General features: G+C 37.7%; 1 protein-coding gene across 5 annotated transcripts; it reads right to left on the bottom strand.

Annotated features, from left to right (window-relative positions):
* Positions 1-12,895: 12,895 nt before the first annotated feature.
* CEP162 (centrosomal protein 162) lies at positions 12,896-105,434 on the bottom strand. Of its 5 annotated transcripts, XR_009506224.1 has the most exons (28): positions 105,174-105,434; positions 104,002-104,117; positions 93,642-93,753; positions 91,101-91,247; positions 90,582-90,765; positions 88,456-88,523; positions 83,145-83,260; positions 81,487-81,517; positions 78,784-78,900; positions 70,590-70,781; positions 69,903-69,984; positions 65,296-65,578; positions 63,651-63,912; positions 56,291-56,424; positions 55,796-56,023; positions 55,114-55,254; positions 52,824-52,936; positions 50,807-50,912; positions 45,853-45,979; positions 44,477-44,640; positions 43,298-43,402; positions 41,929-42,141; positions 40,145-40,794; positions 36,913-37,054; positions 34,903-35,001; positions 29,864-29,998; positions 21,313-21,527; positions 14,366-14,443 (listed from the first exon to the last, which is right to left on the bottom strand). XR_009506224.1 is itself a non-coding variant. In XM_059941714.1 (27 exons), the coding sequence occupies exons 2-27, from the start codon at positions 104,056-104,058 to the stop codon at positions 14,234-14,236; spliced, it is 4,218 nt and encodes a 1,405-aa protein (XP_059797697.1). In that variant the 5' UTR covers positions 104,059-104,117; positions 105,174-105,434; the 3' UTR covers positions 12,896-14,233. The 5 variants fall into 5 exon arrangements, 4 of the variants coding, with proteins under 4 accessions (XP_059797697.1, XP_059797700.1, XP_059797699.1 ...); XM_059941714.1 differs by lacking the exon at positions 21,313-21,527 and having other exon boundaries at positions 12,896-14,443; XM_059941717.1 differs by lacking the exon at positions 21,313-21,527 and having other exon boundaries at positions 12,896-14,443; positions 70,590-70,697.
* Positions 105,435-124,282: the final 18,848 nt, after the last annotated feature.

Raw genomic sequence — 124,282 nt, 5'->3', positions numbered from 1 at the left:
TGCTATTTTCATTAAACTTGCTATTTTCATTCATTAAAACGTTGATTTTAATAACTTTTACTAATGCGAATATTATTATTAATAACTTAAGGAACAAAATATAAACCATGGGTTATTTATTATTAAGATTCAAAACTATTTAAGTGGTATCTTATTTAGAAATAGATTTATTAGAAGACTGAAGGATATTCAAAAGATAGAAAAATACCCATGATGATACTATCATTTTTGTTAATTAAATGTCAAGAACTGTGAAAGGTCTAAGATTTGACCCCTTTTGAAAGCTAGCAAGTTAGCAGGACACAGTGCTGTGGAAGCTGGCAGAAGATATAAGACTCCTGGGTCAGAGACAAAGAACTTTATGACCACACAGCAGGCAGCACATGCATATCATGTTCATTGGTTCCTGACTCATTTCCTGTTGCTGTTGTAACAAAGGACCACGAACTCAGTGGCTTAAAGCAACCTACATTTATTCTCTTACAGTTCTAGAGTGCAGACGTCTAAGATCAGTGTCAGTGGGCTAAAATCAAGGTGTCATCAGGGCTGTGTTCCATGCGGAGGCTCTAGGGAAAGATCCATTTTCTTGCCTTTTTCAGCTTCTAGAGGCTGCTCACACTCCTTGGCTCAAGGCCCTGTATCACTGTCACCTCTGCTTCCACTTTACATCTCTGTCTCTGACCATCCTGCTTCTCTCCTATAAGGACCTTTGTGATAACATTGGATTACCTACAGTAATCTCCCATCTCAAGATCCTTAACTTAATCACATCTGCAAAGTCCCTTTTGCTATGCAAGGTAACATATGCACAGGTTTTAGGGATTAGGAAAGGACATGTTTTGGGGGGGGCGTGAATTATCCTACCACATTCTTCTCTTTGGCCCCAAAGATTCATGTCCATCCCACATGCCAAATACATCCATCTTATCCCAACATTCTTCAAAGTCTCAAATATTACACCATCAAATCAAAGTCCAATATATAGTCTAAATAGTGTCAGCTCAAAAGTCCCAAATGACATCATCTTATTCATCTAAGTCAGGTATGGGTGAGACCCTTTGTATGATCCATCCTGGGGAAAAATTCTCCATCTGTGGACCAGAAAACTAGAAACAAGTTATCTGTTCCTAAAATGCAATGGTGGGACAAGCATAGGATACCAGTTCTAGACATTCCTGTTCAAAAAGGGAGAAACTGGAAAGGAGAAAGGAGTCACCAGTTCCAAGCAATTTCAGAATTCAACTGGGCAAATTCCATTAGGTTGCAAGGCCAGTAAATAATCTGTGGCCCATGGCTGCCCTCTGGACCTGCAGCTCTACCCTTGAAACCTTCCTTTTTCTTGAAGGGTAGAATGCATTTGTAACTGAGTAGTTTATCAACCTGTTCCCTGAATGTAAAATTTGGGGGAGTCTGCCAGCCTTCTTTCCTCTTGTTCTCTCTCTGTCCCCAAGTTGGCAGTGTTTCTGCTGGTATAACATTCTCAAGAATATTGTGAGTCTCCGCAATATGTCACATGTGCTCATTCCATCAGACAAGAGGCATAAATTGCATCACAGAGTCATTCTTTCTTGAGGCAGGAGCATGACTTTTGGTAAACCAAGCCAGTCAGGGTAAGGCAGCTTCTACTTTGACCAAAGGGCAATTGTCTAGAGAAGGAGGCACTAGTAGGCCAGCATCCCCAGCAGCTGGGAATAACACACTGGATAGTAAAATCTGGGTAGGACACCACCAGCACCCTTATAAACAATAACAGGTGGCATTTGTTGGGCACTAAGCCACCTCTGTGTTAAGTTAATTTTTTGTAAACTTACAGTGAGAACTCTCAACACCGAAGCTTAAAGGGTCCTTTTAAATAGGAGTTAAGTCAGGATACTTCTCTGCTCAAAATCCTGCAATGGCTTCTCATTTCACTCAGTGAAGAAGCTGGAGTCCTCGCAATGACCTCAAAGCTTTCCTCCCCCCCACCCCCTCGGCTGATCTCATCTCCTGTCCCCCCCGCCACCCGGCTCACTCTGCTCCAGACACATTGGCCTCCCTGCTGTCCCGTGAAGACAGCAGACATGTACCCATAGGGCTGTTGCCCTGGCCAGTCTCTCTGTCTGGAACACTCTTGCCCTAGATATTCACATGGCTCCTCCCTCACTTATTTCAAGTCTTTCCTCAAATGCCTTTTGTTGTGGGTCATATTGTGTCTCCTCCACCCCCCCCCCCCAAATTCATATGCTGAAGTCCCAACCCCCAATACTTCAGAATGTGATCTTATTGGGAAATAGGATTGTTGCAGATGTAACTGGTTAAGATGAGGTCATTAGGGTGGGCCCTAATCCAACATGACTTGTATCCTTATGAAAAAGGGAAATGTGGGCACAGAGACATGCATAGAAGGGAGATGATGGGAAGATGTAGAGAGAAGACGGCCATCTACAAGCCAAGGAGAGAGACCTGGAACAGATTCTCCCTCCCAGCGTCGATTCCAGTCCTCAGAAGGAACCAACACTGCTGACACCTTGATTGCAGACTTGCAGCCTCCAGAACTGTGAGACAATAAATTTCTGTTGTTTAAGGCACTCAGTTTGTGGTTCTTTGTTACAGAAGCCCTAGCAGCAAATACCTCCTTCTCGATGTTCTTAATGAGGCCAACTCTGGCCATCTCATTGTAAATTGGGGACTGCATTTCCCTTATCACTGCCCCAGCACCCCCATCTCCCGGACCATATTCTATTGCTCTTTCTCTACAGCGCTTATCACCTATCATACTATACAGTTCACATGACTATTATGTCTGTTGTTTATTTTCTGCTCCTCCTACTAGAATATAAATTCTGCAAGGACAGGGATCTTTATTTTGTTCACTGATAGGTCCCAAGCGGCTTGACCAGTGCCTGGGACACAGTCAGTAGTCAATAAAGATTGGCTTGATGGAGGGAGAGACTGTTTCTTATATTTACAGGTCAGAGAACTAAGGCTCTGGGAAATTCAGTATTTTGCTCGGGCACAGAACAAGTAAATGGCCGATCAAGCTGGGTGTCAAGTAAATAGTGAATGTGGGGAAGGCTTGAATGATTCCCTTTCTGTTGGTTAATATTTCTCTGGTATATCTTTTTTTTCTATCTCTAACTTTTGACCTCTCTCTGTTATTCTTTTAAACTTTCAATCTGTTTTAAGTTTTAATTTTGCTTTGTTTCAGATTAACAAATGAAATTTATGAATCTAAATTTTAATTTGTGAGTTTATTTCATCTAAATATACTGTGATTACCAATGATGTTTTATTTCTAGCATTTTATTTTGTGATTTCTATTTACTTTGCTTTTCTCCTTTCCTGCTTTATACCTTGCAGTTGTGGTTAAGAGCATGGGGTCTAGAGAATGCCTGTCTGGGCTTGGTTCCATCACTTGCTAACTGTGCCGTCTTCACCAGGATACCTAATCTCTTTGAGACTCACTTCCTTCATATATAAAAAGGGATACTATCCACCTCAAAGCTTGTGAGTCTTAAGTGATAAAATATATAAAGAACTTTTAGAATAGTGACTGGCCTATTCTGAAGGCTTCATTTTGGCTCCTTTATTTTTATTCTCTTTTTAAACAATTATTTTAGAGATTGCCCTTGAATTGTAATGAACTTACTAGATATTGCAAGTTAAAATGTTGTTTAACCCACCCTTTGAATTGTTTTATTATTAGTGTATTTTATTTATTTTTTAATTTAATATTTATTTTATGTTGGAGCAGAGTTGATTTACAGTGTTGTGTTAGTTTCAGGAATACAGCAAAGTGATTCAGTTATGCATATACATATATCCATTCTTTTTCAGATTCTTTCCCCATATAGGTTATTACAGAATATACAAACAGCTCATGCAGCGCAATATCAAAAAAACAAATGACCCAATCAAAAAATTGGCAGAAGACCTAAATAGACATTTCTCCAAAGAAGATATACAGATGGCCAAAAAGCACATGAAAAGATTCTCAACAACACTAATTATTAGGGAAATGCAAATCAAAGCTACAATGAGGTATCAGCTCACACCAGTCAGAATGGCCATCATCAAAAAGTCTACAAACAATAAATGCTGGAGAGGGTGTGGAGAAAAAGGAACTCTCCTACACTGTTGGTGGGAATGTAAATTGGTGCAGCCACTATGGAGAACAGTATGGAGGTTCCTTAAAAAACTAAAAATAGAATTACCATATGATCCAGCAATCCAACTCCTGGACATATATCCAGAAAAAAACATAATTCGAAAATATACATGCACCCCAATGTTCACTGCAGCACTATTTACAGTAGCCAAGACATGGAAGCAACCTAAATGTCCATCAACAGAGGAATGGGTAAAGAAGATGTGGTACATATATACAATGGAATGCTACTCTGCCATAAAAAAGAATGAAATAATGCCTTTTGCAGCAACATAGATGGACCTAGAGATTATCGTACTAAATGAAGTAAGTCAGACAGAGAATGACAAATATCATATGATATTGCTTATATGTTGAATCTAAAAAAAATGATAAAAAAGAACTTATTTACAAAACAGACTCACAGACTTAGAAAACAAACTTATGGTTACCAAAGGGGAAAGGTGGGGAGAGGGATAAATTAGGAGTTTGGGATTATCATATGCACACTACTAGATATATAATAGATAAGCCACAAGGACCTACTGTGTAGTACGGGGAACTCTACTCAATATTCTGCAATAACCATTGAATTTTATATATATTTTATTTACATAAGTTGTTTCTTTTAAAAAATTGATTTTTTTTTTCATGATGTCCTGATTTTTCATGTTTTCTGTGATTTATTTTACTTTTTTAATGACTCATTTATTTTATGCTCTCTTTTAGATTGTTTCAGAATTTTAGGCTCCGGAATACTAATCATCCTGGTTTTTGGGGTAAGCTACTTCTTCCTCATGGCCAATTATTTACTTCTATTTTTTATCTTGTGTGTGTGTGTATGTGCCTGTATGCACGTGTACTGTAGTGTGAGCTCTCCAGCAAGCATTAATTTTTCCTATGATTGTCCCATACATTCTGCTTTATAAAAGTTTCCCTAGAGAACAATTTTGTATTGCTTATCCCTTAGGATAAGTAAGTAATTTGATCAATCTGGAATTCTTATGTTTTTTGCTTGGGAATTCCTGAGTCATAAATAGACTATACATTTGGATTCCATATCCACATGAAACATGGGCTTGGAGTTTAGATTTTTTATGGGAGACTTTTTTTCCTAGAGACCCTGGAAGCACCAGTTTCTTCATCCCTTTCCTGTGTGTGTGTGTGTGTGTGTGTGTGTGTGTGTGTGTGTGTGTGGAGTTTATTCAGTCTCCCTTTCAATGAAGGGGCAGCTCATCCAATAACTTTTATGAGGGAGGTTTCTATAAAGGAAGTCTCTACATCTGGTATGAACCCTTTTTTTTCTAAATAGACATTATAGCCCTATTCACTGCAGATTAAAACCCCTTCCCTCCAGAGTGTTGTGGCATCAGCTTACAAACTTACCATTCTGGCTTTAAGTGTCCTCTTTATATGTCACCTGGGAACTTCTCTTGCCTTCATAGTTAGCTCTATATTATTTTTGTTGTTGTTGTATTTTATCCAGCATTACTAAAAGTTTTACTTAAAAGAGATCCAAATCAGCTCAATTCACCATGTTTTCCAGAACTGAAATCTTCAGTTCTAGAGTATCAGTTTGATTTTTCTTAAAAATAGATGCCAGTGTATTTCTCTGGTGAACATCTTTATACTGTCATCTATTTTCCCATAATTTCCTCTATTTTCTTTAATATATTAAAGGTAATTATTTTATAGTCTTTATTTTTAACTCTTTACATCATCTGTGGGTTTGCATCTATTGTCTAATGTTTCTTATTCTCATATTATCAATCATGTAGTCTTGACACTTTTCATGTCTAGAAATTTTTTATTACTTGGCAGACATTGTGAGTGAAAAATCCATTGATGCTACGTATGTTATCTTCCATGAGAGAAATTCCCCTGCCCCTTCCTGTTAGGCAGACACAATGAGGGGCTATCATCTCACTCCAGTCAGGCATTGAGGTGGGTCAGGACTGAATTGCTTTTTCTTAAAATAGCTTTGGGGTATACTTGGCAAAATAATTTTTAACACTTTTAAAGTATACAATTTAATACATTTGACCTAAGTGTTTCTCCAAGAAACCATCACCACAATCAAGACAATGAACACACCCATCACCCACAACAGTTTTCTCCTGCCCTTTTGTAATCCCTCCCTCCCCATCTCTTCCCCTGGAAACCATTGATCTGCTTTCTATCACTGTATATTGGTTTGCATTTTTCAAGATACTTGTATGAATGGATTCATGCAGTATCTATTCTATTTTGTCTGACTTCTTTCATTCAGCATAATTATTTTGAGATTCATCCATGTTGTGTGTATTAATAGTTTATTATTATTATTTTTCTGCTGAGTAGTGTTTAGTGCTGAGTTATTGCTGAGTAGTTCATTGTGAGTAGTGTTTAGATAAACCCTAATTTGTTCATCCATTTACTTGTTGATGGATATTTGGGTTATTTACAATCTTGGCTACTATAAATAAAACTGCAATGACTATTTAGTTACAATTCTTTGTATGGACATATGCTTTTATTTTCTAAAGCACCTAGAAGAGGAATGTCTGGGTCGTATGGTAGATAGGTGTTTACCTTTTTAAAGAAACTGCTTAACAGTTTTCTAAAATGAGTGTATTACTGTAAATTCCTCACAGTGTATATGAATTCTTATTGCTCTACTTCCTTGCCAACGCTATGTAAGGTCAGTCTTTTTAATTTTATTCATTCTGGTATGTGTGTAGTAGTATCTCATTGTGGTTTTCGATTGCATTTCACTAATGACTAATGGCATTCAGCATCTTTTCATATGGATATCCAGATATCCATCTGGATATCTTTGTGAGGTGTGTTTTCAAATCTGGCTCATTGTCATATTGGGGAGTTTGCTTTATTATTGAGTTTTGAGAGTCCTTTATTCTGGATATAAATTCTTTATCAGATATACGATCTGCAAATAGTTTCTATCTATGGCTTGTCTTTTCATTTGCTTAACAATGTTTTTGAAGAGTTTTGAAGACCGTCTTCATTTTGATAAAGTTCAGTATATCAATTTCTCTTTTAAATGGATCATACTTTTGGTATTATAGCAAAGAAATATTTGCCAAACCCAAGTCATAAAGGTTTAATCCGATGCTTTTTTTCCCTAGAAGTTTTACAGTTTTAGATTTTCTATTTAGATCTATAATCCATTTTGAGTTAGTTTTTGTGTATGCTGTGAGGTATGGAGCAAAGTTCATTTTTTTTTTTTGCATATGGATATCTAATTCTTCAAGCACTATTTGTTGAAAAGATCCTTTCTCCACTGATTTGTCTTTGCACCGTTATTGAAAATCACTTGTCCGTATATGTGTTGGTTTAGTTCTGGACATTCTATTCTGTTCCATTATTTTATTTGCCAATTTTACACCAATACCATACTTCTTGATTACTGTAGCTTCAAAAAGTCTTAAAATCAGATAGTGTAAGTCCTCCAACTTCATTTTTCTTATTCAAAGTGGTTCTGGGTACTTGGGATCCTTTGCATTTTTATATGAATTTCAGAATCAGTTTTTAAATTCACTTCCTTACGTCCTGTTCTACCAAAATTCCACCCATTTCTTTGGCCATCTCTTTTCCAAAAAAGGCTCTCCAGATCCCAGGTGAAAGGAATTTCTCTTTCTTCTGTGCTCCATTCACACTTCATAATACTTTTATTGCATTTATTCATATTTGGCTAGATGTACTTTTCTGATCTTTCCTGCCATATAGCAAACCTTTCAAGATCAGGAATCTTGACTTTGTTCCCTTTGTCTGCTGAAAAAACTAGTTTTATACGTTGCAGGTGTGAGCCCTGCATTAACAGATGTCTGCAGAAGACATCTAGCTCATTTCCTGCATATTGTCAAGGTATCCAACAGATTTAGAATTGCTTATTCTATTGTTTATCTCCAAGATGGCTCTTTCTTTATCATTTCTATTACTACTACTGCACTTTCAAAGAAAAATGGGATAATTATTTTTCAAATATCAAAACATAGTATAATTGACTTGTGGTGCTAACTACATGCAGCTGTGTCTCAACAATCTACTTATTGTTCACATACTCCCTCACTCATTGAACTTTTGGGAAAATGTCTATCCTTAAAGATATCAATGGTATCTTTGGCTGCCAGGGCAGCAGTACCTCAACTCAGACCTACTGTATTTCTAATGGTTCCCTCCAACCCTACTCTAGCCCTCCACTGGGGGAACTGCAGTTATGCCCTCTAAAAGCTTATTATTTCTCAGGAAGAGCTTCTGTATGAAGTATAATCATGTCCTTCTTATGGGGACATTCATCCCGGAGATCCGGCAGCAGGGGAAAATGTTTAGCCTGTTTTTGTAGAGCCTAAACTGTTCCATATTTATTAGGAACAAGTACAATGAGGAAATTGTTTTATTAGCACCTAACAAATTAGCTGCATGACTGTATGATTGCGGAAATCAGCTTTCCCATCACGCTCAGGCCTTATGTTGATGTGACACTCACCTTGGGTAATGTTTTCTCCTGTGAGCAATGTAAGGTTCAAGACACTTAAGAATGGCTTTTTGTTTTCTTCCTTAGTCTTTCCACATTCGTTACATCTGGTGAGATCATATGACTCCTGTTTATATGCAGCCCAGCACTAATAGTTTTTAAAGGATCCCATGTTTAAAAGGCTAGCAGACAGTTAGTTGGAAGATAGAAATCCTCTTCAGAGTTTTGTCCTAAAGTAAAATCTTGGTTAGTGGCTAAAGAAAATTCACATTAAAATCTTAAATACAGTGATATAAAAATTTTTTAAAATGCTGAACTATTAGTTGATTCCATTAAACACTATAGCAGTTAAACCTGTTTCTGTGGCAGCCTTAAAATAATTCCCTCTTTATCAGAGTCCTTGAGAGGCCCCTGCAATCATTGTCAATATCATCATCGTCATCATTATGGAACTGATTCCTCTAGGAGATTCTAGGAAAATAAAGAGATGGGTAGGGGATGTATGTGTGTGATTGTGTGCGTATATAATGAGAACAGTGATAAGACATTAGATGCAGGATACAAGTTCCATTTAGAGAAGATTTGATCATGAAATCCTGATATGGATGTGAACAAAGGAAGTGGTGGGAGTGAGATGGCCAGTGGAAAGGAGGAGGAAGTGAGCAGAGGTGGGAGTATAGATGGCTCGGTTAGAAGATCAGCACATTGATGTGAATGAGGGGAGTGTGGTGGGCAAAATAATGCCCCTCCCTCCTCCACAAGGTGGCCAGCTGTGAAAATGTTCCTGTACATGGCAAAAGGGACTACAGATATTTTAGGACAAAAATCTAAGAGGATTTATACCTTCTAATAAATTGTCTATTAGCCTTTTAAACATGTGATTCTTTAAAAAAGATCAGTGCTCGGCTGCAAATAAACAGAAGTCATATAATCTCACCAGGTGTAACGAATGTGGAAAGACTAAGGGAGAAAAACAAAAAAGCCATTCTTAAGTGTCTCGACCCTTACATTGCTCACAAGAGGAAACATTACCCGAGGTGAGCGTCACATCAACATAATACCTGAGTGTGATGGGAAAAGGGGATCCTGAGAGGAGGCCATGGGAAGAGTAGCCCGGATTATCCAGGTGGGCCCAAGCTAATCACGTGGCTCCTTAAAAGAGAACACTTCCCAGCTGCTTTTAGAGTCAGAAGGGGATGTAACCGCAGAAGAACGTTCAGAGAGATGCAAGCTTGCTGGCGGTGAAGATGAAGTGGAGGGCAAAAGCCAAGGGATATGGGTGGGCTCTGGAAACTGGAAACGGCAAGGAAACATTCTCTCCTAGAGCCTCCAGAAGGAACGCACCCTGCTTTTAGCCCGGTGAGAACTGTGTTGGACCTCTGACCTCCAGAACTGTAAGGTGATAAATCTGTGCTGGTTTAAGCCATTAAGTTTGTGGAAATTTGTTACAGTAGTACAAATAGTAGTAACATAGGGAGGATTTGTGTACGAGATTAGAAGTCTGATGGAGAGGGAGGCCGGGGTAAGGATTCGGACATTTACACCTAAAAAACAACAGAGTGAAGTGGGAATGGGATATGCTCAAGCAGAGCTGGCAGTGCTGTTTGGCAGACTATTTGGAGTGAGGAGAACACTGGAGCAGAGGAATCAATTAAACCTCTACCAGAAAAATAAGGAGTAAAATGGTGACAGGGCTTCAGTGGTGGTGGATATGGGAATGGAAAAGGACATTGATATAAGCATTATTCTGAAGAAATTGGCTACAGGTTTGATGACTCCATGTCGGGAAAAGTTACTCAATGTATGGACTGAATGTTTGTGTCCCCTCAAAATTCATCTGTTGAAACCTATTCCCCAGTGTGATGGTATTAAGAGGCGGGGCCTCTGGGAGGTAATTAGGTTTAAATGTGGTCGTGAGAGTAGAGCCCTCCTGAACGGGATTAGTGCCCTTATAAAGTCGCAAGAGATCTTGCTTCTCTCTCCTCTCTGCCATGTGAGAATACAATGAGGAGACAGCCAGGAAGCAAACCCTCACCCAGATACCTTGATCTCAGACTTCTCAGCTTCCAGAATTCGTTGTCTAAGCCACCCAATCTATGGTAATTTGTTACAGCATCCCAGATTGACGAAAACGGTCAGGAATGCCTTAGAGTTTGGAACTCACTGGAGAATGCTGCAGCTCAGGGGAGTGGGCAGCTGGTTTCCAACATGAAGACTATTATGAGAACAGTGGGTAATTCTGGCAGGAATTAGGAACAGGGGCTGGCACTCAGGAGAAATGAAAGGAAGGGATCAGACCCAATGTTACCCTGCTGGTAGTGGTGGCGGTACCATGAGTATGAGAGTAGGTGTGACCTCTGGGGATTGGAGGGAGCAGAGGGTTGTATGTAGACGGAGGTCGAAGGACGAGAGAAGGTGATAAATTTATTAAGCCCCTGCTCTGTATGAGGGACTAGGCTGCTATGAAGGCTCTGCCCCCACGCCAGGGGAGTGAGCACCTGCCTGATCTCATTAGGGTTCCTTGCACGTGGCCTTGATAATGAGCAAAACAGGTTAAGACATGGGCATGCAAATATCTTTGATCACTGACACTGCCTGGAGCTGGTGGGAGAAAAAACCAAGATGCTTCATTCCACTCAGGCTTCTCCAATGAGCAGGCTCAACTTAACCCTTTTGTCAACAGTCCTTCTCTAATGACTTCACTTTGGCCTGCCTCACAAATCCTTCCCCCAGGTACCTTCTAGACCCTTCTCCAAGGAGTTACACAGACCATGTACAATTCTATGATCTGTTCTCTGCATCAGGACTTTCTCATTGTAATATCAATACCCTAAGGTGGGGACCATTGGCAGGCAACCAGGATGAGTTCAAGAGCAGGGCAAGCTTACTGAGACTAGCTCCACTGGACCAGACTCCTGCCGTGTTCCTGCCTCTTCGCTTTTGTGCTCCAAGGATGCACACCTGGTACAATTATCGCACCCGCCCCGTTTTTTGTCCCCTTTTCCATAAAGTCTCGTCTCTTGTTACTGAATTTACTAACAACCCATTTTATTCTCCTAGTGGAACTTGGTGCCTCTCCCCCTTTCCTCTGAGATTAATACTGCCCTTCAAACTGATTTCTTACAACAATCCTAGAGGGTAGGTGTTGGTGGGAAAAATTTTCCCCCATTTGCACTATTTAAGTAGTGGTGATGGAAGATTTCAGGAAACCTGGAGAGAAAACTGGACTTACTTTGGTTTAGAGGGGAGGAAATAGGTTAACTTGGGCTAGGAACTAGTCCCTTACCAAGCTGGACAGGTGCTGAGAAGGAATACATGTGCTTTTCATTAAAGACTCTTCGATAGAAAGTGAAAAAGGCTATAATTAACAGGTTCAAATAGTAAAGTAGAATTATCCGTAACCGGGATTAGAAAACTTTCAAACTTCACTCTTCCAACCATTGCTAAGGGGCTCCTCAAAGTAGGCCATTGAATAGTTATGTAACTACAAAGTGTCCAATTCCAAGTAAGTTTACCTGTTATATAACATGCCTGCAGATGTTAGACCTACCCAATTAGAGCCCTTAGGAAGTATGAGTGGGAAAGAGGAATAGATGTTTCCATCTTCTTGGCATTTAGTCACAAATTTAGGATTTTTCTAATATAGAATGGGACCCTAATACTAAAGCCTGGATTTCTGAGGGTTGATGGGTAGATACTAGTTATGGAACGCTGTGGGCTCACAAGAGATCCAATCAGAAATCTCTCTGCACAAAAGCGGTGACAGCAGTAACCAGGTATCTTGACCAGGTTCCTGAAGGGAAGGCCTGTGGATGCAGGTGTCCTACGACATTGTGAGGGAGATGGAAGTGGCAGAAGAGGACTGATCATTTCTGGAGTTTGAATCTTCATAAAAGCCTTCCTTTTCAAGATGGCCTAAATGTGTCCACCTTCTGTGTTCTCATCCTAGACCCTCCCCGTGCAATAACTAAGGGATGGGGTATGATCCCCGAGGTTTCTAGTTGTAACTAATAGTTCTGATAGTATGTATGGACCTTTACTCTGTAAGTAAAATTGAAGCTGTGCCATGTGCACAGCTTATTCTAAAACAGAATATGGAGTCCTCATCAAAATAGGAGGTACTTTCTCTGTAAGTGATAATCTGTTTAATGTCTGTACTTCTTGTGTTTCAGAATCAGCTATGTTTGTGCTTAGAATGAATGGCCCATGGATAGTCAAAAAGACAAACGGGGGCGGGGTGTAGTTATAAATATAGCAGGTTTGCAGATAAAAAAATAGACAAAAGCACACTCAAATAATAACCAAAATAGTTTATATTATAACTTAAAATTCTTTCACATAAAAAAGAACTATAATTAATGCTTTCTACCCTCTTAGGAAAAGGACATTAAAAATTCTGGACATTAATTGCATTCCTTTAATTTCCATGTTTCATATTTGCTACCTATAATTTCACTAAGATTTATTTCAACTGTCCTTTATAAAGCATTTCACTTTGTAATGATTATTTTAGAACTGCACTTGCTGGCATGTAGTTATTGAGCACTTGGAATGTGCTGGTCCAAACTGAGATGTGCTATAAATGGAAAACTTGCCAGATTTTGGGGACTTAGTATGAAAAAAAGAATGTAAGAACCCAATTTTTATATTGTTATTTTAGATATATTACATAAATTACCAAAATTAACTTGTTTCTTTTTATCTTTTTAAATGTGGCTACTAGAAAATTTAAAATTACATGTGGCTCACACAATCCTTCTACTGGACAGCACTGGGCCAGAACATTTGAAAACAAAGTAGCTACAGCTTTAACTTACCAGTTATCTTGTATGCCCACTATCTGCTTTTGGAAATGAAATTGTAAAATAAAAGAATAATCTGGCTACCTTTATGCATGCTTTTAATTTTTTCTAGTGAACATATATTTACTTTTTAAATGAAGTGAAAATGCTATATTCTGTTTATAACCTTAAAGTTACAAAAAAGGGACTGACATTTAAGACATGTAGCATGAAAGATTAAAACAGTGAATAAATCAAATTCCCCTATTACTTGTGAAATATATTCTGCACTTTTATATCAGGTGCAAAATGAGGCACCTAGAGGTAGGAGTGGAAATCTGGGAGAACACGAGAGTTCACTCCCTGTCTACTTGTACAGAAGTTACAACTCTCATCAAAATGATCACGGAAGCGCCACTACTCTGGTGACTGTCCGAGCCTCTGTGCTCACATTCCTCCCTGTGTGTCTGTGGGAAAAAGGAGCTGTCCTTCTGGCCAGGAATTAAGAATACACACTTAGTCAATGATGGCAAAGTATTTGCAACTTAGTTTTCTTTGCATATCTAGCGTGTAAGTGAGACCTTTTGCAATAAATCTCACTAGTTCTAATCACCTGACAAAAAGGGACTTGTCCATAAATTATTTAAAATGTGACTGGTTAATGATTTTCAGTAAAATACAGCATTAATGCTGCTCTTTTTTTTTCTAATTGGTAAAGGGTGATTTATTTTGAAATGTTGCTTTTGTGTCCTGGCAACATACTGTAACACTTTTTTCAAAAGCCTCCTGACAGAGATCCCATCCACCGTCCATCTTCAGGCCTTTCTGTGAGGTCACGTGACATGCGAGTTTCTAGTAATACTCTGGTGCGTTCACTTCTTCTGCCAAAGCAACTGGCATGACCACCCCCTGCCGGTGCAGCTCCCGGAGAACATCCAAAATCGAGTCTAACTCCGTGCGGAACTTGTCCAGCTCACGATTCTTCAGCTGTGCAAGTCTTTTCCATTTCTCAATTTCTTTGTTTTGCTCGGTTTCTACTACTTGGTGTGTCTGCTGTATTATCTGCAAATTAAAAAATGCCGCATTACTTTAGAGTTCATAGTGTGGGTGAAGAACCTCTAATAGCCTCAAAGAGCTCAAGTGGGACAATGCTGACGATGGTAAACCTGTGACCTATATATCAGAGGGGAGGGAGGCAGAGGGAGGGGAGAGTTACCTAACGGGCCCCGCTGGGTCAATAAACAGGCTTGCAAGTGAAGAGTAAGTGGGAATTTTAATATCTAATTCTGATAGGGAGTTATGGAGTTTAAAGTCTTTTTCTTTTAAGCCATGGTGGGGGGAGGGGGGGAAGGGTACCATTTAAAGCATCTAATACCTTGGAATGAATCCAAACATCCCAAAATGCTGTTTCTGGTTTTTTTTAAGAATTTTTTTTTAAATTTAATTTAATTTTTGGCTGCATTGGGTCTTTGTTGCTGCACGCGGGCTTGGTCTAGTTGCGGCAATGTGGGCTCAGTAGTTGTGGCGCACGGGCTTAGTTGCTCCACGGCATGTGGGGTCTTCCTGGACCAGGGCTCGAACCCATGTCCCCTGAATTGGCAGGTGGATTCTTAACTACTGCACCACCAGGGAAGTCCCTATAATGCTGTTCTTAAGAACAGTACTTGGGATGCAATCAAGACAGTTTTAATGCAACACATGTCATTAATGAACCATACATTGTAGCAGCAGGAATTATATAAGATAAAAGCACATACATCTATCATGTGCCAGGCTTGGCTTTAAGCATTTTACATATGTTAACATTTAATCTTGCCAACACACTAGGAGATATTCTACATATTCACCCCCATTTAACAGCTAGGGAAAGAGAGGCACAAATAAACAAAAAATTAATCTGCCCTAGATTCACACAGAACCCGTTGCAGGCAGAGTCACGATTCACACCCAGGCAGGGTGGCCCCAGAGTCCCTGCTCTTAACCACCACACTAGACTGCCTTGCTTATGTAGGTCAATTTTTTTCAACTGTGAAATAAGTGTACCTTGTCCAGTAACTTATAATACTGTTCTTATAATTTCAAAATACCTCATCATAAGGGAATCAGTCACAGGCACTTCAAACCACAGAAAGCTAGACATACAAAAACTAGTTAGGGCAACAAAGCCAATAATGTTGCCAAACGTTACACCCGCTGAACCTCTGCAGTAAAATTTTTATTTATAATTCTGCCTGGCTACAGAGTAACTTCGTAATTCTAAAATAAAAGAATTTCAGAAATACTGTATAAACACGTGCTTGAGTTAAGCGGAATACAAAATGCTGTATGAATTTTCAATTCTAAGTTTTAAACATTATATTTTGAAAATTTTGGATGTCTATTATGTATTGAAATTTGGCATTTAACCATAACTAACATAACATTGTATAAGTTTAAGGTATACAGTGTAGTGACGTGACATATGTAAAGACTGTGAAATGACTACCACAGTAAGTTTAGTTAACATCTGTCACCTCACATAAGTTTCAAAATCTTGTACTGGAAGTTTTAACCTTCTGACCACCTTCCCCCAATTCCCCCGCACCCTGCCTCTGGCAACTGCCAATCTGATTTTTGTTTCAGTGTGTTTGGGGTTGTTTAGAGTACACATGTAAGATTACAAAGAATCTGTATTTCTCTGTCTGACTTAGCATAAAGGCCCTCAAGGTCCATCCATGTTGTTGCAAGTGGCAGGGTTTCTTTTTTTTTTTTTTTTAATGGCTGAATACCATTCCATTGTATGTATATATATCACATTTTCTTTACCCATTCACCCACTGATGGACACTTAACATTATTTCCATGTCTTGGCTGATGTAAATAATGCTTCAATGAGCACCGGCTGCACCAATTTACAGTCTCACCAACAGTGCACATGGGTTCCTTTTTCTCCACATCCTCATCAATACTTGTTACTTTTGTGTTTTTGATAATAGCCATTCTTTTTGATATAGCTCACTGTGGGTTTGACTTGAATTTCCCTAATGATTAGTGATATTGAACACCTTTTGATGTAGCTGTTGGCCATTTTTTAATATCTTCTTTGTAATAAAGTCTATTCAGGTCCTTTACCCATTTTTAAATTTTTTTTTTTTTTTTTTTGCTCTTGAGTTGTGTGAGTCCCTTGAATATTTGGATATTAGCTCCTTATCAGATGTGTGGTTTCCAAATATTTTCTCCCACTTCATAGGTTGCCTTTTCATCATGTTGATTATTTCTTTGGTTGTGCAGGATTTTTTAGTTTGATGTAGTCCCATTTGTTTATTGTTTATTTCACTGCTTGTGTTTCAGGTGTCATATCCAAAAAGGATCTATGCCAAGACATGTCAGGGAATGTTCCCCCTATATCCCTATATTTTATTCTAGGAATTTTATGGTTTCTGGTCTTACATTTAAGTCTCTAATCCATTTAGAATTAATTTTTGTGTGTGGTGTAAGGTAAGGGTCTAGTTTCAGTCTTTTGCATGTGAATATCAAATTTTCCCACAACCATTTATAGAAGAAACTGTCTTTTGTCCAAAGAGTATTCTTGGCTCCCTTATCAAATATGTACACATGGATTTATTTCCGGGTTCTTGATTTGATTCCATTGGTCTGTGTGTCTATTTTTAATGCCAGGACCATACTGTTTTGATTACTACAGCTATGTATTTGTATAATATAGTTTGAAATTAGGAAATGAGATGCTTCCAGCTTTGTTCTTCTTTCTTAGGATTGCTTTGGCTATTTGTGGTCTTTTGTGGTTCCATACAAATTTCAGATTGTTTTTTCTATTACTGTAAAAAATGCCATTGGAATCTTGACAGGGATTGTTGTGAATCTGTAGATGGCTTTGGACATTTTAACAGTATCAATTCTTCTAATCCGTGAACATTGAATACCTTTCTATTTGTGTCTTCTTCAATTTCTTTTATCAATGTCTTATAGTTATCAGTGTACAGATCTTTTATCTCCTTAGATAAATTTATTTCCAAGATTTTATTGTTTTTGATATTACTGTAAATAGAATTGTTTTATTTTTCGGATAATTTGTTGTTAGTATATAGAAACATTACTGATTTTTGTATACTGATTTTGGTATCCTGCAGATTTACTGAATTTGTTGACCAGTGGTTTTTAGGCGGAGTCTTTAGGATTTTCTATGTATAAAATAATGTCATTCACAGAGACAATTTTATTTCACGCTTTCCAATTCTGATGCCTTTATTTTTCTTGACTGATTCCTCTGGCTAAGGCTTCTAGTACTATGCTGAATAAAAGTGGTGAGAGCATTCTTTTTTTTTTTTTTTTTTTAATTATTTATTTATTTATTTACTTATTTATTTTTGGCTGTGTTGGGTCTTCGTTTCTGTGCGAGGGCTTTCTCTAGTTGCGGCAAGTGGGGGCCACTCTTCATCGCGGTGTGCGGGCCTCTCACTATCGCAGCCTCTCTTGTTGCGGAGCACAGGCTCTAGACGCGCAGGCTCAGTAGTTGTGGCTCATGGGCCTAGTTGCTCCGCAGCATGTGGGATCTTCCCAGACCAGGGCTTGAACCCATGTCCCCTGCATTAGCAGGCAGATTCTCAACCACTGCGCCACCAGGGAAGCCCGAGCATTCTTTTCTTGTTCCTGATCTTAGCACAAAAGCTTCCAGCCTCTCACCACTGAGTATGATGTTAGCTGTGGTCTTGTTATCTATGGCCTTTATTATGTTGAGGTACATTCATTTTATACCTAATTTGTTAAGACTTTTTTTTTTATCATGAATGAGTGTTTAATATTGTCATATGTTTTTTCTACACTGATTGAGATGATCATATGATTTTTATCTTTCATTCAGTTAATGTGGTGTATCACATTTATTGATTTGCATATGCTAAACCATCCTTACATCCCAGGAATGAATCTCACTTGATCATGGTGTATGATCCTTTTAATGTGCTGTTGAATTTGGCTTGCTAATTTTTTTTTTAAACAAGGAATATATGCCTTTTTGGAAATAATTATGTCCTGATACGGTCATCTTCTATACATTGACAGTGGTATTATTGGTAGTATAAGTATGCCTTGGTGTAGGTGGGTCATGAAGGCTTCCCCTCATATTCATTATAATAGAACTCAGAGCTGAGAGCAGCTTCCAAATAGAAAGGAAAAACACAGGTTTAAAAGGTCCCTTTCACAAGTGCTACAAGCATTAAATTTGTTCTGTAATTTCAATTCTGAAAAAAACCCACAAAACCAAAAAACATTACCCTGTAGCTTCTTACAAGCATCTGTACTGTTAATCTAGGAAATAAGTCTCCACTAGAAGATGCAAAGGTTTCACTATATGTGCTGCTACAGCAGCCTTTTGACTTCACTGTTTTTATTTTTTTAACTTTATTGGAGTATAGTTGATTTACAATGTTGTGTTAGTTTCAGGTGTACAGCAAAGTGATTCATTTATATATTTATATATTCTTTTTTTTTCAGATTCTTTTCCCATATAGGTTATTACAGAATATTGAGTAGAGTTCCCTGTGCTATACAGTAGGTCCTTGTTGTTATCTATTTTATATATAGTAGTGTGTATATGTTAATCCCAAACTCCTAATTTATCCCTCTCCCCAACACATTTCCCCTTTGGTAACCATAAGTTTGTTTTTTGAAATCTGTGAGTCTGTTTCTGTTTTGTAAGTAAGTTCATTTGTATCATTTTTTAAAAAAATTAGATTCCACATGAGTGATATATGATATTTGTCTTTGCGTGACTCATTTCACTTAGTCTGATAATCTCTAGGTCCATCCATGTTGCTACAAATGGTATTATTTTGTTCTTTTTTATGGCTAAGTAATATTCCACTACATATATATATGTACCACAACTTCTTTATCCATTCCACTGTCAATGGAGATTAAGGTTGCTTCCATGTCTTGGCTATTGTAAATAGTGCTGCTATGAACACTGGGCTGCATGTATCTTTTCGAATTACAGTTTCCTCTGGATATATGCCCAGCAGTGGGATTGCTGGGTCATATGATAACTCTATTTTTAGTTTCTTAAGGAACCTCCATACTGTTCTCCAGAGTGATTGTACCCATTTACATTCCCACCAACAGTGTAGGAGGGTCCTGTCCCCTTTTCTTCACATCCTCTCCAGCATTTATTGTTCATAGACTTTTTGATGATGGCCTTTCTGACTGGTGTGAGGTGATACCTCATTGTAGTTTTGATTGGCATTTCTCATGTTGAGCATCTTTTCATGTGCTTTTTGGCCATCTGTATGTCTTCTTTGTCTATTTAGATCTTCTGTCCATTTCTTTTTATTGGGTTGTTGGTGTTTTTTTTGATATAGAGCTGCATAACCTGTTTGTATATTTTGGAGATTAATCCCTTGCCGGTCACTTCATTTGCAAATATTTTCTCCCATTCTGTGGGTTGTCTTTTTGTTTTGTTTATGGTTTCCTTGGCTGTGCAAAAGCTTTTAAGTTTAATTAGGTCCTATTTTTTTATGTTTGTTTTTATTTCCATTATTCTAAGAGACAGATTCAAAAAGGCATTGCTGCAATTCATGTCACAGAGAGTTCTGCCTATGTTTTCCTCTGAGAGGTTTATAGTATCTGGTCTTACATTTAGGTCTTTAATTCATTTTGAGTTTACTTTTGTATATGGTGTTAGAGAATGTTCTAATTTCATTCTTTTGCATGTAGCTGTCCGGTTTTCCCAGCACCACTTATTGAAGAAACTTTCTTTTCTCCATTGTATATTCTTGCCTCCATTGTCATAGATTAATTGACCACATGTGTGTGGGTTTATTTCTGGGCTCTCCATCCTGTTCCATTGATCTATGTCTGTTTTTGTGCCAATACCACATTGTTTTGATGACTGTAGCTTTGTTGCATAGTCTGAAGTCAGGGAGCATGATTCCTCTAGCTCTGTTCTTCTTTCTCAAGATTGTTTTGGCTATTTGAGGTCTTTTGTGTTTCCGTACAAATTTTAAAAGTTTTCTTTCTAGTTCTGTGAAAAACGCATTTTGATAATGCGTTTATTTGACAGGGATTGCAATGAATCTGTAGATTACCTTGGGTAGTATAGTTATTTTGACAGTATTGATTCTTCCAATCCAAGAACATGGTATATCTTTCCAGCTGGTTGTATCATCTTCAATTTCTTTCATCAGCATCTTATAGTTTTCAGAGTACAGGTCTTTTGTCTCCTTAGGTAGGTTTCTTCCTATGTATTTTATTCTTTTTGATGTGATGGTAAATTTGACTGTTTCCTTAATTTCTCTTTCTGATCTTTCATTGTTAGTGTATAGGAATGCAAGAGATTTCTGTGTATTAATTTTGTATCCTGCAACTTTACCAAATTCATTGATTAGTTCTAGTAGTTTTCTGGTAGCATCTTTAGGATTTTGTCTGTATAGTATCATGTCATCTGCAAACAGTGACAGTTTTACTTCTTCTTTTCCAATTTGTATTCCTTTTATTTCTTTTTCTTCTCTGATTGCCATGGCTAGGACTTCCAAAACTATTTGAATAACAGTGGTGAGAGTGGACATCCTCATCTTGTTCCTGATCTTAGAGGGAATGCTTTCAGATTTTCACTATTGAGAATGATATTAGCTGTGGCCTTCATTATGCTGAGGTAAGTTCCCTCTATGCCCATTTTCTGGAGAGTTTTTATCATAAATGGGTGTTGAATTTTGTCAAAACCTTTTTCTGCATCTATTGAGATAATCATATGGTTTTTATTCTTCACTTTGTTAATGTGGTGTATCACACTGATTGATTTGAGGATATTGAAGAATACCTGCATCCCTGGGATAAATCCCACTTGATCATGGTGTATGATCCTTTTAATGCATTGTGGGATTCGGTTTGCTAGTATTTTGTTGAGGATTTTTGCATCTATGTTCATCAGTGATACTGACCTGTAATTTTCTTTTTTTGTGGTATCAGGGTGATGGTGGCCTCAAAGAATGAGCTTGGGAGTGTTCCTTCCTCTGTACGTTTTTGGAAGTTTCAGAAGGATGGGTGTTAACTCTTCTCTAAATGTTTAATAGAATTCGCCTGTGAAGCCATCTGGTCCTGGACTTTTGTTTGTTGGAAGTTTTTTGTGTTTTTGTTTTTTTGCTATGGAAGAGTTCTGAAGAGAAAATTAAACCTTTAAGGTACAATAAAATGGATAATTTGGCCCATTAATATACCATTAATATTGACAGGAAGGAATCAGTATTCTAAAAATACACAGAACTCTTACAAATCAGAAAGAAAAAGACCCAAGAGAAAAATGTCGAAGGACACAAATCAGCAAGTTAGAGAAAAAAATGAACTGTCCACAAATGTGACAATTTTCTACTTCACTATTAATCAAAGAACTGCAAATTGAAATAGGACAATATTTTCATCTATCAGATTAACAAATTTTAAGGAAAGATAATACCACTTAATATAAGCAAAAGGATATGAGAAATAATCCTATACATTATATTGGTTTTTAAAAGACAAAATGGCATACACAGCAAACATCTTAAAAATGTATTGACTCTTTATCCCAGCAATTCAACTTCTAGGAATTGATCCTAAGGGGAAGGTCACACAACTGTGTAAAGATTTAAGTGAAAGTGTGTGATCAAAGCATGGTTTACAACTATAATTTTTTTTAATGAATGAGAATAATACATTCCAAAACGAAATTAGATAAATTATGTACATCCATACACAATGTGCAATCATTTTAAACCAAAGTCTAGGTTTTCTTTTCTTTTTTAAAAAAATTTTTATTTTGTATTGGAGTATAGTTGATTAACAATGTTGTGTTAGTTTCAGGTATACAGCAAAGTGATTCAGTTATATACATGAATCTATTCTTTTTCAAATTCTTTTCCCATTTAGGTTATTACAGAATATTGAGCAGAGTTCCCTGTGCTATACAGTAGGTCCTTGTTGGTTATCCATTTTAGACATAGCAGTGTGTACATGTCAATTCCAAACTCCCAATTTTTGAAAGTTTTTAAATCACTGTTTCAGTACTTGTGATTGGTCTGTTCATATTTTCTATTTTTTCTGGTTCAGTCTTGGAAGCTTGTGTCTTTCTAAGAATTTGTCCATTTCTTCTAGGTTGTCCATTTTATTGGCATACAGTTGTTTGCAGTAGTCTCTTATGATCCTTTGTATTTCTGTGGTGTCCACTGTAACTTCTCCTTTTCATTTCTTATTTTATTGATTTTATTGATTTGAGCCCTCTCCCTTTTTTTCTTGATGAGTCTGGCTAAAGGTTTATCAATTTTGTTTACCTTTTCAAAGAACCAGCTTTTAGTTTCATTGATCTTTTCTATTGTTTTCTTCATCTCTATTTCATTTATTTCTGTTCTGATCTTTACGATTTCTTTCCTTTGGGATTTGTTCTTCTCTAGTTGCTTTAGGTGTAAGGTTAGGTTGTATATTTGACATTTTTCTTGTTTCCTGAGGTAAGACTGTATTGCTATAAACTTCCCTCTTAGAACTGCTTTTGTTGCATCCCATAGGTTTTGGATCGTTGTGCTTTCGTTTTCATTTGTCTCTATTTTTTGGTTTTCTCTTTGACTTCTTCAGTGATCCACTGGTTGTTTAGTAACATATTGTTTAGCCTCCACATGTCTGTTGTTTTTCACAATTTTCCCCTGTAATTGATTTCTAATCTCATAGCATTGTGGTTGGAAAAGATGCTTGGTATGATTTCAGTTTTCTTAAATTTACCAAGGCTTGATTTATGACCCAAGATGTGATCTATCCTGGAGAATGTTCCACGTGCACTTGAGAAGAAAGTATATTCTGCTGCTTACTGATGGAATGTTAATAATGTAAATATCAATTAAGTCCTTCTGGTCTAATGTGTCATTTAAGGCCTGTGTTTCCGTACTGATAGTCTGTCTGGATGATTTGTCCATTGATGAAAAGTGAGGTGTTAAAGTTCCCCACTATTATTGTGTTATTGTCGATTTCCCTTTTTATGGTTGTTAGCCTTATATGTTGAGGTGCTCCTATGTTGGGTGCATATATATATTTACAATTGTTATATCTTCTTCTTGGATTGATCCCTTGATCATTATGTAGTGTCCTTTTTGTCTCTGCTAAGTCTTTATTTTAAAGTCTATTCTGTCTCATATAAGTATTGCTACTTCAGCTTTCTTTTGATTTCCATGTGCATGGAATACTTTTTCCATCCCCTCACTTTCAGTCTGTATGAGTCCCTACATCTGAAGTGGGTCTTCTGTAGACAGCATATATATGGGTCTTGATTTTGTATCCATTCAGCCAGTCTATGTCTTTTGGTTGGAGCATTTAATCCATTTATATTTAAGGTAATTATTAATATGTATATTCTTATTACCATTTTGTTAATTGTTTTGGATTTGTTTTTGTAGGCCTTTTTTCTTCCCTTCCTCTTTTGTTCTCTTCTCTTGTGATTTGATGACTATCTTTAGTGTTGTCTTTGGATTGCTTTTCCTTTTTGTGTGTGTATCTACTGTAGACTTTTGGTTTGCAGTTACTATGAGGTTTTGATATAGCAGTCTATATATATACAAGATTGTTTTAAGTTGCTGGTCTCTTAATTGCAAATACATTTCTAATATCCTGAATTTGTACTCTCCTCTTCTCACAACTGCTGGTTCTGATATCATATTTGTGTGTGGATGATTTCCTACCTTTACTTATATTTGCCTTTACTGGTGAGCTTTCCCATTTGTAATTTTCTTGTTTCTGGTTGGGGCCTTTTCTTTTCTGCCTAGATAAGTTCCTTTAGTATTTGTTGTAAAGCTGGTTTGGTGGTGCTGAATTCTCTTAGCTTTTGCTTGTCTGTAAAGCTTTTGATTTCTCTGCTGACTCTAAATGAGAGCCCTACTGGGTAGAGTATTCTTGGTTGTAGGTTTCTCCCTTTCATCACTTTAAATATATGGTGCCACTCCCTTGTGGCCTGCAGAGTTTCTGCTGAAAAATCAGCTGATAACCTTATGGGAGTTCCCCTGTATGTCATTTGTTGCTTTTCCCTTGTTGCTTTTAATATTTTTTCTTTGTCTTTAATTTTTGTCAGTTTGATTAATATGTGTCTTGGTGTGTTCCTCCTTGGGTTTATCCTGCATGGGACTCTACTGTACTTCCTGGACTTGAGTGTTTCCTTTCTCATATTAGGGAAGTTTTTGGCTATAATCTCTTCGAATATTTTCTCAGGCCCTTTCTCTCTCTCCTCCTTCTGAGACCCCTATAATGCAAATGTTGGTGTGTTTAATGTTGTGTCAGAGGTCTCTGACACTATCCCCATTTCTTTTCATTCTTCTTTCTTTATTCTGTTCCACAGCAGTGATTCCCACCATCCTGTCTTCCAGCTCACTTATTTGTTCTTCTCCCTCATTTATTCTGCTATTGATTCCTACTAGTGTATTTTTCATTTCACTTATTGTACTGTTCATCTCTGTTTGTTCTTTAAATCTTCTAGCTCTTTGTTAACATTTCTTGTATCGTCTCAGTCTGTGCCACCATTCTTTTTCTGAGATCTTGGATCATGTTTACTATCATTACTCTGAATTCTTTTTCAGGTAGATTGCCTGTCTGCACTTCACTTAGTTGTTCTTGTGAGTTAACTTGTTCCTTTGTCTGGAACATATTTCTCTGTCATCTCATTTTGTGTAACTTTGTGTTTATGGTCTCCTTTCCGCAGGTTGCAGGATCGTAGTTCTTCTTGCTTTGGATGTCTGCCCCTGGTGGGTGAGGCTGGTCCAGGGGCTTGTGCAGGCTTCCTGGTGGGAGGGACTGGTGACTGCCTACTTGTGGGTGGAGCTCAATCTTGTCCCTCTGGTGGGCAGGGCCACGTCAAGTTGTTCGTTTAGAGGTGGCTGTGAGCTCAGTATGGCTTTAGGCAGCCTGTCTGCTGATGGGTGGGGCTAAGCTCCTATCTGCTGTTTTTTTGGCCTGAGGTATTTCAGCACTGGAGCCTGCAGGCTGTTGGGTGTTGGCTAGAGCCAGGAATTGGTGCCAAAATGGCAACCCCCGGGATAGCTCATGCTGATCAGTGTTCCTGGGGCCTCTGCCACCAGTGTCCTTGCCCCCCAATGAGCCACAGCCAACCCCCGCCTCCCCAGGAGACCCTACAAGACCCGCAGGTAGGTCTAGCCCAGGATCCTATGGAGTTACTGCTTTGTGCTGGGAAAACTTGTGTGCACCCTCCAAGAGCGGAGTCTGTTTCCCCCAGTCCTGTGGAGCTCCTGCAGTCACGTCCCGCTGGCCTTCAAAGCCAAATGCTCTGGGGGTTCCTCCTCCCAATGCCAGACCCTCAGGCTTGGGAGACTGACGTGGGGCTCAGAACTCTCACTCCTGTGGGAGAACCTCTGTGATAATAATGATCTTCCAGTTTGTGGGTTATCCACTTGGTATGTATGGGATTTTATTATGTCATGAAAGTGCCCCTCCTACTGTCTCATTGTGGCTTCTTCTTTGTCTTTGAATGTAAAAACATCTTTATGATAAGTTCCAGTCTTTTTTGTTGATGGTTGTTCAGCAGTTAGTTATGATTTTGGTGTTTTCGTGAGAGGAAGTGAGCTCAAGTCCTTCTACTCTGCCATCTTCTCCAGAATTGAGGGGCTGTCTTTAGATTGGATGCTTGCTGCCTCTTTCCTCAGTGCATGCTGGCCATTATCCCCTTGATATGGGGTGCGCATGCACGGCCCCCTTGTGTGCTTCTTGGACAGTGGGGGCAGCACTTGGTGCCTGCTCAGGTGTCTCCTGGGGCAGCTGCAGCCCATGCACTCCTGGGACAGTGGGTAGCACTTGGTGCCTGCTCAGGGGTCTCCTAGGGGTGGCTGCAGCCTGTGCACTCCCAGGACAGGGGGCAGTGCTTGGTGCCTGCTTGCAGGTCTCTATTTTTTTTTTTTTTTTTGAGAATTGTTGCATCTATATTCATCAGGGAAATTGGTCTATTTTTCTTGTAGTGTCCTTATCTGGCTTTGTTATCAGGGTAATGCTGGCCTGTAAAATAAGTTTGAGAGTATTCCTTCCTCTTCTACTTTTTGGAAGTTTGAGAAGGACTGACATTAATTCTTTAAAAATTTGATAGAATTTACCAGTGAAGCCATCTGTTCCCGGAATTTTCTTTGTTGGAAGAATTTTGATTACTGATTCAATCTCCTTACTAGCATGCTCTTTTCAGGATTTTCTATTTCTTAATGATTCAGTCTTGATAGATTGTATGTTTCTAGCAATTTATCAATTTCCTCTAAGTTGTTCAGTTTGTCGGCATTTAATTTTTATAGTAGTTTCCTATGATCTGTTGTACTTCTGTGGTATTATTTGTAATGTCCCGTCTTTCACTTATAATTTTGAGTTCTCTCCCTTTTTCTTTCCTCAGTCTAGCTAAAGGTTTGTCCATTTTGTTTATCTTTTAAAACAGCCAACTCTTTGTTTTGTTAATCTTTTCTATTCTTTATTTCTGCTCTAATCTTTACTTCCTTCCTTCTTTTAACTTGGGCTTAGTTTGTTCTTTTTCTAGTCCCTTGAGGTATAAAGTTGTTAGGTTTTAAAATTTGATACTTTTTTTCTTGAAACATGCATTTATCACTATCACCTTCCCTCTTAGAAATGCTTTTGCTGCACTGCATTAGTTCTGGTATGTTGTGTTTCACGTTTCATTTATCTCAAGATACTATTTTTTTTTTCCTTTCAATTTCTTCTCTGGTCCATTGTTTATTTAGGAGTGTGTTGTTTAGTTTCTATGTATGTGTCACATTTCCAGTTTTCCTCCTGTTGATATTTAGTTTCACATCATTTAGGTCAGAAAAGTTACTTGCTATGATTTCAGTCTTCTTAAGTTTACCAAGACTTGTTTTGTGGCCTAACATGTGATCTATCCTAGAAAATGTTCCGTGTGCTTGATAAGAATGTATATTCTGCTGTTGTTGGAGGGGGGGAGGTATTGTATATATCTGTTAGATCCATTTTTTCTATAGTATCACTCAAACCCTGCTGTTTCCTTATTGATTTTCTGGATGAAATATCCATTGTTGAGAGTGGGATATTAAAGTCCCCAACTATTACTGTACTGCTGTTTGTTTCTCCTTTTAGTTCTGTTAGTGTTTGTTTTATATATTTAGGTGCTCTGATGTAGGATGCATAAATATTTACATGTTATATCTTACTGATGGATTGAGCCCTCTATCATTATATAATTACCTTCACTGTCCCTTTTAGTGATTTTTAGCTTAAACTCTATTTTATCTGATATAACTACAGCTACTCCTGCTTTCTTTTGGTTACCATTTGCTTGAAATATCTTTTTCCGTCTCTTCATTCTCAGTCTACGTGTGAGTGTGTCTCTTGTAGGTAGCATATTGTTTGGATCTTGTTTTTCATCCATTCAGCAATTCTACTGTTTTGAATGAAAAATTTAATCATTTAAATTAAACAGAATTATTGATAGATAAGAATTTACTATTGTTATTTTGTTGTTTTCTGACTGTCTTGTAGATCCTTGCTTCTTACATTTCCAGTCTCCTTTTGTGAATTAATGATTTGTTGTGGTATGCTTTGACTCCTTTAGCATAATCTTTTGGATAACTATTACAGGATTTTTTCCTTTGTGATTAACGTGAGGCCTACATAAAATGTGATATATTTATAACATCCTATTTTAAGTTGATAAAAACTTCAATAGCATACTAAACTTGACACTTTTACTGCTTCCCACCTCAATTTTAGGTTACTGATGTTACAATTTACATATTTTAGTACTGTGTGTGCAATAACTAATGTAGTTATGGTTATTTTTAATACGTTTGTTTTTTCAACTTTTATACTAGAATTGTAAGAGAATTATTCACCACCATTACAATATTATAGAATCGAACTTTGACTATATATTTAGCATTACCAGTGAGTTTTTCAACTACATTCATATATTTTTATGATGTTAATTAGCATCTTTTTATTTCCACTTGATGAATTCCCTTTAGGAGTCTTGTAAGGCAGGTCTAGTGGTGATGAACTCCCTGAGCTTTTTTTTCAAGTTTTTTGACGCTTTTTAATTTGTTTCTGAAGGAGAGCTTTGCCAGCTATAGTATTCTTGATTGACAGTCTTTTCTTTCAGTATTTTGAATATATCAATCCATTGTCTCCTCACCTGCAAACTCTCCACTGAGAAATCTACATATCCTCTTATGGGGGTTCCCTTGTATGTGACACATTGCTTTTCTGTTGCTGTTTTAAAAATTCTCTTTGTCTTTGGCTTGTTTCTTGATGTAGGCATTTATTGCAATGATCTTCCCTCTCAGGACTGATTTGCTGCATCCTGTAAATTTTGGTATGCTATGTTTCCATTTTCAATTGTCTCAAGGTATTTTTTAATTTATCCTTTGATTTCTTCTTTAACCTGTGGGTTGTTTAGCAGCATGTGATTTAACTCCACATATTTGTGAATTTTCTAGTTTTCTTCTTGTAACTGATTCTCAGTTTCATTCCACTGTGGTCAGGGAGATGCTTGATGATATGATTTTAATCTCCTCTTAAATTTATTAAGACTTGTTTTGTGGCCTAATATATGATCTATCCTGGAGAATTTTACACGTGTGCTTGAGAAGAATGTGTGCTCGAAAATGTATTTTGTTCCTTTTGGATAGAATATACTATATATGTTAAGTCCATCTCGTCTAACATATTGTTTAAGTCTTAAGGGTGGAGCCCTAGTTAGATTGGATTAGTGTCCTCATAAGAAGAGACATCAGAGAGCTCTTTCTCTCTCTACTCCCCCTTCTCCACCCCACAGAGCAGACATGGAGAAAAAAGTTCATCTGCAAGTCAGAAAGAGCTCTCACCAGAAACTGAACCAGCTGGAAACCTTGATTGTAAACTTTTAGCCTCCAGATCTGTGAGAAGATTTCTGTTTTTTAATCCACTCAGTTTATGATATTTTGTTGTGGCAGTCCAAGCAGACTAATACACTGTTCAAGCAAAGCTAAATATCAAGACCAAGGCTAGTGCCTAAAAACACATCAAGCCCTTCTGCCCATTTTAATTTCTGTTAATTTATCTGTTTGTAGCTACATGTAGTAATCCCAATGTTACTGGTGCTAGGCAAATAATATTTTAAGTGATCGCATTTTAATATAAGCCTGTTTCTTACTAACATTTATTGAAATGACTTAAATATGGAACATGGTTCCCAAGAGCCCTGTTCCCAAGGTAAAATGCCTAACTTTCAGGCATTCATCAACAATAAAGAACAGAATACAAAAGTTGTTACTCTACTTCTGTAGATATAAGGCAAACCAATCTTCAGGTATTTAAGAATTAAAGTCTTATTTCCTCTTAAAAGCTATACATTTATTTTTAATAAAATCAATATACAATGGAAATACTTTAAGAAGTAATTTTTTAGGGATGACAAAACGATAGCAAACAGGAGGTACTTAAATGTGAAGAACTGTACAAATATGTAAAAGTGATTTACTACTTCACCTGTTGAAGCTCCTGCTCTCTTTGCTCATGTCTCATTTCCATCTGTTTAATTTTCTTTTCTAAGACCATGAAATGTTTCATCTCTGGTGTATGGTTTTCTTTGGCTTCTCTCAATTCTTCTAAGAGTTTTGTAATCTAAAATTGATATGAAGTAAATGGGAAATTATGATAACAAGGAAATAATTCATTTTTAACAGGCAGTCATAAGAAGTGAGAACAGTCACTGCATATTCTTTGTATAAAATTTCTCTAGATAAGAGGCTTCTTGTTAACATCAAAGGTATCTGGAGTTGTTAAAATAATAGCTTTCATTCCCTAGGTCCAGAAAGTAAAGGCTCATCCTTGTTCTGAAGTGACCTCACATTCCAAAAGGTTCCAGATGATTGGACCACTTTCTCCCTCCCAGGTATGCCAGGCTGGCTGTAGTGCTGAAAATGAAGTTGGGCACTTTCTTTGATGTATTCAGCCTTGTTACAAAGTATTTGTTAATAGTGTGATTACTTTGGGGATTAAATAATACATTTAAAGCACCCAATACACAGAAAGAGTTCAATAAATATGGATCCTTTTTTGTCAACTCCCTATAATTCTATTTGTAATTCTCTTCTGGTTCTTATCACTTTGTAACTTATAATAATTCATTCCACATGTGAATGTATGCATATAAAACAGAGATAAGGCAGTACTGAACTCTTTCTGTGCCAGCTGTCTCTTAGGTACTGAGAATGCAGAGATGAAAGACACAGTCCCTGTCCTCATGGAGATGACAGTCTAGGGCAGTACCTCCTTTTTTGTATCATGACCCAGAGAAAATGGTAAAATTTTTATGGCACCAGGGAGTGAAATGGAGGTGCCATGAGGGATCTTTATACTGGACTTCATAAAACAATTAACTGCATTTTATTTATACCATAAAATTATGATAACTTTGCCAACTGTTAACATCAAAAGGCAAAATAATTAACAAGCAAATGAAAATGGATAAAATTAACAATTCAATCATGCTTTACATGGAAACACCCAAGTACTTAATAACACTAATATAAAAAAAAAAAAGAACCCATATACTCTTCTGAAGTTAGTTTAAAAAATGTGAAAATACCATCAAATTAAATCAGAGGCAAATCCAAATATTTTAAGTGTGGGACATCCTTGATATCATCAGTGACCAAAGAAATAAGCAGACCTTAATTAGGATGATTTGCAGAAAGGTTGGGGAGATGCCATACATACCATGCTGTGGTGATGGATGCTGGGCAACAAAATCTTGTATGTCAAAACAATGATTGATTGCTAAAAATTGTAAAACAAAAAAAACCAAACAAACAAAACCAAAACCCCCCCGAAACAAAACAAAAAATGATACTGAACTAAGAAAGTTGTCAGAGGCATTGTCATATATGTAATGATCAAATATCACTTCATCTTCTATAAATTTTTTAATAATTGAAAAATGACTTTGAGTTTGTTATTAGACAACCTTTCCAGCCATCATCATCTTGTGACCACAGGTAACCCATTCCAGGTCCACCGGCTGGGAAGTTCTGGTCTAGTGGAAGGCACACTTGAGAGAATGAGAATTCTAACATGATGTGCTGCCGTGGAGAGATGCCCAAAAGAAGCAGTGAGGTGGTAAGTGAGGGAGTCCTGAACCTGAAGGAGACGTGGGCCGCAGGATTCTCAACCTGATGCAGCTGTGGCTGAACTGAGTCTTAAAGGACAAGCAGTAGTGAGTTACGGCAGTATCATGTGCTAGGCGCTAGGCTAAGTACTTAACAGATGTTGTCTCAGTTGATCTGATTTATCAAAAGTTACATTTGTTTATTGTCTGATTCCCCAAATAAAATGTAAGCTCCATGAGAGCAGGGGTTTTTGTCTAACTTTGTTCTCCTCAGTATTCCTAGCACCTAGAGCCATGCACAGCAGAGAGTAGGTGTTTAACAATTATCCATGAATAAATCAACAGAGTCACCTTTCAAAGGTTAAACATTCATTTGTAAACTACATAAATTCGGAAATTTGGTTCTAGACAAAGAATAGAGATAACTTCCCTTCATTTGTACATACTTAAAAGCACTCTTAAGAGTATAAATTAAGGTTGAATCTTTACTTTTAAAAAATTCTTATATTTTAGTGTATTTCCATTGGAGGCAACTGGATCCACAAGCAAAGATGTATGATCAGAAATGCTTCCTGCTACTTGAATACTATAGAAAAAAACTGGTAACAACCTGAATGTCCAATGATTGATAGGGGATTGGTAGAAAAGTAGCTGATGGGACTTCCCTGGTGGTGCAGTGGTTAAGAATCCACCTGCCAATGTAGGGGACACGGGTTTGAGCCCTGGTCTGGGAAGATCCCACATGCCGCGGAGCAACTAAGCCCACAAACCACAACTACTGAGCCTGCATGCCTAGAACCCATGCTCCGCAACAAGAGAAGCCACCACAATGAGAAGCCCGTACACTGCAATGAAGGGTAGCCCCCCCCCCTCACTGGAACTAGAGAGAGCCTGCACGCAGCAACAAAGACCCAACACAGCCAAAAATAAATAAATAAATTGAAAAAAAAAAAGCAAGTAACTGAGAGCCTTGGACCTGGAGCCAGAGGCCCTGAGTCCTAATGCTTGCATTTCTATATTCTGCTTGGTGACCTCAGGTAAGTTATTTCATTTTTCTTAGCATCATTTTCTTCATCTATAAAATGGGAATAGTAGTACCTACTCTTTTGGGTTATTGTGAGAACCACATAGAACACTTCAGTGCCTAGTATGTAGTAAACACTTAATAAACAGTAACTATTATTAATACTGTTTTGACTCCTCTATTATAAAATGTAGGTTCAAGTAAACATTTAGAGTCATACAGTGATCATAAGCCACACTTGGCACTCTGGATACAGGCTAGGCAACAGCTTCACTTGGGTAGGGAACCAAACCAGGAATCCTGTCCAACTGTACTCAGCTAGTGGCATCCCTCTTCCTCCAACTTCAGAACTCAGGCAGTGGCCCTGCCCAAAAACAGACCCTGAAAGCAAGCCCAAGGATGTGACCAGCAGACACATCCAGAAACCCAAACTGAGCTGACTGGTGAAGAACTGTCTCTGCCATAGCAAACCTGCAAAGTCTGGAAGAGGACACCAATTACTCGAATGCACAGATAACCAATGCAGGAATCAAGGATCAAAAAAAATCAGGTTAAGTATGACACCATCAAAGAAAACTAAAAATCTCTAATAACTAACTTCAGCTATGTTGAAAAACTTGAAATCACTCAGTGTTCTTGCAGCTCTATAAAATTACTTTAAAAGCAAGCAGTCAGGGACTTCCCTGGTGGCGCAGTGGCTGAGAATCCGCCTGCCAGTGCAGGGGACAAGGGTTCAATCCCTGGTCCAGGAAGATCCCACATGCCATGGAGCAACTACCCCCGTGCACCACAACTACTGAGCCTGTGCTCTAGAGCCCGCGAGCCACAACTACTGAGCCTGTGCTCTAGAGCCCGTGTGCCATAACTGCTGAAGCCCGTGTGCCTAGACCCTGTGCTCCGCAACAACAGAAGCCACCGCAATGAGACGCCTGAGCACCACAAGGAAGAGTAGCCCCTGCTCGCCACAACTAGAGAAAGCCCGCATGCAGCAAGGAAGACCCAATGCAGCCAAAAATAAAAATAAATAAATTAAAAAAAAAAAGCAGTCATAAAACAGAATTCACCAGTTTATTAGTATGCTTTCACCTGAGGCTATGGTGGAGTAAGCGACAGGGATTTCTTAAACAACCAGAAAAAAACAGACAATATACGAAACAACTATTTTCCAAAACTGGCTAATAGCACTGCAGGGCTGTAATTCATGAGAGAAAGAAAACAAACAAGATGAGCTCTATAACTGCCTAGTCTGTTGTCCAGAGGCAGTTTCGAAGCCAGTGGAAACAGTAGCCTGAACGATTCTTGGAGCTCATACAGGCTGGGAATGGTTTATATTCCCACTGGCCTGAGAGGGAATGCCTCATAACACACAGGGCACCAGAGAGGGAATAAATTAGCCCTGGTAAAACAGCTATAATAAATATGGTTCATATCAAAAGGCAGACTGTCATTAGCTTTATTCAAGAGATGGAGTGCTTTACTTAGTTTTCCAGTAAATAGGCTTGAAAATCATGTGTTATAGCTTTTCTATTTTCAAAATATTTAGCTATTCTCAAACTAAGAACACTGTAACTTGACCAAAATTGACCTTGCTCTTTATCTTGCAAACATGAACACATACTTCCTTTTACTGTTTCCCTAAAAATTTTACTTGAGGTCTATGAGGTTCTGTATGTTTACTGCTTATACAACAAAGTTTATGTACCTCTTAAACACTGAAAAGAATGCACACTGCTGAACTATATAGCCTTTCAACTCCTAGAACAAGATTTTTAAAACAGATAGTTGCATAATTGTGGAGTATTTTTACATTAATCTTTCCATAATGCAATTAGTTCTATGTTTTGCTTTTATCATGTGATTTAATAAGTCCTTGAATAACAAAAAAATGATGTATATGCTTCAAACAGAATACACAGCTTATCTGGTTTTTCATACTTCCTAGAATCAAAAGAATCTTAGAGTAATAAAAATGGTGAGTTTCTAGAAAGATCTATTTCCAATAATGGTTTTCTTCTTAGTGATCCAGCATCACTGTCATAATTTCTTTACCTATTTCTTAACCAAATTAAATAGTCTTAGTACTTAATGCAGAAATGGCCTTAACCATCCAATTTTACCTCCTAAAAACTCAAAACAGCCAAACCAAACTCGCCCCATTTCCCTACTGACCAGAAAATCTCAATGACAAATACAAACATATAAATAACTTAATCAACTAACATTTGAGCTTCATCTGGGGAAAGCTGGCTTTTATTAATATTTTCTTGATATGATAGATATTTCTGGGTTATCTCTATTTGTACATTTAAATTTAAAAAATTATACAGAAATATGAATATGACTGAAATGGCTAAGAAAAGCTTATGTTAGCAGAATATTTTAGTTATTTCTTACCTCTTTCTGTAGGATTTCTTCTCGAACGTGAGAAACTACAAGAGACTCTTGTTTACCCTGCAGCTCGTTAACTTGATTTTGGAAATGTTTTATAAGTACCTAGGAAATTATGTTAGAAGTACTGAGTTAATAAAGTTTTTCCTTGAACATTATTTGAAAAATATAAGAAAGTGAGCTAATGACTTGTTTGTATTAAAAAATGAAAAGGATCCTAATATTTTATAATTGCCAAAATCTAACATAATTGCCACAGAAATAAAGTTCATTGAATGAATTAAACTCATTGAATAAATTCATCATTTTGTTTCTTTCAAAGTTTAATATATAACACCACACACATAAATTAATAACTATGTAACTACTTGGCTTCTTTATCTCTAATACTTTTCTTTTGAAGATCTGAAAAATACCACTTAAAATCAACTTCTATAAAGTTTAAACATTTTGAAGAAAGTGGCCAATATTATCTTTATACTTTGTAATTAAGATAGCTTTTATTAAAGAGCTATTGACTAAAATAATAAAACCTAACATCTGTGAAAAGTCTCATTTTTAGACAAAGAACCTGAAGTACGTAAGTAAATGCTTCCAAGAAGCTGCAAAAACAGAAAAATTCATGTTTCTTTTCTCTAATGATTTACTTTTACTGTTTCTACAATTGGACTATGCTGACTTCATTTAACTTCCAATTTAAAATATTATTACACTTAGAACTCTGGGAAAATAACATATTGATACTTATGGCACCATGGCCTAATGACCCTACTTTCCCCATCCCTCCCAGACCTCTCCTTATCATATAATCACTTGATATAATGTTTGCTGCCCACTGACACCCCACTCCTTTGAGGGGAAGAAAGCTAGAGAAGCTCTCTGCAAGGCTGTATAATGGTTACTTCTGAAAAGCTCTTTTAATCTTTTTCAGTGAAGTATTAAAACAGTCAAAGTTCTTTATTTCTGAGCTATCTGAAATTAAATTACAGACCTCATTACATCTCACCCTTAGATACACTAAATATTTCAACACGCATTTTCTCAAAAAACCACAATAACATTTTTACACCTAAGAAAATTTGCAGTAATTTCATAATATCTCCTGTCTTGTCCATACTCAAACTTCCCCAACTGACGGACTTGTTTTTAATTAAAATCCTATTAAATAATTATGGGTGGGAGAGGTGATCATGAGATAATTATTTCTTGAAGTTTTTCCCCCTCAGTTTGGTATTAAAACCTACAGAAAGATGAAGAGCACAATGAACATTCATATATTCTTCAACTTGAATTACCGACTGCTAACATTTTGCCATATTTGCTCGCTTTTCTTTTTTTCTTGGATACACCATTTGAAAGTAAGTTGCAAATTCTATTTTAATGCTGTGTTTTCAACTTGCAAAAACCACAGAAGATGGGCCACACAGTAGATATTCATAAATATTCCAAGTTGACAAACATACTATCCAAGAAGGAAGACACACTTAAGGAAACGCAGATGAGCTGTCACCGTGCCCTGTCATAATTCTCAGAAGACTATGCTTCATAATGGCTATAGTTGTGTACATGTCTCTGTTCATTATTTTATCCCCAGCGCCTGAATGACCACAAAACATTATTTAATGAACAACAGGTAATGGGGAAAGAAGAGTGACTTGTCAGTTGGGACTTGGGGTGGAAGGAGGTGGTTCAGCGTTCAGGTTTAAGTACTAAGGTCCCAATCACATTGGACGTATCCCTCAACCATCTATTACAACCTACTTAGAGGAAGATATATTTGAGAAATATGGGGACAAAATTGCAAAAACACTTACTTAAAGGTATAACTGTAAAGTAGAATAGTTAAACACATATACGGTAAGAGTGTTGTCTTCTATTAAAAAAAAGAAAGTGACAATAATTTCCCATTCCTATCACCAACCTCAAGAAGTGAAGTTAAAATATTTCCAGATACTTTGTCAACAGTCTTGAAAAAAATAAATTGCATTACACTCAAAGTTTATTAAAGTCACCTACCTCTTGAGTTGCTATTTTACGATTTAGTTCGGCTACTTTGGAAGCAGAATTTTCGACTGCGTTTTGGCAAAGGAGTTTCTCTACTTCCCTCTCATGAGATGCTTTGAGGGATGTGATGTGTGCTGCAGTTTCTTCCTTGAACCTTTAGAGCAAATGAAAGAACACCACCCATAAAAGTGGCTCTTCAACCTCTAATTCAGAGTCAGCACAAAAATAGTGTAAGAAGCCTGGAAATTAAAGAAGCAAAGGGAGAGAAGGCACCAATATCTACTGTACTGTGCTTGGTGCTTTATACATTACTGCCTATGAGTTCTTACAAACACTCCATGAGCTTGCTCTTATTTACTCAATTTTATAAAGGCAAACTTGAGTGTAGGAAAGAGTGATGTATCTAGGGTCCCAGATCAGTAAGTTGCAGAGCTGGAGTTTGAGCCCAGCAGAGCTGGACACTCCCCAGCCTGGGGCACTTTCTGAGAGAAACAAAGGTTCTAAATGTTCTGTTTGGATTTAAGGCAAAGAGCTTTGTCATTTTATCTTTTAAGATAAACTCAGATTTCTTGCCCCAATTATTTAGACTCTCCAATGCTTTGTTTCTAGGCAACACTCACCAGTTTTTGGTCCATGCATATGACTCCAGGGCTGGCTGCTGGTTGCAAGAATAAAATGATCTTTAGGGTAATTCTTAGGACATAGGGTAGTCTGAACCTGAGACTACTCGTTTGTCTCTATGACAAAATTTATGCATTCAGTGGCAGTTCAGTAAATGGTAAAGTTATACTAAAAAGCTGATACATTTCTTATAAACATTTCCCCTTACTGGAAAAATTATTAAAAAATGACAATTTTACTGAAAGCAGGTATTTAGTAAATCACTGTTGATACTTATTAATATGGCAATTCCCAAACTACAAACATATCAGTTGCTTACTTGACTACATTTCTTCATGGAAACAGTGTGATTAGGACCCTCGGAAAAGCATAAAAATCTAAAGCACCCATGATATAACTGAACTATAGTAAAAAGCAGCCTAAACCTGGGCCTAGGAAACATTACTTTTCACTTCTCAGGCCCAGAGCTGTCTGAAAAAGATTAACAATACTAAAAAATTATAAATTATATATAGGAAAATTTATAGGAGAACCTGAATTTTAAATTATTTCTGGGAAAGAATATGATTCTTTCCAAATAGTTTCATTACTACTATCATATTCAGGACTAAAGAAACAAGGTTTCAATTTGGAAGCAGTATGACTGCCATGATGACTCAATTAGATGTGGCTGCCAATCACTCAATCAGCATTTGTTAGGTGCTTCCTATCCTCATTCTCCTGTAGAAGCCCTGCACTCTCCCAGGTCCTACCTCTTCCTTCACTCAGGCACTCATTACATATTCTGATGCTTCTAACTCTGGGTTCCTTAAGTCAGTCAAATGTACTGAAATCCTAATCTCTGAAGGGCATGACGTTACATATTCTCAATATATGTTATATAACTTCACAATTAATATGTTGCTTCACAAACATTAAACTACACATGTTCTGTACACCCCCAAACCTTATTTTAAACCTCATAATCAAACCTATTATTGCCTATAGGTTGCAAAAGAAGTAAACATCAGTTCTCAAGGAGCTATAAGGTGGTGTATAATTAGTGCTTTCTTGGTACATAAGTTATACAGGAGTTGGAGATGGGAGCAAGAAATTTCTAAGAAGTTCTAGGTAATATTTTTCCTAGAAAATGAAACATGAGTGAGCAAAAGGCAGGAAAGAAATTTGGCAAGTAACACTTCTCTGATGGTGCAGGATTAGAATGGTGATGGGATGCCAGGTAGAGAAATTCAGTCTTGATACTTCAGGAAGTTGGGAGTCACTGGAGAACAGAGTGACTCAGATACAGGAGTACTTAAAGAATATTAACGGTTTTTAAGCAAGGTGACTGGGGGAGACGAAAACTGAAATCAGGGAGAGTGGGGGGGGGAAAACTGTCTAGTAAACCAAGTAGACCACACTATAAAAAGGAAGAAAGCAAAATAAATACTTATAAGGAAGCACCCCATAGACTGTCAACCCAAGGAATAAAGGTGGTAAAGCTGGGCCTGGCAACTGAAAATATGGTCATAGACAGAGATGGGGAAGTTGGGAGGTGGAGCTAGTTTATGGGTAAAAAAAAGAGAGAAAATCTCCGATACTACTGATTCCAAGAGGAACAATCCAACACATTTTTAGATTTAACATCTGAGCTCAGGGAAGAGAACAAGCCTTGAAAAGTAAATCTAGGAGTCGTGGTTCATAGAAGCCATAGAGAACAGATGAGTTTAGCAAGGGAGGAAAAGCAGAGGACAGAAAGCCAAAACCTGAACTTTGGTAGAAAGTCAAATTTTTGAGGAGGGAGAAGGAAAAGGAGTCAGGAGTCTGTCAAAAGGAGCAGAAAAGGAGCTTTAGTCAGAGTGCCAAGTCATGGAGGTTAAGGAGGAAACCCTTTCAGAAAAGGCAGTGTAGTCAACAATGTCACAGAAAATGAGGATGGAGAAAACGCCACTGACTGAGAAAGGCTATTCTTGAGAGACCAGGTTCAAAAGAGTGTGAGGATTAGAGCCATGCTTAGAGGAAGTCAGGGGGAAATAAAAGGAGAGGCTACTTGTGGAAAACTGGTACTGAAAGGCAGAGGACCAGAACTTGGTTTGATAGGGTGAAAAAGATCTGACCATGTAAGGAGGCTCAGAGGAAAGAGACAGGAGATGGTACTTGGAGATTCTGAGGAGGAAACGGATGAGTATAGAAGTTCTTCAAGGCACGAACAGATGTAATCACAAGATTAATTTGAAGAGTTATTTTGGAAGAGGACCTTTTCCTCTTAGAATGTCAACTAGTTTTACTAAGAGCTGTTTTCTGATAGCTGTCTGCCTACAGCAACCATAAATGATGATATTCATTTGCAGGAAGGCCCAGTGGGTCAGCTTATTAACACCATTTGGATACGTGCAGAAAGGTAAGACTGCTCGGCCCAAGAACTGGGTTGACATGAAGATTCAAGTTCATTAGAATCTGAGCTTCCAATAGGTAGAAGATCCAACTCTGAAACACATCTGTGCTTAGCAATGTAGTACAGGTTCTTAAAATTTGGTAATGAATTTAGTTCAGGGTCAAACTAATTATCCAGGGGAAACACATCTATGATTTTAAAATTTTTATCTTTTTATGTCTCCATATACTGACAAAGTCACATTTTTACCTTTTCATGGAGTTTTCAAATTGGTTCACTGCTACTTCAGATTTCATCTTCAGCTCATTCCTCTCCACAGTTAATCTCTCCAGTTCATTTTTCAATCTGCTGTTTTCTTGTACAACCTCTGAAATATCGGAATCAGTAAAAGTATGTGGTTGGTAAAGCTTGCCCTCCAGGGTTCCAGAGGAGTTAGCATTTCTTTTACCCGGGTGCAGAACATCTTTCTTCACCCTTCTGGCAGTCATTTCCTCCCTAGCCTTAGAGTGCTGATTAGAGAGCATCTTTCTCCTCTCCTTCTGAAGCCTCTCCACAGTTTTTGAAAGGTCCTGTATCTCTCTCCCCTTTGCGGCTAGCTCCTCGTTGAGTCTGACCAGCTTAGCTTTAGAATGAGCCTGTTCCACCTGGAATTCTATAGACTGGAAATCTTTATCATCCTTATCATTTTTCTTGAGCTCCAATTCAGCATTCTGATGTTTAAGAACATCTACTTCAGCTTCAAGATTTCTTACAGTGATTTGATGGGCTTCCTTAAGGTCATCCAGGTCCTTCTCTAGTGCTTTAACTCTGGAGGAGCTGTCATGTTGGCTCTGGGATGCCTCCTTCAACTTGCAGGCAAGTAGCTGCTCCTGCTCATCCAGTCTCTGTTCATACTGAATCTGTAGAAAAGAATCCACGTAACGACAAACCACTGCTAAATGTTTCGTTAGGTACCAAAGCCCTGCACTCTCCCAGGTCCTGCCTTTTCCTTCATTCAGGGACTCCCCATACATTCTGATGCCTCCAAGCCCATGTTCCTTGAGTCAGTCAAATGTGTTGAAGTCCTATGTTTGAAGGGCATACCATTATATATTCTCAATGTATGTTATGTAATTTCCTAATTATATGTTGCTTCATAACATTACAAGTTTTTGTACACCAAAACTTATTTGAACCTCACAAGCAAACCTATTATTGTGTACCCTTCTCTATGCAAACTGACACACTATACTCCCTGAGGATAAATAGGGAAAGCAGTTGGGGTTACTGATATCTGTAAGAAATAGCACATTTTCAACCTTCTAACATCAATTTAGAAATCTCATAGGAGTAATAAGTCAGCTTAGAATTTGCATACTGGAGCTTTATTATTATTAACAAAATAATCTAATAGTCTACTCTGTGGAGGGAGGCATGATAGAGCTTTGTTCATTCAATCACTGAATATATTTATTGTGCTACAACTGCATGCCAGGCACTGTGCCAGATCCTAGAGATAAACTCAGTTCCTGCCTTCAAACAGTTCACAGCCGGGTGAGGAGAGTGACATGGCAAATTTCAACGTCCTATGATAACTGCGATAATGGGCCTATGAACACGGCGCAGAGGGGCACCCGGGTGTGTCTGGAGGCCTGAGGGAAGGAGGGAAGATGGCACAGAGGGAGCACATTCAAGTTCAGCTTTGAGGGATGTGAGTACATTTGGGGATAAGTGGAAGCAGGGGTATTTTGGAAGTAGGAAGAGCACATGCGAAGGCAACTGAAATGCTTGGTGTGCACTGGGAATCAGAAATGAAAGGAGGAAGTGGCTGGAAGTGAGCAGGGGCAGGAGAGGGGGGTGGGATAGAGACTGGAAAAAGGAAAAAGTTAGGTACATTTAGAGAGATTAAAAGGGGTGGGGGGTTGGAATTCATTCCTCTATTTGGTCTCTGCCCTCCAAAGACATACTCTTCGGTCTCATTCTAAGAAGCCCCCAGCCCCGCCCCCGCCATGGTACACCTCTGAGCCCCATCTCCATGGTTACCCGGCACTTACCTTCATTTTCTGAAACTGCTGTTCCATGGTCCGAAGGCTTTTCTTTGCTTCTTCATCTTTGCCCTCCAGATCAGCTTCTAGTTTTTTTATCCTTTTTTCCATAAACTCCACTGTATTTCTATCCACTGTATCACCAGCTGCTGAGGCAGCCAATATTAAAGCAGGCAAAGAATTGGGATATCGTCTCTTTAGAATTCCTTCCATTTCCTTAACCTATTAAAATATTTTTGTATGCATGTTAAGGTCACAAATATATTAAAATTAAGCAGCTTAATGTAAAAATTTAGATTATGCTCTATCAGTCTAGATTTCAAAGAGATGTTCATATCACATCTCAAGACTGAATCAAATGCACAGCGACCTAGACTATAGTTATTTCAGAATATTTCTCGCTCTTCAAACCAATTCAGTCCTGTTCCTTTCCTGGCCACTAAACCAAACTACCAAGTCATACCTTTTAATATAACAGGTCCTGTAAAGTAACAATGTTAATTTTTTGCTTAGTTTTCCTTCTTCTCATAAAACTGGGATAATATTCAGCCCAGTGATGACCTCACAGTTTCAGGTTTGTGATGGAATAACAGCTGTAGTCTAAGGGTCATGACTTGACTACAGAATCATGTTCTCTATGAACAGGACTGGAAATTCTAATTTTGTTTTAATATTTAGTTATGAATACAAATACTACATTATAGAAGACTTTAAAAACATAAGGTACAATTAATATTCCAGCCTACAAACTAACTATTTCAATGAAAAAAAAATCTTTATCCTAGTAAGTGTTACTATATGGGTTTTGAAAAAATCTTCCAGCCACAATGACCATGAAATGAGTATTTCTAAGCCTAAACAGTGAGCCAGAGCTCAAAATTATGGCCAGCTCTCTGGGAGGGGATGTTCAGTTTCCAGGGTGTTCTGCAGGACTTCCCTAGCGCTACTAACATGTTCCCAGCTGGAGGGTCTCCTTCCCTGCCCTCCTCTCTCACCTATCCTTCCTCAGGAGAAGGGATCCTAGCTCTACACCCCGAGTGGCAAAGTTCTGTTTCCTTCTTCCTGGATGTCAAATAGAGCTGGGATGCAAATAACCTTTCATCAATAGGTCTACCACCTAATGAGACACATTACTCTTAACAATTCTTTATGCAGAAAGCCACAGAGTACATAAAATGATGTTGTTTACTGTGTTTTTATTGTTACTTTAAATACTGTATTCAAAGTTTAAAGTAGAGGCAGTTCTATATTAAAATGAATGAATAAAACCCAAAATTTCCAGGTTGACTACATCTTGTAGGAACTCCTGAAACAAAAGAGAAAACAAAAATGCTCTGTATATAAAATATCTTAATTAAAATTTACCCTGAACACGTACTTGTCGCTCTAGATCCTGAATTTTTTTGGCATCAGTTGCTTTTTCTTTTAAACGTATCTTCTGCTGGATGGATGGATTTCCAGATTCAGCTTTCAGTTTCTCAACCTATCAATAAGGAAAGACCATGTTAAGAAGCATATTTAAAACACAGCAGAGAAACACCAAGAGGGAAGCATAACAGCAGTTCATTAATTCACTTATTAGATCCCAGATGGGGCACTGTGCTGGAGATACAGAGAGCAATCAAGACAAGCCAGGTCCTTGCTTTCATGGTGCTTATGTCCTAATGGAAGGAGACAGTTGAAAAGCTAATAAACAAAATCATTAAGTAAATTAAATAACTTCAGAGAGTGACAAGTACTATGAAGAAAATAAAGTCAAGGAATGAGAAGAAAGAGTCAGAGGAAGCGAGACTGGTAGCTACATTAGATTAAGAGGTCAGGAAGATCTTTCTGGGGAGTAGAAATCAGAGCTGAGACTTGAACAAGGAGTGAGACCCAGGAAGAAGCTATGTCAGAGCACACTCTAGGCCAAAGCAACAAGTGGAACGAGCTCAGCATGTTCAAGAACCAGAGGGAGGCCCGTGTGGTTGGGAGGAGAGTGACTGGGGAGCGTAGTACGGATGGGGCTGGAGAGACAGGCAGGGTTCAGACCACATGGGGACCTCACAGGCTGTGCTAAGGAGCTTGGATTTACAGTTGCCCCTTGGTAGCCGTGGGGCACCGGTTCCCAGACCCCTGCAGATACTAAGATCCGGGCATGCCGAAGCCCCAGGGATGCTCAAGTCCCTTGTATAAAATGGTGTAGTATTTGCCTGTAACTCCCATATACTTTAAATCATCTCTAGATTACTTATAATACCTAAAACAATGTAAATGCTATGAAAATAGCTGCCAGTGAACAGCAAATTCAAGTTCTGCTTTTTGAAACTTTTTCTTCCAAATATTTTCAATCCACAGTTGGTTGAATCTGCTGGATAGGGAACTTGTGGATACAGACGGCTGACTGTATTCTCAGGCTAATCTAAAATAGACTACACAAATAAACACAAACCAAAGTCAAACAGGCCATTTTAATGAACAGACTTTCGAGTATACTGATTTGATGACACAAAGCTATGAAGGAGTGTTGAAGATAATAGGGTTAATCTATAGAAATACATTCTGAAATGATCATTACCTCAAGTTTCAGCTTCTCAATTTCTTCATTTGCTTCTTTAAGTCGAACTGCATCTTTATCCAGAAGTTCCTGATTTTCGGCGTACCACTGTAATCTTTTTTGCAGGCGACTTATTTCTTGTTTATGTGTTTCTTCTAAAATTTTTATTTCATATAATTTTTCACCTATAAGATAAAGTAATACAATAACTCCATTGTAACTTTTCAAAATATGGAAATAAACTACATTGAAAGATTTTAAATGAAAACCAATGTCTCCCTAATGAAAGCATTAAGAAAAAAATAAGAGGCCAAAAACAACTGATGTATGCAAGCCTGTGTCTAGTTTAGTGTATTAGTAAAGGAGGATGAAGACTGTTCAGAGTCCAAATCCTCAAACTTGTAGCAAAGTTGGCATATAGAAATTTTTGATAAATCACTTGTTTTCCCACTGACTTTCATTATAGAAGTAAAGTCTTTTCTATGAAAATAAATGTTGGATTCAGGAGATAATAAAAATGAAGAATTCCTATAATTATATTATTATTATATTAAAAAGTAACAATGACAAACATTAGAGAGTGCTTCCCATGTAAGATTTTATTTAATACAACAAACATATGATGGGAACTATTGTTGTTATTCTATTTTACAGATGAGGAAAGTAAATTTCTTACAAACAGTAAGTGGATTTTACTATACACATCTTACACTGAAGATTATAATATCACAGAGGAAAGATCCTTACTTTGGCAAACAAGGGGTTCTCTGACCAACCTTTCTAGCCCTGTGTTCTGCCATCCTAAGCCGCAATCCACAGGTGTATCCAAAAACACGCTCAGGAAACACTCTTGAGCGGCCCCCTCCATTCGTTTACTCCTGAATCTCTCCATCTGTCAGGACCCTCAAATGCCATTCCTCTCTGAAACCCTTATTAGCACCCTCATGTTTATTTCTAATTTTTTTAATATTAAACTTTATCTTACTCTCCTTCTGCATTCCCGGGTGGGGTATACCATATCCATCCTTGTGTTTCTACAAACATAGTTTCTACAAACATTTGTTCACTTGGTAAATACTTGAGAGCTTATGTTTCAGACCCAGGGATAAAAAGGGAGCCCGTGCCCTGTAAAGTCACAGTTTAGCTGGGATGACTGTAAACAACTAAGCTTACAATGCCATGAATTCAAAACAATCTGTGACTTTCTTTGGTCTCGCAATTATTGCTGCTAAAACCAATCAAATGCACATACCTATTCACTAATTTTTTAAAGTTTCTAAAATTACAATACACTTCAAGGAATAGCATTTTAATTATACTATCCAATTGCTATTACTTAACTCAAGATTAGAACAGTTAGGAGTATAAAGGTAAACCGTTTCAGCTCAGACTTTTACCTGTGGCATAAGCAATCTGGTCTTTGGCTTGGTCTCTCTCTTTCTTCACTTTTTCCAAGTCTACTTCAAGAGCCTGTTTGTCCTGCTTCAGTCTTTTGATGTCTTCCAATAAACTGTTTTTTTCTTTCTTGATATTCATAAAAATACAAAAGCAAATTACTTCCAACCACAATAAATTGTGGTATAGAGTCTCTTTCACCCACGTCATCATAAACACTGCTAATTATTTTTCTAAATTTTAGCTTGATCTTATCACCATTCCCCTCCAAACGATCACGAGCTCCCCAGAGCCTACTAGAATCAGTTCTAATCACCTAACTCAGCACAGCTTCCAAGCCCTTCCACTCTGCCGTTCTCACTTCTCCTGGCTTACTGCAATACCCTCCTAACCAGTCTGCCTCTTCCACTCTCAGCACCTACAGTCTTTTCTCCTCACAGTAGCCAGAGGAACTGTCTTCAAGAGTCAGTTAATGTCAGTCTTCTGTCTGAAGCTCTCTGGTGGCTCCCACCCTTCTTGGGGGAAGCCCAGAGTCCTTACCATGACCTTCAGTGTCACAGAACCCAGTCGTGCCCGCTCCTCTGACGTATCGCCTGCAAATTTCCCCCTCGTGCTCCACGCCAGCTGCAGAGCCCTCGTGGCTGTTCTTTGAACCTGCCCAGCATGTTCCAACCCCACGGTGTTTTTGCACTTACTGTCTCCTCTGCCCTCACATAGCCAAGTGGTTTATTCCTTCACTTTATCAGGATTTCTGTTCAAACGAGGCCCCAGGAAGGCCTTCCCTGATCACTCTAAAACGGCAACCCTCATCCTGGCCCCCAGGTGTGCTGCTTTTTCTTCTTCTCACACACTCATCACCGCCTGACATAGACATTTACTTGAAAGCAGAACTTTACTTTGCTCATCCCTATATCACAAATGCAAAAAACTGCTTGGCACATTTTAAAAAAGTTAAATTCTCAATGTGCTCACAGGCCGCACTCTCTCAACTGCCCTCATTCCTCGCCTTGCCAAAGTCATGCTTATCCTTCATAGTTCAAATGAGGCTATTCCTGATAATCCCTGCCCCAGCATTACCACAAACTTGCAGTGTACCTCTAGCATAGCATTTACTACTTTGTTTCATACGACACTTATTTGCGTACAAGCCTTTTCTCTTTATTAGGCTGAAAGCTCTTTGGGGACCAAGACTGATTTTACTACTTGTTTACTTTATGGCACCAAGCACATGGCAGGTACTCAATAACTGTATACTGAACTGAACTCATAACTGCTGAATAAACTCCTGGGGCACAGTTGGTATATTTTATTTTCAAAATAAAAATTCTTAGAAACTTTCTATCACACTACCTTAGAATCTAAAATCCAGTCTTATGAAGAAAATAAATCCATTCATAATGGCTTGAATAATCGTGGTTCTAGCTGTATCATTTCATTGTTTCATCTTCTGTGTGATCTTCTGCGGATGTCTTTTCAGGAGAGCATTGAGTGTCTACAAGAACCTACTGTGTGGACACTCAGAGGCCTCTGCCTGTCTCTCCGACCTTTTCTTCCATCACTCTTGTCCTTACCCACTTCCGCCTCAGGTGCCTCTGCTTCTGGAAGGTACCAAGCCCAATCCTGACTCAGGGCCTGTGCTTCCCCTTGGCTGGAAGGCTCGGTCTTTGCACGGTGAGCTGCTGCTTCTCCTCCACTCTTGATGCAGACACCACTTTCTCAGAGGGCACCTCCTTGCCCACACGGCTGACGGCTGCCTTACCCCTGCCCTGCCTACCGTTAGTCTCTATTCTTATTTTCCTCAAAGAACTTACCTCTATTTGTAACTATTTCTTGTTTACTTATTATCTGTCTTCCCTGGTAGAATATAGGTTCCTAGTGAGCAAGGCCCATGTCTGTCTTGTTTACCTACTGTTTTTCCAACTCCAGGATGTCTGCCTGACTGACTGGCCGAACTGCAGTCAGCCTCAACCTCCTCTCCACCCTGGGAATCTAGAAGGACAGGGCTCAGGACCTTCGCTTTTAGTATGTGTCCATCCATAGTTTACAAAAAAACAATTCACATTTTAAGACTACACTAATTGGTATTAATTTTTAAGGTACAAATTAGACTATACATAAGTAGGTTTGATATGAGTATTATATTACAGATTTTTCTCAGTATGAATTTTTTGATCTAAAACTATTTAAACTCAGAAAACCAAAGTGAATGAAAATTAACGCATGACATTCCATCTTTCAATATTTGCACAAATAAATACAACTCTAAATAATTTTTAACACTTTTTTTGATTTTTTTTTTTTTGATTTTTTTTTTTGGCTGCATTGGGTCTTCGTTGCTGCACGCAGGCTTTCTCTAGTTGCGGTGAGAAGAAGCTCCTCTTCGTTGTGGTGCGCGGGCTTCTCACTGTGGTGGCTTCTCTTGTTGCGGAGCATGGGCTCTAGGTGCGCGGGCTTCAGTAGTTTTGGTGCACAGGCTTAGTTGCTCTGCGGCATGTGGGATTTTCCCGGACCAGGGATCAAACCTGTGTCCCCTGCAGTGGCAGGTGAATTTTTAACTGCTGAGCCACCAGGGAAGTACCTTTCTGATTTCTTTTAAGGTGTTCCCTGCCTTTGGTACATTCACCATGATGGGTTTAGATGCAGATTTTAAATTATGTATCCTGAGCAAGACTCACTGTATTTCCTGAATTTGAGAATTCATCTCTTTTATAATTTCTAGACATTTCTTAGCCATTACTTTAAAAAATTTAATTACATACTAGAGTATCTCACATTTCTGATATTTTTCATTTCTCTATTTTTTTGTGTTTCACTCTAAGCTCCTTAGATCTATCTTCCAGTTTACCAATTTCTTCTTAGTTATGTATGATCTATTTAATTTTTCTACTTATTCTGTTTATTTTTCTCTGAATTTGCCTAGTCTGTTTTGTTCTTTCCTCACACTGAATTTCTCACTTATTTTGTATATTAAATCATTTAAAGTCTATTTATTTCATAGTCTACTCAGTAATTTGATTGGAGTTCTAATCCTGCTGTTTATTAAATCATCCCATGCCTGCTCACAGGGGGTTGTTTCCCTGGGTTTTGTAATTCTGCATTCTGAGCATACCATCAGCATGCTTCATTTTATCTGAAGGAATACCATGTGAGCTGGGTTAAGGATGGATACCCCTAAGAGTGTTTTGCATGTGTTTATAAGAAACACACTAAAGATGATCACTGACTCAGGACCCCCTTTTATGCTATTTTTTTTTCCAGTTTGATTATGACCACCCCTTGAAAGTAGTGTCAATTCAAATGCTAAAACACAAATGACGGCAGTAGGGATGACATTTATACTGAACAACTAGTAAGACACTGAGCAGAGATTTTTTTTCCCCCTGTCTATATAGAAATCAAGTTAAGACAGATAAGCTTTCTTGATATTTCAGCCCCTTCTGAAGGTGGGTGGGTTTTTTCATAGACCACTGTTTTACTGAAGGATGTGGCCCTTTGAAGTCCTGGGGTCCTATCTCTACTTTGTTGTTAAAGCTCAAGGCTCGTGGTTACTGAACTGGCAGCCTAGGAGAAATGCTTACTGCTAGGTTTGTATCCCTGTTCATTTCTGACCCCTAGAGATTCCCCTTACTTTCTTGAGAGCTGGGTTATGCATTTACAAGATGTTTCTTACATTTTAGCCAGCATTTTCCAGTGATTTCAGTGGCAGTTTTAGCTTCCCGTTTGTCAGAAAAAAATGTGTTCAAAGTAGCACTTTTAAAAGGTCACTAATAACAGCCTTCAAATGAAGCTAATGCCGTGCTTGAAACCTTACCATGTTTTCCCAAGCCTTCATAAACTTCAGCAATGTTAATTGCTCTCCTAACTTGCTAGTTTTTGAGGCCCACTGATAAGTGCGGGTGTCCAATCACTTATTCCTTCTTTCTACTTATCTGTCTACCTATCTAATCATTCTATACATACATGCATCTTAAGAAAGTTCTCTAATGGATTCATATTTGAAGCTGTATTTTATATACAAGTCTGTTAAGCATCAATTATTGAACTAAGGCATGTTTAAAGTGCTATATAACCTAACTTTATATAATAAATTTCTAATTAAAAAGTGATATGTAATTGGAATTTTTCTAATTTATGTAATCATTCAAATAGATTGGAAGGACTTTAGTTTAGTGCTATGGTTCTTAATGGGAGGGAGTAGGGAGAGTTGACTGCCCTCCCACAGGAGATGTCTGGAAACGTGGCAGTGGTTCTGAGTGTTGCAGCGACTGGTGGGTGCTATGAGCATAGTTCCTGGTGACAGGAGTGATAAAAATCATGCAATGAATAGAATTGTTCTGCTTAAGACAGAATTAATCTGCCCTAAATCCCCAAACTTCTCCTATTGGTAAATACTCCTTTAGAAAATTCTAGGCCATATTCTTTATAACAATTCAATACAAATAAAGAAAAAAGTTATACAGTAGCTATTGCATTTCACCTCTGTGTTAGGCACATCAGACACACATATTTGCAGATATAGTCTCCGCCCCCTACAAGTGCACAGTCCGCTTGGGGAGACAGAGGAAAAGCCAACTAACTTTTTAAGGTGAATGATTATCTTCAAATTATTTTCCTATTTTAGCCGTACATTTCCAATGAGGAATTTGAAGTTAGGTATACATGACCTAAATAAGGTTATGCCTCCAACATGGCTCCACGTGATAAATGCCTGATGAGAGGTTGGATTATAAAGAGGATGCCATCTAAAACCAGCATCACATTGTCTCCTCTATAGTAAGGTCACACGTGTCCCAGTGCTAACCTTAGATATTTCCTAACTTTTAACTGGTATGAAATTTATAAGCAGATTTTATTTATTCATAAATTACAAAAGCAGATTTTTTTTTTTTTACACATGTAGAGATTTTTATAACAATCTTTCCTATCGCTAATGGTTAAAATCCTTATGCAACTTACCTGTGCCACCCTTAGTTCTGCTAACAGATCTGTAAAATTCTGGTTTCTGGTGGGCTCTGAATCTTCAACTACTTGAGACAGGAAACGACTTTTATGCACCTGTTCTCTGATTTATTTTGAAAATAAAAAATACATATATTTTTAAAAGGTACTCCTTTCAATACAAAATATTCAATTCTTAAAAATTAAAAACACTTTGCACGTTGAAACTATGTGAGGCATTGAAGAGAAAGTTTATTTAAACTAAAGATTACAATACTAAAATACTAAAAGAGAAGTATACTTCATGTGAAATTTTTATGTATAATCTAAAAGAACCGAAACCCTAAGAGTACTGGTTTGTTTGTAATATAAAAATATTTCCTGCCAATTCTCAGGAAAAAAAAATCAATCTCCCGGAAAGACTTGCTGCATTTCCCCTGTGGTGTTCTGTACTCCTTGTCACATCATTCTAGACTCCTTTCTGAGAAACACAAATTGCCAATCATACCCATGGAAACTAACAAACAAAAGCAAACACAGTCTACTACTGGTACCTTAGAATCAATTTTTCTGTTTTTTTCCAGAGATATTATACAAGTTTAGGAGTACACATATGATCATCTAACCCTACTTTCTAAAGAAACCATTTATTCCATTGTGAAAATTCATTTAGAGCTTCAGGTTTGGATCCTGGAATAGATATTCTCTTTTAAAAGCCAAGCAACATTATCAGAAATGAAATTTTAAAATACTTTATTGAAGCATCTGGGAAGAAAGCAGATGTAAATGCCTTCATGCCTCAGAACTGTGCAGATTATCAGCCTTGGCTTGGGGTCACACTTACCAGGAGAAAGGGGCATTTTTCCCCTCCTAATTTACACAAAAGTGCCCTCACTTGCCAACCTGTGTACTTTCCAGCTTTGTCTGCTACAAGATATGCTTTTTTCTATTTTGCACGAAAGATGAGTGTGAGCTAACAGCAGCCCTGCCTCATATGCCCTAAGTTACCTTACAAAAAAAATGGAAGAAGTATGTAAATAAACAAAACATACATGACATTCATAGCCAAAGAAATTTCTTCTGATAGCGGTCCTATTTGAGGTTTTAGGTGTTTAGGTGAAATGATGCATAGCTGGCAGTCATTTCCCAAAAGAAGACAGTACCCTAGCTTGCCCACATTTGTTGGTTCAGCTCTTTCACTTAGTGTGTTAAAGACAGATGTATTAACAATCCCAAAGACCTTACAGTCTGAAGTATGACTGATTCTTAAGTGGGTGCTGGTGCTCCGTCAGCCTGCCACGGTGAGCGCTGGTTGTAATAACTCGCAGGTTCTCCTTCTCTGGAGAAATGCCCTTGCCAAATAGCAACCCCTGCCCCCCTGGCCCAGAGGAGACCCCCACTCGCTTCCTGGGGCCCACCTCAGCTAGTGACTGGCTGCCTTCGGGGGTACAAAAGGCTGCCCCCCACTTGCCTCAAGTAGGGGCCAACTCTGCAATGCAATCTGTTCTCCTGAGCCTCTTGGCGAGAGCAGAATGAAGCCAGCCTCCAGTTGAGACCACATTCTTACTTACCTTCCCCCCTGCTACCCGCCCCCATCTCGCTTCTCTTGCTCCCCTTCTCCTGGGAGTTATCCTCCGGGAAATCACCTCCACGAGGATCCCCATCTCAGGCTCTACTTGTATGGAACCTGACCTAAGATAGTAAATAATACTGTATTTTCCTTTTACTATTATTACTAACAGCATTATTACTAAGATGTATTACCCAAGTATCTCAGGCTTAAAAGGAATATTCAATTTCCTGAAATTGATGTCAAACTCAAATACGAATATACTGAAAATACTGAAGTATGTACTAGTCATCTAACACCAAGAGAAATTCCACTGAATATTAAATATGCAAAAGTTACAAAACTGTAAATCAGTGTACAATTTTTAAAAATTTCTAAGTATACTAAATGTTTTATTAATATAACAATAAAATCCTTAGAAATAGGCCATGTATATTTGATTTTAAGAATTTTAAAAGGACTTACTTTAAGGCAGCTAACTCGCTGAATAAACTCTGGTTTTCCTTGAACATTCGCTCCTCATTTTTCTTGTTTTGTTCTTGGAGATCTTTCACTTGATTATACAATTTTTCGTTTTCCTTTTTATAAACGGAAAATTATGTTTTAGTTAAAAATCAGTAGTACTTACATAAGTATATCTGCTTCTAAAAGATACATCCTTTAAACATTTTTAAAAGCTTTTAAATTTCTTCAGTTTTTGAGTAAGTAAAATCTTTTTCAAACTCTTTGATTTGTCTAAGAAAATCTGTTATTTGAAAACAATTCTTTCTAAAATGCTCAAAATGCTTACTTGAAAAAAAAGTTGCAAAAAAATTCGCAAAACCAAAGAGCCTGTCGGTATAATGTACTGCATTTCACAGGAGTAAATGGGGGAGAGACTGCAGGAATAACCACATCCTGACTTCATGTACCAGGGATGGAAAGGCCAGTGGGACTGTTTGCACCTTCTTTTTTTCTGTTTTTGCCCCATCTTTCTGCCGTGAGGTAATTGGATGTACCCACGGTGGGTATCCATGTTTGTTTCTGGAACTTTCTGTGAGCAGGGAGTTAGAGACTGGGTGTTTGTGGAAGATCAGGACGGAGCAGAGCAGAGACTAGACCCAGTACAGCACCTGACTTGAGGTGAAGGGGGACTCAAACAGTGAGATCAGGGGGAGAAAGTACCCATCTGTGCTTAGATGCTCTGGCTTATTAACCTCTTTAAAATCAAGAATCTGATGAAAACCACTGACCTTTGAGGATCTAATGAAAACTATGAACTGTCTCACCATGTCTGGCCTAGTGCCTGGCACACAGTCTGTGCTTGATTATCTGCAGAATTAATGAAACTCAGAAAAATACATATACACAGACACATAAATTTTGTATTATCTTTGTGAGAGTGGGTGGTTGGCATACTCATAGGTCTGTGAAATCCCCCTTAAAACCCATGTTCTATACAGCAAGCTCAGAATGGCAGGAAAGGGTTTTGGACAGTTCTCACTAACTGTATGGTGGGGTGTCCTGCAAAATTAGTACAACTTCATTTACAGCAAAAGCTGTAATCTCTGATGTGGTGATGCTTTCTCTGGATGTCCCTGGAATGAAAATGCTTGTTATCGGTAAGCTGGATGCTTAGGCTATTGTTGTCATAAAAGAAAAAGGTAATGAGACAGAAGAAGGGGAGGGAAGTTAAGAAAAAGGAGTGATGGGAAAGAAACTAAGTCAAGTCTCATTCTGGGGATCACCAAACCTGCCCTGGCTGACTGTCAGGTCAACACCACCAACACTCCATCATCCCAGAGAACAAATGTATGGCTTCTATAGGACACACTCATTTTCTCCCATTTAATTCAATTGTTTTTCACTCTCAGGGCATTGGCAATTGATTTCAAATTTATATTTCTCATATATTTATATATATTTATATTTATATAAATTTATATATATAAATATATTTATATATTTTGATATAATATCAAAACTAGCCAATATTATCTACTGAAAAAATTATAGAAAATTAAAGAAAAAGAGGACAGTTTCTAAGGAAATACGGCTATTACAATTAGTAAAAGGCAACATGCAGTAACTGGTTACTGTGTGGAAGGCACAAATTGGTTGATCTGCACTGTCTTATTTTAATTTCACAACCACCTTATGAGACAGGTACTATTATCCTCATTCCCACTTCACAGATGAGAAAACTGGCTGAGAGGTGAAATGATCTGCCTAAGGCTGCACAGCAGGTAGTGAAGCAAAGTCTAAAACCAGATTTTTTGAATCCAGCACCCATGCCCTTAACCACTTTAATTCTGCCTATGAGAAGTGTACAGACTAGTCAAATTATTACTTCCTCGCATTGCCAGAATTCCCATTACCTGTTAAATGGACACAGAAATATTTTTAAATGCCTTATTTTTATTTTTATTTATTTATTTATTTATTTATGGCTGTGTTGGGTCTTCATTTCTGTGCGAGGGCTTTCTCTAGCTGCGGCAAGCAGGCGCCACTCTTCATCACGGTGCGCGGGCCTCTCATTATCGCGGCCTCTCTTGTCACGGAGCAAAGGCTCCAGAGGCGCAGGCTCAGTAGTTGTGGCTCACGGGCCTAGTTGCTCCGCGGCCTGTGGGATCCTCCCAGACCAGGGCTCGAACCCGTGTCCCCTGCATTGGCAGGCAGATTCTCAACCACTGCGCCACCAGGGAAGCCCCAAAATGCCTTATTTTTATAATCAAAGAATCTCAAGACAAACTCACTATGTGCTGAAGAGCCATACCTGTTGATATCCTTGAAGAAGCGTCTCTTGTTGTTCTATTTCTTTTTGGATTTGCTTCAATTTTTCTTCAGTGACAGGATCAGCTGTTTCTCCAAAATGCAACCACCTTTGTTTTTTGTTTGATTCTTCAAAGCCACTTAACTTTGAGAACATGCAGGTATTGTTTTATTTGGAGAAGGAAATGATACAGTGGGAAGTGAGGAAGAATAACAGAAAATTCGAGGTACATAAACCTAAGACTGCCTTATAACCACAGTGGAATTATCGTAACACCAACTACAGTTAAACCACTTCAGTGTGCTTTGTGCTGATAGTTCTGATGATGGAAGTAACTCAGAAATGCTATACAGTGTCGCTTTCTGAATCTAGACCTTCCATAGCTTTCTTTCTGAAACTCTGTCTTCCATGAAGGTCACTGTGAACCAAGGGATTTGTTTTCAAAAAGGACTGCTAACAAGAAAACAATCAAAATGAGCCAATTTCAATTTCAATTCCCCCCCCCGGGGGGTTCCATGTAGGCTCTTCTGTAAGGAGGCACTCTAAGGAACCATGCTCATGTTTTATACAGCAAATATATCAAGTGAAGCAGCCCCAGGGACAAGCAAATGACAATGCATTTAGCGTGGAGGACCAGTTCTTTTTTAATTAAATAAAAGGAGAAAAAGGACAATGTGTCTAGTACCTTGGCTTGTAGAATATAATTGTCTTGATTCAGTCTGAAGATTTCCTTTTCCTGTTGTCTCTTTAGTTCCTCCATCTTATTTTCCAGCTCTCTCTCCTTTTCTGAGAATGTGACTTTAATTTGCTCAATTAGGGCTTGGGCACCCCTCCATTTTTCCTCTGCTTCCTGAACTCTTTTAAGCATAATCAATTCTGTCTCCTTGTTCCCACCATGGTATCCTGAAGAATCCTTTAAAGGAAAAGCATTACTTCACTATGTAGAGTTATAATATTAGATTTGAACACAGGTGGTTAGGGGAAAAAAAACCCACAAAGAATAAAAATGACACGGTTAACAACGTTCTACTGTATAAGAAGATCAATAAATTCTTGTGTGACAAGAATATCAGTCAACATAAAAGAAATTACATATATTTCATTATTTATAATTTAGTTTCAATATATAATTATAGAACATAAAAACATTATGAATATTATTTTGAAATTCAATACCTACATTCTGAACCTGAGCACAGGAATCAGCTTCTGTGGTACCTTCAGACTTCTTAGGAGTCGCCAGGCAACTTTCAGTTTGGGGTGCCGGTTTACCCAAAGCTGCAGGCTTGATGAGTCTTGTTCCAGAGAAGATTTCTAAAGATTGTAAACAATGGATAAAAGCACCACAAATACAAACTAAGTTGAGTGTGTATTCAGCAATTATGTAACAGTAAGTACTAATACAATGAGAACACGAAGACAAACGAGGATCACAAAGCAGGCTGATGCCTGCCACGCAGCTGTTTCACTGCACTCCCAACTCCTGCCCACAATCAACATTCTGCTCAATTTGACACAGAAGGCTAAGGACACAAGATTCACGTCAAATGGCAACTGGAGCTAAATAAACGTGAGGAGAATGTAGACTGGGATAATTTCAGGTTTTATTATTTTTCAATAATTATTCTGTCAAATGTTCACAGCAGTAACAAAAATATCTAAACCATGAATCAAAGAGCAGCTGATAACTTTATGAAGCATTTTACTTCAGATTAAGTGTGCTTTCAGAGCACATTTTTTATAAGTAATGTATATCAAGATACAGTATCACTGGAATAATATAGATTACATGGAAACTTTATAACAAGTAGTTTAAATATGATTAAAAAATGAAATGATAATACTGCTATAATACCCTGTTTATTAAATTAGAAAAAATGTGATTAATGTATATATATTCTGGTCAGATTTTCAGCTTTTAAAAGGTACCTCATAAATCCTCAAACAGTGGAAACAATTCTAAGGCCAGTAAGTTATTCAGTTAATAATAAAAATAAACATTTAAGGGAAATACCTAGAAGAGATCTTGAGGCCTATATTCAATTATTACAGATTCTGAACTTCACAGAGTAAATATTTATTTGATTGCCTTAGATGTAAATGAAGCATTCGAAATCTGTCTTTTTAATATAATTTCTTCAAGATGCTAACTTTTCAAATGCAGTTTACTTTTTCATTAAAGTGAAATACATGGTCATTAAAAGATTTGGAAAATACAGCAAAGTCAAAAGAAGAAACACGTCCCCAATAGTACCTCGGGCCGAGATTTCCTTCTAATCTCTTCCGGGCACGCAGGATTTTCCTTATAGAGTAGTAATCATATTTAATTGGATTGTTTGATGTGGAAGGTTTTTCTAGAGAAGTTTCTCAATGGATTGTTTGATGTGGAAGGTTTTTCTAGAGGAGTTTCTTAAAGTGTTCATAAAGGAACTGTCTGAATCACTGTGAAAGCAGGCATTACTCCTTCCAAGTCACTGGAGGTGCATCAACATGGCCAACGAATGGCGTGTGATTCTGCTAGCACTGTGATTCTCCCTAGGACGTGGTGGCCAAGAGTGGCAGGTGGTTCTTGCTCAAGCTGCAGTCGGCCAGTGCTTTTATACCACAATTCTCCCTTCCTAGGTTCTTAATTTTGGTTTCTCTAAGTAATTATTTTCAATAATAGTACATGGACAGTATCTTTTCCCTTTATACCTGAAAGAAAATTTGCTTGGATATAAAATTCAAACGTGAAAAAACACTGCAGAATTTGGAACCCATGAACCCTTCTTGAAAAAACAATGGATTAAGAAAATTCAGTCAAATAAGAAACCAATCAAAATAATTCCAGAATGGAGTAGCGATGGATAAGGGACTGGTGAAAAGCATTCTGGCCCTTTCATAGCCAGAACCAAGACCCTCATTCAAAAGTTGAGGAGAATTACAGTCGCTGGAGAGAATAAAATAAATATATCCTGAACAAGTAAAAATAAATCCAACAAAAATGGGTAGCAGGCATGTGACTGGGGGTTTTACTACCTCATATTTCATAGAAGGGAAAACCGATAATGTATAAAATGTAGGTAAAAACAACAACATGGTTTTGGCAACCTTTCAGAGGTTTTCACAGTCTATTTTCTTAAAGGGATCTTTTGAGATGTAATATTTCTTAGGATGAAGTTTCTTTCTCGTCTTACAGATTTAAGTAAAACTAAATCTAATACTTTATTTAAAAAGAACTTATGAAGTGTGATCTGTTCTTATAAAATGCTTTGTCTGTTTGTCCTGCCTGTCTCCTTCCTTCCAGCTCCCATCCCCGCTTCCTTCGATCTGGACAAGGACATACATACAAGCATGGAAAGAGGCTCACCCAGTGTGACCTCAGTTGTTTCTGGCTAATTATTGCTTTCTTTTTACTTCTCTGTGTTTTTTTAATTTAAATAATGAGCAACTATCCCTTTTGTGACAGTAAACGTATTAGTCTAAAGATAAAAATATAAGAGGCAATAGCCCAAGAAAATTAATTTAGAATAAAAAGGAAAACCACCACATGCAGACACCACTAGCTGCCAATCTCCTTTTCCTCCCTATTAACAGAAACCTAATTTTGCCCTGGGCAGCAGTGTGCCAGTTAAAAACACCCATCCCCCTGGACTCCATGCAACTGGGGAGAGGGGTGGGAAGGAAACAAAGGATCAAAGTTCTGGCCAATAAGATGAAAGCAAAAGTTTCCTACATGGCACTTCCAAGAAAGTGACCGCTTTTCTGATTAAGAAGCTGCTGAGTTAACAGGCAGGGACCTTTTACCTTTCACCTCTCCTCCTGACAGGCCTGGAGGTTGTGTAGCCATCTTGTGACAAGGAAGACAAAAGTCACTGACTAAGGATTTTGCAGCAGGAAAGAAGGGTCCTTGCACAGTTGCACCAGCTATGAACTGACGAGCCCTGGTTTCTCGGTTACGTGAAAAAAAGAAGCCTTCTAACTGCATAAGCCCCAGTCATTGGGCTTCTTCTTCATCATACCCAATGTGGATCCCAAGCACAGTCTCTAGACTTTCTGGACACTCAACTCTGCCTCAGGGTCTGCTTCTTGGAGACCCAGCCTGTGACAAGTAACCACCACCCCAAAGGAATTCCAGTTCTTTGGAAATGAAACTAAAGTCACTCTGGGCAATTTTCCAATAAAAAGACAGAGATTAAAAAATCATACTTAATGGATAGTCTAATGAGAAAAAGTAGCTCAGTATAAAAATAGACAGTCATAGTTTACCATTGTACTTTAATATGAATTTTACTGATGTGTTTTTTTTATTTTGGTAGTCATAAGCACTATGAAATTGTGAAATAGGGAAAAATATCCATAAAAATATTACTTTCATCTATCAACCTCTATACCAACCCCCTCGTTTCCTTCCCACCCCATGACATTACTTGTCTTCACTCTCAGTTATTTCCATACACGCACAGGAGATCCTTTCAACCCCTGTATATACGTGCCTCTCCGCCCCAGCTGCTCTCTCCCACTGGCGCTCTAGATCTTTTTCTATCACCAGTAACTCATTTACTCTCCATCAATCCTTCCTCCCACCTGGATTCCCACAATCCTTGGGACCCCCTGGGACTCACTTTGTGGTCCTGCCTGTGTCATGCTGTATCACCCCCCCGATGTCTTTTCTTCTTTCATGAATCAACTAACATTCCACATACGTTGGTCTCTCCCTTCTTGCTCCTCTCTCAGTTCACTGTACTCATTTGGCAAAAGCCACGCCTCTTGATAAACCCAACTATACAACTACCCAACACCTGCAATCATGCAGTAGAATGTGGCTGTGCACACACATATACAAATACACACGCACACACACACACACTCTGTCTGGTTTCAACTTACACTCATGGTCACTAACTGCACGCCGACGCTTCCTGCTGCAGTCTAACCCTCCAGGATTGCCTTTTCACATCTTCCCTCCTCCAACACCCCTGCCCCAACTTCACTGCCACCTGATCACATTGTACTTTACTTCTCAGAGAAAATGGAAGCAACCTCTCACCACTTCTACCCACCCACCAGTCTGTACCCACATCTTCCCCCTTCCTATCTGCTTGCCCACAGGCAAACTGTCCATGGTCCTCTCTGAAGCCAACCCTTCCCATGTGCACTGGATCCCAAGCCAGCTCCTCTACTCAAGGACACTGCTCTAGCAATTCTCCCCTCCATCATGCATTTCTTCCTGTCCACTGCATCTTTCCAAAATGCATAAACAAACTATTATTCATTCATAACTATTATTTCTCCCATTAAAACAAAACAAAGCAAAATAAAAGGCTTCTCCTAACTCCACTTCCATGCCAGCTACTGCCCCATTTTTTTCTTCCTACCTTTTACACCCTTTCCTCCAGGGTGGTCTAGAACTCAAAGTATCCAACTGCACTCCTCCTAATCCCACTCAATTTGCCTTTCACAGCCACATATCCACGGAAACTGCTTGTCCAATACTGATGGCTTCCTTTTTGCTAAACCCAAAGGCCAGCTGTCAGTCCCCATCTTTCTTTAGCCCTCAGCAGCAACTGATAGAGCAGATCAATTCTCCTTTATACACTGTCTTCACTTGGCTTTCAGGATCCCACATAGTCAGGTTTCCTCCAGCCTTACTCTGTCTTCTTTGCAGGTTACTCCTCTTCCTCCTGACCTCTTAAGGTTAGCATGCCCAGGGTTCAGGCCCTGGTTCTTTCTTCTCTAGATATGCTCTCTTGATAATCTTCATCAGTTTCAGAGAACATTATGCTTAGTGAAGTTAAGTCAGACAGAGAAAGACAAATACTATATATAACCTCTATGTGGAACCTAGAAAATAATACAAATGAATGTATATACAAAACAGAAAGACTCATAGACATAGAAAACAAACTTGTGGTTACCAAGGGGAGAGAGGGGTGGGAGGGACAAACTAGGAGTGTGGGATTAACAGATACAAACTACTACACATAAAATTAATAAGCAACAAGAATTATACCCAATATCCTGTAACCACCTATAATGGAATATAATCTGCAAAAAAAAAATTTCACTATGCTGTACACCTGAAACTAACACAATATTGTAAATCAACTATACTTCAATTAAAAAAACCCAAACAAACATGGCTTCAAAAATATTCATCTTTAACGTCTGAAACCTACAGTCCACACCACCCTCTTAACTCTAGACTTTTCTACCTAACTGCCTCCTTGTTTTCTCTACTTGTGTGTGCAACAGGCATCTCAAAACTATCACCTCGATAACTGAACTCCTGGTCTTCTCTCCACCCCCAGATCTACTCCCCCTCAGCCTTCCCCATCCCAGCGAGAGAGTAACTTCATTCTCCCAGTTGCCATCATTCTTGACTCCTCTCTCACAACCCCAAACCGATCTTTTAGACTTTTGGTTCTGTCTTCTAAATATACCCTTACCCAACCGCTTCTCATCACCACCACTGCTGCCACACTGGTTCCAGCCCCATCACTTCTAGCCTGCATTTCTAACATCACCTTCTAACTGGGCTCTGAGCTTCTTCCTGTGTCCCCTACAGTGTGTGCATATGTTTGTACATATATGGTCTATTAGGTATCAGCCAAAGAAATCTGTCTAAAGGATAATTAGATGAATCACTCCCATGCTCAAAATTTTTCAGTGGCTCATGTTTTCACACTAAGAGTGAAAGCCTAAGTCTTTAAAATGCCCTAGAAAAGCCTACCTGTGCCTCTCCCGTGACTCTCCGATCTCACCTCCTCCTACCCTCTCTGCCCACGCTGCCCAGGCCGTATGGGCTTCCATGCTGCTTCCTGAACATGCCAGGCATCCCTCCCTACTTCAGGACTTTGGCACTATTTAGTCATTTCATTTTTCTGGAATATGCTTCCCCCAGCTATCCACATGGCCAATTCCTTTACCTCCTCCAAGTCTTTGTTCAAATGGCTCTCTCTCAATGAGGCCTACTCTATCTTATTGAAAACTGTGACCTCCCCCACTGACGTTCTTGCTCTACCTTTAGTTTTCCTTAGCATATAACATCATTTACTGATTTATTATGCATATTGCTAAAAGTCTATCTCTTCTCATCAGATGAAAGTTCCACAAGATGAGGGAGGGGAGATATCTTTGCCTACTTTGTTTACCAATGTATCTCAAGGGCCTCTAATATTGCCTGGACCAAGGTCGGTGCTCAAAAAATATTTGTTATATGAATGGATCTGGATAAAGTAAACTTCAAAAATGTTGGTGGTTAGTTTATCTAAAATACATATAATAGAGTAGATAATATTAAAAACAAAATTTCATTTTTCTTGATCCCGAAAGTACAGAATGAATACTCCTAAAACATTAATGAAAAATTTTCACACTCCTTTTGATGATTCTAAAATTTGGGAAATGTTCCAAGTGTTTTTCCTTAACATTAAGCACTAGATCCAATGGGCAGTTAATTATTAATAACAATGAGTAGATGACAACATCACAAGCAGATGTCCCACAGAAACGAGAAAATAAGAGAACACAAGAAACTTCTTAGGAAAAGGGGTCAGAGGTCAGTAGGTTAAGAACAGGAGGAAAGGAAGCTTGCATTAAGCCAACAATCATATTCCTGTCTCTCCAGAATAGCCATCCCCCACTGCTGTTCTCCTGCACTCTCATACAGATCAGCCCTAGCCTTTCCATCTTACACACACAGATCGCTGCAGTGAATACACACCAATACAGACAGAAGAAGAGAGTCTTTAATGCTGAAAGAATTTTAAATATAGTCAAAGTGGTCCTGGAATTGACAGTAGTAGGGAAAGGCACTTCCCTACTTTAAGCTAGAAGTGAATTTTCCAGTGAGGTTAGTTCTCCTCTGACAACTATCACCATATAACAATGATGGAATTGGTAACCTATTCGATTTAATCACAAAGAAAAGGACAAAATGCTTCTGGCTCTACTGCTCTCCCTTCCCCACTGGAGTCTTAAGGCAACAGAAATGTTGGTTTGACTTGAGCATTTCTATTTCTTTTACTAGCTGCATGGGCTTCTAAGAGGAAAATTACCCTTTCCTTCTGCCAATATAGCGATAAGCGACTACATTAGGAAATAACTAACAGAGACACTGTGATGTATAAAAGTATGCATTCTTTGATCTATAAAACATCATCCTTACTCTCCAAGTCTATACTGAACTAATACCCAGATGGTTGACCCTCATTTGTACATTGCCATTTGCATTCTGAATTCATAGCTCTTCTCTGGCAAACATTTTGGATATTACAAAGCCAACCAGATGAGGAGGGGTTTGACTCTCCTATTTTATATTCACTTCCCATACTTTCTGGGTCGCGTTCAGGAAAACCTAGAACTTATGACGAAAAACCTCCTGAACTCAACTGAATTGAATCTTTCAAAGATGGAATGCGGTACCTTATGAATAATTTTTTTCTATGAATAAGGAAAGTTCATGGAAGGAGGAAGGAAACAGGGAAAGTAGAGAACAAAGAAAATAAAATAATACACTATGTGTACAGAATTCTATCATGAAAAGAGTATATGATTACCTTTTTTCCTAGCCTGATTTGAGGTAGGAATGGATCTCAAGCTTTTGCTCTTCATTATGTCCTTTGAAGTTTTCTTTTCAAGATTAGAAAATGTCTTGAATGGTGAACTGGGTTTGCCATACCCTGAGCTCCTAACTGATGCATATAATCCACTCTGGGGTTTTCTTTTAAATAAAGGAGGTGCACTTCTGGCCTTCTTGTATGGTAGCTGTTTACCAATTCCAGCCCCTTCTTCTCCAGAACTGAGTTGAGATCTAAAAGTCTGCATACAAGTACAAGCTCTTTAGTACTTAAACTTCGACTACAGTTGCAAATAAGATTTAACAGATAGCAAAACCATACTGATTACTAAAGAACATAGTTCATAGAAGGCAAATCATTATATTAAAGTTCTCTAATTCATCAGAATTTTAGTATTTGGAAGCACATCTTCAAAGTCAGGAGTAAGACAAAGCAAAATAATAAAACAAAATAAGCTTGCCAATCTCACTACTGGGCATATACCCAGAGAAAACCATAATGCAAAAAGACACATGCACCCCAATGTTCATTGCAGCACTATTTACAATAGCCAGGTCATGGAAGCAACCTAAATGCCCATCGACAGATGAATGGATAAAGAAGATGTGGTACATATATACAATGGAATATTACTCAGCCATAAAAAGGAACGAAATTGAGTCATTTGTTGAGACGTGGATGGATCTAGAGACTGTTATACAGAGTGAAGTAAGTCAGAAAGAGAAAAACAAATATCGTATATTAACACATGTATGTGGAACCTAGAAAAATGGTACAGATGAACCGGTTTGCAGGGCAGAAGTTGAGACACAGATGTAGAGAACAAACGTATGGACACCAAGGGGGGAAAACCACAGTGGGGTGGGGATGGTGGTGTGCTGAATTGGGCGATTGGGATTGACATGTCTACATTGATGTGTATAAAATTGATGACTGATTAAAAACAAAAACAAAAACAAAAAAAAATAAGCTTGCCAGAAAGCAAGACATGTAATTACTAGAATCAACAAGGAGGAGAGCAGGGAAGAACATGTTTTGAAATGACAAAAGTCTTAGCTTCTTTTTTCTCCAGATTTCTCAAGGTAAAAATTTATTAGTACCCTGCCTTATTCTACTGATACAAGGAGATAGTTTATGGTAAACACATAACTCAGAACTGTAAAATAAAAATGGAATACTGTGGTCATGGAGCCTATATAATCAGAATAAATCAAGAACAGAGAAAAAAGGAACAATGAAATATAAGTTTCTTAAGAGCTGCTAATAGCATTTATAGGAAATGCCAATTTACCTACTTTTGCAGAACACAGACTACTAGAAAGATTGAAAAGCACTAGAATGATGAATACACTTTATTTTCTTATGTTACTCAAACTCTGGACTACGTTTACTAAAAAAATGAAAAATATAAAGAATGGCTTCGAAAAGAAAGCTAATGCTACGGTGCTATTTTTAAATTTGGGGACTACAGGGTGTTGTTATAGACTGCTCACAGATATCCAGGGTCTATGTGGAGGTTAGTATGTAACCAATCCCACTAGCTTAAGAAGTACATACTTATCAGTAGTATTTATATAACTTCATTTATCAATATGGCAAATCAATTTGAATTATAAAAACTTACCTTATTTATTTTGTCATCCTGAGGTAATAATGAAGGACCAACAGATATTTTTTTCTTCAAAATATCAAGGTACATTTTATCTATTTGTTCTTCCACAGTATTTACTCTTGGATGGTTAGTTTCTGTACCTTCATTTGTTGCCTTTTCTAAAACTACATTCTCTTCATTTCTGTCCAAAAATTGGTTCACAGTTCGTGGTTCTTGAGACATAACATTTGGGTTCATATTACGGGGTAAAGGTCTAACAAATTCAGATTCTTTATTCTCAGCCAGTTTCTTATAGCTATAAAACAAAATAGGACACAGAGAATGAACCCTATGTAACTCCTCAAATATCAGTTTTATTAATATATGCATACACGTGATACATATAAAATACATTTACATGATGAATATATGAGAGTATTAAATATATCTAATATTTGTAACTATTCAAATTAGGTCATTAATGTTAAATATATTATTTATAATTCTGGTTAATGGAGTATACTCACATAGCATCACATAATTGTTTTAAATTTCAGGTGATAATTGTAATGCAGTATAATATACAGGACTTCATGGTTGACTCTGAGACCTACTTCAAAGGAAAGCCAAACCAAACAATACTGAGATTGCTTTTGTCTAAGAAAAATTAAAAAATGAATTTCTAAGTGGCCTTTTTGTAATATATCTTTTATCTATAGTATCTCATAAAGTCAACATGCATTTGAAGCAGGAAAAACATTTTACATGTTTCTAGAAGAAACCAAATAAGTAACCATAATTTATGTCAATGAGGCATAAAATATAAATATTAAAATGCATAATTTCATCACAGTATAGGAAAATTTTAAAGTAGAACAAGAAAAATCACTAGGATTTTGAAATAAAATCATCTTTGTGGTTTAAAACACTTAAATGCAATGTCACATTTCAGACCATTAGATTTTCAAAATATGGAAACTGTCCCTTAAGGAAATGTTATAAATGTGGTTAAATATCAGCATATTACGGGAGCTCCCAAAATATGGATATTGTCATTTTCAAATTACTAAATCATGGTCAATTAGGTCATTTAATTTTGTAATTTATAAAATAAGATTAAAGGAAAGTTTAAGAGGCTACCATTTTCATATAAGATAGATTGGCTTCTTGATAATTGTTAGAAATAATAGAAGTAGCTGGAATCATCAGAAAATATAATAGTTCTTTCCTTCTTACTGGTAGCAGAACCTGGCTAGCTGCTCATCAAAACTGTTCCCTGTTCTTGCTGTGAACCAACTAAACTACATTTCCTCAACGCCTTCAATCTAGATGGGGCCATTCACTAGTTCTGGCCTTCAGAATGTGAGTGCTATGGCGACAAGAACCTAAAATATGAGTCAGTGGCTTAGTGGTTGGGTTTTGGGTGGCAAGGAAACTGATAGTAGAGGCTGCAGAGGTGACAACCCATGTTTTATAGTGACAAAACATTTGCTAAACTGTCACCTATAACAGTTTGTAAGGCAGACCACATGGCTACTGAGTCTGGGGTACTAAGGAAATGGTAGGAGAGAACAGGCAGTTTTTAGGTGCTAGCTACTACTGGCTACTTTTGACAAGATATTATGAGAAAAAGATGAGCTCAAGATAGAATGGGCTGTTTTTTTAAGAAGAAATCAAAGGAAACAGAGTCCAGAAACTCAGGGCCTCTTAGGTTCACTCTCTGTGTCTGAACTCAAACAATAAGATTCAGCACTGAAAAATGCTATGAGAAAAGCAAGACATCATGGGACTTCTTGGTTGAAAAGAGTGACTCAGTCCCTTGGCAAATATCACATTATAAGTGTCATCTTCAAACATAAGGTTATTGTTCCTAATAATATCCAGACAGCTGCAATTAAATTGAGAAAGAAAAAACAAAACAAAAGAACAAGGAAGCAAAGACATAAAGCAGATTTAAAACCTTTGTGTAGCAAAGAGTGTTAAGTGTAGTTACTGGCACATGGGACTGACTGGAACCAAATAGATCAGAAGCCTAATAAACTTTCTGAAGTAACTAATTACAAAGAAACCACAACCCTACTATTAAAAAAAAAAAAAAAAGACTAGAGACTTGTTTGGGAGCCTTAAAACCACCTGTAGGCAAAAAGTGGACGGAGAAACCAGTGCATCCTCCAAGACTGGCATAGCCTCCCCCTCTGAAACCCCCTTCAGTTGAAGCCAATGGTGATGAAATACAAGACAAATCCTTCAAGGATTGGAACCAGGAGCTGTATGGAACTATATATATATATATATGTTCCACATATATATATATATATACACACATACACAAACACACACACACACACCTCCCATATATATATATATATATATATATATATATATATATGGTAGTTTCTCCTTAAGAGCAGAATAATGGCCTAACTAAGGAAAATTCCCATCTTCAAGGTAGGGGGTCTTTACAAGATCTTTCAGTGGATTTCAAAGTTGCATTACTGATGGCTGTATTTTCTTCATACTTTTCCTTTCTGAATGAGAAGGGTGTGGGTAATGAAGTATGTAACTTGTCTTTTTAATTCATTGATTAGTAGACAATGAAGAGCTATATTCAAACCTGATAAAGAGAACTGTGCTTCACCTGGAAATCCTGGCCTTTCAGATGGACAAAGTCCTGAATGGGACTTTGAGCTGTTCGCTTTGGGGAGGGGCTGAGTAGGTCTTTGTATGAATAAGAGTAGAATGGATATTTGGCTATTAAAAGAGGAGATTCTTGTGGAGACTGGCTAGATGCCTACCAAATGCATTTACTTTTCTTTCTGGGCACACAAGCAAACCATATTTCCCAGCCCTCTTGGACTCTGTTAGCTAGATGTGCTGGTTCTTACCAATAGAATGAGGACTGAAGTGATGTAACATTTCTGTGCTGAGGCAGTTAAAAGGAATTATGCTAAACCATCTTTTTTCTCTCCTTAGCGACGGTTTAGATGAGGCCACGAGAACCTTGAAACTGTGTGTTGATGACAGAAGCAGCCTGGGTCCCTAAATGACTATGTGGAGCAGAGTCCCACCTCAACTCCACTGAGACACATGGAATTATGATGCAAGCAAGAAATAAATTTTTGATGATGTTACACTACTAAAATTTCAAGGATTTTTTTGTTATAGCAGCTAGAATGACATCCTAATTTACTAAAAAGTTTTTTGATATGTGTACTAAAGTTTATACTACTGACATTTCTATAATTATTGTTATGCCTTTAATGTAAGTACACTTTGCTCTCAGCTTTTAAACACAATGTGAAAATCCATATTTAGAACTCAGATTACTAAAATGGTGCTACCTATGCCAACAAAGACACAGGATGTGTGAAAAATCTCTTCAGTAGCACTAGCACAGCCCCAAACAGCAATGGTAAGTAAGCATAACTGCGCTTTAAAAATACTAACTAGTGCTGCAGACCAGTAGAAAAATACTAGACTTAGCATTCAAGTTGACGGGGTTTAGTGTAAGCTACGCTGCATCATTTTCTCTCAGTTAGCACAAAGGGAGGAACAAGGCCAAGAAATCACTGCAAGTGGATTTACAGGATGAGGATGGGGTTCAAGGTGGGCTCAAAAACTTGTGTGTTGATAACACAAATGAACAAATGAATACATGCATGGATGACAGGCTTTTCACAGAAATATTTCATGGAGATCAAAGACCTGACAATCCAAGTGCATTCCTGGGTTATGGCCATATGATCTTGAACAATTTACTTAACCTCTTTAAGCTCAGTTTCTTATCTATGAAATGGGGATAATAATGGAAGAGACCTCATGGAGTTGCTTTAAGATTAAATAAAATCTAATACGTAAAGAACTCTGCTCAGTACCTGGCCCACAGTAAGCATGTGATTAAAATGCTAGCTGTTATCATCATCGTCGTCGTCGTCATCACTGGTTCCTGTGAGAGCTCCACCACTAAGACGGTTTACCTCAGTTTCATCGATAAAGATGCCTGACCTACTTATTCTGAGGATCTCATGAGATAACGGGTGTGACACTCTAAGTGCTGCACGAATGCAAAGTGCAGCCGTACGATGAGGCTACTGTGATATGCTTCTCTGTGCTGGTGAATGACAGCCAGGTCCCACAAGCTGTCATTAAAATGTACCAGAGCTGGAGCATTTTCATGAAGCCCATTTTTCCTGTGATCCAAGACCTCACCCTATAAGACGACAGCTGGTCTGTGACTAAGTGTAAAACTAACTGGCTTATAAAGATGTGAATGGATGACTCAGCACGGAATAAAATTCATGTTCCCTCTCAGCATTCAAACCAACTGTCCCTGAGCTATTTAGAGCTGAAGGGATTTTATTTTTCAGTGGAAATCTTTAAGACTACCTAGCTAATGGCAGCAACTTTTCAGTAGCATTTATTTATTTTTTAATTTTACCATGAGAAGAATTTTGATAAACTAATTGAGTAAGACTAATGTGAAAAAAAAAAACAGGAGCGACTCACAGGTAGACACATACCAGCTACACGTTAATCATTCATTAGGAATGGTTTTGTAGAACAAATGATTCTAAAAGTTCCCAGTGACAAAACAATAAACAAACAAACAACCTGTTCAATCCATTCCAAAAAAGTCATACCTGAGAGGTTGTAAATCAAAACCACTGACCCCAAAGGAATCTATTCTGATGGGCTTCATCAGCTCCTCTACTGTGGGCAGATCTGAGAGGGGAGAAAAGTTAAAACAGCAACCAAAAATCTTATGTAAATTGCTTAATTTAGTGTCTAATACCACCAAAATCACATTTTCTCTGATTGACGTAGTTAACAGAACGGCACATACAATAATCCCAGTTTCCCCCTATATGCTTGTTTGTACCAAGAAAATCTTCTTTGATATTTATATTTGAAATATATATTTACATATTTTATCTCTCTTTCTATATATACATACACACATCAAATATATGTGTATGGGTGTATTCACAAACACACACACACATACACATGCTAATTATATATTTAGTTGACCCCAAAATACTGTTCTCTATTTAAAAAATAACTTTAGTACATGTTCATGGAAAAGTGTAAAAAAGGTGAAAGTACTCAGCTGATTTCTTAATTCGGTCAAGGCATATTAGAGGAGGAACTGAAATTTCATCCTATTGAACAGTTCAGCTCTAACTTTATAGCTAAACCAGTGATTCCCAGATTTAAACAAACCCTTTAAATTCAGATACTGAGAAACAATCACTAGAGCAAATTGCATTTAAATTATACCACACTGGAAACTGTCCAGAGAGGGTCTCAAACAAAGAAGCTTTTACCAGATTCTGTAGTAGAGATGTTTTTAGAGGACCCTTCATTTTCTTGAGGATGATCTTTTGCTGAGTTCTTGGTATTTTCCACTGCATTACGCTCAGGTCTTTGTTCATCTGCATCTCCCAAAGAATGGGCAATATGACAATAAGCCTGATGTAGAGCTTCAATGTCACTATTGCTCTGTCCATAAGAAACACCTGTTGAATTAAATGTAATCTCTAGTATATTCACACAAATACCTAAGAAATATGGAACACTAACATTGTCCCTTAATCTATTAGGAATGGTGAACAAGCCTATAGGACAATACCGACATGATCAAAATAGAGTGAAATACAAACCCGGGTCATGCATGGCCACAGCCTACCAGCACGAATCACAGCAGGCTCAGGAACTCTTGTAGCGGGCTGAGATGTGTCCTGACGTGCTAACTGTAAAATCTGACTCTACTAGTTATCGTCTCTTCCTACTACCCTTAATCGACCTCTCTGCATTGGATAAAACTATTCCTAAATTTCTCAAATTGACACAATTTTTCAAGGATTCTGTCTCTCCTCTCTCTCTCTCTGCCTCATGGGGCCACCAAGCGTCTCGTACTCTGCATTTCTTCAACTGAAATTCAATCCTCTATCTTTGCAAACCAATATGTTCCAACATCCTGCTAAAGCTGCTATAATAGAAAGTGATTTCCTAGTAGCCAAACCCAGCCTTTAATTTTCTTCAACTTTTAAAAATTTTCTTCACCCTGTGAGATGTGTGACCCTGCCATCTTCCTGGGGACTGTTTCCTCTGCATAGCACCTTCTCGTTCTTCCCACTGCTCTGATGGCTGCTTTTCCATCTTGTATGGTAAATGGCTCACCTCAGGGCTCCTCCATCTCTTTTTAAAACCTATCTTTTTTTCTAGGGGGGGTGGGTCGTGGTGGTGGAGTGGATAACTTCATCAAGACCCTTCACGTAATAACTGCCCATGTGCACGTGACTCCCAAATCTATGTCTTTTGTCTTTACCTCTTTTCTGAATATTAAACTTCCTAACAGACAAGGAGACTGTTCTGTAAGCAAATCATATCTAATACATCCTTGAGTCAATTAATTATATTCCCCAACAAAATCTGTTCTGCTACCGGTACCTGCTATTTTGGCTATGGTATGATCATTCACCCAGTCATCCAAAACAGGAGACGTCATGTCACTGTTCACTCTTCCTTCCCTATTAACCTCCTCCTCTTCCCACCAACTGATTAATAAACTCTAGAGGAAATAATTCAAAGGATCTAATGACAATAATGATCTAAGACTTTTATGAGTATTTTCTTACTAATTCTGTACTCTTCACTACTAACAGTGGAATTTTCAAAATTAGAGAAAAGAAAAAAGCGCTATAGAAGAGTGGATAAAACAAAAAGAGAGAAATACGGTGACCAGTCTCCTTTTCTCTTGATACCCATGAACTAATCAGTTAATGCCTAAAAATATTTACAAGAGCATATACAGCCTCCTCTTCCTCTATATAATGTGTAAGTTGCATAGTATAAAATTCTGAGGAACTATTTTCAACTCTAAACATAAGAGGGAGCCAGGTGCCACATATGATTGTATAAGAATGCCTCACAGTGGGATATCTTTCTATCTACTGCTTCAGGTCACCACTGCTATTTGGAGCATGCCCAATAAAGGAATAGATTTGATTAAATACATTAAAAACAAAAAACTGGAGGATACCGTGAGATCAGAATCACTAACAGTTTTAGTGGCAGGGATATTCAGTAGGACTTGAGGAAAAAGACCTTGCCTGCTAAGCTAAGCCTAATGGTCCCCAACCCCCGGGCCATGCCGTGCGTGGCCTGTTAGGAACTGGGATGCACAGCAGGAGGTGAGCGGCAGGCAAGTGAGCCAAGTTTCATCTGTATTTACAGCCGCTCCCCATCGCTGGCATGACCGCCTGAGCTCCGCCTCCTGTCAGATCAGCGGCGGCATCAGCTGTCCACTACTGGACAGCACCCAAACAAGATTACGGAGTAGGCTGGAGGTAAGCAACACACTTCAGGTGTCACTGTCTACCATCACCCCCAGATGGGACCATCTAGTTGCAGGAAAACAAGCTCAGGGCTCCCACTGATTCTGCATTATGGTGAGGTGTATAATTATTTCATTATACACTATAATGTAATAATAATAGAAATAAAGTGCACAACAAATGTAATGTGTTTGAATCATCCCGAAACCATATTCCCCCCCCACCCTGCCCCAAGTCTATGGAAAAACTGTCTTCCATGAAACCGGTCCCTGGTGCCAAAAACGCTGGGGACCGCTGCCCTAAACCACCTGTCAGATTCAGAGTAGTATGACTGAGGGAGATAATTAATTTTTATGAAGAAAGGGAAAAGGCATAAGGTGTTTCGTCTCCTCTACAGAAATACCAGGATGCTTAAGTATCTTCAGAGTATGTATAAAAGAAATGATCCCAGTGGCAAATAGCACAGCGGCACTGAATGCTCATACCTAATTTAACCCATGTGAGGTGTCAGAAAGAAGAGGCTCTGGCTTAAAGCAACAGCTGAGCAAACATGCAGAAAAGCAAATAACCTAAAAGTTAGAAATTAGAAATGGAAGATCGAGTGGTATTATGGGCTGCCCAGAAAACAGAGCAAGGGAAAGGTAATTTTCTCCTAATTTGAGTCATTAACCCAACTGATGTTAAAAATAATTCCAGGGTCATATATGTTAACTTTTTTCATGCATTTTATAGAGAAAAGGGCTGACTTCTCTGCATGTATTTTATATATCACCACAAGTCAAAAACGCCCTATTTTTTTCCACTTTAGCAGGTTGAGAAGGGTCAAATCCTACTGGGCAGAGGCAAGGGTCCCGTTGTGGAGCAGCAATGCCCTCCTGTGACTGCTCTGGTCATGCAGCCACAGCACAAAATGGTACCTGCCCTTGAGACAAATGAAAACAAGCAAAAGGCTAGATCTGGCCCTCATTTTACAGTTACCAACAATTTTAAGACAATAAAGCACAAGTTTCATGAATAGCATTATCAAAAAAGAGATAATCTTTGACAACATATTACCTAAACGGAGCCTGCTTAGTACTGGAAGACACCTGGTAAACAAAAAACAAGCCACTGATCTTTTCAGTTTTTAAACCAACTTCAGATGCTGATTTGAACATTTTCAAGTGTATTTTTTGAAATACTAGGTAAATTCAATACCTCACAGCCAAAAGGTATTCATACTCTATGCCTTCAGGTTCTTTATTATAATTTGTACTCTTAATAGAGTGTTGATATAAATAATAATGATGAGAACCACACAGTTGCTACTGCTTGTTGAATCTTAACAATATATTAGGCACTATATATTAACTCAGTTCATCATCTCAAGAGCTCATTTTAAAGAAGAGGAAACAGGCTTAGAGGCATTAATTGTCCAGTGTCACCCAGCTGGTAACTGGTAAGGCTGGGAATATGAATCCAAGGCCACAAGACAATAAGATTATACTTACACTCTTCTAGTAATTGACTTACCAAATTATTTCAGTCAAGAACATTTAAGAAATAAGACCAAGGAAATTTAGCTTTATATAACTGGCCCGGATAATATTAATAGAATTTTTGCTTCCAGCAATACCTTTTTTATTTCTGAGTTTTTCTTATAATCTACAGCAGCGGTTTTCATACTGAGTTTTACAAAACAGTTTTCAGAGAAAATCATGGGTTCCACAGACGTTTGACTGAAATTTCATTTTAAAACACAAAAACTGTAATAAAAATTAATCTGCACACTCAAATGTGCCATTTATGTAACTGTAATATTTTGAAGAGCATCAGAGTGATAACTCTTGCCTCTGGCTTTGTTTTCATGTGTATCTTAGAATAAAGTTTCTCTGGCCATCCTGTACATAAAAGAACCCTCTACTATGCATCACTGATTAGAAAAGCTGTAGCTCTACACTGGTCTTTTAAAAGAATCCATATCTGCCTACTGAAAGAAGTGCAAGTGGATTGACCATCACAGCACATATGTGACAAGTACTTAAATAAAAACAGCAGTAAGAATGAGGAACATGTGCTCAGCACATGCTTTCAGCATGGCAGAATATTCACTTGGGTAGTAACAAGTAAATGAGTAACATGTCTTGATGGAAAAATTCTGTTGTAATTTTTTTTTAGTTTTAAAATGGAAGTGGATGAAACAAGATAGTGGTTGACTCTTGGAACGGCACTGACTAGAAATAAAAGATCTGAGTTGACTTTGTGGTTTTGATCATGTTTGGTTTTCTCATCTGCTTGCTGGTTACATGGATGTGTTCAGTATTTGAAAATTCATCAAGCTATGATGATAGGTGAATTATTCTACAAGTATATTATACTTCCATAGAAAAGTAGAAAAAAACATAAGAAATAAAATAAAAATAAAACGCAAACAGATGTTCAGAGTTGGCTAGTGATTTATCATTTCTATTGTTCTTTTTTTCCAAGTGTCTGGGTTGGTTTAGTTGACCATACTGGTCAACTGAGACTTGCAAAAAAGCAAGTTGAAAACTTCCCATTTGCACTTGTTTATCTGGTAAACCAAGAAAATGTTCATATTATACAACAAAAACAAAATATACAAACATATTGGAAGTCTGATGATATAAGAATGCAACAAATATCTAGAACTTTTAATTTTAAGAATTTCAAAAGACCATTACTACTCTCACTAACTTTATAAGTAAATGTCACATATGTAAACATTTATATTTATACTGATAAAATACATTTTTATCTATATAGAGGTACTACCTAAGATTCCATTTGGAGGTAAGAGTTCCACTGCTTTAAAAAAAGTTTGAAAAGGCACTATCTTAAAGGTCTTTACAACCTTTAGTCAAGTCTAGATGGTCCTAGACATTTCAGAATTTTAGGATGTGATCTAGCTTTTGCCTACACAGAGGAAGCTATGGAAAAGCACAAGACCAAAGTCTCAATTCTCCGATGCATGGCAAATTTAATGGAATACTCTGGCGGGGGTGGGGGGCCAGAAAATGAGTCAATATTCATCTACAGTACTATACTTGTAACAACAGCATTCATTCATTTATTAACAAGTATATATCTTAAAACACACTTTACTCAGCCTACTAGCATTATGTGTCACAATTAGCAAGTTCAGATTACTTAAGTTGTTAAATATAGTAGAAAATATGAGACTGAAAATTTTATTGTTGATACAGTCCACCAAAACTGAATCAAGACTAAATAGATAATTTGATCAGACCAATCACTAGAACTGAAGTAAAATTTGTAATAAAAAAAAATCCCTGCAAACAAAAGTCCAGGACTGGATGCCTTCACTAGGGAATTCTACCAAACATACAAAAAAGAACTTATACTGATCCTTCTCAAGATCTTCTAAAAGACTGAAGAGGAGGAAACACTCCCATAGTCATTCTATGATGCCACCATCACTGATTCCAAAACCAGACAAAGACACTACCAAAAAAGAAAATTAGAGGCCAGTATCTTTCATGAATATAGATGCGAAAATCCTCAACAAAATATTAGCAAACCGAATCCAACAATACATAAAAAGGATCAGATACCATGATCAAGTTGGATTCACCCCAGGGTCACCAGGATGGTTCAACATATGCAAATCAAGCAATGTGATACACCACATCAACAAAAGAAAAGACAAATGATATGATCATCTCAATTGCTGCAGAAAAAGCATTTGATAAAATTCAACATCCATTCAGGATAAAAACTATCACCAAAGCGGGTACAGAGGGAACATATCTCAACATAATAAAAGCTATTTATGACAAACCCACAGCCAACATAATACTCAACAGAGAAAAGCTGAAAGCCTTCCCATTGAAATCTGAACAAGATAAGGATGCTCACTCTCACCTCTTCTATTCAACATAGTTTTGGAAGTCCTAGCCACATCAATCAGACAAGAAAAAGAAACAAAAGGGATCCAAATTGGAAGGAAAGAGGTAAAACTGTCATTACAGGCAGATGACATGATACTCTATATAGAAAACCCTAAAGACCCCACACCAAAACTATTAGAATTAATAAATGAATTCAGCAAGGTAGCAGGATACAAGATTAGTATACAGAAATCTGTTGCATTTCTTTACACTAACAATGAAATATCAGAAAGAGAAAAAGAAAAAACAATTCGTTTTAAAAATGCATTAAAAAAATACCTAGGAATAAATCTTACCAAGGAGGTGAAAGACTTATATGCTGAGAACTACAAAACATTGATGAAGGAAATTAAAGATGATTCAAAGAAATGGAAAGCTATCCCATGTTCTTGGACTGGAAGAAATAATACTGTTAAAATGACCATACTACTGAAAGCAATTTACACATTTAATGTGATCCCTATCAAATTACCCACAACATTTTCACAGAACTAGAAAAAATAATCCTAAAATTTATATGGAAACACAACAGGCTCAGAGTTGCCAAAGCAAATCTGATGAAAAAAAACAAAATTGAAGGCATACCTTCCAGACTTCAGACAATACTACAAAGCTACAGTAATCAAAACAACATGGTATTGGCATAAAAACAGACATATGGCTCAGTGGAACAGAACAGAGAGCCCAGAAATAAATCCACACACCTATGTTCAATTAATCTTCAACAAAGGAGGCAAGAATATACAATGGAGAAAAAAACAGTCTCTTCAGCAAGTGGTATTGGGAAAGCTGGACAGCCTCATGTAAATCAATGAAGTTAGAACACACTCTCACACCATACACAAAAATAAACTCAAAATGGCTTAAAGACTTATAAATATAAGACATGACACCTTAAAACTCCTAGAAGAGAACATAGGCAAAACATTCTCTGATATAAATCACAGCAATGTTTTTTCTCAGGTCAGGCTCTCAAGGCAAAAGAAATAAAAGCAAAAATAAGCAAATGGGACCAAATCAAACTTATAAGCTTTTGTACACAAAGGAAACCATAAACAAAACTAAAAGCAACCCACAGAATGGGAGAAAATATTTGCAAATGATGCAACTGACAAGGGCTTAATTTCCACAATATACAAACAGCTCATACAGCTCAATATCAAAAAAACAAACAACACAATCAAAAATGGGCAGAAGACCTAAACAGACATTTCTCTGAAGAAGCCATACAGATGGCCAAAAGGCACATGAAAAGATGCACAATATTGCTAATTATTAGAGAAAGGCAAGTCAAAACTAAAATGAGGTATCACCCCACACCAATAAGAATGGCCATCATCAAAAAGCCTACAAATAATAAGTGCTGGAGAGGGTGTGGAGAAAAGGGAACCCTCCTACACTGTTGGTGGGAATGTAAGCTGGTCCAGCCACTATGGAGAACAGCAGAGAGGTTGCTTAAAAAACTAAAAATAGAGTTACCATATGATCCAGCAATCCCATTCCTGGGCATATATCTGGAAAAGATGAAAACTCTAACTCAAAAAGACACATGCACCCCAATGTTCATAGCAGCACTACTTACAATAGTCAAAACATGGAAGCAACCTAAGTGTCCATCAACAGATGAATGGATAAAGAAGATGTATACACACACACACACAATGGAATACTACTCAGCCACAAAAAAGAATAAAATAACGTCATTTGCAGCAGTATAGATGAAATTAGAGATTATCATACTAAGTGAATTAAGTCACAAAGAGAAGACAAGTACCATATGATACCACTTATATGCAGAATCTAAAAAACTGATACAAATGAACTTATTAACAAAACAGAAACAGACTCACAGACATAGGAAACAAACTTTTGGTTACCAAATGGGAAAGGGGGGAGAGGGATAAATTAGGAGTTTGGGATTAACACATACACACTACTGTATGTAAAACAGACAAACAACGAGGACCTTCTGTATAGCACAGGGAACTATATTCAGTATCTTGTAATAACCTATAATGGAAACGAATCTGAAAAAGTTATATATACACATACACACACACACACACACATAATTGAATCACTGCTGTATTCAGTGAATAAAGCAGTGACACAACACAGCACTGTAAATCAACTATACTTCAATAAAAAATGTAAAATTTTATTGATATAACTATGACATATATTATTATATATCACATACATTTCCCTAGAAATGAAGTAAATTAGTCATAGAATATTACATATTTAGAGAACAGCTAGTTTGTCCCTCTTACCTGTTCCTGTCATTTCATTATCAGTCATATCTGGCAGTGCTTCTGGCTTAGTTGTCGCTCTCTCCTGGTCATCAAGGTTGACCTCTGCAACAGAGTCTAATGAATCAAGCAGCACTACTGGAATAACATAAAAAAATATTAGGAATATAGAGAAGCTTGTATGGCTCCATTAACAAAATATTTAAATCATATGCAATCTGTATAAAAACAAAGATAAATGTTTACATATAAAGAATACATAATCATAGATCTAAAACAAGCATGATTTTCTTCTTATATACAACAGAGTAGGCTTACATCAACACATATCTATGCTTATATACAAGTCTAATTTATGTTTCTATGTAAAAGGCAAAAGGCCTGCAAAAAATAACAAAAAAAAATATTTTTGCCTCCAATCTTATTGACGTATAATCGCCAATCAAAAATTGTATATATTTGAGATCTATGACTTGTTGATTTGATAAACATATACACTGTGAAATAATCATCAAAATCAAGATAATTAACATATCCATTTACCCTTTTTTGTGTATGTGGTGAGAACACCTAAGATCTCCCCTCAGCAAGTTTCAAGTAGTATGCAACATTAACTATAGTCACATTGTCGTGCATTAGACCTCGCACATTGTTGTGCATTATTTACCTCGCATAACTGAAACTTTGTACCCCTTAACCAACATCTTCCTATATCCCCCAACCCCAGCCTCTGCTAACCAACATTCTACGCTGTTTCTAGGAGATTGACATTTTTAGATTCCACATATGTGAGAATATGCAGTCTTTCTTTCTTCACGTGGCTTATTTCACTTAATGTAAATGTTCTCCACATTCATCCATGTTGTTGCAAATAGCAGGATTTCCTTCTTTTTTAAAAGCAAAGTATTATGCATGTAAATACATATACATATTACATATACATGTGTAATATTATATATACTACATCTTCTTTATTCATTCATCTGTTGGTGGACATTTAGGTTGTATCCATACCTTGGCTACTGTGAATAATGCTGCAATAAACATGGGAGTACAGATATCTCTTCCAGATATATATCCAGAAGTGGGATTCTGAATAATAAGGTAGTTCCACTTTTAATTTTTTTCAGGAACTTCTATAATGTTTTCCATAAAGGCTGTGCCAATTTACATCCCTACCAACAGGGCACTAGAGTTCCCTCTTCTCCACATCCTCGCCAAAACTTATTTTTTCCTCTTTCTGATAACAGTCATTCTAACAGGTGGGAGGTGATATCTCATTGTGGTTTTGATCTGCATTACCCCGATGATTAGTGAACTTCAGTATCTTTTCATACACCTGTTTGCCCATTTATATATCTTCTTTTGAGAAATGTCTATCTGGGTCCTCTGCTCACTTTTAATTTTTTGTTGTTGTTGTTACTGAGTTGCATGAGTTTTTTGCATATTTTGGATATTAACCCTTTACCAGGTACATGGTTTACAAATATTCTGTCCCACTTTATAGGTTGCCTTTTCACTCTGTTGTTTCCCTTGCTATGCAGAAGCTTTTTTTAGTTTAACGTAATACCATTTATCTATTTTTGCTTTTGTTGTCTGTGCTTTTGGGGTCATATCCAAAAAATTATTGCCTAGTGCAACATCAAGAAGCTTTTTTCCTATGTTTTCTTCTCATAGTTTTGCAGTTTCTGGTCTTATATTTAAGTCTTTGACCCATTTTGAGTTGATTTTTGTATGTGGTGTGAGATAAGGATCCAATTTCATTCTTCTGCACGTGGATGCCTAGTTTTCTGAACACAATGTATTGAAGAGACTATCTTTCCTCATTGTATATTCTTGGTACCCTTTTTGAAGATCAGGTGACACAGATGCATGGATTTATTTCTGGGCTATTCTGTTTCATTGCTTTTGTTTTTGTTTCATTGGTTTTATGTGTCTGTTTTTATGCCAGTACCATACTGCTTTGGTTACTATAGCTTTGTAATACATTGTGAAATCAAGGAGTGTGATGCCTCCACACTTTGCTCTTTCTCAAGTTTGCTTTGGCTATGTGAGGTCTTTTGTGGTTCCATACAAATTTTAGGATTGTTTTTTCTATTTCTGTGAAAAATATCATTGGAATTTGATAGGGATTTCACTGAATCTGTAGGTCACTTTGGGTACTATGAACGTTTTAACAGTATTAATTCTTCCAATCCATGAGCACAGAATATCTTTCCACTTATCTGTGTGTTCTTCAACTTCTTTCCTCAATGTTTTATAGTTTTAAGCATAATTTACCTCGTTGATAAAATTTATTCCTAAGTATTATATTCTTTTTGATGTCACTGTAAATAGAATTGCTTTTTTGTAGTTTTCCTGAGGAATATTTGTCTGGTTTTGGTATCAAGGTGATGCTGGCCTTACAGAATGAGTCTGGAAAAATTCCCTCTTCCTGTATTTTTTGTAACAGTTTAACAAGGACTGATATCAATACATCTTTGAATGTTTGGTACAATTTATCCATAAAGGCATGCTGGGCTTTTAAAAAATAAGTATTCTTAAATACAACAGGAAGAATTTAAGGTAGGCATAAGGAACATAATATTGAGAAAATCTGTAAAGTTTAATTCATCAGAAAATATTTAAAAACAAAAATAGTAATTTATTCAGAATTATTTAGATATAATTCTGAACAGACCAATTTTTTGCCAATGAAAATTTATGAATATACATAATATTTACCATTAGCCAGCATGCCAGTTTTCTCTTCTTCCTAAATTAAAAAAAGAAAATAGTTACATGATTTGAAACTGAAGTTACACGAAATGACTGCAATGCAAAAGAATAACAAAATTTGAAAGCCAGTGCTTTACTCCACTATGAAAAGATCAAGAAACGTGCTTTCTAGATTTCTTCCATCACACTCATTCACTGACAATTCTATAAGACTAGAGAATGTAGCTGTGAGAGAACTTCTGGAAGTCTCTTCAGAACCTTGGTGATTACCAGCAATTAATTCAGGCCTTTATAAGCCTCGTTTAAAGTATCTCAATGCCACCTGTTCATCCACCTTGCTCAGAAATGCTCCTATTTTTCAAACTCCAAGATAACGTGGCTAGTTCACGTAAGATTTCTGCTATTATAATATCACCATTTTCCCTATTGATCAAAATTAATGATCAAATATAAGTTGCACGCATTATTTCATCTACATTTTGAGACAAAATCTTCAAAAAAGGCAGGCCATCAAATGGCAAGATAGTTGAAATATGTCAAAATTATAGGTTCCCTTAGAGTAAGTTTTCTAATTGTGTCACCTATATTCTCCACTTGGATAGGCAGTGTATAGGATCCACCCATAAGAGCAGAGCTTTCATTCCTTCCTATTTTGACCCTTACTCAGACGGCTCTCTACTAGGCTTCCACATTTAGGTGGACACATTTTTATACAGGCTATACTTTCTTAATATACCAAACTATTGTGCCCTCTACTGACCTATTTATTTTTCCAGTAGAAATTACTGTAATACAAAGTATTGTAATTGCCATATTCCAAATATGAATCCCATTAACTTTCTAAGCATAATTATCAGATCGCATTAACATTCATGTATTTCTAAGGTCATATTCTTTTCTCCCACAAACTGAGTGACAGAATGATACCAAGGACAAAGTACTAGGTAAATTAAAAAATAAGAGTATTTCTTAATACCCAGAAAGTGATCCCTGCTTTTATTTAGAGTCTATGGTTTCATATATGTTCAAAACATCTAGTCCTAACACACAGGTGCAAAAGAGACTATCCAGATGAAAACCAATATAACAAATAGTAATTGTCCTACTGGTTACTATTAGGTAGCTTCAAGGATAAGTTCAGTCTGGCAGGCAATATGGAGTAGTACCCTTAGCCAGTCTTGGTAGCCAATTCTTGGTAAGAACTGAGAAACAAGAGAAGTAGAGTACAACAACACTTAATGTGAATGGAATAATTTAGTTTACAATCTTAGCCCAGTAAGTTTCAGACAGTAATGTCACTATTAGCATAAATACTGAGGCAGCTATGTATTGCACTTCACAAGGACAAGACCTACTAAAGAAAAGTATAGTTTAATATACCTGTTTAAAAATTAGATTTGAGATTTTTATGAAGTTTTCAATTTCTAAAGCTTAAGGAAACCTGCCAAAAGAAATCTTTCAGAAAATCATCAACTACCATGTATTTCATTAAGATTTAAATTGACACCTGAGTTAAGAAAACGTCTGAGTATTAAGAGACCTATAACTTTCCAACAATGAGCTAGACTATAAAGAACTCTGTGTTTTGATCTCTTTATACAGCAACAGTCAGCTAAGGTGATGAAAGAAGTTTCCAAACTGTCAAACATATAATTGATACATACCTGTTTAGGTACATTTATTTTTTCTGATTTGGAATTTTCTTTGGAATTAGTCTCTTCTTTAGGAGTCAAAGGTGCATCAATATCCTCCTCATCTTCAAAATCATCACTATAATTTTCTGGAGAAAATAGTTTTAAAAATACAAGGATCATACTGTCAAAAAAGTCAAATTCCACGAAAATATTACTGATTTCCAAAAGAAGTCTGCATATGAATAATTTATTTAAATGTTAACATAAAGATACCTTGAAGAACATACTTTTTTGGGCAAAGATTTAAAGAAAATTCAATTCGTAAGACTTGGGTTTTATTTTTGTACTTTCAAACAGTTATCAGTTTTACATTTTTAATATTTTGTGTAATTAACCAACTGAAAATTTCTAGAGCTGTTCAAGAAATTTTATATCTTTAAAACAAACTTCAATTACTTGATTTTTTAAAGACAAAAATCTCAAAATTGTTTACTTATAAAAGGGAGCACTTTTGTGAAATCTTGACACTCTTAAACAAAAGGTTGGATTTTGCTTATTTTTTTTAAGTTTATTTTTTTTGTCTTTATAGGTATCTCTTCTGTAACCCTTAAGCAGTACTTATGAAAGGTCTATCTCTGACCCCTCCCTCAGGTAGATACTAGCCTTATATGACCTCCACTGTTTCTTAATCCTGGGCACTTCTCAGTTAAGTCCCACATTATATCTCAATGGCTTTGTAGCAGAAGGGAAAGGTGTGTCCATGTTAATATGATGCCATCAGGCTACTTATGGCAAAGGTGGGCAGGGACTATCTGGCCAGGATCTCTTCATCAATTTTTAATTCGTTGTTTACAGCCCTTAAATCAAAGGACTGACTGAGATTTGTGGGCTATAGAAGAGGAATGGCCTTTTCAGAGTGGAACTGATCATTCATAATCTTATTTGTATTTCAAAAGTCAGATCACATTCAGAGACAGGATGGCCTGATGGGAGAAAGACTGCACGAGGTACAAGACAGTCTGCTTCTGGAATGGCCATCCTTCAGTCTTCTCTTAGAAGAGAGGGGACAACTTGAATGTGATTAATAATGGAAGTCTGAAAATAATTAAGTTAAATAGAGATGCTTTCAGTGAGATCTACTTACAGAAACATCTCCATGTTAGTTCATAAGGAATACAATGGTGGAACAGCATGGGTATTGTGACTTAGGTAGATAAGCTAGGTGAGTTGGTTAACTACATCAATATCTACATTCTGAGGATGAGAAGCACACCTTTCCTTCTCTTCTATATGAGAAAGAACACTGCCTGGGATTTTCTAAATATCAGTAGACATAATTCAATTCACAAAAGTTACTGAGAAATTACCTTGTATTAGACAAATTCTAGACGCTAGGACCAATATCAGATGATTAAGATCCTAATATTCTAGTGGGAATCACTGAATTTTAAGTACCTCAGTGATTAGTCTTTCTTAAGTAAAGATGATAAACAAGGAGAGAGGACATAAGGGAGGGTATGACAATGAACTCAGACAACTACTTGGGATTTGGGAACTATCTGAAATCAATGGAGGGGGATGCAGCGTTTGTGTCACTGCAAAGAAGCAGTATAAGAAGCGGTTCGGGTAGTGTGGCATAGTGCTTAGAGCATGACCAGGAGCCAGAAGACTTGGATTCAATTCCTGGTTCTACTGTTTTCAGCTGTAGAACCAAAAGCAGGTCACAAACCCTCTTTGCCTCATTTTTCCCATCTGTAAAGTAGGGATGATAATAGTATTTATTTCAGAGGGTTGCTGAGAAGATTAAGAGTTAAAGTGTTATCTAATATGTACTATATATTAGTGTTAGCCATTATGTTTAGCAGTAGTAATTATCTTTGTTAGTATTACTATAGCTTGTCTTGCACTTAATCTGAATTGAAAGTTAATAAAGACAAATATTATTTCTGATTAAGAAAAGTGCTAATCTAATGTGCATTTTTCAAAACTACATTTTGTTAGTTGCACTTACTAACTGAATAGTCTGTAGGCAAACACTATTGTCCAACATATAAAAGACCAACCTCCTCCTCAGGAATCTGTCATGATTAAACTAGGTTTGAAGCAAGAAGGAAATGCTACTGGTAGTCACAGAGAGAAATGAGACAGACAGGACAAGAAATAACAGGAAGGAAAACAGCGTATCAGAGATTTCTGAAAGAAGCACCAAGGGAAATTAAGTTTATTTAAAAATGAAAGAATAAAACCCAATTGAAAAGGTGGTTCTCATATGAAAAATATCAGAGACAATAATATCCAGCTCTTTCATACTGTTTGGAAAACAATGAGAATATTAATTTTTATTGTTCTGACCTTTTGACAGGAAGATGTTACACATGTTATATGTTTCTACTATTATATTCCATACCCTTGTAACTTTGAAAATATTATTTGCCTAAATAGAAAATAGGTAAACAATCCTCAATGTAAAAGATCTAAAAGATACATTTTAGAGACATTTTTCATTCTCTGTTGGGAAATTTGGCTGCGAATTTTAATTTAAGTATGATGGAATCTAGAGGACTTTCTCCTCTACCATCTTGGATATCAAGGACTTTGTTAATAATAAGTAAAATGGACAAAATATATGAAACAATCGTTTTCAGACACTGGACAATCGACAGCGCAAAAATATGATTCCCAAGAAAGATAACAAGTGAGCTAAGCCCTACGTTCACTAGAAGGTATGTACATCCAGGAGCGCTGAGCAGGGAGGGGGAAATCAGGACGGTCTCACTGTGTTAAGGATACAGAGATAAGAGTACAGAAAAGACAAGGTGATTAGAAGCTGCAAGGCAGTGATAAAGAGAGAAGGTACTGATGTAGAAATAGAGCACTAGAAATCTACATGGAGTAGATTTCTGAATCTTTCCTGGAGTCTTTCCTGAATACTGAGTCATGTATGTGCGGATGGAGCAGAGAATAACTGGGAAGCTGCAGGCTAGACAGACAATTCCCAGAGTTCGCACAGGGTAAGGAGATTCTGAAGCTCTAACCAGCTTAAGTGGAAAAAATCCTCGTTGTTCAGTAGGGGCATTCAGTGGAAATCTCAGGAGGGCTGTGTGTGAGTAGCAGGGTCAAACTCTGCTAGACTAAGTAAGGCTCCTCTTGACGTCTCCTAACAAAGCAGAAGAAAAGGCTTGAAAGGATCAAGCTATCTGCCAGAACAAAGCTCAATACTCCTTAAAAGAAGAAAACAAGATCCAGACACTCAACAATGTAAAAAATCTATAATATATTCAACACTCAGTTAAAAAATTACTAGAATTACAAGGAGGAAAAAGTGACCACAACTAGGAGAAGAAGCAGCCAACAGAAAGAGACCCAGAAATGAACAAATACTGGGATCAGCAGAATATGCTCAATGTTGGGGACTTGGAAACATACTAAAGAGATGAAAAAACAAATCCAAAAGAAACTTCTAGAGTAAAAGAAAAAAATAATCATTCAATGAATTAGCAAAACATTAAAGAAAAGAAGAAAAAAATCAGTGAACTTGAAGACACTGCAATAAAAACTGAAGCAGAGAGGACAAAAAGGTTTAAAAAATGAAATAGTCTTAGTGACCTGTGGGACAAAATATAACTTTCTAACATACTTGTAATTAGGATCAGAAAGCAAGGGGTGGCAGAAATGATATTTGAATAATTAATGGCAAAAACATTTTTTGATTTTGATGGAAACTATAAATTCACAGATCAATTGATGCTGAACCAGCTCCAAACAGGATAAATACAAGAAAAGCACACCAAGATCATCCTCATCAAATTGCCGCAAAACTGGCCTAAAGAGAAAAATTTGAAAACAGAGGGAAAAGAAGACAACATATATACAAAATCACAATAACAGGAATTACCACTGACTGCTCATGAGAAATAATGTCAGAGGACAATAGAATGAAATCATTAAAGTGCTCAAAGAAATAAAAACTACTTACAATTTTATATCAAGCAAAAGTGTTCTTCAAAAACAAAGTCAAAATATACTTTCAGATAAACAAAACCTCAGAGAAATTATTCCTAGTAGACCTGCACTGCATGAAAAGTTAAGGAGGTTTTGCATGCTGAACAAAAATAATACTAGATAGAAACTCAAAGTAATACTAGATAGCAACTATTTGAAAGTTGCTAAGAGAAGAGGTCTTAAAAGTTCTCATCACAAGAAAAAATAATTTTTTTGTAATTATGTAAGGTGACAGATGTTAACTAGACTTATTATGGTGCTCATTTCACAATGTATAGATATTGAATCATTATGTTGTACACCTGAAATTAATATAATGTTATATATATCGATTATATCTTAATTTTAAAATAAACTTTTAAAATTCATTTCAAAATAAAAAGTTAAAAAAAAAAGAAACTCAAATCTATGCAAAGAAATACAAGTCATTGGGAACGGTAAATACATGGATAAATATAAATTTTTACATATGTATAAATTTTTTTACCTTCCTTAAAAATTTTTTAAAATGATAACAGATTGTTAAAAGCAATAATAATGATAATAATAATAATACTGCTGCATTGTGGGGTTTTTAAGATATGCAGAAGAAAAATGTATGCCAAAAATAGCAAAAAGGTTGGGGGGAGTTTACTGTTAAGATTCATGTAATGTGGTATAATGTTATTTGAAAGTAGACTCTAATAAGATAAAGATGCATATTGTGAATCACAGGGCAACTAAGAAAAAAATACAGCAAAGAAGTACAACTAACAAGCCAAAAGCAGGGTTAAGATGGAATGGTATAAATACTCAATCCAATAAAATGTAGCACAAAAGCAATAACCAAAAAAAGATGGGAAGATTAAAAAAACAAATGGCAAAACAGTAAATAACCATACCAATTAATATATTTTTGCAAAGGGTAGAAACTTCAATTAAAAGTCTGAGATTATCAGATTGGATATAAAAGCAACACTCAGCTATATGCTACCAAAAGAAAGCCATTTAAAATATAGAAACACAGACACATTAAAAGTCAAAAGATGGAAAAAGACACACCTCCCTCACCATGCTTTGGAGGTATTTGTCCTGACTGCACACATTCCCCTGGTCCTAGCACAAAAGTACTTTTTCTGTCTTCCAAACGGGTCCACTACCCACTCCCAACAAACGAAGCAGTCCTGCACTTACAACAATTTCTTAGTAGCTCCAATTGTGCTGTAGGCAACTCACTCTACCTGTTCAAGCTCTTTCCAAGATAATATGATTTTCCTTTTATTTTTCTCTTAATCAATGTCTTTATTGAAAGCTATATTATCTTTTCAAATACTGTAAATTTTAGAACCAATGAAATTACCTGCCAGTTCTTCATGTTTTGATTCATCCTCATGTTTATCTTCAGTCAGTTCCACATTAGCTTGATTACTGGAAAAATATTTACTTAATTTAGTATTACATGTTAATAATACATTACCATGCACTATTTTGTGTATATTTTTTAAAAACCTCTAACATTACATATTTCTTCTCAAGTACTTTTGTTCGAGCAAAAGCTAAAAATTGGTAAGCTATGAGGGAAATGTTTTGAAAATAAAGGATCTAAGACCAATTGTAGCTGCCAAAGTAATACAAAGGGGAAAAAATGCCATTTTCTTAATTTTATACACAAATATACACAATTTTATACATATATATGTGCATTTACATGTCTCAGGGCCCAGCCAGCCTTTCTACGCTAAAGATTAGGAACTGACCGCAAGCTGTAAGAATCAGTGAAGTCTATGTGGAGACCAGAAAAAAACTGCCAGAATCAGCATTTACATGCTAATAAGCAATTTCATCCTGAAATGGAAGCTGAAAGAGAGCCTTGAGCCAGTAAATACTCAGCAAGGTGACAAGAGAACTACTTTTAATTATATTGGATATATTAGTTCATATACTGCCTTCCTTCAAACCAAAGAATCAGTTCTACATTTTTCAGTCCCCCAACCATGTCTTTAGTGAGATTATTAGCAGATCCAAGAAACTATAAACTCTAATAACAGTAGCAGAAAATACCATTGCATACTCAATACACTACTGCACTCTGACTAGGCTGTTCTTGCGTAGAAATATCAGTAGTTAAGAATATCGTTAAGAACAAAGAAATGTTAAGAAATATTGCAAAGGGGCAAAAACTTGTGGCCAGCAAACCTGTGTATGTTTAAGCTGTGTCACTGTTAGGACAGGCAACCACCATGGGCCCTGAGGGTCCCTAGGTGTTCTTGCTGGGTATGCCAAGAACGCAAGGCACAGACCCTCCTGCCTAGGTCATTTCTCAGGGTTGCGTGCAGTGAGCAACTTTGAGAGAAGAGGCAATGTTTCTGCCCCCAAAGCAGGCTTGTTTCCGCTTACTCTAAAGCAAAGGTTCCCCAAGCTCAGTGACCCTCTCCTGTAAAGCAACCCATTGCACTGGCAAACAGCCATCATGGACTCCGTGAACCTTGTGGGGCATGGGAAACTAAGGCAAATAAACGTGACCCTCAGGTCCTGCTTTTGTGATGAGAAATAAAGTCCTTTTGTTTCTGACCCAGGAATCTTGTGTCTATTGTCAGCATTCATAAAACTGGCAGGCTGACTTGTTAGCCTGCAAGTAGGGTAAAAATCTCAGACCCTGCACAGTTCGTAAGGGTCACTGCTTTGTCCACTGTCTAAGAAAATAAGCATCTTGAGGAGACCAGGCACTCTAATGACCAGAGGCTATGAGTCTCCTGACCCTTAATTTAAATATAGTTTGGTGTTCTTAAAATCTTAAAATTGTAATCTGGCTTCCATTTATGATTTAAAAAATTAAATGGAAAACTGAAACTGAGGAAATTAAAGATATCAGGTTTCACAGAAGTCTTGAGAATGCCAAAGGTCTACGGCACTTACAAGGCACCCGCTCAGTCAACTAGTAGAATTTCCAGGAGAAATGAGGTCTCCTAATAATCATTAGGGTCAACCATACACAAAGGTAGGACACAAACTCTCTTACTGACTCTCTTATTGACCTTATCTCTGGAAAATCACTTAACAAATTACCTTCCTAGTTAGGTCTATTTGGCAATGTGCTATTCATTTCAAAAGTACCTCATGCATGAAATTTCAGACCTCTAGAGGCTCTCAAATACACATCAACATTTTCCAGCCCATATATATATATATATATACATATATATATATATATATACGTATATATATATATATATATATACGTATATATATATATATATATATACGTATATATATATGTATATATATATGTATACATAAATCATATTCTACACACACACACGTTACCCCTGACAGAAATAATGAAGAGAAAATAGAATTAAAAATAAGATTTAAATTTTGCCTGTTATATATGTTTATCCCTTCAATTCCATGCATCTAGCAGCCTTTCAAAAACACAGAAAGACACAAAAATCACTCAATGATTAGTTTATATTGTATTTACATTACCTATGTAAAGCTTTAAAATGTGTGGAGTCATTAGAATCCAATTCTTTATTTAATCTTGAGTAATCAATGGAAGATGTGAAGCCTTTCTCAAGCCTGGCAAAAAATTGCTCTTTTTCCTCTTGCTCTTCTAATGTGTCCAATCCCAATCCAAGAACGCTATGATTGAGCTCAGGAACGACTATCTCTAAATAGAAAGCACAAATATATTTCATTAACACATAGAATTTTGAAAAAATTAATTTTAATGATGCATTTATTGACAGTACATAGTAAGACTTCAAAAAATTTGAAACATACTTCACTTAATCTCTTACTCAAATATAGCTTTATATTCATTATAATATGTAAGGCTATGAAGCTTCTCCAGAGGTATAATTCTAAACCTTCTAGGAAGATATTAAATCTGTCTACACGCTTCAGTAAAGGAGGCTCCAAGATAGTTATGAGTTAACTTTTCTAAAAATCCTGATTATAAGCACAGTAATTAACCTGTCAACGCACATCCATCACAATTCTTACCATTGGCCTCTAAGCTGTCAATACTTAAGATAGAGGTTCCACTGCTCTTAAGAAACTGAATCCTTTCAGCAGATTCCTCTTCTATTTCCATAATAGGCTGAGGAGTCTTCTTTGTTTTCAAATAGCTTACATTTGTTCCAAGTAGTCCTGGGATGGGATTTAATATAGTTGGATATTTATGTTAAGAGAATTGTTTTGACTACTATGCCAACACAGTAGTACTGTTATACTAGCTTAGACTAGTTATACTGTTATATTAGTTATACTAGTAGACAGTAGCTATGAAATAAATCTGGTCTATGAAATAAAATTCCATCAGACCAAAAATTCACAAAACAAAAATTACAATTCTATTTGATTGCAGTGCATCTTATTAAGTGGAATATTTCAAAAACTTGCATAATGAGACGAGATTTTTTAAAAATTATTTTGAATCACAAGTACTTAATACAGTATACCATGCCACTTGGGGAAGTAATCCCAGGGCAGGAGTCAACGGTCAGACCATGCTCGTCTTCATAGGCTGGGGGTAGGGTTTTGCTCTTCATTCTAAAAGCACTAGAAAACACTGGAGAAGTTATACAATATCAAAATTTCTTTACCCTAGCAGTATATATTTGTTGTAAAAAACTGATATATGGAAAAAAGTAACTATATAATACAAATAATAAGATTAGAAAAATACCACTTTTACTTAGAAGGAAGCCTTATTGAGAAGTTACAAATTGTGACTTCAATTTCCTACTTAGCATCCTATTGGAAAGGCTTTAGAATCAAATTATTTTATGGCTCTGCGTGAATAATGGTTTTAACTGATCTAATAATAACTTCCACACAGCTGGAGAAAATCAGGAGATATATCTATAGGCACTTCAAATGAAAACATACACGCCAAGGTCAGGGTGCCGTCAGGGCATCTGTCCAGGGTCTCAGCCCGGCTCTGAAGATGCACTCAGGGATGTGACCCACACTAACCAACCTCATGAGAGACTAATACAACTGAAACCAAGATCCAATTCAGTTATTTATAATGAAGAGTATAACGAGTAGGAGAATTAGACGGTTTCACTAACTAGGCAGAACATTTTGTCCTTATGGCAACTGAAAGAGAAAACAAAATTGTAAGGTTGAAGTAGCTCAGTGTTGATGTTTAATGGCATCTATGTAAGACTGGGAATGCATTCCTCTCAAAAGGGGTGTTCAATTCTCCCTTAGAAACTTCTACACTCTTGATGACAGGAATCATATTTTGTCTTTGCATACTAGTGCCAAGTACTCAGAACATAACATGAACTCAATAAATGTTTGTGACTGAACCAGGGACCAGGTTATACCCTTGGGCAGAGAAACCTTCTTCCCCTGTGTTTAAATGGACACTGTCAAAGTCTCCTTCCTAAGTATCCTTTGCATCCTTTACTAATCAAATCCACTCTGATTGATATATTCTTTTAAAAAAAATTTAGTATCTTTAGTCAGGTTACATTCAAGTGTTGGTCTAGGACCTATTCTTTCCCTTTCGGGTGAGTTTGCATACTCCATCTCTGATTCATTACTTTCTAGAAAAAGATTTTAATGCTAAATAAGTCACAAATCATTGTCAATTATTTCAATAGCACTTAATCATATAATATCCTTTTCAAGCATCAATAGGGGGAAAGATTCTAAAAAAGAATTCTTCACATGCAAACTTTAGCACTGTGCATGGTTTATGGATTTATGAAAACACGCTGAACTTTTCAATAAGGCAATTCCTTACTGTAAAGTGTTAAGAACAGAGAAGTGACTATCAAATTCACAGTAACATTTATTTATTAAACACATTTATTATTTACTGTTGAGGGTCAAGGAGCACAAGGAAAAAGAAGAGATATAGAAATCCTATCAGTTCATAAAATGGTGCTTAGTGATACACAAATAGTGTGAACATAGGTACTTAATAGAGGTAATCTGAGGATCTTTGCGAATACAGCAGTATCATATATAGTAGCTATATTGAAGAAAACACCCAGAGAGTAATTTTCTATTTGTAAAGATGTGAGTAGGAATAGTTCCAAAAAAGATATACACATGTGCTAGACAGGATCAATAATGAGTTATTTACCATTAAGGTAATAAAATTATTTTTTTCTACTGTCATTAACAGAGAGCAATACCAAAATCTATAGATTTGTTAAAATCTTCCCAATGCAGTGACATTAATACATTGTCAGAATATTTTATTACATCACTTTAAATCACTTTACCATTAAACATGACAATATATAAATATACCTAATATTATTCACCATCTTAAATTGAGTAACGATAAATTATTTCAATGTAAAATAATCTGATAATGCAGAAACATAGATTCGCTATTATATAGGAAATATATCATAAAGTTAAGTAATATGAAAATCAAGTCAAACTTCAAAAATTTACACTATTAGTATTATTTTCCTTATATATTTATTAAAAGCATGGTGAGAAAATCCAGAATTAAAAGTCTTGACTGCCCCCCTGTGGTCAAATAATTTGAAATTAAAAATCAGCAATACTTACCACCATCTTCAAATTCATCTTCAGTTATCCACCATGGCATTGTATCATTCTTCTTCACTTCTTTAGGTTGTCTTGGTGTTTTATTTGAATTTTCAAAAGAATCATCTGAAAGCTAAATCAGATATAAGCTAGTGAATTTTAAATTCAAGAATCCTAGATTTATCACTGAAAATGTTTCTTCGTTCTCTGATATTTCAGTTATCACCTAAACATTCTCAGCAATTATGTATAAATTCATATATTTCTAGACTTATGGGGTCAAAATAACTTAAACATCAAGAATACATCTCTGAATATTGATTTCATACCCAGAATTAAACAAGCAGACGAACCAAGGAGAAAAACATCAACAATAACAACAAAGAAATAAAAAACTTGATCAAGAAACCTAATCAGGAAGGAATACAAGGATATAATCCTTTTTTAGACATTATCTCGGGTCTAAGAATAAATAATGATTGAGCAAAATCACCTAGCATCACTCTAGAAGAACACAAAATTCTAAGACCAGGAAGAACTGAGTGTGAGGTGTTTACCAAAGAAATTCGCATTTGTCACAATGATTAATAAACTTTAATAAACTTTTATTTGTCCTTTTCTACTCTTCAGGTTCAAAATCTTACTACAATCCTAAACCCCTACTCTAACCCTGATCTAGCACCCTTACTCTCAGCCAATAACTGGGGCTCTCTCTTCACAGAGAAAATAAAGACCCTAGGTCAAAAACCACTCTCCTTCTCCTTCCCCTCACTCCACCACTAAACTCACCCGTTAAGACACTGCTTTCCTCTCTCAGAAGAGCAATTCTTTCCTCCACCCCCAGGAGAACCCGCAGAGGGGCCACCTGCCGCCTCACCAAGTTCTCGCTTGCTGGGTTATCCTAATGCATCTCTGCACCGCACTCCCTCCTCAATCTCCTTGCTCTCCTTCCCTCAGGTTATAAACTTGCTCGTCACTGCATCCCCACGGCCTAGCACAGCACCTGGCATAATTGTATAGTATAAGTAAGAATGGACACTCAAGTTTACCCTACTTAAAAAAACGAAAACAAACAAACAAAACAAAGCAAACAGGCAAAGTTCCTTACTCCTACCTCCCTTTCATTCTACCTATCACCTTTCCTTTATGTACATTCTAACTTCTCCAGGTCACTGTTAAACCCCTTAAAATCTGGTCCCCATCCAAAACAGCTCTCCTCAGTCACCACAGGCCTCCTACATGCCACAAATAAAGGATGACTGTCAGTCATCTCCCTGATCATACCATGGAGTTTGACATGGTGACCAACTCTCACTTCCTGAAAATCTCTCCCTTCGACCTCATAGCACCACCTCCTCCAGGTTATACTTCACCTCTGTGACCTTTCCTAACCAACTCTAATAGCTCTTGGTCCTTTTGCCCTTTTCTTTAACACGAGACTTCCCCAGGACTCTGCTCTTGGTCCTTTTTATCCTTATTCTACACACTTTTTCTGGAGAAGAAACCAACGTTTATTAATTACTTGCCTGCTCTATGTCAGGATCTATACTCAGGTTATTTCAGTCTTTAAATAATCCAGCAGAGATTTACTGATGGGGAAGTAAGCTCAGAGAAGTTAAGCAACTTGCCCAGGTTGCGACTATCAGTAAGTGATACAGAGCTGGGATTCAAACTTGGGTTTCTCTAACTAAGGCCTGTCCACTTTCAAATACTCTATATGGTCCCCCAACTAGGACATTGGTACCTGGGGCACTTCTTAAACTTCTGAGATGACTACACACACATTTCCACCTGCCAACCAAACAACTCTACCCCAATGACTTGTAAGAATGCCATTTTTAAATCTTCAAAAAGAACTCACTGTCTTCCTTGACCACCAGGCAGGATGAGGGGAGGAGAAAAGAAAGAGTATTCTTTACTCCATCTGAATTTTAGTTGCATCACCTTCCACACAGTCTTATACTTCACTGTCACCCTGAAATGTTCCATTTCTCTCTCCTTTTTATCTCTCGCTGTTTACCAAACTCTGACAATCTGCCTCAGATTCAGTTTTTTCCTCCTAAACCCATGGCTACGTAAAAGTATGAAAGAAGGACTATAGGTTTTTGGAGCCAGATAGATCTGAGTTCAAACTTTTAACTTCAAAATAAGCTAGTTCTGTTGCTTAGGGAAAATTACGCCTCTTTTCAGTTTATACATATATAAAACAAGCATGGTGACACTGACCTTGCAGGGCTGTGGCAAAGATCAGCAAAGAAACAGAGAATGCCCATCCTACTGTCTAATACACAGTAGGTACTCTCACTTCTGACAATCTTCCACACTGCTTTCCAGGCTACTATCATTAAAAACGAAACAAAACAAAACAGCTGGCCCCCCAGTTAACAACAGTGCTCGTGAGGATATGGAGAAACTGGAACCCTAATATTACTAATACACTTCTGGTGAGAGTAAAATGGCACAGCTGTTGAGGAAACAGTCTGGCAGTTCCTCCAAAGGTTAAACATAGAGCTACCATATGACCCAGCATTCCCACTCCTAGGTATACACACAAGAGAAGTGAAAACATACAACCACACAAAAACTTATATACAATTGTCATAGCAGCATTATTCATAATTGCTAAAAAGTGGAAGGAACTTAAATGTCCATCAGCTGATAAGTAGGTAAACAAAATGCGGCAAATCCATACGATGAAATATCATTCAGCTATAAAAGAAGGAATGCGGTACTGATAGATATGACAATACAAAATGAACCTTGAAATTGTTACGTTAAGTGGAACAAGCTGTAAGAAAGACCCATATGGAATCGGGTAGGAAGGGAAGAAAAGTGATCAGGTCAGGACCTGTTCCCCAGGGAAGGGACACAGAAAAGGAAGGGGATTAAAAGGCTTGGAAACCCACTCTGGGGAGTAGGTGGCTAGAACCACATATTGAGGGCCACAGCCCTGGGGTCTGCCACTGGGAAGATGAGTCCCCATAGCTGGTTATAAAACCAGTGGGACCGACAGTGGGGCTGTAAGAAACCGAGACTCTGCTCGTGAAGAGTGTGCACATGTTTCCTTACTCCCGAAACAAGGTGGAGGAAGCAGAATGAAAGTGCACGGGACTCTGGCTGCTTTCCTATGACCACCCTGGCACAAGCCCTGGCCCAAGCCAAACCCCTACTCCAGCCCCTCTTGCTCCAGCACTACTCCTCTCTGGGGCAAAGATGACAATGTGACAATGCTGGGAGAGGAAAGAGTACATGCTTACAGGGAACAGAACCAGCTGGGACCCAACCCTCAGGGCTTCTGCTCCAGCACCTTGGGACTCGCTCCCACCCCTCATAGGGTGGTGTTGGCCACTGAGCGAGGAGAAGCCCTGGCTCACACCTGGCTCTGCCTTGAGCCCCTTCAACTCCAGTCCCACCTCTTACCAAAGTGATGGCTGCCGGCACACCCTGGAGAAAGACACAACTCAGGCTCACGTCAGATCCAGCTCTCCCACCAAAGCCACCAGGCACATGCAGACTGCACAGGGACACTCCCACAAAGGGGCACCCCTTCAAGATGGGAATAGGTAACTGTTTCACTTAATTTCATAGAGACAGAGAAAGTTAAACAAAATGAGAAGCCAGAAGAATTTGTTTCAAACAAAAGAACAAGAAAAACAACTAATGAAACAGAGGTAAATAATTTACCAGGTAAGAAGTTCAAAGCATTAGTAATAAGAATGCTGAAAAAGGAATAGATGAACACAGTGAGAATTTTAACAAGAAACTAGAAAATATAAAAGAACCAGCCAGAACTGAAGAATACAACTGTAATGAAAAGCACACTAGAACGAATTAACAGCAGACTAGGTGATACAGAAGAATGCATAAGTGATCTGGAAGACAGAATAACAGAAATCACCCAATCAGACATGAAAAAAAAAAAAAATTTAAAAAATGAAAACAATTTAAGGGAACACTGAGATACCACCAAGTGTACCAACATTCATATTATAGGTGTCCCAGATGGAGAAGTCAGAGAGAAAGGAGTTGAAAATTTATTTGATGAAATTATGGCTGAAAACTTCTTGAACCTGAATAAGTAATCAGATATCCAGGTACAGGAGGCACAGAGAGTCCCAAATAAAATGAACCCAAATAGACCCATACCAAGACATATCACAATTAAAGTGTTATTAAAATGTTAAAAGTTAAAGATAAAGAGATTATTCTAAAGGCAGCAAGAGAAAAACAAAGAGTCACATACAAGTGAACTCCACCCCCCAAAAGCTATCAGCTGATTTTTCTGCAGAAACTTTGCAGGCCAGAAGGGAATGGCATGATATATTTAAGATGCAAAAGGGAGAAACCTAAAACCTAGGATACTCTACCCAGCAAGATTATAATTTGGAATTAAAGGACAGATGAAAAACTTCTCAGACAAGCAAAGACTAGAAGAGTTCATCAATACTAAATTGACCCTAAAGGAAATGTTAAAGGGTCTTCTCTCAGTGGAAAAGAAAATGCTACAACAAGAAGTAGACACGTATAGGAAAATAAAAACCCCTCTAATAATGACAAATATATAGTAAAGGCTGTGGATCAACCACTTAAATAAGCTAGTACAATGATTCAAAGACAAAAATTGTATAATCAGCTATAACTATAATAAAAAGGTAAGGGATAAACATGAAGATGTAAAATATGACACAAAAACACAAAATGTTGGGGAGGGGAGAAAAAAATGTAGAACTTTTAGAATGTGTTTGAACTTAAATGACTACCAGTTTAAAACAAGTAGATATAACCATAGATCAACATATATGAACCCCATGGTAACCAGAAATCAAAACCCAACAATGGACACACAAAAACTGGAGAGAAAGGAGCACAAGCATACCACTAAAGAAAATCATCAAACCACAAGGCAAGAAACAAAAAGAAGGAGAAAAGAACAGAGAATAAGTACAAAAACCAGAAAAAAGTAACAAAATGGCAGTAAGAACATACTTATCAATAATTACTTTAAATGTGAATAGACTAAATGCTCCAATCAAAAGACACAGGGTGGCTGATTGGACAAAAAAACAAGACCCGGCTTCCCTGGTGGCGCAGTGGTTGAGAATCTGCCTGCCAATGCAGGGGACACAGGTTCGAGCCCTGGTCTGAGAAGATCCCACATGCCACGGAGCAACTAAGCCTGTGAGCCACAATTATTGAGCCTGCGCGTCTGGAGCCTGTGCTCTGCAACAAGAGAGGCCGCGATAGTGAGAGGACCGTGCACTGCTATGAAGAGTGGCCCCCACTTGCCGCAACTAGAGAAAGCCCTCGCACAGAAACGAAGACCCAACACAGCCATAAGTAAATAAATACATAAATAAATAAAATTAAAAAAAAAAAACAAGACCCATCTATATGCTGCTTACAAGAGACTCACTTCAGAGATAAAGACACATACAGACTGAAAGTGAGGGGTTAGAAGAAGTTATTTCATGCAAATGGAAACAAGACAGCTGGGGTAGCAATACTCATATCAGACAAAACAGACTTTAAAACAAAGTCTATAACAAAAGGCAAATAGGGCACTGTATAATGATACAAGGATCAATACAAAAGAAGTTATGACATTCATTAAAATATATGTAACTAATATAGGAGCATCTAAATATATAAAGCAAATGTTAACAGCTATAAATGGAGAAATTGGCAATAATACAAAAGTAGTAGGGAATGTTAATACCCAATTTACATCAACGGACAGATCATCCAGACAGAAAATCAGTAAGGAAACACTGGCCTTAAATGACAAATTAAACCAGATGGACTTAATAGATATCTACAGGATATTCCATCCAAAACCAGCAGAATACACATTATTTTCAAGTGCACACAGAACATTCTCCAGGGCAGACCACACTCTAGGCCACAAAAAAGTCTCAACAAATTTAAGAGGACAGAAATTATATCAAGCATTTTTTACGATCACCATGGTATAAACTAGATATCAATTATAGGAAGAAAAATGGGAAAAACACAAACGTGGAGACTAAATGACATGCTACTAAAAAAACAATGGGTCAATGATGAAATCAAAGAGGAAATCAGAAAATACCTTAAGACAAATGAAAATAAAAACACAACTTTCTAAAATTATGGGATGTAGCAAAAGCAGTTCTAAGAGGAATGTTTACAGTGATACAGGCCTACTTTAAGAAACAAGAAAAATCTCAAATAAACAACATAACCTACCATCTAAAGGAATTAGAAAAAGAAGAACAAAGTCCAAAGTCAGCAGAAGAAAGGAAATAATAAATACCAGAGAGGAAATAAATAAAATAGAGACCAAAAAATAAATAAATAAAATAAATAAAAAAGATCAATGAAACCAAGAGCTGGTTTTTTGAAATAATAAAGGTTTTTTTTTTTTTTTTTTTTGGTTGCATGGCATCTTAGTTGTGGCAGGCAGGCTCCCCAGTTGTAGTCGCGGGCTCCTTAGTTGAAGCATGCGGGCTCCTTAGCTGTGGCTCCAGGGCTCCTTAGTTTCAGCTCACCAGCTCCTTAGGTGCAGCTCATAGGCTCCTTAGTTGTGGCTCACCGGCTCCTTAGTCACGGCATGAAGGCTCCCTAGTTATGGCATGTGAATTCCTAGTTGCAGCATGCATGTGATATCTAGTTCCCTGACCAGGGATCAAACCTGGGCCCTCTGCATTGGGAGCGTGGAGTCTTATCCACTCTTCCACCAGGGAAGTCCCCCAAAAAATTAAGAAAATTGATAAGCCTTTAGCCAGGGGCTCATCAAGAAAAAAGAGAGAGGACCCAAAGAAACAAAATAAAAAAGAACGAGGAGAACTAACAACCAATATCACAGATAATAAAATCATAAGAGAATACTACAAACAGTTACATGTCAACAAATTGGACAACCTAAGAAATGGATTAATTTCTAAAAACATACAATCTTCCAAAACTGAATCAGGAAGACATAGACAATCTGAACAGACCAATCACTAGTAGTATAATTGAATTAGTAATCAGAAACGTCCAGCAAACATAAGTCCAGGATAGCTTCACAGGGGAATTCCACCAAACATACAAAAAGCTAATATCCTTGTGAACCTATTCCAAAAAACTGAAGAGAGGACACTCCCAAATTCATTCTACAAGGTCACCATTACCCTGATATTAAAAACAGACAAAGACACTACAAAAAAAGAAAACTGCAGGCTGATATCTCTGATGAATATAGATGCAGAAATCCTCAACAAAGTATTAGCAAACTGAATTCAACAATATATAAAAAGAATCATACACCATGATCAAGTAGGACTTACTCTAGGGATGCAAGGATGTTTCAATATTTGCAAGTCAATCAATATGATACACCACATTAACAAGTCACATGATCATCTCAGTAAATACAGAGAAAGCATTTGACAAAATTCAATATCCATTCACGACAAAAACTCTCAACAAAGTTGGTATCTAAACTCATATCGCAACGTAATAAAGGTCATTTATGACAAACCCACAGCTAACATCATATTCATTGGTGAAAAAATGAAAGCTCTTCCTCTAAAATCAGGAACAAGATAAGGATGCCCACTCTCACCACTTCTATTTAATAAAGTATTGGAAGTCCTAGCCAGAGCAATCAGACATGAAAAGAAATAAAAGGCTTCCAAATTGAAAGGGAAGATGTAAAGCTGTCAGTATTTGCAGATGGCATGATACTACATATAGAAAACCCTAAAGTCTTCACCAAAAAACTCTCAGAATTAATAAATGGATTCAGTAGCTTTGCAGGATACAAGATTAATATACAGAAATCTGTTGCTTTTCTATACACTAATAATGAACTATCAGAAAGAGTAAGAAAACCATCCTTTTTAAAATCATATCCAAAAGAATAAAATACATAGGAATAAACTTAATCAAGGAGGTGAAAAACTCATAGTCTGAAAACTATAAAACATTGATGAAGGAAACTGAGGATGATACAATGAAATGGCAAGATAGGTCGTGTTCATGGATTGGAAGAATTGATAGTTAAAATGTCCAAGCTACCCAAAGCAAGCTACAGATTTAATGCAATACCTATCAAAACATGTATGACATTTTTCACAGAACTAGAACAAATAATCCTAAAATGTATACGGAACAACTGAACACCCTGAAAAGCCAAAGCAATGTTGATAAAAAAGAACAAAGCTAAAGGTATTAACCTCCCTGACTTCAGACTATACTAGGAAGCTCCAGTAATCACAACAGTGTGGTACTGGCACAAAAACCGACACATCCATCAACAGAACAGAACAGAGAGCCCAGAAATAAACCCATGCACTTATGGTCAATTAATCTACAACAAAGAAGGCAAGAATTTACATTGGAAAAAAGACAGTCTCTTATTGAAGTAAGTGGTGCTGGGAAAACTGGATAGCTACATGTAAAAGAATGAAATTAGAACATTTTCGCACACCATATATCAATACAAAAATAAACTCAAAATGGAGTAAAGACCTAAGTATAAAACCTGAAACCATAAAACTCCTAGAAGAAACCATAGGCAGAACACTCTGACATAAATTGTAGCAATATTTTTTTGGATCTGTCTCCTAAGGCAAAGGAAACAAAAGCAAAAATAAACATATGGGACCTAATCAAACTTAAAAGCTTTTGCACAGTAAAGGAAACCATTGATAAAATGAAAAGAACCTATAGTATGGGAGAAAACAATTGCATATCATATGACCAATAAGGGGTTAATATCCAAACATCTCATATAACTCAATATCAAAAAACAAAAAAACAAACAAAACAAAAAGCCAACCTGATTAAAAAATGGGCACAAGATATATACATGGCCAACAGGCACACGAAAAGATGCTCAACATCACTAATCATCAGGGAAATGCAAATCAAAACCCCAAATAGGTATCACCTCACACCTGTCAGAATGGCTACAAATAGCAAATGCTGGTGAGGATGTAGAGAAAAGGGAACCCTTGTACACCATTAGTGGGAATGTAAATTGGTACAGCCACTATGGAAACAGTATGGAGGTTCCTCAAAAAACTAAAAACAGAACTACTATATGATTCAGTGATTCCACTCCTAGGTATATATCCTAAGAAGACAAAAACACTAATTCGAAAAGATAAATGCATCCCAATGTTCATAGCAGCATTATTTACACTATCAAAGATACGGAAGGGTTCATCAACAGATGAATGGATAAAGAAGGTGTGGTATATAGATATATGATGGAATGTTACTCAACCATAAAAAGAATGAAATTTTGTCATTTGAAACAACATGGATGGACCTGGAGGGTACTATGCTTAGTGAAATAAGTCAGAGAAGAACAAATACTGTATGTTATCACTTATATGTGGAATCTAAAAAAATAAAACAAATGAATATAACAAAGCAGAAAACAGACTCTCAGATATAGACAACAAACTAGTGGGTACCAGTGGGAAGAAAGAAAGCAGGAGGGGCAAAATAGGGGTAGGGGTAGGGATTAAAATGCACAAACTACTATGAATAAAATAAATAAGCTACAAGTATATATCATGCAGCACAGGGAGTACAGCCAGTATTTTATAATAACTTTAAATGGAGTATAATCTATAAAAATTGAATCACTGTTTGAACTAATATAATATTGTACATGAACTATACTTCAATAAAAAAAAATACAGCTGTCATGTCAAAGACCATTCATTCTTATGGGAGGCAGAAAAGAGAGCTAAACAAGTGAAATAATGAATGGTTCTAAGAGCTACATGGAGAATTAAGTACCTGGTATAAGAAGGAACTTGGTAGTTACTTTTTTACTGGATCAACAGAAAAAACCTCTCTTAGGTAGTGATTTTAAAAAGAGATCTTCACCAGCCAGGTAAAGGATAGAGGAACAGACAGCACTATTGGCAGAGGGAACAGTACCAAGCTCCTAATGTGAAATGAGCTTGGCGTGTCTGGAGGAGAAAAAAAGCATGAATGGAAAAGGGGGAAGAGCAGTGTATAGTCAGTGAGGTGGGCATGAGCAAAATCATCCAGGGTTTTGTAAGCCACAGAAAGGAGTCTGGATTTTACTCTATATGTGATGGGAGGCCAATAGAGTGTTTTCCATTGGGAGTAACAGAGTCTGATTTATGTGACAAACCACGCTGGCAGCAGTGTGGTGAAGGAACGCTTGGACGGTACGTGGGAACTGTTGCAGTAGCCTAGTGAGATGATGGTGTCCTGGCTTAGGAAAGTTGCAGTGAAAAGGGAGAGAACTAGAGGGATGATAGATATATTTTGGAAACAGGTGACAGAGCTTGATGATAGGCTGCTTGCATCCTAGAAGAATGAGTTTCTTGTGGGACAATTTACAATATAGCTTTTAAAAATATAAACTTACCTCTTTCATGAACTGTTCAAACTCTTCATCCAGCTCTTCTTTGGAATAGTGGGCCATTATCAATAATTTTCCCTTCCCAAAGTAAACATTCCGAAGTATTTACAACACTGGAAACACTAAATGGCAAGAGACAATAAACATCCTTTAAGGAAATCCAAATCACATCATAAAAACCGTCAGACTTGAACTTCAGACATTTCTCTTGATTTAGCATATACACACAATTACTGACCAGTAAATTGGACAAGAGATTTCTAATTCATTAATAAAACTGACTTGGAAAAGCAGCTTTCACAGTTTGACTTAGAGTTGAGAATTACATTTTCATTCTTAACATCCAGTTGTTAAAAAGTGGCCTCAAGAATATTTCCTAAATCTATGCATATTAGCGTGTGTGTGTGTGTGTGTGTTATTTAACATCCCTTAAACAAACCAGGGCTTCTCAAAGAAACTTTTAAAAAGTAAAAACTAGCAAATCCAAAAGACTGTTTCCCTTTTGCAAAGCGCAGGACAGAGTTTGTGCCATCTTATCATTCAGCTAGTTATTTATCAATCCATATCAAAAAGTTTTGAAAAATAGACTGTTTCCTGATATGCAGGCGTTTCCAGATACAAATTTCTGGATTAATACCGTAAGACTCAGAATCTACCTAAAACAAAGTTAATGGAGCAAATTAGAACAAATTATGTTTCTCTTAGATGGAGGGAAGGTCAACAAAAACTACGCAATGGTGACTTGCAATGCTCAACTCTCCCCAGTCTCCCTAAAGAATCCAACTTCGGATCTGCGCCAGCTTCTGGACCATAACTCCATGAGGCAGCTCCGACCTCAGCTTCCTTTTGTGGCGGCGGGAGGTGTGGAGATCTGGACAATACTTTGCTCAGCCTGCGCGGTAACACCTCCTCCCCCTCATTTGCATTTCTGTTCAGTTCAGTGTGTGGGCGGTTAAGGTCTTGGCCCCAAACTGTGGGTCAAATGCGGGTCCCACTCAGAGGGTCCCAGGCCCCAGGAAGGGCGAGTTCCGGAGTCGGCGGGAAGACAAAAACGCGCCCGCAGCGGAGCCGGGGTGGAGGAAGGGAGTGACCCGAAACTAAAGCCCTGAGCAGCGGGTCTGAGCACAGCCTGGGCCCTGCTGAACCGAGTGGGAAGCAAGTATGCACGCCTCACCTACCTTTGCTTCTGAATTCCCCGCTTTCCCGGACGGTCTCGGGTGGGGGTTGGGGGCAGCAGTTGCCAGGGTAACTGACTTCAGCTGCCAGGCTCTGGAGTCACATGACCGGAGCTGGTCACGTGGCGCGCGGGAGCAGAGGGGCAGCGGTGAGTGTCTCTTCGGCTCTACGAGCGCAGGGTGGAGTGGTCGTGGCTCAGCAGGACGATCTGGCGGGTTGGAGCCGCCACCGCTGCTGCACCAGTGGAGACTCCGTGGCCTTCTCTGGGCTCCTTGGGGCAGTGGACGGACGACAGGGTCGCGAGCGCCGTAACGGGCGTGGTGGGTGGGGCAGGTGCGCCCGTGGCTTCCTGGGAAATGTAGTTTAGCTCCCCCTGCTCCTTGTCTTTCCGCATTTCTCTTCCCTCCTCACCTCTCCCTAACATTTGCCTCCCGTGTCGTTTCAGCTTTCTGGTTTACAAGCGGAAGCCTTGAAAAAGTTTAACTTATTGGGTGATTCCCTTCACGTGCAAAGCCCTGCGTGGGCGTTGTGCGAGAACCTGTAACCTTTGATGAAGAGCTCTGTTGCCAGGATAGGGACTCTGTTCCACCACCTAGTGGACAAGAAATTGAAAATGCACAGACACACCCCAAGTCCTACCCATATCAGAACATCGCTATGGTTCCCCATTACCCCTCCTTTCCCCCCACTCTATAGCGGCATCTTACAATTACTTTCTTGGATTTTTATTTTATTTTTGCTATTCCTTCCTCTAAAAAAATAAGAACACAACGCACGTTGGAGTTTCAGAGGACAGCATTTAGGATACAAAAAGTAAAAGCGACAGCAGTTGAAAGCGTTGCTGCTGGCATACAGAGTTAAGGACCTCATCATGTCCGGCCTGAACTTTTCTTTCAGCAAGTGTTTATTGCGATACAAATGTGTACATGCCAGAACTGTGCCCTATGATAAAGATTCGAATAATAATAGAGATTTTAAAAAGCTACTATTTACTGAGCACTTTAGTTGTTAGGAGCTGTGCATGCATTACTTCACTTAATCTTTACAATCTACAAGACAATTCAATTAAGTTTATACTTTTGTTTCTAATATGTGCTGCGTGGGCGAAGACAGTCATAATCCCTGCCCTAACAGAGTCTTTGGTCTAGGGGAGCAGATAAGTGATCGGCAGTTGCAATTCTGTATGACCACTGCTATTGTAGAAGAAGTAGGGTGTGGTTGGAAGACATTAGAAGCCACCTCAACTTCTGAGAAGATGGAGAAAGCTTCTTTCTCACTGAAAATGGCCTGTCTCCTCTTTATCAACCCTTGCTGACTTCTACTCATCCTTTAGGTGGTTTAGGTTTCAATTTAGCCCCCATTTCCTCTAGGAAGCTTTCTCCACCCATCCCTACTAGGAAGCGTTTTGCAAATTCGGCCTCCTTCCCACTAATTCACACATACGTAGTAGCCTCAGATCTTCTTGGCCTCGTTTTTTACTCTCGCCACAGCTACTGGGACCACTGCCACTCAGGCTGTCACTAGCTACACACAGGTGTAGCTCGTCCGTGTGCCTGCCTGGAGCTTGCAGTGCGGACTGCTTGCTTTCTGATCCATGGGACTTTTCTGATCCTTGTGGGTAACCATTCAGCACTCAACATTTGCAACTTAGAAGTGGGGGACTTAATCTCTACAGGCCCAAGCTTGATCAGTGGGGGCTGGAGCTGATGAACAAACGATTCCCCTTACAGTGTTGATACTCATTTCATAAGACTAATCAGAATGTCCTCTGTGATCCAGAACCAGTTGTTCACAACAGAGACCAACTTGATAGCACATTCTTGTATTGGCTTTCCATCCTTCTCTACGTCATTCTCTTTGTTCATGGCTACTGCTACTTGGCAACCCATTCCTGAGTAAATTACTCTCATGCAGAGCTCTATCTCATGTTCTTCTTTCAGGCAAACACTAGGAAAGATAGATAGATCAGGATTAGCCCTGGAAAATGGACCATTAGGGTGGGATTTAGGAACTGAGTAACTCAACAGTCAGATGGCAATGACGATCCCACTGCTAATGGGAAATGGGGTGGTGATAACCATTGGAACACAGCTCTATGATTATCATATGAGGTTCATTGGGCATAGGTACAGGTGGAAAATGAAGGGTTGACTCATATACTTTGTTATACTTGAATGGTATGATGGCAGTGGTAATTATAAGGATGACTGGATTTTTATTGATTTCTTTGAATTCTTTGAAATAAGGAAAACGACTGGCTCAGGTCAGCCAAAATCGATTCAAGGCACATGGTAAATGCCAAGGGCCTCTATCAGCATTTGAGGAGATCATCTTCTGCTGCATAGGTGCAAAGGAGAATGAAGACACAGCCTCTTTGGGTGTCCTGAGTTAGGGCCCTGGTTGAAAACAGTTAAATCCTGAAACCAGGAATATAGACATTTGGGTAAATGATTCTGGGAATCTTGAATTCTCAGATTTCCCTGAACTCTCCACACTGGCAGAAGCAGTCCCATTCCCTTTGCTAAAAGAGAGCATCCTCCTATTGCCTGAAGAGCCTGCAAAGACTTAGAGACCCTCATATCAGGAAGGCAACTCACAAGACGACACTTGTCCTCTTCAGGATCCAGCCCTGCCACCACTCACCATCTCCATGCCAGTGAGGTCAGGCCAGGTCAGTCTCAGACATCTTCTGAGCACAGAAATATAATCCTTGCTCTGGGAGGAAATGGTTTACAGAAAGTGCAGGTCCCACGTTATATATACTAAAAGGAACTGGGGGAACACATGTAGGAGTGAATCTCAAGAGCGTTGAACTGGTAGGGAGAATAAAATAAGGCTGCATAAGGATTTATTGACATGGGAACACTCACTCATGCCTTGAGGTTCAACATTCTAGTGAGAAGACCTGGCGTTGGTCCTCGTCTGCTGCTGGGATGTTTCCTTGAAGCCTGAATGTGATAATGGCCAATAGGAAAATGAGGTAGACATGCTGAAATTGCTTTGGCAGAGTATTAAGGAAGATGTCAGAAGGCTCACAGAGATGGGAATGTCAGAGTAGATACCTGTGATATCTAGAACCTAGCATCTGACTTTGCTCCCCAGGAGGATTCATAGGACATTCCCTTCAGTAAGGCAAGAAGGAATTCACTGGTGAGGAAGAGGCCAGCATCTGTGAAAAAACTTGGTGATGTCTGTCCTCCACAGGTGAGAGTTATTAACAGGAGTTGCTGTTGTGGAACTAGTCTCCCCAGTATCAGTGCGGTTATGAGATTTCTCAATGACAGAGCCCATGTAGCAATACAAAACTATCAAAGGCAAGATGGTTGTAATTACTGAAATGGGCAGAAGTCTGTAGTAGCAATCAGGTTGCCTTGACCTGCAGGAATTTGTGCCAATAGCTAATAAATCATGGTGTTTTGAGGGATGAGACAAGTGGACAGCTGATTGGGTGATTACTTGATTGTGTGTGTGTGTGTGTGTGTGTGTGTGTGTGTGTGTGTGTATAACAAAGAAAAGTGATCTAGTGAGTGGAATACTAACATCAGCTATCACAATGGAAAATCCAGATCCTTCATCCAATTTCTGGATTTATTTAATTTCAACAGACCCAGATACCAAGTGTTCAAAGGGAGGGTGAGTGCCCTTGAGGAAGGACTCTGTAATGTCATAAGAATAGTTACAAACATTCTCCCTATCTTTCCACAAAGGGCCTTATGGCCGTTCACCAGGACCACCAGAGGACAAAGTAAAAGAGTTCCACAGAACTTAACTACCACCTCTTTGGGCTCCTCATTCCTGGATCATCAAGCAAAAGAGAATTAATATGTTAGTATATTTGCAAGACTAACCTACCCTTATTAACACGAAGAGCCTGGGTCACTGCCCTATGATGGAAGCAGGGAGGAATATCCGTTGGCTTGATTGATGCATCTCCTGGTGTTTTGTGCCAGGTGATAATGGTGAATTAGCATTTACAGCAACTATGCCCTGATGAAGGCAAAGCAAATCAACCTAGAGGAAGAAGGTCTGGATCTCCCTACCAGGCAAACAACCTTAGATCAGCTGAGATGCTGGCCACGGGTGAGAGAAATTTAGAATCGCTAGTGGAGAAGAGAGCTGATGACTATAAACAACGCTTTGGGACCAGCTGTGGCAGCAGGGATGGTAGCTAGTTCCCAAACCCTCTTGCAGAAGTTGTGGCTGGCTAGCACCTTGCAGTGACAGATAGGAGTTAATGGAGAGAAAATGTGGATCTGAGTAGTGCAAAGGTTCTAGTGCATCAGTGACCACTTTGTGCATCACTTAAAATTCTCTTGGCCCTGCATTCAACTGAAGTCAGTTTCTACAACCAGTTCTCATAGACTTTGACCAGCTTTCTGCAGGTGCAACTGGGGAGTGCCTCACCTCTGGCCAAGGTGTGAGCCTCCGCTTCCTTCCCTGGACATTTTCTGGCAAGAAGTGCAGGTGTGGAATGCCCACTGAACTGCCACACATATGCAACCTACACGTGGGTATGTGGTAGTCAAAGTCCAAGGGCCACTAAATCCATGGGGGATGGAAGCCCATTGAAAAATCCTTGTCCTTTTCTTTTCTTTTCTTTTCTTTTTTTGTTTGTGCCACTCAGCTTGCAGTATTAATTCCCGATCAGGGATCAAACCTGGGCCCCCTGCAGTGGAAGTGCAGAGTCCTAACCACTAGACCTCCAGGGAATTCTCCCTTCTCCTGTTTATTTCATGGATTTCATTGCGGCCTCTTAAAAGGCCTGTGGAATCCGGCATAGGTTGGCCATAATCATTTTGATAATGCATCCTTATTCCAGCTCTTCCTTTTTTCCTCTTTTTATTCCCCTGTTCATTATTCCTGCTCTCTGGGGTCATATTCCCAGATAAATTACCTCTGTGGAAGCTTTTTCGGGAGGAGCTCAGGTCTAGACAGTAATCTTATTAATGAAGTTAAAGTAATAAATAAGTCCAAATAATTCAGGTCTTAATATGCAATTATGCTGCCTTATTCATATATACAGAGATTTAGGAAGAGTGATGGTTTTGTAAATTAAAATAATTGTTTCAATTTTATCCAAACTTTATTCCATTTCCATTTGAGAGCTAGTAGTCACAGTAGTAAGTTTTTATATCATTAAAATGTTCTTTCTATGCACACATACATTCAGAGATTTACAGACTGAATAAAAGGGCTTTCTTATGCTTTGAAGTGGTAGGAAATTGTCTAACACTCTTTCTGTATTGTTGAATAATTGATACTATTACATTCTCAAAGTAAATAAATATGAAAAGAAGGGAAAGGATCTTCACTAAAAGGTAAATGGAATTTGTGGCATTATTTCTGTTGGTATTTGTAATGTCAGTTTACATTTTCACCATCAGAGGTCATGAAAGAACAATGTTGAACAGAAAATTTGAGCTTTGTTGAAAAAAACTTAAGTTTGAAATCTGACCTGTAACATTCTTAGGAGGCTTTTTACAAAGGAAAAACCACAATCTACTTAATGTCATTTGTGAAGGAAGAAAAATATTTTTTAACAATAAAATTATCCACTAGGTTACAAAAACATGAGGCTCTATTTGCCTTTGGTGGTCTCAATTTTTAGTTTAAGAATAAAATTTTAAATGCAAAATGTTGGTGACTACTTGTCTTGGGAATATATAATTTTTAATTTCACCTGGGTTTGTGGGGTCTATAATTGACAAAAAGTATTCCATTTATTAAAAAAAGAGAGGAAATAAAATTAAAACTTAGAAGTGTTAAGGAATACATTTCTTAGTGCACATAGCATCTACTTCATAAAGCATAGTAAAGTGTGTCTCATAAACTTTTCACCTGAGAAACTGACATTGAAAAATGTATCAAATATCTTAGTGATAATAAATTTTATTTTAAATATCTACTATCGATATGTGTTTTGTCTGTCATAGGTAGTACATGTTGATTTAACACGTTTCTTTGTGTTTGTTTGTTTTTAACATCTTTATTGGAGTTTAACTGCTTTACAATGGTGTGTTAGTTTCTGCTTTATAACAAAGTGAATCAGTTATACATATACATATGTCCCCATATCTCTTCCCTCTTGTGTCTCCCTTCCTCCCACCCTCCCTATCCCACCCCTCTAGGTGGTCACAAAGCACCGAGCTGATCTCCCTGTGCTATGCGGCTGCTTCCCACTAGCTATCTATTTTACATTTGGTAGTGTATATATGTCCATGCCACTCTCTCACTTTGTCCCATCTTACCCTTCCCCCTCCCCATATCCTCAAGTCCATTCTCTAGTAGGTCTGCATCTTTATTCCCATCTTTCCCCAGGTTCTTCATGACCATTTTTGTTGTTGTTTTTTAGATTCCATATATATGTGTTAGCATACGGTATTTGTTTTTCTCTTTCTGACTTACTTCACTCTGTATGACAGACTCTATATCCTGAGAAAACCATAATTCAGTAAGAGTCATGTACCACCAGCCATGTTCATTGCAGCTCTATTTACAATAACCAGGACATGGAAGCAACCTAAGTGTCCATCAACAGATAAATGGATAAAGAAGATGTGGCACATGTATACAATGGAATATTACTCAGCCATAAAAAGAAACGAAATTGAGTTATTTGTAGTGAGGTGGATGGATCTTTTTTTTTTTTGGCGGCGCTGAACAGCCTGTGGGATCTTAGTTCCCTGACCAGGGATTGAACCTGTGCCCCTTGCATTGGAAGCGTGGAGTCTTAACCACTGGACCACCAGGAAAGTCCCTAAAACCTTTCTTGCTCTATTAGAAATGCAAAAAACCAATAAGTTAAAATAATTTTCATTGGCATTATAAAACACACAAGTCATCAGTTGTCATTGCCCTTTTTGGGGAGTAATAATAATGAAAAACCTCCTTGTAAAATGATTTTTTTTTTTTTTTTTTTTTTTGCTGTGTTGGGTCTTCGTTTCTGTGCGAGGGCTTTCTCTACTTGTGGCAAGCGGGGGCCACTCTTCATCGCGGTGCGCGGGCCTCTCACTATCGTGGCCTCTCTTGTTGCGGAGCACAGGCTCCAGACGTGCAGGTTCAGTAGTTGTGGCTCACGGGCCTAGTTGCTCCGCGGCATGTGGGATCTTCCCAGACCAGGGCTCGAACCCGTGTCCCCTGCATTGGCAGGCAGATTCTCAACACTGCACCACCAGAGAAGCCCCAAAATGGTTGTTAATATTTTTGCATTGGCATAGTTTTATATGTTTTCAAAAATTCTGTGGCACATGAAATAAGTGAATCACAAAAAGACAAATACTGTGTGAATCCATTTCTATGAAATATCTAGTAGACAAGTTCATATAGACAGAATGTAAAATGGTGGGTCTGTGGATTATTTAATGGGTATGGGATTTCAGTTTTGCAAGATTTGAAAAGAGTTCTGAAGGTTGTACAACAATATTCATGTACTTACTACTGAACTGTACACTTCAAATGGTTAAGATGGTAAATTTCATGTGTATTTTACCACTATTAAAAAAATGGGGGCTTCCCTGGTGGCGCAGTGGTTGAGAATCTGCCTGCCAATGCAGGGGACATGGGTTCGAGCCCTGGTCTGGGAAGATCCCACATGCCACGGAGCAACTGGGCCCGTGAGCCACAATTACTGAGCCTGCGCGTCTGGAGCCTGTGCTCCGCAACAAGAGAGGCCGCGATGGTGAGAGGCCCGCGCACTGCGATGAAGAGTGGTCCCCACTTGCCGCAACTAGAGGAAGCCCTCGCACAGAAACGAAGACTCAACACAGTCATAAATAAATAAATAAATAAATAAAAGAACGTGAATTTCTTTAAAAACAAAACAAAACAAAACAAAACACTGCTGTTTAAAAAAAAAAAAAATGGGGACTAAAAACTACTGTGGCACATGAGTTGACATTGGACAATCAAAATCCTGGTTGAGAAAAATTGTATTTGACTTACACAAGAAATTTAGATTAAAACATGACACCATCCATCCCAAATTCCTCATTCATCCAACAAATACAACAATAGAATCTACACCATAGCGTCGTGAAGAATAAATGAGTTAAAACATATAAAAATTTTCATCAGTGATTGTACATCATAATGCTCAATTCACGTTAGCTGTCATGTTGTTTTGCATGAAGCATGTCGTACGGTGTATGCGGTCAACGATGATTTGATACCTATTATTATCACCATTATTATTTATTCCATTTTTCCAATCTAGTGTATAAAAAGACATTTTTCACTTGTCTCTTGGAGCCCCAGAGGCATCGGAACTATCAAAAAGCCTTAAAAGTAATAAAACCACAAGTCTGTGACTAACAGAGGAATTCATTTTTGTGAATTATTTGTTTAAACAACCAAAGCTTAGTCTTCACTAATGTCCATACAATTGTTCTCCCCCTCATTTTTGTCCTCTTTTTTGAGTCAGTTCTCTCTTACTGGGTTTAATCTCTGATCTTCTAGTGGCTCTCAAATTCTGGAAGCCTCCATACTGCTTATATCTGAAATCGTCTTTATATACGATGACCATCTGTGTGTGGTGGCCGGGGGAGGCCGATTAGAATCTGGAGCTTCAGAAATCTTCACCACAGATTTTATTATTTTAATTCATGCTCCTTTCTTGATAATAATAATTATTTTAAAGTCATTTTTTGGGTTTAAAAAAAAATTTTGTTTTTAGATTTTTTTGATGCTCACACTTGCTTGATTCATTATTAAATTTAGCATCCATCAATTTTAACATGAAAATAGATTCTGCTACTTGTGTGAATACTGATGTGTTCTGTTAGTTGAGAAATATTTTACTATGTTTTTTGTTTGTTTGGGTTATATAATCAATCTTAAGAGGAAAAATATAACAATATTTGATATGAAATGGGGGAAATTTTTATTTTTTTTCTTGAAGTCCTTCTTTGAAGAACTCCAGAAAGCCAAAGCACACGTACCACTTTCTGGTCACCATATAAATCTCACAAGGTTTCTGTGAAAGAAAAAATATATATAAAGAGACTGTTTCTACAATTCCACCAAACCTTTCACCAATGCTTCTAACAAGTTCCAAAATGAATTTCATATCCATCCCCTCCCTTGTTTGCTCTCTGCAGGAGCTTTTATGAGCAATGAACTGGTTCTCATGGTGAAAGCCAAAGGAAGACAAATCCTGAATAATCCACCATCTGCATTGTTCCACATTCCATAATCAACGATATTGAGAGTAGCATTAGTTCTATAACACCACCACCTTATTAAAGGAATCCATTTAACTTTGGGAAAACTGCATAAGCAGGAAAAGAACATACAATTTAGCTTTATTTCATGCTCACACCCAAGCCTTCAGTGACCTTCTGATACTTCAAGTTGGAAACAATAGTTCTTCTTTGCTTATATTTCTAGTAGAAAAGTTATTTATGTTTTAAAATATTTATTTACTTACTTACTTATTGAATACTTGCTCTTTCTCTTTCTCCTACCAGATCATAAATTCATTGAGGGTGGCTGTTGTGTTATGAATTTTTGTATCATACCAATGTTTTGCACAAGTAGGTGTAGAATAGCTAGTTGTTAAAACTATTGGATTTATTGTCTCTTGGTTCCATTCTATTGTCTAATGGTTTAAGTTGTAACTAAAAACTTTTCTAAAATGACTGTCACATGTATGGAGGTAATGCTGTCCCCCCGCCCTTCTAGCCCACTCTTGTGTATTAGATAGAGAGATTGTCCTTTAGCCTGAGCATGGGCAAGCACATTATTTCTAGGTAGGAGTAATTACAATTACACTATAAATGTGGTGATCCATTATTACTTTCTCTAATTTCAGAGACAGCAATGAAAACCAAATGTCCAGGCACAATGAGAGATGTGGGAACTGCAAAATCTCTTCTATCAGCTCAGCAGTTGCTCAGAGTCATCCCACATGTTCTGTACCCTCCCAGGGTCTAGTAAATGGATGAATAAGTTGCTTCTCTTAATCTGGATAAATATCGCATCAATGGAAAAATTCTTAATTTTGTGTCTTAATTCTGAGAGACTTGGAATAAATGAAAAATCTGGACTAATTGCTTACTGTTCCATAAGAGGGTTCCTCAGAGTCCTAAGAGTGAGGATGACCATTGGTGATGACCTTTGGAATAAGGTACCCGGTCCCAATGTCTTTGAAAAGTCTAAATAAGCTTTGCTATTTTTTACCACATTTTTCTCATAAGTTAATGTAAAAAGTTAAAGTAACTTCAGCAGTTTTATTTCCTTCCTCTTATAAAAATACACTAAGTCCCCTACATACAAACCAGTTCTGTTCCAAGAGCACATTCATAAGTCCAATTTGTTCGTAAGTCCTACAAAGTTAGCCTAGGTACCCAACTAACACAATGGGCTATATAGTACTGTACTGTAATAGGTTTATAATACTTTTCACACAAATAATACATAAAAAACAAACAAACACAAAATACAGAAAACATTTTAAATCTTACAGTACAGTACCTTCAAAAGTACAGTAGTACAGTACAACAGCTGGCATACAGGGGCATGTTCACATCTTTGAAAGTTCGCAACTTGAAGGTTCGTATGTAGGGGACTTACTGTAAACACATTTAGGCTGTTCACCTACTCTGAGAAGCTATTTTCTAATACATCGGTAAAGATGCAGCATTTATGCTCACCTTCCTTTTTCTCCACTGGGAAGAGGAGTGTTAATGCTTTATTTTTCTTAAAAAAAAAAAAAAGTAAAACTCATGAGATGATGACCATTTCAAGGTTGTTTCTGATTTCTTGATACTATTTTAAAAGGAGACACATTTGAGTTCATTTTAGTTGAAATTGACACTGCAAGAAATAAAGAAGAAATAAAGTCACATATTCACAAAAACATACTTTTTGTGTAAATCTAAGAAGAGGTCCTAGGCTGACTAGCGGGGAAGGCCTCTCATGAGAGTCCCAGATATGATTTTAACTGTGGAGGTAGACCCTGTATAGACCTTGAAAATGTCACCATCACAAATACACTTTGTTTGAACCCAAACATCTGGCAACATGGCAGACAAATGGCCAAGACATCTACCATCAAGGAGGATGAAACTGGACGGTCTGAGGACTCCCAGCCCTACGCAGCACAGCCAAAGCCTGGTGAATCACAGGGGTACAGAGGCAGGGCTGGCAGGGTAAGCAGGAAATGGAGTGAAAACCAATTATAGGCAGGCTACTGAGAAGGTAGCATCTGACATTAGAAGAGAAGTATATATTTTTGGCTCAGATCAACAGTCGTTTAAAGTCTGGGTAACAACCAGAATATACTACTAAGCTGAATTTGTTTTACATTTTCAGTTCTGGCAACTCTTCAAGAACAAAAGACTATTTTCTTTTCCATTTCTTTTTAAATTTTGAAAAGTTCTCTAATCTTTAAAGACTGAAATCAGAGGATACGATAGTATTTCAAATATCTAATTTAGAACTTATAATTTGAATTTTGTTAAATACATACACATATGACCTCATAGAAAAAAATGCATAGGCCATTCATGAAAGTTGTCTGGGCTGGGGGACATATTTGATTAATTTTCTAGGTATTTTATTATATTTTTCTAATTATCTGTATTGGAAGTGTAGTCTTCTTTTTTTAAGTTTGAAAAAAGAGGGAAAGTACAAAGTAAAATATGAAACATGCAAGTATGCATTACTCTTGTTTATATTTTGTGAATGTTTTGATTGAGATTTTTTGGTAAGGAAAATTATCAGATAAAATTAAAGTTCCTGTTTAATTTATATTTAAAAATACATTTTTCATTAAAAAAACAATCAAGGCTTTAATCTTCTGAGAAGTTACTGTAAACATGGTTGCATTTCCCATGTTTATGCCTCTTCCATGGGCAGTTCCTAATGTGAGAGTTTTATATTTTAAAAAATCCACAGAAGATTGAAGAATCAGTAAACTTTTAAGGGTATTTATAGTTTAAATGAAAATAAAGTAAGTTATTGTATGTTTGTAATAAAGATTTCATGTTGTGCAAGGGGTCCAAATTAATAATGCTCTAATAGCAAAATAAATAAATATTAAACTAGGACTGGTGGATATGAGGGTTGAAACTTGTAACAAACTTCCTCCTACCATTGTTGTTTATCTAGGTCACGGTGAATCTAAGCATTTCCTCTTAAAGCTGGAGACTCACGTATTATTTGATTTCTTGGCATCCTGAACCAAAGACGGCGCCCCAGGGTAAAGAAGAGAATGCAGTTTAGAGACAGAGGTAGAGAAAGGACAAACAATACATGTTAATAGTTTCATAAGAATACTGCTCACACCTACATTGGCCCAACATATTATGACAGAACCCAAGCAAGATCATTTGGAATAAAAAGGCTCGCAAAAACCAAGGTCAAGAAATTCTATCAAAATAAATTTCAGAGGACTGCTGGAGTGCCAAATCTTCCCAAGCACACTGATGAAAGCCGTAAGCTGTGAAATGAAAAAAATAAGTTTACAGATGTGTAAAAACAGTATCTCACCCAGTCTCACGACAAGAGAATAATTAAATTTCCCCCGAATTTATGTATACTTATTCCTCACACAATTTTCCCATTTCAGCTATGGTATCATTTCTTTTTCCAGTTAGCGATTTAGGTTAATTTCCTTTTGGCAAAGGAAAATGGTGCATGTTGGTGGAATAATCACCATGGTTTTTGACGACTATCTCTAAAATGCCTGAAGAACAATAGTTCTCTGTTCCTCCAAGAGACATTCAGCTGATAAATGACATTCAGCTTGTTGAAGAAACATGTTACTTTCAGGCTAGCATCTAAGTGGATACCAAGTAGAATATCTCATTCCTAAAAAAAATGTACATTATTCACAAATGCTTTCTGTTACCTTTCAGATAATATTAACAATATAAAGAATATGTTATCTTCTAGTTATGTTATTGATCAAAAAATTTAACACTTAGTATGAAGTTTATTGCCTTTAGAAATTTAATAGCTATACTATATGCTGAAATTTATCAAATTTTATATTGTTATACTGACATACTGTGCAACATTAAAGAGTTAAAAGAGGGCTTCCCTGGTGGCACAGTGGTTTAGAATCCACCTGCCAATGTTGGGGACACGGGTTCAAGCCCTGGTCCAGGAAGATCCCACATGCCGCGGAGCAATTAAGCCCGTGCGCCACAACTACTGAGCCTGCGCTCTAGAGCCCATGAGCCACAACTACTGAGCCCTCGCGCCTAGAGCCTGTGCTCCGCAGCAAGAGAAGCCACCGCAATGGGAAGCCCGTGCACCACAATGAAGAGTAGCCCCCGCTCGCCGCAACTAGAGAAAGCCTGCACGCAGCAATGAAGACCCAGCACAGCCAAAAAAAAAAAAAAAAAAAAAAAAAGACCCAATGCCTTCTTTAAAAAAAAAAAAAAAGTTAAAAGAATTTTATCTTATTTGCAATCTGAAATCTAGGTAGAGAAAATGGTTTCTTTACAGTCTTTATAACACAGGGAAGACAATATATATTTTAGTGTGTATGAGTCCTACCCAACAGGATTTGATTACTTTTGAAATTACTTTACCCTTCACCTATGAAATAATGGAAAACTTTTCACAGTTTCTATACTACCCAGATTATAACTAGTTTAGGCAATAAAACAACTGCACATAAGTTTTGGTACAGCTATAACCTTTGTATTATGCCAGAGACCACACCGTAATGAATGTTAGAGCTGAGAACCGAGTTGAGAAGTGCTGATTATGAGGCTGATGGGCAATGTTCATGCCAGGAGTGCCTTCCAGCTTGCAATTGTCTTGTAAAATTCTGGGAACTGTCAGTTTCTGGGCAAGGGGAAGATGGTGCCTCTACTATTGGCAGTCAAGGCCAGTGTCTCCTAGGGATCACCCATAGACTCCAAAACATTCTCCTTAGGGGAGCCACAACAATTATTCAACAAACTTTACTGAGAACATATCTTGTCCCAGGCACAATGCCTGGCTCTGAAGCCACAGACATCAAGACATAGTCCCTGCCATGAGGAACTCACTGTTGAGATGGGACACTGAATTGTGAAATGACATAATAATGACAACACCTTGTGAGAAGTGCTCCAATTAAGTGTGATGAACACAAACAAAAGAAGCACCAGCTCTGCCTGAAGACACCAGCCAGTGCTTCACAGAGGAGGTGACATTAGACCAGGGGTAGATAGGTGCTCCCTTATTAGAAAACAGGGAATCATCTTTTCAATATTGAGAACAGCATTTTTTAAAAATTTTTTTAACATCTTTATTGGAGTATAATTGCTTTACAATGGTGTGTTAGTTTCTGCTTTATAACAAAGTGAATCAGTTATAATATACATATGTTCCCATATCTCTTCCCTCTTGCACCTCCCTCCCTCCCACCCTCCCTATCCCACCCCTCTAGGTGGTCACAAAGCACAGAGCTGATCTCCCTGTGCTATGCGGTTGCTTCCCACTAGCTATCTATTTTACATTTGGTAGTGTATATATGTCCATGCCACTCTCTCACTTTGTCACATCTTACCCTTCCCCCTCCCCATATCCTCAACATTTTTAAAGAGGCAAAGGGAACAGGTCTCCTTTGGAGAAGGTTGCACAGCCCAACGAGCTGAAGCATGGATTGTACTTCTGTCGATTTTTTGTTGTCTAGCATCTGATTCCACTTTTTATGGCCAGCCTCTCCCTATGACACTGAAAAATCTGCCTCTTGTTTTTGCAGCCTTTCCCACTTCCGCCCTTCTTGGCAAGGAATGGATAGCTAACTTAGGCGCTGCCAGTCGGATGGAGCAAGAGAAGCAGAAAAACACATTGCGTGGAGAATCCTTCTGGTGTTAACAGCATCACGGGGGTTCCAGTTTCCAGAGGCAGTGGCTGTGGGGCAGTGCCACGCCCAGTGTCTAGAGAGAGCTGCAGTGGAGGTTCAAAGCCCAGGACCACTGTTCTGTGGTGGCGGTAGTGGCGGTCTCTCCTCTCTTGGTTGTCTAGTTTGCTTTGGGCTGTGGTTTTTCTGCTTTGCCTCCCTTTCTTTCTACCTTTTCTGAGTCTGATTCTTCAACCCTTCCAAAATTTTTGTGAGCTCCTCAATATATCCTGTAATAAATTCCTTTCCTGTTTTATCGGCCATAATTCTTGCAACTAAATGACCCTGTTTAGGTCAATAGCACTCATGTTTGAGTTAGGAAGGTTAGGGTAGAGTGTGAAGGGTCTCGTATGTCATGCCAAATATTTTTTTTCACATTGAAGACTTTCAAATAGGGAATGTTATGATCATATTTGTATTTTTAAAAGATAGTTCTGTTGTCCTGTCGAGATTGGTAGGAAGGATGGAGACAAGGAGTCCAGGTAGAAGACTATTGTGATGGTCAGGTGAGCGATAATAAGGGCTTTAAAAGAAAGGGGCAGTGAGGAAGACAGAGGGAAAGAGGATTTGAGAGATTTTCCAGAAGCTAAATGTATTGGTTTCCTGACTTGTGGAGTCAGGTGGAGGGAGAAGTTGATGATGGCTTTGAGGCTTCTAGCTTGGATGAATGGATGGGTACATAGGTGCTGGGGCCATTGACTAGGTAAGCTAAAGAGGGTTGGATATATGTTGAATTATGGAATGTAAGGTGCAGTTGGAGATATCCAGTAGGCAGTCACATATGTAGAACTGAATTTGAGCAGAGAAGTAAGGGATGGAATGATATGGATGACTTTTAGGTGTTCAGAGTAGATGAAGCACCTTTGAGAGTTATAGGTAAGTAAATAGCTGGCTCAAGAAAATATCCTTGGGAATATCAACAGCAACCACTCTCTCTTGCATCCATTTCCTGTCATTTTGTTGTATAACTTGCGGAAGGGAAATCAAACTCAATTTTAATTGGAAAAAAGAGAGGTGCTATGGTTTAGATTTGTAATTTACATGTTTAAAGCAGCAGAATATTTTTTCAAATGACATACTGCGTGGAATCCCAGTTTATAAAACATTAGAAAATAGAGAGGCTCTGGCTGAAATAGGCATAGAGGCCAGAAGTCCCACCTGTTTGGTCTCCTCCTCAATTCCCAAGATGGGCCTTGAGGCCCCTCCTGAGAATCCCAAGGCTCCAGGTGTAATGGACATCTGTATGTCGACATATGTGGGTCTGTAACCATAGATCCACAGCCTCTCTCCAAAGTGTCCCCCAGTTCCTTACCTGTGCTCCCCAGTGGGTTTGCCTTGTTTCTCTTTTGCCTCCCCGGCTCCTGTTGCCTCTGGTAGCTGCTGGCAGTGCCATGTGGGGAGCTGTACCTGCCACTGCTACCAGGAAATCACCAATGTCCACACCAGGGGCACTATCTCAGGGCACTCTCCAAGCTCCCTAAGCTGGGCCCCAGAACAGTGTAGGGTGTCCAACAGGGGGCCATAAGGGTCTTCTCTCTCATGCCCTGACATACCTTTCTCCACAACCCAAAGCACATTTGAACAGTTCCATCTGCTTACAGCTATTGCCTTTTTAAAAAATCCAGTCTACTGGTCCAGATGGGAACAGATAACCATCCCATCCCATCCATCTATAACTTCTTTTACTGTCTCTCACCCTCATAAAAAAAAAAAAAAAAAAGCAAATAAATGAAGTCAAACAGATATGTTTGTAAAGGTGTGTGCTTGTGTGTGTATGCATATGTATGAATGTGTGTGGGGAGAGTGGGATGGTATCTAAACCATCAGTATCCAGTCAAAAATGCCCGGCTACACATGGAACACAGCTAACAAACCACTAGACTGTTTTGGAAAGAGCAATGGCTTTGTCTGTAGAAAGAGGCCTACTTATTTAAGCTATTCAGAGCTGCGTGGCTTGGGCTTTAAGTTACTTCACCTCCTTGAGAATTCTTTTTTCTATCAGTAAGATGGGAATAACAGTAATACTTATTTCTCAGGGCTGTTAAAATACAAGATAGTGTTGGTAATATACTTGGCTCTGCTAGGCGCTTGGCAAATAATTAAGAGAAATGGGTCTGATCTATTTTCCTAGACATTTAACATGGGCGTACTTATCAAATGCCCTTTGAAGTGGGATTCCACTTTGTTCTCTTTGACTTTTTCATTCAAAACCAACTTCTCCTATATGTGTGCACATATGTATTACAGAAGAGATATGTGCTTATACACAGATGAGAGAGACATTGAGTATGTGAAGTCATTTAACGTATATGGGGAACTATGTCTTTTCTTTATTATGGAGATATGTATTTTTTAAAACTTTGTATGTACAAGATCCCATTTCAAAATGACTTGAACTGCATAGATATTGTCAAGATATTCCCAACTTATAATCTGTGAGCGAGGGTAGACCTATGGAAATATTGTGCAAAAGTGTTGGTGCCTTTTGCCTCCAAACGCCTAGCAGGGTTGGAACAAACTGTGATGATTTAAAAGCATTTTCCAGCAAAACAAGCTTTGGGGATGAAAATAAGCACTAGGGCTACTGGACAAGGCAAAATAATGCAAATATTGACCGTTTTCAGTTTTGTAAAGTAGTATTTTGTCCGTTGCTTGTGGCCTTTTTGTACCATATTCTCTTCTCTTTGTCCCTTTATATCAGACACCAAGTTCCTGAAAGAGATTTCCTGCTCCTTGCGAATTCACTCATCCTTCCTTCCTCTTAAACAAAACTTTGCATGGAATAGCTAGTAAAAGAAGCCTTCTGTTTTGCAGATAATGGCTTAAATTTTCTACTTCTTTATTTGCAAAGTTTTAGATTGGAAAATAATTTTAAGAGTGAGGGGGAAAAGAAAACGTTATCATCAACACTAACAAAAAGTTTTGTGTTTCTTATACTGTATTTCCCATTTAAAATCTATCATCCCAAAAGAGACCAATTCGACCCAGGCTGTTCACACATTCATTACTTCATTTATTTATTCAACAAATATTTTGTGAGCACCAGTGACTGATAAGCTCTGGAGAAGAGCTGTGAATAGGGTAGGGATGTTCTCGCCCTGAGCAGAGCTTAAATATAGTCAGAAGTAGAAAAAGTTTTGCAAAAACCACACAGAGAACCCAGAATCTCCGCCGACTATTTTTGTGATCCAGTATGGAAAACTCAAAAGACACTGGGAATGATCCTGTTCCCATATGCCGCTGGTCCTACTCATCACTCCCCTATGACCCATTTAAGTCAGTTTTATTATTCTGACTTATCAATTGGGACTTAGCTCAGCTATACGAAACAATTTGGCAAATCTGATGATTGAACTCATTTATATTTATATGTTATTATATATTATACTTAAGATGGATTATTTATTAAAATTTCCATGTCGTATGTAAATGCTTTCTGATAACAAAGTCACTTTTCAGTGTTATCTTGGAGAGTCTAACTTTTTTTATTGCTTAGCTTAGTCAGGCGAGATTATCACTGTGAACACGACAAAGAAAGCAGTTTGAACAAGGTTCTTAATTCACCACTGTTCGTTTGCTTTTAGTTCAGTTTGAAACCGTTAACCTTTACAAAAAGACAACTAGGAATATGGCTAAATATTTATTTTCATAATCTCTAGTTTCACATATTTTTGTAAGTTCAAAACTGAAATCCTATATCTCCTCTTACGCCCTAGCAGAGTTAATGGTACAAACTCCTTTTTTGAACTTTTTCCCCTGACTTAGTCTCTTAATGTTTTATGGCTCTGAAAAATAACACATGAAAAGGCAAAGCCAGATATATTTTATCTTTCACGTATGACAGATGTTCCCTCACCCGTGTTTCATGGGCATAATCCGTCTTTCAAAAACACAGAGGTGGATGTTTCTGCCAGCAAAGCCTCCTGAAAAGAGGACTGCTTGTCTTGATTAGCAAATCCTTCATAATGAGCCTTAGGGCCACACACTATTCAGGTTTCTGGATGAGATTCGACAGGGAGTGGTAAAAGAATCAGCATGAGACTACAGTGTAGAAGGTGGCTGGAAGTGGACTAATGGTGACAGTGGCCACTCAGATAGAACACTTTCCATTGGTGCTACTTTAAATTTACTCCACTAGCTGTTGTTTTGTTTTTGTTTTTTTTTCAATATTAGATACAGAAAGGTGAAGGCTAGTCATGACTTAAGGGCAATTTCGTTTTTACACAGAAGCAGAGGTGTTCACATGAATAGTGTTAATGGACAGATAAG

This window comes from Balaenoptera ricei, chromosome 12, assembly GCF_028023285.1.
Source record: "Balaenoptera ricei isolate mBalRic1 chromosome 12, mBalRic1.hap2, whole genome shotgun sequence".
In the NCBI taxonomy this organism is placed as follows: domain Eukaryota; kingdom Metazoa; phylum Chordata; class Mammalia; order Artiodactyla; family Balaenopteridae; genus Balaenoptera; species Balaenoptera ricei.
Note: the sequence above shows the minus strand (reverse complement) of the source record. Positions and strands in the feature narration are given on the sequence as shown.

Bases quoted from the DNA above. Each gene is read 5' to 3' on its own strand.
- CEP162 (XM_059941714.1), bottom strand. From the start codon at position 104,058: ATGGCCCACTATTCCAAAGAAGAGCTGGATGAAGAGTTTGAACAGTTC. The intron at 78,901-81,486 runs GTAAATATTATG...ATGTTATTCCAG, and splicing joins AACTGGCATGCTGGCTAATG to TAGTGCTGCTTGATTCATTA. The intron at 70,782-78,783 runs GTAAGAGGGACA...TTAATTCAACAG, and splicing joins TAATGAAATGACAGGAACAG to GTGTTTCTTATGGACAGAGC.